Below are 123,841 nucleotides of genomic sequence, written 5' to 3'. Positions count from 1 at the left end.
CAGCCTGCAGGGTCTGGGCACCTGCCACACAATGGAAGAATGACAGATTAAGGGTTAAAACCTGGTGTATCTCAAATTGCAATTTTTCATTTCTAACCAGACCTGATACAGGACTATTTTGAGCCTTCAGAAAGCTTATCAGGTGACCATGGAGCCTGCCAAGAGCCCCACATAAGAGCCAGGTCAAGCAGGCTAGCTATGCACACCCCACAAAACTACCTATGATGGAAATGTTTAAAATGTGGAGTAAACCCACTCTTAAGAGGCAAATGTCTGTAAGACCTGAAACCTACCACCACCTATTTCCTACGCCAAGATCATAAAGCTCAGCTGTAGCCAGCCCAGCAGTTGGATTTCAGACCCATTACCCCACATCAAGGACTGCTCATAGTTCAGAACACTGAGTTCATGGGAACAAGGTAAAAAAACCCACCCGAACATAACAAACCCCGAAATCTTTGCCAAAGATAGAGAAGCTGAAGAGCGAGCACAGATCAAGATAACCAGTATGATAGGAGGCCACTGTTAATTCCAGCAGCTGGAAAAAAAGCCCATGAAAGCAATGAGCCGCAGACGCTTGAGAAGATTGCCTTATTTGTGTCAAGATGATTCCATTTAGAATCTGATACAAGTTCAGTTGAACACATGCCTGAAGAGTATATAAAATGCTTTCCTCCTGCAATTTCAATAATTTAAGCTCCTTCATTTCAGTGGTCTCAAGCAGAGATCAAACCCAAATTGCTGCCTCTGAAACCAAAGATGTCAGTAAGTCAAACGTTTAACAAAAAAACGAGTAGGACAAGAAAAGTCAAATGCCAAGATAGCTTAAACGGTCCATTTAGATTAGAAATCTTGAAAAACAGTTCAATCACTGCAGCCTAGCTAGTATCTGATTTTACTGGGGGAAGATCCTTTGACAAGAGCTTACAAGTACAACACTTAAATTCTTCAGAGTCTGGCTCGCTCTGGAAACAGTAGTGCTAAGTGACAGACTGCCACAGGCACAGAGTTTCCTGACCTAACAGCACTTCACTGAATCACAGGCTTCAGTACACAGATCACTTAGCTGAAATGTCATTAAAACAGCAAACAAAAGACAAAAGCCGTAAAATTTGGGCAGAGATTTCTCCCTTTGTTGCAGGCCAATACAACACCAAACGAAATCAGAAGTTGTTTAACTCAGAGGAACCTAAGCAATAAGGGCAAACGTTTTGGAAGAGAAAGTTTTGGGTAATCAAGTCATCAACATAACAGAGGTTGTACAGTACACATTTGAAACAGGCAAATAGCCAAGTTTTCATTGAAGCTGTAACACTCCCTCTGCAGCTACACATAATAGTAAAGGAAAACATTTTAACAGACTCAAAAACATTTCCATGATAGTTATTCAGTTAGAAAAACCTGGGATTGCTGAAGTCTGTTCTGGAAAGGCAATCCCAAACACAGTGATAAACCACCAGGCAATAATTGCTGAATTAAAGCCCATATTTACAAAGTAATTTCTGACCACCCGTTGCACGCATCACGTTTGATGCTGCTCTAAGCGGAACGCTGGCACCCTGCACCAAACCAGCGCTGTATACTGAGGTCTGCACCACGCGAGCGAACATTTCAGCTGAATCACTACTGCAGAGGGACTTCCCACCCCTGCTATCATGCAAGTGGACAGAGTTCCAAAAACATCACACCATCGATTTTCACAAGTCATGCCCGAGGCCTCTGCAGTAATGCCACCCACACACAAAGGCGCCTGGCGATGGCTGCTGGCACCCAAATCTCTGGGCTACCATGTTGTCCCACTGAAGAATTTAGCATGAAGAGGCACCACTAATTTAAGACTTCAAACTGCAATTTCTGCCCACTGCTAAAACACTGCTTAATGCTCTTAAACCTCCCTGACAGAAAAACTGCTTAGAGTGCTTCTAGGCTAGATTTTTGGCAGCACTGTATAGGCCACTTAATGCACATTCCTGCTTAACGATTGCCCTTGCAAGGTTCCATCAGCTGTAGTTACACAGCCACCAGCTTATAGCCCAATTAGGAGCGACTATTGAACCAGTTTCACCAGCAGCAGCAGGGGAACACATCACTGTATCCTCCAGAATCTCCACAGTTCTCACCAGAACGCAGAACCTGAAGAAGTGTTTGTTTGGGTTTTTTAAACCCTCAAGGGAGTTTTGTATAAGCAACAAAACATGACCTTGAGTTCGAGACCATGCATTCTAGCCAGCTTTCAAACACTTACAGAAACCTTAAAATGAATCCCATATACCCCCCCAACTTGCCAATGCTACAGGAACCAGCATATAGAGATCTCCTCAAAGAAAAAAAAACACAAAGAATATATTAGAAATATGAGAGACATTGTTAGTTGCTGTTGTGTTAATCAATCATACATCAAAATCAGGTCATATTGCCCACGAGAGGAATGCTACAGCCAGGCTTTCATACTGAGTATGTTGTGGTCAATAATCAGCCACAGCAAAAAGCTATATAGTCAACATTTTCTACACAGTCAATTTTATTTGTCTGTTCTCATTTCTCAGGAATCAACTTGTTTCTGTAAATGAAGTTACAAGACTAGAATAGTTAATCAAGAACAGAAAGTAGAATTTCTCCAGAACACACAGGTGCTAACTTTACAAGCATTTAGGACTTAAAGGGTGAAGTTTGACAAAATAATCGACCATGTTATGTCCTGCGTGTGAAGGGATATGTCCGTACGTTTTAACAAAGTTTCCATCTTCCACAACCTGAGTTCTGGCCTACAGTACCTACCAAATGCTTTCCATCTTGGATATTGCCATGCTGTAGAAAAAATATATTTCTATTAGTGGAGACAGGGTTTGTTTGTGCATGAACATTAACAAGTACAAAAATTCAGCAGATAATTTTATAGTATTTTCTCTTAACTACAACAGAAAGTGCAACACTAAAAAGGCATCTCCTGCCCACTTAAAACTTCTTATACCTTTACAAAGCTAACTCTGAATGTACACATTACATCCTAGAACACACAAATAAGTTTGAAAGTGTCGTGGCAGAAGTATGGAAAGCATGCTTACAGCTTTTGTAAGCAAAAAGACACATAGCAAACACCAGTGAAAAGTGATTATGTCTGGAATAAACATAAATTCAAGATGTCTGAATCTTCACTACTTGGTTGAAAACAAAATCCCATGACATTTGTTGATTCTGTAACTTTATTTGCATTTAAAGACTGGCTGCTAAGCTTCTTATCTGAAGAACCACCACAAACAATCAGGAGTTGCTAGCTCTGTTAGAATGAGTCTATTGGGTCCAATGGAGACTTGTTTAAATTGCTGACTGAGCCAGATTGACTTTTGTAGGAAGTGGTCCTGCTTCTTCATGTTCCTCAGTCTTGCATCTAACCACAACAAGTGCAGAGGATGGATATCTGTTCAGGTTTTGTTCATTCATGTATTCCAAATCTCCATAGATGCTCAGCTTCTGAAATATTTAAACAATTTACTTTAAGACAAAGACTCTCCATAGTGTGAATAAAATGCATTTCATTATGCAGCTACATTCCTGGCTCTGATGGCTGCAGCCCTTCAACCCAAGTTAACCCAGGCTTTCTGTAACATCCCAAGTTCATGGCTAGGACTAGACTGGAGTGCAAAAGAGATGCACTAAATCTGCCAGAACAACAGTAGATGCAGTGCTTGCGTAACAGCCCCTTCGGTTTGAAAATACTGTAAGCCTTGCTTATTTCAGAAGTGCAGGACTCTCCAGGCACTAAGAGAACGCCAGTTCCCCTCCGATCAAGACCCTCTGTGCTCACCAATAAATATATTGTCACTTATGTTCTCACTACAGATCATCTGGGATTAAATCCATATTGGGTGCCATATATACCATCCAACACTCAGCATAGCTTTATTCCCAGAGAAATTACAAGCAGCCTCCATTTGGTTCAGAGTAATCTGAAGGCTGTTGAGAGGAGACTGCTACAAACCAAAAGACACCGTACCTGGGCTGCATGAGTAAGATTCAGAGCACCTACCAGCCACGGGAATGGTCGAGAATTGCTCAGCTGTAAAATCATCATTTAAATAACAAAGCTGGTTTGCTAACCGCATCCACAAAATAAAAAACTCTTTCTAGTTGAACCTCCCCAAATGTTTCTTAGTCTCTAGACTGCTGTAAGATAAATAATATGAATACATTAAAAATATTATGTTATAAAATAGCAGTACCTCAGATGGAACATACTGCTCTACAGCTGTAGCTACAGTTGCGCAACAAATCCAGAGCAGCACCAACACTGACAGTACAAGTGTAGTGGTTAAAATCCAACTGGAATTTCTGAAATGAAAAGAACATTACTAGGTTTCTTATACTGAATACAAGACAATGGTCCCTCTAGAAAGTTTGGCTCAATTTTGACTGCATTTCCTGCTGTTTCATTAGTCTCTAGTTCTTCCAGTTACATAGCCCACCTCAGACTCCTGGGTACTGTAATGCCTGTTTAGCATCTGACTTGAAAGCTGGATTCTGTTCATTGGACCCTAGCATCCTCCCATTTACAGTTCTAAAACCAGATTTTTCTGTTACATATTTGGGGTGCAATTCACTGGCCCCTCATGCGTAAACTTTTAAGGAGAAAGTAATCAGAGCAAAGGAAAGCAGAACCAATACACTGATCTCTAGCAAAGCTTAATAAAGATATACCAGATATTTTCAGCCTGGAAATGAGACATAACAGTGTCTTTCATATCAAGACAATCCCAAAACAAAATACAAACCAAATGCTTTTCCCCCAAAGGTATCCAGAGCTAAAGAAGAGGCAAAGCATAGTATTGATTAAACAGTTCACAGAACACAGTCACACAAAAGGTAGGAATTTATCAATACGATGTTCACTTGAAACGGAAAGGAGAATGCAAGTTGGCAGAACAGCCTGGAAGTAACCTGGGGCTAGCACGCAAAAGCAGCAAAATCGTCAGATACACAATTTAACCGCTACACACCCTGAACCTAACAGCCTTTTGGGATGTTGCAACAGCGGCCCCATACACACAGAGGAAAGGCCATTCTCCTCCCTACTAGGTACAGACATTCTAGAATATACATACATGGAAAGACACTTGAAAAAGCTGTCATTAGCTCGTTCTTCAAAAAGTCCTCGGTATGCCTGCGAACTTCCTGGACGTAGGTCTGCTGAAATACAACAGCAGATACAGTGGTCAGGGAAGCCATAAAAAACCAGGACCCAAACGCCACACAGTTTGTCTATACAGCGAGCATAAAAGGAAGCTTTTAAATGGCCCTAGCTTGCATGTTTCTATTTCCAGCAGAGCTTGGTTTCTACCACAGACTTTGCTAAGTGTACATAGTGCAGTCTACACAGCAAACAATTATATTTCAGCTTTCTAAAAATTTTCTTTCATGTGCCACCTGCAACCTCTCCCCCTGCTCCCCTCATGACAGGGAACATTTGCATTTGCTCTTCCAAAGCACAAAGAACAACTTACAGGCTGTTTTACTCAGCGACAAGGATCCTCTTGTATCTCCAGTTTCCTGATCAAGCTGTGGAACATACTGTACTTCTGGCTTTGACTAAAACAAAATAAGGAGTTATGAGATCCTGCTAGCAAGCTTCCACTGATCTTGATAATTTACAATTTCAGAACTAAGGTGGAAATTAACCTTAAGATGTGCACCATTCACCTAAGTTTTGTTTTCCCACCCCCACCTCCCCACTGGCCCTACAAGCAGTGAAATACTAGCAAAAACTAAACACTCTGGTAGTGCTTTATAGTCTTTTCTGTGACTGGAAGGAGCAGAGTTAAACATTTAGCAGCCAGGACACCTTAATCTCAATGAAAAAGGCAAGCACCTGGAATATGACAATTTTGCCATCATCTGCTTGAAGGTAGAAAGTCCATGAGGATGTTATGAAGCTCTGAGCTGAATCCATCATGTCACTCCAGAATGACCTCACCAGTGTCAGAGGAAAGAGGAGATGAATTCTTGGCATCAGGGACATTAACTGCAAGCACAACATTAACTGGTTTTCCATTTGCTTTTATATGAAAAAGCCAGAAGTCATGTTCTCGCTCACTCCTCACCCCACATCTAGATTTCAGTCCTGAGGAAGATTTATTTTCCATTTGAAGAGATGTAAAGAAGAGAAGACACACTGAACAGAAAACAAGTAGGTGGTATTTGAAAAACATGTCATCTACTTACTTGCTCTTGCCTTAACTCAGCAAATGGCAACTGGTTCTGGCATCCAAGATGGCAAGCATATTGTTCATCAGATTGGGAGTATGCTTCAGTACAGGCTGCAAGGAAGAAGTTCCCCAAATGAGAAGATAAATTCTGCATTTTAGTTAAGAAAACATTTTCAGTATAAGTTGGATCAGAAACAAAAGCAGCAGTTCAAGACTGAAAATCCCATTTGCAGGGAAAGATATGGCAATCACTCCAAGGGTAGCATTTGCTCTCAAGTCTAATGAAGGTTAGGGAATCAGAACTTAGCCAAACAAGGTAGTTAAAATTTGAACACAATCACAGCAACTGATCGGAAATGTTACCCAGGCCACACTCAGGGATGCAAGTTTTCATTGATCCTCCCGCTGCTACTATGTTTTTTCCTCTATATATCGTGTAAAACATTAGGGTTTACCTCAGAGAACAGAGATGGAATCCTAAAAAGAACTGAGGGACCATCAGTCCACTAAATCCCTTTGAGGTAACAACAGAAGTCAGGGTATCACAGGAAAATCAAAGGTGCATTTTCCTGCTAGTGCAATGAGTACAGAAACTGCATTGAAAGTAGCATAGAATAATTTTTAATGAAAACTGAAGCCAACTGTTTTAAAGATAGCTTCTACTAATTGTTGACTAGAGATCATAAAGACCAAGAAATCTAAATGATTCAGAGAGAATAATTGTGATTATTCTGCCAACTGGAGAAATCAGGCAGACAATGCATGGGCATAGCTTTTCCCCAAAACTCTAAAGCTTAGGTGGACAATGTTGCAGTTCTACCTGAACTAAAGAATCAAACCAAGCAACAACACAGAGGAGCAGCTCTCCCAGTCTTCTGCAGGAAGAAATGGACCATCATATAGACTAGGAAGCTGGCAGAAAGCATGGCAACAGCAGCTAAAAATTTCAGCGTTCAGCTCATAGCACCTGAGCAGCAATTCCACGGTAAAACTGCCACTAAACTAGTATTTGTAGGCATAAAGAAGCATCAGAAGACAGAATTGAGCAGATCAGCCAAGACATATCTTGCCAAGCACAGAATACTTAGTCATGGCACCAACCAACAGATTATACGACATAAGCCAGCAAAAGACAACAGCCTCAGGAGGGAGAGTTAAACCAGAAAGTAAGCAACTGTTCAATTACCTCTACATGTGGTCTGTTCCTACATTACCCTTTTTTATGGCACTCTTTCATGTGTGGTTTGACAACTAGACTGACATGCTGTATCACAGCTATACACAGTGTATGACAGACTACAGCATTAGCCCATTCCTGGAGTATTTGATGCAGTTTTGTGTCACATTAGCATCTTTGCATGTCAGGCTTTCTACTTCCCTATCTTCCATCAGCTCCCTGAGCTGGCCGCTACCCCTCTTGGTTTTATGGGCTACTGAGAGGATAAAAGCCTCCTTTGAGTGCTGGCTTGGTGTTTTATTGTATTGGAAATGCAGACTGAGAACTCCTACCTTTCCTGCTTTGGGTGGCTGTGTCCCACCTTATCTCTGAATATAAAACTGCGACTCAGCTGCCTCAATATTACTGGATGAAAGTGTGTCCAATTCCAAACACAGTATTAACTGGCTTACAGCACACCTATTTCATCTTCACTGTGAAATGTTTGTTCTAACACAGATATCTGAGAGAATTAGTCTCCCTCATACAGTATTTAATGGCCTATTTCAAACAAAACACTACCTCATTCCCAAGAGTTTAGCTGTAGGTAAACCTCACGATGTAGCCTAGACCAAAAGTTACGAGGCAGACAGCACATTAAGATCTATGTTCTTATTGCACCTGAACAATTCACTTTGACACGCAAGTTTGTCAGGAAGGGTAAAATGAGACTGATTGTTCCATGGAATTACTAAAGAAAGTGTTAATTTGGCTGGATTTTCCCCCCCCAGTCATTCTGTGTTTTCTATGACAAACTGTTTATAGTAAAATGAGGTATTCCTAATTTATTTAGAGATGAATGATACTGAAGAAATTCAGGAAAATAGCAACACTAAGGATCAGGTAAAGAGAAACTTAAAAAGAACAGACAACCTTTTTCCAAGATTATTTTTTTTTAATATCCTGAACATAAACTTTGAACAAAACCAGAAAGCAACTGAAATAATCCTACCAATTTAACAACACCCTTTTAGACATTCCTGCTCTTCCCTCTGTTATGCCTCAACGTTTCAGGATGTTGAAGGAGTACTGAAGTCTTACCAGAGTCGCATTCCTGTTTGGTTCGATTCAAATCAATGCCATCGTCCACAAACTGACAAATGGAAAACAGTCTGCAGCCTCGCTGGCATGCGTACAGCTCCTCTTCCTGGGAAGGCAAAAGAAAAGGCTTGCATCCCTCCATTCAAGAACAAATTGTCAGAAAACAATTTTTTTTTTTTTGGAAGTGCTATAAAAAGCCACCCACCACAGCAGCATCCTCCTTCCCTCCACTAGACCTAGAAGCCAGCTAAACATGACACTCTGGATGATCTGAAATAAAACCAAGCCACAGCTCTTTAACACTAACATACCTATTGATTCATTTCAAACACAGCTCTTCATTCTGTGGTGGGCCAAACCTGGAACTGCAAATTCCATTTTGTGATTCCAGTCCTACAACTCACAAGCAAAGCTGCGCTGCATTTTTTTAAAAAAGAAGTGTTCGGTTTAAAAACAAGAGATATTGCTATAAGAGATTTACTGATGTTTAATCTTAGAAAGAGCAGATAGTCTTTTATCTCAGAACTTAAAACAGTAGAGCTCAACAGAAGAGGAAAAAAAAGACTAATTTTGACAGTGTATTACAATGTATCTACCAGACTCTAGTCAGAACTAGAACAGAACGTCAAAATAAGAGATTATCTTCTGCTGTACTATACCAGTACTCTCTTAACTGCCTACTTGCCAAACAAGTTCCACAAACACACATTTTTATTTATTGTATTGAACTGAAGGGGAAAAGTTCTTCCTCACTGCAGCTATTAAAAATATGCAAATATAGAAACCCTACACCCAGTATTTCTTCTGCCCACAATACCGAAGGGATGGATGTACACTTTCCACATATAGTGCTCTCCACATTGCAAAACTAAAGACAGCCTCTATTACATGGGCGCTCACACCCTACCATGAGTCAGGCCCATCAAAGCCACTAACCACGGAACTACTCAAATGACTGCAGTCAGCTGCTGTACAGGTGGAAAACAGACCCTTAATTAATTTAACAAAAAGCAAACATACCACACCTTACTGTAGGACCCATTGTAAATTAACCGGCCATTGTTTGACTCAGAGCACAAGTTCACATGCTTTAAAGGCACAAAAGCAGAAAACTGTGAATGTAAACGAAAACTTAACAACACTGATAAGGTGGCTAAGATAGTTATGCTGTTGCAGAAAACACGTTTTGTAATTTAATATCCAGACAGAATTAGCTTCAGCAGATGGAAGTCTCAATGAAGTTTATCTTACTTTCCAATGACAACTAAAACAAGTTCCTTCAATTCAACTGGTAGTTTTGTGACAAACAGAACAAAGACTAAACATGAAGGGAGAGAGGAGTGTATTATCTGACTCCAACAACGTGCAACAAAGAATTCAAAAGTACAGTAAAAATCACAGAAATAGCAGCCTTCCTTAAACTTGAAAGAGTCCTATAAAAGAAACAAGAGCATTGCGTCAAAACAGCATGGAAATATATTAGGATAACATTTAGTCCTAATTTTTAAGGTTTAGTTCTTTCTCCTCGCTATCATCACATGCAGGCACCAAAACACGCCGCAAGTACAGGCGGAAGTTTACTTGTATGCCACACAACTCCCTGTTACTTCTCTCTGTGGGGATACCAGCAGCAGCTAGAGAGTCACAAAATCCGATTTAAGTTCCACATGAAAGCAGGCAGAGCCCTATTACCTACATCGTCACTGCTGCCACCTGCCTGCTGCCCTCACGTGAAGTCTCAAAGATTAGGTAAGAGCGCCCACCATTTAGTTCATCCTGCTACACAGCTGCAGCTAATGAAGTACAGTGCCAGGAACGAACCAGGGCAGATAAGATTTTTGGTACTAGATTTTCCAAATTCAAGCCAGTAACTCAAAGCCGTACAAAGCTTGAACCCACAGCAAACTCCAGAATAAGCAATTAGATTCCCATTAGACACCATTTTGGTATTTTGTCATGAAAAATCCATGCAAATAAATCAATACACAGGTTGAAGGTTCTGGCAAGCTACTCATTCATCATCATTTACATTTCATCCTTCAACATCTAAGTGCACATTGCCACCCTGACACAGGATTTCTGGCCTGTTGTGGACACGGCGCTGTTTTAATGCCCAAAAATATGGAACAGCCTAAGTCAAATTACAGCTGCCTCTTTAGAAGCAGGAGGAAAAAAAGCAGCAAATCCCCCCAAATCCACAAAAGTACCCAGCGAGAACAAGGCTATACTTTGAAAGTGGCATTTCTATGGCAAGCCGCAGCCCAACCATCTATTTTTGAAAGGAAGTATCTATCTTTAGAGAAGCCACTGCATTCCCTGCTTGGAGGGGCCAAAAAACTAAGCCAGACGAAACAGACCATGGAAGAACCGACCTACCCGCACCTCAGCACTGCCAGCATCAGCTTCCTTCGTGTTTAGATCTACGTAAGGACAGGCCCAACACTGCCTGAGCAAACCTGCCCGGGGCCGTGCCTCGCAAAGGGCTGCTGCCCGAGGACACCCAGGCACGTCCTGCCACCCCTGGAGCGCAACGGGACGGAGCTGCGGCGGGAGAGCGGCAAGCGGCGGGCCGGGGAGGCGAAGGGGCGCGGGGCTGAGGCCTGCAGGGCCCGCCCGCCGCGGGGAGCCGTGAGGCAGGGCCCGCCCGTACCTTGGGGTAGGTGTGCAGGGAGTAGGTCAGCCGGCAGGCGCGGTGACACGACGCCGTGTTGCCCAGCACGGAGTCAAAAGCCTCGGACGAGGCGGCAGGCAAGGGCCCGGCCGCCCGAGCGCTGCCGCCGCCCGCCAGGAGCGCCAGGGCCAGAGGCAGGCAGAAAAGGCCGCCCTGCCGCGCCGCCATCTTCCCCCTCCGGCAGGCTGGCGCCGCGCCGCTCTCGCGAGATTAGCACCCGCTGCCCCGCCGCGCGGGGCCTGCTGGGAGCTGTAGTCCGTGCGGCGGGGAGGCCCCTGCCGTGCCGTAGGGCCTTCCCTGCGGCGGGAACTACCGGGCGGAAGGGGCGGGGCAGCGGCTTCCGGGAGGGCGGGCAGCGGGCACCGCCCCCGGGTGGCGGGGTAGGAGGATGGACCGATTCCTGGTGCGCAGGGCTCGCTGCCCGGAGAGCCCCCGCCGGGCCCGGCCGGCCCCCCGCGCCTACCGGCAGGCCACCCTCGAGTCCCTTAAGGCAGGTCACCGGCACTGGGGGTGGGCAGGAGGGGTCGCCCGGCTCCCCCCGGCTTCCCGGGCCTGAGGGGAGGCCCTCACCCCGTGGGCGCCTGCCGCGGGGCCGCTGCCTTCGAGGGCAGAGGCGAGGCCTGCCCCCCCGCCAGGGCCGGGCCGCTGCCCCGCGGCTGCCTGCAGGGGTGGTGGAGCACCCCGCGGGGGCCAGGCCGGCCCTGAGGCGCCGCGGACGGGAGAAGGGGTGTCGGGAGGGGTGTCAGGCCTTCGCCGGGCTGCCCTCCGCCTCACAGGGAGCTGGGCAGCGGGGGGTGGCGGCAGGAGGAACGTTTTCTAAACCGCCTTGTGATTTACCAGTTCTTCACCGAAATCTCTGCAGTGGTGAGGTGGCACCGTCCCAGAGAGCGGCGGGGCGCAGTTAGAAAGGTGCAGAGGGATCTGTTGCATTGAAAGGCATTTCTGAAACCGACATGGGTTATAGTTCAGCTCTTTCCAGCCCGTTTGGTGTGGTGCGGGGTCAGGCTGGGCACACAGCGTTAGCACGGCCAGGTGACACCACCAGCTTCAGTGTTGCCCACTGGCTCACTTTTCTCCCCAGCAAGGAGAGCCCCTCAGTTGGTTGCATGGTGGTGTCCTGCGTGAGACCTGCATAAGAGCCAAGCCCCTTTTCACCACCTGTTTGTAGAAACACAACAGGAAAATGTTTGCTGCACCAAAGAGCTTTATTAATGTAAGGCAGAAAGCAAAAGAATGGTGCATAAAGCACCCCAGCTGTCTCACCGCTGCTGAATCTTTGTAAGATGCCTCACATCTGAAATACGAGATTTGCACTGTTCGCAGTCTGTTCTGTCTAAGGTCTGTGGCAAAAATGGTGAAAAACACCACAGATGTCTAGTGTACTTGGAGTTTGCATTCATGTCCCCTAATGCTTTGTTTTTTTCCCTGCTGGCATTATTTTAAATTTAAAGCCAACCTGAGAAGGATTCAAATTCTGCCAGGCTGCTAAAGATCATTAGCTGCTTCCCTCTTAATCCTTTATTAAGAGACATTTATACAATGGACTCCTTAAAATGAAAACACTTGTGCTCTAACAGACATTTGCTGTTATGTGCCCTAAGTTTGGCAGACCAAGGTGAAGCATCTCACTTTGCTTTCTGGTTACTTCAGTCTTGACTTGCAGTAGGCTGCTAATCACAAGTAATTACCCATCATCCCAGGCTGTCATGTATTCTGTGCTCTGGTTCATGCCATGATCAATAATTCATGTGTTGATAACAGCCCCATTAGCTGAGATGAAGCCAGTGTCCTTATCTATAATAAGAATATTCTGCTTTCCTAATGGCTTTTCTCTTTTCCAGAGAGTTGTGGTTGTGGAAGACATAAAACGATGGAAGTCTATGCTTGAGCTTCCTGGGCAACCAAAAGAGAATCTGATTGAAGCTTTGGAGGAGCTGAAGAAGAAAATACCTTCTAAGGAAGTGTTACTTTCAACGAAAATAGGTACATCTTGTCTGATCTAGACTCTGGATATTATGCTGTCTTGTGTCTACTTGGCTTGTCAGTACAAAACAGACTAGCTTGCAAGCTTGTTAAAGAAGGAGTGTAGCTGCCAATAAAAAGCTGTTGGTATCCAGCCTGTAGTTTTCAGAGCTTGTACTGAAAAAGTCAGCTATCCTCTTAATTCCTCCCAGACTGTCTGCTTATTACCAAATACCGCATCACTTCTGTGGTCAAATTTTTGAAGAGCTTTTCTTGGGCACCTGTGTGTCTTATTCCTTCTGCTGTTAGGGGCGTGGCAGAAGCGCTCTCTTGCCATCCGAGACATGGCTCATCTGTTTGACCTGGTTGAATTCTCTGAATATGCGAGAAATTCTCCTTAGGCTGGCCCAGAACTGCCAGCGGGCGGTTACACTGCATCCTTACACTGAGAAATCCATAGCAGATGGGCAGCTCCATGCAAATGACACAGCCTGATGCCTGGCGCTTTTCCATGGGTCTTGGGGGAGGGATAACGTGAGACCACATGGTCCCTGCCTTTCCTGTCTATGGAGAGCATGCTGGCATGAGAGACAGTCGTGCTGGCCTTTGTTTGCCATTTTAGAGAAGCTGGATCTCTATTCAAAGAGCCACCCTCTGCCATAGAAAAGGAGGTGCGATCAGCCCCTTTCCCCATACTTCTGAATTGTCATTTCATTTGCCGTGTTCAACTTATTCAGGCTTTTCCCGAGATTTTTCCCAGTGCCTGCCTGAATGGGGCTGGGCTGCAAGAACCACCGAAGCCTAACAGTGACATCTCCTGGCCAACAGCGCTAGTGGTCAGAGAGAAATACCCCGCTGGAAGGAGGTCTCTTTTGTCTCCTGTCAGAGGAAAGCCTGTTTTGCACTGGCAGGCCCTGTCGGTTTGAAAGATTCTGCTTGGAGTCACCGTGGTGTTTGTGTGTTAAAGTGCTGTAGCCATCACCAGCAACTTCTGTGTCCTGAAAGGGGTTTCCAGTTTGAAAACAGCATTCTGTGTAGGGCAGCCTTGCAAGCTTTCAGCAGATTTGGCACCTGCGTATAAAATTAACGTAGCCCTGTATTACGTAAGCGTTGCTCCACACTTTGTGACTTGGGAATGTAATTCTCACATGTATAGGTCAACTCCTTGCTAATTGCTCTGGCAAAAATCACTGCAGAAGTGAAGGAGGGAGAACTTCAGGCTTAATTCCTAATAATTTTATATTTGTGTCAATGCTCTGGTTGTTTTGCTGATGCTGCTTGAATTAAAAATGTGTGTGGCTGCCTTAGCACTGATATGATTTGACTGGTGTCCATTATATTTTGTCCACCTACCAAAATGAAGGAGCTGTTACTGTTTTCCAGGTCACACAGTGAATAAGATGCGCAAACATTCAGATCACGATGTGGCCAGCCTCGCCAAAGATATTTACACGGAGTGGCGAACTTTCATCAAAGACCATTCAAACAAGCCCTCAATAGAGGTCAGGAGTGATCCCAAGACCGAGGCTTTCAGAAAGAACGCACGGAAGCTGCTTTGTGAAGCCCTGGATCTAGAGGTAGTGTTCAGATCCATTTGTCTTTGGCTCAAAGAGTTACTTCTCATAGGAACAAGTTAAACAAACCTTTCTCAGCCATAGCTACTGCAAAGCTGGTCCTGCCTGCAGAGTGGGGGTAAGACCAGATGATCTGTTTCTTTTTTTTACAGTGATTCACTGCACATCCCTATTTATAAATAGCTTTGTTTTCAAGGTAGATAATTTTTGTTGTTGTTGTTAACCAAGTAAACATGCTAATTGTAAATGAGATGTATTTACTCTCATTTACATAACCAGGAAACAGAGCAGTTGTGTATCTGCTGCAGTTGGGCTGTACAAGAGAAGGAGGAAGTTCATAGAGTATAAGTTTTTCCTACTGCTTAACAATTGTGAAGGCAACACTGGGACCTTTTGGTTGTTTCATATTTAAGTAATTAAACATTTGTAAATTTAAATCTATTGCAAAAACAGAGAGGCAAGGTTGACAGTATGTAAAGTGGTGATAAATACCAGATCCCTCAGGTATCTTTAAGTAAATGAACAGAGCTTTGCTGTAAGGCTTAATGACTAGTTTGCTTGGTCTACGAAATGCCATAATAATTATCCTTTTTAATTTAATCATTAATTATCCTTTAAATGGCAAGTCAGGTTGTAAGCACTCAAGAGTTTCAAAGCTATGGGTTTGCTAGCTATGAGAACAACCTCTCCAACTTCCAGTCCATCTGGACTGAGGCAGCACAAAAGGATGGTTTGCTGTAGGAATGCCTCAGAAAGGTGGGAGCTCGCCTTTGCTGGGCTGCTGGGTCGAGCCTAGTTCTTGGAAAGCACATCTATGCGTGGTGGTAAGGCTAGTAGTAAGCCTGAACCTATGGGACAGAAAGTCAGTGGTACCACCCTAGAAAGAGTGGTATCGGGTAAAGCAGAATTGCCTCTGAACAGGATTCACCTAAAAGCACAGCCAGGAAAAATACCCTTCTAGCTTGCAGCTACCACCATATGTGCAAGTAGAGCCTATGGCAGCAGATGAACAGCAGATATAGGCAGGGGAGCCACAGGGGTCCAGCAAATGGGGAGCAGAGACACCTGGGAGGCTGGCAAAAAGGAGGAGGGAAGGTGGGGTTGAATGGATCCAAGGGGGTTTCCAGTGCTGCCCAGCAGAGCAGTAATTTAGTGATGGGAACCCAAAACAGAGTGGGCAAAGGACTTGAAGGAATACTACCCGCATGCTGGAGTCTCCTGCGTGCAAAGCATGGGAGATTCCCCACCACAGAAGGCAGAAGTGAAACGAAAACCATTTTTTGATGGGTGGGGGATTTTTTCCTAAGTTATGCTAAATTACAGGTTTTGGCACATGTTGAAGCAATAACTACATAATTAACATTTAGCAAATCCCTTTCTGCATTCTTAATTACACCTTCTTCTACACACAGAGAGCCCACATTTCCCTTTATAGCACCAGGCAGAGTTGCCAAGTGTTTGGCACGTCTTAGAGTTGCTGTTGGAATCAAGTTTAAAATAGTATCCAAGGTACCTTATATCAGCAAGATCAAAAGTGAAGCTTTATGGAGACAGTACAATGTACCTTGTAATTGCAGTTGAGCTTGATACCCAAAGGTAGTTGCAGATTAGTTTCCTGTTGTGATGGCAAAGTACTGCCACCCAGCTGGAGATGTGGATATGTTCCCTGCTACTGACTACGTTGCCTTGTTCCTTAATTGCTAGGGTGGAATTAAATTGCTCTTCCTGTTACACTTGTGATAGGAAGTAGATTTCCTTGAATCTAAGCTGATTAATGAAGAAACACTGAAAAGTGCCAAACTCCAATTTCAATCAGTTGGTCTCCTTATTAAATGTAAAGATCTAATTTTATACTTCGCTGTTTTCAGATTGATCACCCACTGGCTGAAAATATTGAGCGAGAAGCTTTTCATCTCTCTTCCCGTCTCATTAACGCACCATATCGCAGAATGGTGCGAGCTCTTGTCTTCTCATTAAAGCACAAACCTGAAATCCGAGCAGAAGTCAAGGCTGGCACGCTCACTGTCCCTGCGTTTGTACAGAGCCATAAAAAGTGAAGCGTTGTGCTTGATCCTGAGTGAGAACTTCCTGTGCCTACATCTCTGTGGAACTGGGAGCCCTTTCTGTCATGAGGGGAGTGCAGAAGTGCTGACAGTGTGACTCACTTGGCACCACTCTATGAACCGGGCTGCTGAAGACAAGAGGTACTAACGATGAAAGTGGTGCTGTAAATCTGACTTGGTAGAAATCCATGTGGGCTTGTTGCAAGAAAAGTTTCTTCTACTCTGCTGTATATTTTCCTGCTACAAAACCATCCGTGCTGATTCACCTGTTTTTCACTTCTGCCCGTTTGTCATACCTCAGTTTAGCTCCATCCATGATGTGGATCTTCAGGTGTAATCAGCTGAAAAACATAAAGGAACAGCTCTGTGCTGTGCTGGTAGGAAATACTGGGAATTCAGGGTAATTGGTCCATGGGAGGACATTCCTGCTGGGTAACTGCAAACTCTAGCTAACCCTGAATCAGCCACGTCTGCTGCAGGTGGGCCCTGCCTGTGGCAAGAGCTAGCTGGTTTTGCCAAGCCCGGTGATTTCCCTTTGCTGCATTCCAGAGCTGGGTGCAAAATGGGTTCCAGTAACTTGCAATCTGTTATTCCATAGGCTCGGTCATCCTGGAGTTGTGGGCATTTTCTAAGTCCCTGGGGTGGGCATCAAAATGCCCTGGAGTATAGGTGCTATTTAATGCTTCTGCTGGTTAATGGGCTCAGACTTTCATACCTCACTCATGATTTAAACATGGTGCTTCTTCTTACTGTAACATGAAAAAAAACTTGAAATGAATTTTCTAAATCAGGTCATAAGGAAAATACTCCTTTTAAAGGCTTTTTTCCTCCAAAAGGAGCATGATTCAGAATGACTGTGTGAACAAATTTAAGCAACAAATTGTTTAAATTCCTTCTAGTTATTAAAACCTGGAAATCTCACCTCTCATATTTGCTCTGATTTCTTTAGTGCCACAAGTCATCTTGTTCTCCATAAGCCATTATTAAGGCTGTGACAGGCACAGTGTTTCTCTACTGTTAGGTAATAAAGCGCTCTCCGTTCTCTGCGTGTGTGTACATGCACAAGGGACTGGTCAAAAACCTTTTTTCGGTGTTCTCAGGGTAGGCAGAACCAAATACGGAGATGAGTGGTCTTCACAGTCACGGGAACTGAAGTCTTGATATACCACAAGGAAGTGCCTTCTGATCAGTTGTGGTCAGCACTCCTATTTCAGAAGAGTCACTTAAGGACAAATAATGCAATGGGAAGACTATGAATTATTTTTTATTCATATCTTCACCCTAAAACGTGACTGACTGTCACTGTGTGGGCAGTACAAGCTGAAGAAACACCCAAGACTTACCCGAGGTGTCGAACTCCATAAATTTAATTAGGTAATTACAGGTTCTCTTAAAAACATCTTAACCCTGTCTTGTTTGTTTGAGCCGGTGCAAGACCATTTTTTTCTGTGCCCGTTGTGAAGGTACCTTCAAACAGCTGGCTTTTCTGAAAACAGTGATGCTCTGGCATACAGACATTTCATTTGTAGAAAGTTAGAGTTAGTGTGTTGGAGACAGTGTGAGACAGGAACTGGCAGATGTGGCGGCTGTACAGGTGATATGCCAGTGAAGACTTAACGCTTGTTGACCAGGCTGTAGCAAGAGATGTAAAGACCCTCAATTTATTTCTTACACTTAATCAGCTCTGTTTCCCACTAAATAATTTCAGACTGCACAGCTGTAATGGAATTCATGTATCCTGGACCATCACGGAAAGGGTTCAGGAAAACAAAGGACCTAGCTTTTACTTCCAGAGCTGCAGTATTTATTTTCGGCTTTCTGTTCCTGGTGCTGGGCTGTGTTTTCTCAATTTAGGTTAACATGCGAGAAGCAGAAATCCTGAAAATGAGGAACTTCTGTTCTAATGAAAGTCAGGCTAGAGAAGTTTCCCACACAGGTCAGATACAGTCGGAGAACTTTGGCTTGTCTGAACACACAGCCAATCTACTGTGTGCTGGGTGTTAGTTTGCGAGACAGGTCTAGAAATCACCCAAACGTGACGTACAGTGTGGGTAAAAACTGAGGACAATTGCTGCCTGCAAGTAAACTGCTCTATAGCGATGGCAGTTCTACTGTGAGAACAGCAACTTGGCAAGATTCACTTCTGGTTTTACTCTTTGGCCCTGGGAACAAACTAATGACGTGGATGATTCTTTCCCCTCTTACTGGTAAACAGTCCTGTGGAAGGGATGCCAATCACGACACAGCACTGTAAAATTTAAAAGCAAGAGCAGCACAGATACAAACAAAGACCTGCCATGGTCCTGGTCCAGAGGACCCGTGTGTTGTTTGTAATGTGTGGAGGAATGGGAAGATGGTGGGGAATGCCTGCCTTGTCCTCAAGGTTTATTTAGAAAAAAAGCAAAACTACAACCTGACTGCACGTCCTCCTTTGTGCATCCCTTCCGAAGTGGTGCCAGCCAGAAGAGAGAGCAGCCGCTGTCAGCAGGGCTGTCCGAGATCTCTTTGCTGTACTCTGCAGGCTGTCCAGCCATCACCTGGGGTTAGCATGGGACAGCCGCTGCCTCCCCAAGTCCGCAGGCAGCATGGAGCAACTCGGAGGTGCACGTCAGCTCTTCTGCTCTGCGAACTACAGCTCAGTCTATCTTACGCCATCAGACTCCGTTTTGGGATATAAGCAAAGCTCTGCCAGGCCCATCTCTTTCAGGTGACTTTTTCCATGGCCTCTCCTGTCCCTGACACCTTCCTTTTCTAAGCAGCCTTCAGGGAAGAGAAATTTTTCTTTTCTTTTTCGTTTTTGATCTATTTTGGGTACCTTCAGCTCCTCAGGGCTTGCATTGCAGATTTTTTTTTTTTTTACTTCATTCTCAATATGTGCCAAATATTTTTCATTTGGGAGTTAACTTCAGGGATGCGGTTACTGCACAGAAGGACAAAATTCTCCTATAAATTTCCTCTATTTAATGGCTACTATATTTGCCCAACTTGTTTTTGAAGGGACCTAAGTGTATAGCTCTGGGTCCAGCTCTTCTATCTTGATGTTAAAGCTGGCAGTAACGTTTGGCCTGGAGGTTCACAGGCTCAGCTTTGCATAAAACTGACTGTCTGGAGGAACTAGAAAAGATTCCCAAGGGTTGGACTCCAGACCCATAGGACAGGATGTATGCAGAGAACAAGGGAATGCTCTAAGGGCAAAACCAGAAAGGAAGGTGGGGAAGGAACAAAAACAGAGATAAAAAAAACAATAGGCCAGAAAGGGCTTAATTTTCCCACAGGGTGATGCTGAATGTGACAACAGGATACTTGATACCTGACAGTAATCAAGTTTTTAATTACTCTATAATGACCAGGTTCCCCCCTTGGAGCAATTTCACCTGCACAACTGCATTTATTTATGCCTTAGGTTACCTATTGCATCAGTTTGCTACTCCTCAGCTCCTTCCCACAGTGGGGGATGCAGCCAGCGGGGAGACTGGAGCCGTGCGGCTCGCAGATAAAGTGGGAGGCCGGGGACAGATGGTTCCCAGCGCTGTGATCCGTTTGCTGGCTGTAGTTCATGTGACCTCTGGAAATCCCTGGAAATAGAAGGTCTGGAAGGGCACAGGCACCTGAACGCTGCAGAGCGCGGCGCTCCCGAGGCCGGCCTGGCTCTGCAACGTCTGAGCTGCTGTGGTTTGCATGTGGCAAACCCACTCCCTGGGGGTCCTGCAGGACCCTCACTAGATAGGGTTCCCATGCCACACGGGTTACACATCAGGCTGGAGGAAGAAGGAGCCCCTTACGCATGCTAAAATTTGGCCTCGCTGGCCCAGGCATACATTTCTCCTAAATTCTGCTCTTTCTCCAGTTTCCCTTGGCAGCTGCTGTGCAGTGTGGACCAGCCCCAGGGTACTAGTAAGACACAAAGTCAGGACCTCTCCACAAGCTCTTGTTTTCATGCTGGGGAAGCCCTTTTAGATTAAAAGGGAGGATGAAAGGGCTGAGTGGTGGCTCCCTTATGCTAGGTTTCTCCAGCATGGTGCCTTTGAAATAGCTGGTTCCCTTTTCACAGGGGAAACATTAGATGAAGGAGGCACCCAATCTGGAGACTTCTTTTTTCCTTTTTTTTTTTTTTTTTTTTTTTTACCAGATTAAGCCCAGCCCAAAAATTCCTTTCAGCAAAAGAACACATAAAGCTGACAGACCTATGAGATGTGCCACACCTAGCAAAGAGAGGAGGGAAGCACCTTTTGGAAGTATCACCTCCTGCTGGGGAATGCAGGGTGGGCTCAGGGCAGCACCGGGGTGGATGGAAGGGGAATTCACCCTGCCAGAGCTGAGTTCTGACAAGCAAATTTGGGAAGGCACCAGGCAACAGCTTGCTCTGTTCCCCATCAGCGGGCACAGTTCAGGAGAGCTTTGTCCTGCTGCAAATTACTTGGGCGAAAGAAGACAAGACCTGTCCTTCAGAAAAGAAAGCGCGCAGCGGCTCACCATTTTTCATCTTTTAAGTGACTCTTCAAAGGTTTCTCCACAAAGAACCCAAACTTTTAGATCTCATTTGCTTCCCTGGCAGCTCTGTAATACGAAGGGTTTGCTAGGCTGGCTCTGGATGAAGAGATGTTAAGGCAAGGAGCTGCCACAGATACCTTTTGGAGCCCTGAACATTTTGAAGGAGGCTCCAGGAACTTCCTTCTCAGGTTACATTAGCACACTGCGGGAGCAGGAGCGTAGGACAGAACAGAAATTGTGGGCTGGAGCAGAGGAGGGACGCAGGGAAGCGCATCAGGGAGTTCCCTAGTCTGGCTGGCTGCAGCCAGCAAACTCCTGCTCCTCCACGCAGGCACAGCACCAGCAGCACTGAGCATCCCTTGCTGCTTTAAATGGCTGCAGCACTTTTGAAGCATTTTAATGCTAGTGAGTGAGCCCTCCCATAGCAGAGATTATGCTGGGGAGGATAGCACAAGGCCTGGAGAGCCCTTCTGCATTTGTTTAAACACCCCTCTGCACAGGTGTAGATATTGCAGGATAAATTGCCCCATTCAGGCAGATGAACTGGCACCTCACAGGAGGGGAAACTGAGGCACAAAGGGACTTTGACATGCCACAGGATGCAAAAAAAGGGGGAAGCCAGTGCCAGGGTTACACTGCAATTAACGATGCTCTAATTCTTCTGCTGGCAGTCCACTGAACAACACCCATGGTGTCTGTCAATTAGACTAGATTATGGGATGATCCTTGCTAATTATATATTATTATCTAGCAAGCAGTTATCTCCCTATAAAGGGTGCTCCTATAACGGACAAACGCTGTTCCTCTAGCACAGCCATCCCTAATGGCAATAACAAAGCCAAAACCATTTCTGCTGTAGCCAATATTTTGCCTAAGCTGAAATTTTCACATTGCAAACACTGCACTGCTGTCCCAGATGGAGGGAGGAGGAGGAGAAGGAGGAGGGCTGCGACTTGCAAACCCAGCCAGAGAGGGGAGGTGGGGTCAAATCTGCACCCCTAAACCTGCTGCAGAGGCACGACCGTAAGCACAACATCCAGCAGTAAACTCTCCCATCCATCATGGAGCAAATGCCCCATTCAGCTTCCACATCCCAAAACCCCTGCAAGCAGGGGAGAAGGACCTCGTGGTCCCTGGGGCTGCGACAATCGGAAAGCAGGGTTTAAAATAAGCTGGGAAAACAACTCCTGGTAAACGCTGTCATTGCATTTTTAATTATCCATATGCTTGATCCATTATGTTTCCCCAGATGGCAGGGCTGCTTGACTACTGCCTCCTCATCTGTGCTGCCACGGCTGGGGTCTCCGGCAGGTACCTGGATCCCCAAGGCAGAGACACCCCTGCAGCAGGCTGGCATCACCCACCCGAGCAGGCAGGGTTGGCTGCTTCCCTGCAGAGAGGGGCTTTGCTCTGCCAGGGAGGGGGGCTCTGCCTGCGGCCGAGGCCAAAGAGGTTGGAGGGTCCTGTCTCCCTTATTGCTGGTCTGCATTGCCCGGCTTCAGTCCGTGCAGGGACGCTGTTGAGAGACTGGATGGCAGCCACTGATGGGGAAGGGAAGAATCCCAGGAGCAAGGTCTGAAAGCCACACGGCTCAAGAAAATAACATTTAAATAAATTAAATATAAATTTAGGGCTTTCTACTACTCCCTAGTCCCAGCTCTCCAAAACTCCTTTGCCATTTTACGTACTTAGGTGCACGCAAAAGCACCCTGCGCAAACCATGGGCTCAGCCAGAACAGAGAAGTACCTGGAGTCCTACTTGTGCTTTGGCTTTTATATGCTCCCATGTGGGAAAAAAAAAAAAAAAAATCAATACTTCCTCCAGATCTAGGAACAGATAACCCCTTTTTGGGGAGCCAAAAAAAGTCCTGGTTTTTGCACCCCCTCCAAGCAGGGCTGGAGGCACTCATACCCAGCCGGCAGGCTTTGCTGGGACAGCTGCCACAGTTTCTGTCCCACTCTGACCCTTTTGCAGATGTTAACATCCCCATCTTGGGGACAGGGGGAAGACAGGGACCTGCTCCTGGTGGCCATGCCACTGCTCACACCGCTACCCCAGCCAGCAAAATCTGCTAGCTCCAAACTGGTTACGCCTCCTTTCTCCCACTGGGTGCAGAGGATAGCCAGGCGGCCTGGGCAACTGGGACCAGTAAGCATCTTGCTGCATCCCAGTCTGCAGGGGCTCCCTGCCCTGACTAGCACAGGACGGTGAAAGCCACGGAGAGATGAGGGAGTGAGCTCCATCTGAGACCCATCTCTCTTTAGGTAGGGTCCTGCCTTGTCTTCGGGGCACAGGGCTGGGAGCTGCTGGGGGCTGTCGCCCACCCTGCGCTCAGCACCGTAACACAACGCTACAGAGGGGGCTCACAGTCCTCCCTTCCCTGTCCCCTGCATCCCCACAGGGCTGCCCAGCCACATCCTGCTCTACCCCAAGCACATGTGGTGCCGCTGGTCCCTGCAGGACAGAGCCCTGGCCAACACCTCCCTCCAACTCCAGTACAGGGTGAGGGAAATCCTGGAAACCTTATCCTGGCTGTGAAACACCAGCCGCCATGAGCGGGAGCAGCCGAGGGGAGGGATGGTGTGGCTCAACCCATGGTGTGGTGTGTTTTCCCTTCTCCCCTGGGAATCGGGGGGTACCACAATGCTTTTCTACCCACAAATAGCACAGGCTGCAGGGGTGGCTTTGTGCTGGGGAGCAGCTCTGGGGTACAGAGCAGCACCACCTCCATGGGGCTGCTCACCTCGTACTCGCTGTGTTTTTGGGGTGCTGGGGGCACCGGCTGGCCCCAGGGCATGCTAAGGGAGGGGGCTGCTGGCATCCTCACCACCTCCTCAGGGTACAGGGGAGCCCCAGAAGTGGAGGAGTGCAACGACTAGATCGGTGCTGGCCCCAACTCCTGCAGCTTCAGCTGGGAAAACTTCTGCCTCTACCTGACATAGGAGATTGGGTGGAAGCAGGGGGCTGGACATCTGCAAGGCTGGTGGGGAACACAGGGGACACTGGCAAGTCCATCACTGCGCTGCGAGGGAAGAGGAGGAGCAGGCGCGTGAAGCCAGCGGTACCTAATGGTGTGGGCTAGGTAAGGGGTCTCCTTCCCCCACACAAAGCCCTGTCCTCAGTCCATCACTGACAGCTCAGAGAAGCTGCCAAGGAGCCCCTTGCTGCCCACAGCTCATACCAACCCTGTGGTTTTGTTCCCCCAAACAGAGCAGTCGAGATGGACCCCCCCCAGCTGTGACAGTGGCCAGGGCACCCACCCGTCAGTGGACTGACAGCACCCACTGGGCATCACCCCCTCCTACTCCCCACTGCTGTTCCAGCTGCGGTACTGGGAGCTGGGCAGCAACGCGTGGGTGGTGGGTCCTCCATCCTTCCCAGCAGAGACCCCCTCTTGCTGCAACACCTGCTAACCCATCTGTGCCAAGGTCCTGGGGAGCCGTGACTGTTGCAAACCCACAAACCACCCCAGCCATCGCCCCAGGGCCACTTGCTGTTAGATTAACTGTAAAGGCCCATTTGAGGAGGGGACACAGATCTGAACTAGGAGAATGGATTACAGGAGCTCAGCCAGCCTCATTCCCAGGGAAAGGGAAAAACAAGGTAAAGAGCCAAAGCAGGACTGAAGCGGCACTTCCTGGCTAGGTGGCCATCAGCCGTGCCCCAGCATGGGATGCAGGCTGACCAGGCAGCGCTGCTGAGGGGCATGCTTGTGCCAGGGATGCCAGTGGTGCCAACCTGGGTGTCCAGAGCCATCCAGCACGTGTCCTGCACGGGGAGCCAGGAGCTCGCAAGCAGCTCTCCGCTGGCTGGTGACCAGCCACTCCCCAGGTCTTCACACCACCGCTTTAGGAGCTGGGGGATTTTGGGGAGGATGGAGGATGCAGAGCATGCTCCCAGACACAGGGTACATTTGGGAAGAGGGGAAAAAAAATCCCAAACTATTCACTGAAGCAGCAGGGTTCATGGCCACGGAGGGAGTGCAATGCTGCATGGCTCAGAGACATGGGGTTCAGCTCCAGCACTGGCTCCTGGGGTGTCACAAGCGTGCCAGTTCTTGGCACCCCAGTCCAAGACAGTGAGACTTGAGTATAAAACCTGAAAATAAACAGAAAAACCCTCTGACCAGAGGAATACGGGGAAAGGGAAGAAATTACTGGAGGAGAGCTGTGAGAGTCATTTAAATACACTTCCCCTCCTCTTTGCCAGCACAAGCCTGGCATGGGAGAGCAGCCCAGCTACCACATCTACAGCACGAGGCCGGACCCCACCTGTGTCTTGACGGTTTGCTGCAAGAGTGTGGAAGGGAACAGCTTCACCACAGAAAACTACTGAGTATTCCACAGAACAAACCACCCAAGGGTAGTTGCCTGGTAAGGGGTGAGCACCCAGCTGGTGCTTGGGAAGCTTTTCTCTTTCTTACTACAGCCACCAAGGTAACGCACTGGCCATTTTATTTCCATTTTAAGAGAAAGAGCGTGAGAGTCAGCAGAACCTCACTGTGCCCCTCAGGCCACATAAATCTCAAGCCAGCAGAGTGTGTGACACTTCTGCTTAAGAAAGCATCAGAACATCCTTTGTTTTTTCCAAGTGTGGACTGGGGTCTATAAAGCATTCCTGGAAGGAGAGGGACCCGAGCTACCCATCACAGTTAAAGTGTCGCTTTAGAAGGGAGAAGCCCCCCTGACAGCCAGCTCCCACAGGGCCACCCCCAGGGCTGAGTTTGCAGCCCCTGAGCTGCAGCATCCACCTGCCTGCGGGAGCAGGGCCAGACCTGAGCGCCGAGCCCGATGGGGCGCGCAGCCAGGCAGCTGCGCACAAGCAACCCGAGAGCCCCAAGCTCTGCCCTGCACCACAAGGGGTGGACCCAGATCCTGGGGGGGCTCCAGCACAGCCACCAAGGGGTCACCCAGCCCTCAGCGATCCGCAGAACTCACCCTGCTGCAGTGCCACTTGCCTCCCTCCTGCCGGGTGGCTCCAGGGGACTGGAAAGTGATGATGCCAGCTCAGACAAAGCTGGCACCCTGCCTGCACCGCGCTCCTTCCCAGCCCCACGGTGCCCTGCCTGCCTGCCCACAGCTCTGGGGGCACCGGAGGGACTCTGAGCAAGACCGGGTTCAGCTGCAGGGATTTTGCACCCTGGGCAGAGCCCTCCCACCCTGAGGCTCCTCCAGGCTGCTCATGGCCATCATGGCATGACCGGCCATGACTGAATGGGGCTGCTCCGGGTGTGGTGGGATTTTCTGAGGCTGCCAGACCCTTGTGTTATGGATTGTAACACCACGCGCTTGCTGGGAGCCCCAGTGGGACACCCCATCCTGCCCAGTGCCCCAGGGCTGGCCCTGTGCCTCTGGGCAAGGGGAACAGGGTCTTGTGCCAGTAGCAGTGCCCATCTGGGGGCACTTCCACCATCCCAGCACTTGTCCAGTGCAGCAGCACACCCCCACCAGCACATCCCCCCAGTGTGACACACTAGGAGAACCTTCCTGGTAAATAAAGAACATGCAGAGAGCATGACTTGGATTTTCAGGATATTTTAGCCCAGCTTCAATCGGGTAGGAGCAATTCCCCTAGAGAGGGAGAGGAATAAACCAGCCTATCTCCTGGGGGCTTTTCCAGTCCTGTTTTCTATGATCTATGATTTTCACCAGCCGTTCTTCACCAGAGCCGCATCCAGACGTTTACAGAGAGATAGCGGAGGCTCTCCCTCCCGCACTACAGCAAAGCCTTTGTCTGCTCCAGAGACACACGACTCCACATCCATAAGCAAAGCCAGGAAATGGGGTGGCTGCATTCAGCCCGGCGCAATCAAATCATCAGTCTTTAAATAAATCATCAGATGAGTAATGGGAGCGCTGCCTATGCCCGCTGCTCTCCCTGCCTGCTCGGGAAGCACCAGGCAAATGCTAAGGAGGGAAACTGAGGTCTGATGCGTGAGGACCGCAGGCGTGGTGGAGGGAAGGAGCGCTGGTGATGGATTCCTGGTATCTGTTGGCAACTCGTCTGAGCAGCTTTTACATGAGCAAAAGGGTTTGTTTCACAAACTGACCCAAGCAGTCCTGCTCTCTGGGCTGTGTGCTTGCACTGCCCCCCTCCCCGATGGGGTCCATCCCCAGCACGGGGCAGTGCCCAGCCAAGGGACTTTGCACCTGCTCACCATGATCTTCTCCCCTCCTGGCTGTCTCCATGTGACTCCCTGTGCTGCTAGGGTCTTCACCCACAGGGACAAGGACGGACATGCTTGCTGAAGGAGAAATGCTACGGGTGCCACTTTGGTCCATGCCGCAGCCATGCTCAGCAGCAGCACAAGCGGTGGCAGGGAAATCCTCCAGGCCACAGAGGTGTCCTTTGATCCACTTCTGGGGAGCTTTGGTTGCATGGAGGTGGAGGAAATCAGATGAACACAGATTTCTTACTGGAATGAATTTGCAAGGCCAGAATAGCTCCAGCCCCTGGTTATGCCTCTCTTCTCCTGGTCCCTTTCTGTTAGCTATCTCTGCAGCTCCTGCTCATTTCGCACTGCATCACTTATCATGGTGACAAATGAGCCGGCACCTTCCCAACCCCTGCTCCATGCCAGGTGTCCCTGTCACACCTGGCTGCAGGCAGGGGCCAGCCAGGCCATGGGAAAGGCAAGGTAAAGCTCCAGGAGAGCCCAGGGAGCCCTGGCCCTGGAGGGGAAAGTACAACCACTCCCCATCACGCTCCTTCAGGAGCTGGGCGAGCAGGAATCGCCCTGTGCACAGAGCCCCATTGATGGGGAAAGGCTGCCCGAGGCTGGTGGCTACAAGGGGCTTTTGTCCTGGGTGTGGTGGGGACAAGGATGGGGATGTGCCATCGGTGCTGCCAGGTCTTTCTGTGTGCTGGTGTGGGACGCTGGGGCCATCGCGCTCTGGGACCATGTCTCAGCCAGCAGCAGCACGCTCCAGTGCTGCCTGCATCCCCTGGGAAAGGGGTGCTGGGGAGGGGGACTCCCTGACATAGTGCAGGGAAGGAGTTGGGGAAGCTGTCAGGTGATCTGGGGAGCAGGGGGGCAGAAGCAAGTGGGATAAATCGGCTGGGAGCATGTTTGAGCTGGAAACCCCGCGGGGGTTATCACCAGCGGTGCAGGGGTCTGGGGGGCCCTCTGCAAAGCCACAGGCTTCGTGGCCTGTTTGGCTGTTGCTGGTTTGGACGGAAAACAATCCTGCATTCACTGGGGAGAGGTTGGTGCTCCCATGTCCTGTCCACCAAGCTGGGAGTACAGCCAGAGCCTCAAGCATTACCTCTGTCCTCATGATGTCCCCTTTGCCCCATGCTGCTGACATGGCACTTACTGGGCTCCTCACGCTCGTTGTTATCGAGTATCTGAAAGCACAGAGTACTCTGGGCAGCACTGGTGGTGACACCTCCAGGTTTTTTGAAGCAGCAGCTTCCCAGGATGTCAAATTCAGAACAGAAAGGGAGGGCCCTGCATATCAGGGAAAAGCCGGTTTAACAGGGGACATCAGTGAGCAAAATCCTGCAGGGCAAGGAGAGACTGGATGCCAAAACTTAATGGAGGAAATGAGAGGCTGAGACACACTGGAGCGTGACTGAAGGCTGAGGAGGGCTGATGCTCGGGGAGCACGGCAGGCCTTCCTCACTCCGAGGGGGATGACCGGCTTGAGTGGCCCACTGCTAGCGGCAGCCACAGATGCAGCTGTGAACACATCCAAGAACAAGCCAGGAAAGGGCTTTTGTAAGCCTTCAGGTTGCACTAATTGCCTTGGCTGTGAGCCCCTGGGTAACGCCCTGTGGGGCCAGGGGTGCTGGGGACCCCCTTGGTTCAGGGGAGTGGAGCTGCTCCCACAGCACCAGTCCTGCATCCACTGGGATGCATGAAGGCGAGTGCCGCACCCAGGGATGTTTGGGTGGCTTTGAACCACAGCCAGAGCTGGAAAGCCCTCTCCAGGGCGACCACGACAGCAGTCCATTTTGCTGTTGGACTCTGGGGCCAGATCCAGCTCCTTATTTCAGTGCAACACCAACAGCTACCTTACCCAGAGAAGCCTTTTTCTCTGCAAATCACAGGGTGCCACAGGCTCCAGCCGGGTGAGGAGGTACCTGTCCTGCGGCCGAGGGGCTGGATGCTGCTGGGTGCTGCGAGCTCCTCGCCAGGCACAAGCAGCTGCAGTGTTCACCTGTTTCAGCAAAATCTGGGCCACCAAGAAGGTTAATTATATCTTTAAATTTCTTCAGTTGTCAAATCTCATAACTATCGTCTCAAGCTGACAGTTATATACCTAGCAATTAACTGGCAGCAAGGCTTTGCAGGCAGCAGGGGGGTCTGGCCTTGTTTCCCGTCTATGTACACAACACGCTCTCAAAACGTTGCCTTAATGGAGCTTAACAGTGCTGGCAAATATTTCACTCAGCAATCTCGCATTTGCCGACATGTTGCACCAACAAACGCCAAATCAATCCGGGCTCCGATAACGAAGGCTCCTCATTAGGAGGCATGCGTGGATTTGTGCCTTCTTCCCTCCCCAGACACCCTCTTAGGCATCCGTGGGCTCGGAGGAAAAGCTGCTTGATCATCATCCTTTTCCTTTACTGCTGCTTCCCCTGATTCCTGATGTACAGACCCGTCCCAGCGGGCGCGGGAAGCAGGACAACCATCAGAAAAGCCTTTCACCTACGGGACATTGGTCAGGGAAGCCTTTCACCTATGGGACTGTCCTGTTGGCCCCTGCTAATAATCCCACCGGTGGATTCAGCAGCAAGAGGGGCTTGCTGTGCTGTGCCGTGCTTTACAGGAACAGCCGGTACGCTCCTTAGGATGGATTCACATTTAGTGCTATCAAAAAAATGGCTCCTGGATTACTCGCTGCCCTCAAGCTCAATTTTTTGCCTTTGAATGATGACGTTTGGACATTTTAAGATCTCTCCCAGCACCACAGTGTGTTTTATACAGGCTGGGGGGAGGTGGTCCCTACGCCAGGCTCCCAGGGCTGCACTCACCCTGCTTCTGCAGCGAGATTTCACACTGGCTTCCCTGCTGCCTGGCTCTGACTCGTGCCAGGACAACCACAGGCTGCTCCGTGACAGCCGCCCCTGTGCAACGCTGAAAGGGAATGTCCTTTGCAGGGGTTATTTGGTGAGTAGCATGAGGGTTCTCATCAGTGAGTAGCATGAGGGTTCTCAGGGAGCAACCCAAGTTTTCTGGAGGTGCTGGTGACCACAGGACTCCTATTTTTGTGCTCTCAGCTGCTGAGCTCACCTTCTTCAGGGACCAAGGGTGGAGGTCCGGTGTCAGTGAGGTCTCAGGAGCAGCCCCTCCCGCCAAGGCTTCCTTTACATGGTTACCAAAATGCCCACACTCCAACACCTCCCCAGGCTCCATGGCACCACAGGCTGCCAAGCCCATGGTCTTGGACTCCAAGAGCAATGCTGGTACAGAGTTCACAGCGGTGGACACCTGAAAGTGCTGGAAAGGAGGAAAACACAGAGAAGAGATCATTCTCCTTCCCTCCAGCTGCTGGTGGCTGAAGTACTCGGGTGAGTCCTGCGAGAAAAGGGTGCGTTAGATGACATTTGAAGATCAAACAAGTAGCTCCAGGGCACGGCGAATGTGTCTCATCACATTGCCCACAGACATCCAGAAGCACCGCCTGGGAGCATCTACATGAGCTGCATCTGTATGTGCCAAGTGGAGATACCTATAACACAGCTCCATGGTACCCCACCCTGAGCATGGGCAGGAGCATGGAAAATATTTGTTGGGAATATCACTATATTTGAAAATGGTTTGTACTTTCAAGAATTCAGCTAGAAATAATTGACGGGATGATTTGCAGCCATCGGCAAACAACGTTAACTCTCCTCAAAGTAGCAGCACCAGAGGGAAAACAAACTGAAGCAGGTGTGGGAAGAGTTAGGAAGCACAAGAATTGCATTCCCGAGCCAAATGGACAGATTGAGACAGAGGAAAACAAATTGGGAAGGAAAACGGCTGCCTATTGCCCAGATTTTTCAGGCGCTGGGAAGAGGTGGAGGTTGGGCTCGGGCTCTGTTTCAGGGCCTGGGAGCTGCGTCTCTGTTTGAGCAGCTACGTTAGTGCTCAGCCTGGGGCAAGGGTGGATTTTGGGGTGCTTTTCCACCCTGGGCAGTGCTGGGATTGCAAGACCTAGAGATCTGGGGAGCAGCATCCTACAGAAGCACCAGTCCCACCACTGCAATGACCATGAGGAGCCCAGCCAGGATGCAGATGCTGATGAAAACGATGTCACTGGTGTCCTGGCTCTTGATTTCACGGGTGTCCGTTGCTCCCCCTTCCCGCTGCTGGGCATCCACCAGGTTTTCTGCCTGGCTGAGCCTGGATGGGTCGGGGCCAGCGATGAGTGTCACCGAGGCTTCCTTCCTCTTTGGTTCACATTGCACCTCATACTGGTGGATGTCCTCCTGCTTGCCTGCTGAAAAATCGATGTACAGGGTGCTGACAATGACGGATGTGTTGTTGCGTTTCTGCAAGACAAGGGTTGTGGTTTGTCAGGGCTTTGTGCAGCTTATTTTCACAGGGGTTTGAAGGGCTTGGCCATAAATCAGACCAGTACCTTACTGGGAAGATGGAAGAGGGACTGGGAATGCCTCTCTGCAGCTGGTATGACCAGCACAAGGCTAACCATCTACTCAGCTGGCTTTAAAGGAAGGTTTGCCGACTACTTGCCTGGGATTCGGTGCCGCAGGTGTCGAACCTGGTGTGTATTTTAAAGTTCCTGCCGACCACCTGGGCTGCACAGGAGGGGGTCCCCAGGTAAATCCTATTCCTCTCCAGCTGGGCCAGGGACTGCACTGGGATCTGTATGTGGAAGTCCGTCCGGGTGCAGCTGACATTTATGGGCACAACTGTCAGGTCAGAAAACAAGGTAGAGGTGAAGGTCTGTCAGGAGGGGATTGCCCCAGGCTGCAGCGACTGCAGTAGCTCCGTGCAGAGCCACAGCCATTTTCAAAGGTCGCCATCCCCATCACACATGAAGCAGGCAACCGATGGTGCCAGAAGCAGCAGGGACAGCGGCCTCGTAAGTTTGCCATGCATCTCACAGTAGCTGGTGGTGCTGCTGTAGGACACATGTGATGAGTTTTCAGGAAAACAGGAGCTACACCCAAAATGCAGACAGCGATGTAAGTATCTTAGCCCTGTCCTGTGCCAAGGTCAGACACAGCTGGCTTCCAGGCACTGCCTGGCTTTCTGCCCCAGGGAGAGGCCCTGCCACCAACCCTCTTGAACCTCATCCTCCTTCCCAGCTCTCTGAGTGACACCTCAATGCCATCACAGGCAACACCATCACCCTGTCACTGCCATAAGCAAGGAAAGATTTACCCTGTGAAAGCAGCTGCTCTCCATCATTGCAAAGCCAGTGAAACATTGGAGTTGTTGCCCAGGATTAGATGACGAGAGCTTTGCTGATGGCTTGCCATGGGCACAGAACACCCCTGCACACCACAACACCCCTGCAAGAGACACTCTCACAGATGAAATGGAGGAGATGAATCTTGGGGGGACTCCATGCCTGCCTACCCTGGAGCAATGCAGCTGTGTGGCTGCCACATGGCCCACGGGGAAGGGTGAGCCAGGTCCTTGGCCCCAGGCCATCCTCCCCGGGGGACAGCACAGCCCAGGTCCTGTCCCTCATCAGCCCTCCACCGCCTCCAGAATGTTATTTTTGATAGGGAGCTGCTGAACAGTGCGTAGAGGGAGCTGCTGTTGAGCTGTCTATGAATGCTGAGACGAAGAGCCAGCTGATGGGAAACCCAGCCCCTCTCCATCACTCTCCCTCTGGCACTCTCTTTGGCCCCTCTGGATGCAGAAAGCATCCATGCAGGGAAAGAAGCAGGGAGGAAAAATGTCCCCCTTTTATAAGTTAATCTTTGCTCAGCCTGAACCAGCCACTTGGGCAGTATGAATTATTGAATTATTCCAGCTCCCTCTGAATCCTGGCCTTATGAAACTGGCAAGATGCAATAAAATCAATATGAAAAAATAGTGTCACTTTGCTTCACTTAGTGCATTATAAAACCATTAGAAGATTTACCAAATAACTAAAGTGCATTAGATCAGGAGGGGGAGAAAATGGATCCTCTCTCCTGGTGTGAAGGCTTTCATTCAAATGGCCACAAATCATACACGCCCGGCCCAAGTCATGCTCTTTCCTGGGCCCAAAAGGAAAATATCTGCGTGACTGAAGAGCTGTGGATGTGGACGTGGAGGCTGAGGTGCCCCCTCTGCCACCGTGGGCTCCTGAGGAAGCCGGTGGCGGGGAGAGGCCGGCATCTCCCGCTGGGAGCAGCCGCTCTCCTGGCAGGGGGCTGGCGGTTGGATGTGCCACGCAGGCTGCTAATTGCAAGCAGATGCCCAAATCGCTGGGCAGACACAACAGGCAGCTTAGCTTTATGGAGGGAGGCTCGGATTCGTGTCCAAGCTTTTGTCTTCCCCCAACATGCATCCCGCAGCATGTACCAGGGGATGCAGGAGGTCTGGGCAGCTGGGAGAAGTCACGTTGCTCTCCGTGACAGGGCTTCCCCCTGCTCTTTAGCTACCATCCCATCTATCTGTCTGCAAGCTCCTCCAGCGGGAATGGGGTTTCTCCATGACCAGAGGCCAAGATTTCTCTCCCTGCACACTGCTGTAAAACAGTAACAAATAAGCAGGACAAGGACAGGGTCAGACCTGCTGCACACGCTAAAGCCCTACTGGGTGTCTGGTACAACCGCTCTCCAGAGGCTGCAGAGGCTCAGGACAAAACTCCATCCCATCTCTTACTCCTGGAGCCACATGCCCCCAGATTCCTACTGCTACGCTGGAAATGAAGAACGATTTTGCTGCTGACGGATGAAAACTTGTAAACCCAGGGCCAGCCATCTCCAGCTCCTGCGCCGCCGGTCCAGCAGCCCAGCTCTGGCTCCAGCCTGCCAGCGAGGCTGCCCCTGTCTGAATCATCCCTGACACACAGGTCAGCTCAGATGTAATTACCTTGAAATACAACGAACACTATCAATTTGCTGGCTTCTGAGGTGCAAAGGTTGGCAAAGACATGAGGAAGGTTACACACTGCTCCTCCCACCAGCTGCGGATGCAGGGTCTGGGACATTGGCACGCCGGCAGTGGGGAGCAGGGACGTGCCGGCAGGGCTGACTGGGCAGATTTGGGAATGCCATACCCCAGGAGTCCTGCCCCCCCACCCCCCCACCCCCAGTGCTGCTACCGGTGGAGGAGAGCACATGCTTTACGTCTGCCTACTCAGCCATGTGCTGGCAGGGCTGGAGCATCCTGGGAAGCAGGGAACAGGGTTGTGATGTTTGAGCTGGTCACCTCCCCTGGGGCTTTGGTCCCCTAAAACCCCCTTGGGTTTTTCTCTCCTTCACATCCTAAGGGAGAAGCAGGAACATGGCAGAAGCAGAGATGTGGGGAGAAGCTGGAAAGCATCTCCTGAATACTAAACATGACATGGAGCAAGTGCATCTCGCACTCTGCAAGAACTGGAACTCACCCACTGCATCTCCTCCACCCCATCCCTAAAAAGCCACATGCTCTGCCCCTGCAGACAGGTATCTTCACAGCACGGTCCTTCTGGCAATTACATGGTCTCAGGCATGTCCCAACAGAAATAAAGCACCGAGGAGCACCCAAGTGAGATGAGACTTTACCTCCCACGTAGGCGATGGAGAAGCCCCTCTTGGCTGTGTTGCGGTCAGTGTGGAGGACCAGCAGCAGCTGGTTGCTGCGGGAGGTGACGGGTGCCAGGCTCTCCCGCCCGCACCACCGCCCCAACAGGGACCCGTTCTCGGCGCCACCATCGAAGGCAGCCAGGTGGTCATAGTCACAGCTGCCCGTCAGGCTGCTCCGGCCCTCCAGCTCCATGTCCAAGAAGACGACCTTGACACGGTAGCCTGGGGGCAGCTGGATGCTCCACTGGCACTTGAGATTGTTGGGGTAGGAGTTTGGGTACCGAGGGCTGGAGAAATTCCCTTTGACAGTGGTGAACACCTCCTGGCACTCGCCTGCTCAGGGAAAAAGGGGAAAGGAATAAAATGAAAGCAAACCTGAAGCCCCCGGGTCTGGATGAGCTGGCAGATGAGTGATCACTTGTTTTAGCCCTAAAGGATGCTCTTCCCTTCGCCTCAGTGCTCCCCAGCCTTCCGTGTGGCTGATGGACACCCATCAGTTTTGCAGGACGGCAATGCCCAAGGGGGCCAAAGTCCTACAAAAGCAGATGGGGAAACCCCATATTCACAGGGAATGGCATGAGCAAGGGAGAAGGGCAGCTCTTGCTCAGGAGAAAGGCAATCCAGGGCCTGGTGCAGCCACGGCAAGGCCATTTGCATTGTGTGGTGGTTTTTAACTTCCACTATCATCCCACGAGCTCAGCCCAAAGGGCTCCCCTCCACTATCATCTCCTATTGCTGCCACGGGAGGGAGAGCATCACCACTGCCACACCACCATGGGGACCTGTCCCCACATCCTTCCCACTGCCCCACCACCCTGAGACCCCCGCACCTGAGTAGAAATGGGCCTTGAAGCCCCTGCCGCCGATGTTGAAGTCTGACTTGAAGAGGATGAAGAGGTGCGGGGCAGAGGAGATGGTGCGGGGCGGGCGGGCGCTGCCGCAGTAGCGTCCCAGATGGGGAGCGGTGGCAGTGGGGCCATCAAAAAGGGCCACATAGTCAAAGCCACAGCCGTGCCCCCCCTCCAGCTGGAAGTCGGCAAACACCAGGGTGAGGGGGCCACTGCCACCAGCCCCCCCGATGCTCCAGCGGCACTCAGCGCTGTTGGGGTAACTCTCGGGGTAGCGAGGGCTGGTGATCTCTCCCGACAGTCCTGTCAGCTGCCCGCCACAGGCATCTGCAAGGAGGTACGGATGACGAGGACAGTGGGGGAGGACGGATGGGTGGACGCCCCACCACTGCCATCCCTCCCCACTACCTTTCCGGTAGGCAGCAGCAAAGCCGCGCTTGGCCACGTGGCGGTCAGAGCGGAAGACGACGGCCATGACGTGCCAGGCAGAGGAGAAGGGTGGCGGGGGACTGCGGCCACAGAAGGTGCCCAGGAGGTTGCCCCGGTCCCGGGCAGCCCCATTGTAGACTTGGAGGTAGTCGTAGGCGCAGGCGGCGTGGTACTCCAGCTCGAAGTGGCTGAAGGAGAGCAGGACGGAGGAGCCCTCGGCCACTACGATCAGCCACGTGCACTCCGTCTCATAGGGGTATGGCCCTGGGAAGTTGGGGCTGGAGAAATTGCCAGAGGGTGCCGAAAGCACACCCCCGCATTTGATGCCTGGGGGACACAGAGGTGAATGTGATGTCCCCTTTCCAGGGGAAGCCTAAAAGAATGGAGATGGGGCGCACAGCACCTGCTCCATCCCGCCACTGGTACTACTGAACCATCAGCGCCCTGCAGACCTCTGCTGGGCTTGGCCACCCCTTCGCCCTGGAGGACACACGTCATTCCCACCACCTTTCATCCCTACACATAACCCCCTTCTCCCCGCACCGCTCCCATGCTGGCCCATGGCGTGGCTGCAGCAGGGCTCGGCCATGCCCTTGAGCTTGTCCTGCCAGTGACAGCATGGCATCCCCTTCTATTTACTGCTGGGAAAAAGAAAATAGGGAGTGAGTTTTAAAGGCTCAGAGGTTCCAGGCTCACCAGTGCCCCCGCTGCCCAGCCCATCAGCTTTGTGCCTCCCACCAACGATGCTCCCTCCATGTAATGGCGGTATCAGTGAATTCAAGCTGGGAGAAATAGGGGTGAAGGGCTCATGTGCATGAGTTATGCATGTTGGGATCGATTTTCTAATTAAATCTTTATACTGAGACATGGTTATTATAAAATAAGACCGGGGGGGGGGGGAGGAGGGGGAGGGGGAGGGCAGCTACCACCTGCCCCTGGGTCTGATTAGGGTTGGGGTGAAGAGGCTGATATAGCGGGCACATACATCATGTCTGGGATGGACACAGACCCTGTGTAGCCCCCGGGAGACGTGTGGGTTCCCAAACAAGGCTGGGCACTCACTGCCATCAATCTGGGCCAAGTATATTGCAAATCAATAGTCAGCCAGCACACATTGCTTTTCATCACACTCACTGCTGCGGTGACCTCCCGGTGAGGGGGGGCCCTGCGGATGCGTGTGATGCAGCACCATAGCAAATGGGTAAGGGGTGTGGGTGTGTTTCTACAAGCAGCAAAGCTGGCCAGATCTAAAATTGCCTTGCTAATTACTAAGGATAGGCAATAAAGTAATATGAGGCTGGTACTAAAGGAATAATCTTATTGAAATAGATATCCAAGAGGGGAGCCCACGGGAGGGGCGAGCACCCACGGTGCAGGTGGGCTGATGGATTAAGGGCTGGGTGGCTGGGGGTGCTCCGGAAAGCCCAGGTGGGGGTGCAGGCAGTGGGGTGAACTGGCAGCACCAGGTAGTGAGGTGGCTACTTGCTCCTCATGAGCCCCTTCTGTGAGAAAGGCCCTGCCATTTTCTGGGAGGGGTATTGCTCATTAGCCGAGTTACCGGGCTGACCTGACCCACCCTACCCCCCAAATTACTGTGTGGTGTGCTAACACTGCCCTGCTCCCCACAGGTGTTTTATCCAGGTGACAGGTTTATTATGTACACAGCAACATACACAGATACACAAACATACATTCACACACACATATATATGTGCATACCTCTGTGTGTGCGTATATATATTTACACAGGCATATGCAACTCCAAAAGTTAACAAACCCTTCAGCAAAGCACCTGTACACCCCAACAGGACAACCCCGACTTGCAATCTTCAGTAAAATAAGGGTGAAGCAGAAAACCAAGCAAAAGCAGTGTCCCACACTTGCTGCCACACACTGCAACTGCAGACCCCAGCTCCTTTCCCCAGGCCAAGGGAGCCCCTCTGCCTGCACGGGCTGACAGCTGGGACCTGCTTGCACCCCAGAGCCACTGCAGCACCCACAAACAGCCCCCTCCTCTCTGGGGACCATGGATGCCCATCTGGCCCTAGGGTCATCTCTGGGAGCTGGGACTGGGCTCTTACCTCTGCCGGCAGCATCCCCAAGAGCCCCGCACAGCATGACCAGTACTGTCAGGCAGCCCGGCCCTGTGCACCCCATCCTCTGGCAGGCAAATGTCCCCTCACCGGTGCCGGAGCATCCTTTCAGAGCTGTCTATCTGGGAGGAAAAAAATACATAAAGAGAGAAATAAATAAAAAGCAGGAGGACTGTAGAATTAATAGCGGAATGAATAATTCATCGCTTGTTTGAATTAAGAGCGGCAAGGTAACTTGATCTATTCCTCCCTTCCTTCACTCAGTTTTAATGATCTGGATCAAATGTCCCAAGGATTTACACTATACCAGATACCTTGTCAATACACTGTATTTAGAGGAGATATTAATGTTTCAGATATGGTGTATAACAGCAGTAACTCTGGGCTGACAATATGCCCTTAAGGGGCTATGAAAATAATTTAGTTTGCCAGGCAAGCCAGCGAACCAAAATGGGAATTTCAGACTTACCGTGGAAAAGCACCTCAGGAATTAACATGATTTATACTGCGGCACCCACTGCACAAAGCCAACCGGTGGTAAAGGCTAGAGAAACAGGCGTCTCCACGTTGGCTGCCAGGTCAGCATCCCTGCAGCAAGCACCCAGGCTCAGTGGGATGCTCAGCCTGGGAAAGCGGCAGTCGTGAACACTAAAGATAGCAAATCCCACCTCCCCCAAGGAAGATTAGAGATGAATTGTGACTCATGGGCAAAAAACATTGACTATTATAGAACCTGCTAAAGCCTTGGAGAATTACCACATTCTTCCATGCCAGCTCACACTCCCTCTTGCCCAGGCTCTTGGATGCATTCGGCTGCAGGTACTCGAGCCTTTGCGTTCGGTGGGAAAGATGTGCTCCTGTGCTGTGCCACATTAGCTGGAGAAACCCCAAATCCAGCAGCGGTTCAGTTCCTTCCCTCCCGCCCAGGAGAGAAAAGGTTTTCCTGCTGCCATAGCCCACACCCAGATGAATGCCAGGAAACAAAAACCCACAAGGGCCTCCTGGCGTGAGGGACCTGTGCTAAAAGTCACCTTCAAGGCAGCAGGGAAAGAAGCAGCAAGTATCTCTAAATCTCAGGCAGGGAGACAAGTTGCATTTATTAATTAAGCAATGAGGATCGATGCCTGAGACATTTCCTGTGGATTAATGATGGGCTGGGAGGAGCTGATGGCCCGAGGTGCAGCTAAGGACCATTAACGCCAACTGGTCATGAATCGCCAGGAAACGCTCCATGCCAAGGTCGTTAAGTGCCTGCATATATTTATGGGTAATAATAACAACAATAATATTTGTTCAGACTCTCTCCCCACTGCCCGGCCTCGCTGGAGCCATGCTGAGGGCTGCTGGGGCATCCCAGCCAGTAGCCCTCCATCTTGAGCCCAGCTGAGGTGGGGGACATCGGGGTGTCTGTCCTTGGGGCACTGGACACCACGTCACCCCACGAGACCAGGAGTAAGCGCACATTCAAACGAGGAGGTGTAAGGCAGCACTCCCTGTCCCCAGGCACTGTGCAAAGCTCCTGCTCCAGTGCAAGCTCTGGGAGACTGCTGTGATGCTGGCGCATTTCCTACCGACCTCCCAGGGACACTTCTGAGCTTAATTAGCTGCTTCCCTAACAGGCTTGGAGAGGAGGTCTGTCCCCCTGCCTTGTAAAACACACGCAGGGCCAGAGCCCACAGCGAAGAGGCAGGGGAGGTCTGGCACCATGGCCCGTGGTGCAGGGGCCTCTCCGGGACATTTCCATAACCACGGTCCTGGCTCAGGTAGGAGTGCTCAGCCCTCCTGGCGACATCACTGCACGATGGAGCAGCATCTCCAGCAACAACCATCCTCCAGCCTTTCCACCACCAGCCTCAGCGCTGAGGTACATCGCAGCACAGAGCCAGTGACTGGGACACCAGTACCTACGTGACCACTCTTTTCCAACCCTCCAGCTGCACTCTGCATTGGCGATACCCCCAGGAGACGGGGGGCCGGGGCTGTGCAGCACAGCAGCTGTGCCCCCCCTCCCAGGAGACAGCATCCAGCGACTGCCGGCACACCCACCCTTCTCCTGACCTGGGGATGGCCATTCCCTGGCTGGGCCTGAGCCCAGGCAATGCCGCTTGTCAGCCAGCAGAGCCGGGCAGGAGGGCAGAGGGAGGCAGGGGGAGGACGAGATGCAGCAGGGAAGCGGGCTGAAGAGCCAGGCAGAGAAGTCTGGCTGGAGGTGCTCTGGATCAGCCCAGGGCACTTTGGCTCTAATCAGCGACTTGGTGGGTGATTTTGAGGTGTGCAGTACCAGAGCTGCCTCTATTCCTCTGTGGGCAAATCTAGAAATCATGAGTCAAAAAGACATTTGATTCATTTAAATAGAGAGGATGTGATCAGGACTGTGAGACTTCAGAGAAGATCAAAGGTTTAAATACAGTCCCCAGGAGAAATGGGAATTATTTCGGCAGAAAATAATGAGATAAAATTAAGAAGGTATTTAGGCTGCACATGAGGAAGAAGAAAGGAAGCAAAGCGAAGCCCCTCTCCCCAGCACAGTGCCGCATGGGTGGTGGGGGCTTCCTGGGGGGCAGCCAGAGCACCCTGCCAGCACCCCCCCTGCCCCAGCAGGGTGCGAGCCCCCGCCCAGGCCCGGCAGTGGCCACCCACCACTGCAGGGAGCTCATGCACATCCAGCTCCTCAATCCCCCTGATAACTGACAGCATCACCACCATTTCCCTACGAACCTGCCACCACCCCTGCCTTTCCATCCCATGTCCCTGCCTTTGCAGAAGCACCACACAAGCCTCTGAAAGGGGCTCGCCCCATGGGGATAGGTTGGGAAGAGGGGACTCATGCGACAGCCAGCCTGAGAAATGACAAAAAGGCAGGAGGGGGAAGGAAGAGAAGGGCAGAAAATCGAGAACAAAGTGCCTACGGGTAGTCTAAAGGTGCCTTCGAGTTCATACTACCAGGGACATAGTCTCCCCCATGGAGAACGTCTCACAAAGACCCCCATCCCCTCTGGCACCTCAAGCCGGGCTGCCGGCTCAGCATGCATCACCTCCTCCCGCTCTGCCTGCAGCCTGCCTTTGCAGGATTGCAACCCGCAGCATTCACAGCTTGCTCCGTCTCTCACCACCCTCCCTTTTAGCCACGAACAAAGACGGGAGGCTTCTCGGCAGAACGGCCAGACCAGCTGGGTAGGGTTTAACCATCCTGGCCCATATGTGCTGAAATACCCAGACATATTGGGGTTGCATTTAAAGGAACAGTCCCAGCTTTCACACAGAAAGTCGTCGCTTTTCTGAAGCGAGCGTGAAGTTTTACCTCGAGCTTTTGCAAAAAGTCTGGGTGGATTTTAAGCAAAATCTCAGAAAGGCAGAATATTTAAAGCAAGAGGTATGAAAGTAAGTAATACTCTGAAAACCTATCTGAGGAAAATATTTTCTCCATGCTCCTAGCTAAGACCAAAGTAGTGAGAGCAACCGAGAAAGAAACTCCTTGTGTAAAACAAGCCCCATGCCATGCAGAAGCACCTCCACTACACAGTGGCTTATAGTGGCTGAAGCACAGTTTGGATGGGAGTTGAGAGCTTGCCTTGGACCTACTGTGCACAACTTCCCTAGATGTCTCTGCATTAAAAGCCAGAACCCTATTCTGGGTTATGAAGATGGCTTTCGTGTCAGCCCTTGCCCTGATAAAGGCTGAGACCACACTGGATTAAGTCCAGGCATTTGGTAACTGGAGATAAATCTCACTGATGCGAGGGGAACCTACGCTGCCTCCCGGCACGTGAATCAGAGTCATCATTTTAGTGCACACTGCTTATGTTGAGCAACTCTTAAACTACATCTCCTTTGTGCAAGGTGTACCATTTGATACAGATAAAAAATGAGGCATAACATCATCTGTCACAGCTGGGCATGAACAGAAAAACAGGTGTGCAGAAAGGCTTCATTTTTGCAGGTGTAGTTAGTAAACACAGTCTTCTAAGAAGGTGAAAGAGTGGACAACAGATACCTCTGAGGAAAGGCAGCACCACCTTGGACTGAAAGGGGAAGAAGGGGCTGGGGTGCCTAGGCTGGGTGCTATCCCAGGGCAGGTCTTTGGCTCTGCCCCACCGGGGAGCACGCCAGCAAAGCCCTGTGAAGCTTTCACTCCTCAGGTGGTGTTCTTGTGTGCTTAGGGAACCCCCCTTGGGCACCTGCGAGACTCCTGTGACAAAAAGAAACAGCTGTCTATTTGAAAAGAGGTTCAATTTAATGAACCAGGGCTATTACACAACACTTAGGGGACATGGAAAGCAAACAACCATCCTCCCTGACAGATAGCAGCTACAACCCAGACGCTTTCTTTCAGTTTTAGGACATGCTCTTTCTCTCCCCAGGCAGTATTTCAAGGTTTAAGGACCAGGGTAGGTAATGCAGGCTGTGCTAGGACAGGAGGACAGCCTGCCTAAGTCCTCACTGGGCATCATGTATAATTCCATCCTTATGCATAGGTTCTTTTCAGAGAATATCAGTGCCGCCTTCTCTGTATTAGTGTATAATGGGGCAACTGAGGCACTGAGAGGTTGAAGTGACTCACCTGGCACCACCCAGCAAGACAATGACACAATCAAAATGAACTCCAGCTACTTCAGAGTGCTGGGCCAGTGCTCTGCTATTCCCTCAGCCAGGCAGGCTTCTCCCTGAGGATTAAGTCTCTCCTCTAGACACCTAACAGGGCACAGTACCACTGCAACTAACATGGACTGTGAAGCACATCACCTATCTTCATATTACACATATACACAACAAAGCTGTGTACCTGGATGCTTCTTGGTACCCTTACGAGATGTCTTTCAAAATGTTCTGTGAAGACTTCCATTAAAATTACCACGCTGTTCCCTGAGGTATGAGAGGCATACCACATGGCAGCCACTCTGGAATGGCACCCGTTCCTTAAAACACTCAAGAGTGAAAGTCATACCGGAGGAAAATAGTTGATCCAAAGACCTAAAAAAGTATATGCACAAGGAACTCATTGAGATGACTGATTTTGAGCAATGTCTGCAGAGAAACAAGGATGTCTAGGCCTTGGCCTAAGGTTCCGCAGGTCAGGAATATCCTGCTAAAAGACAAAACAGGAATTTTCTTCAATTCCCACAGCCTTCAAGTATCTACTCATATCTTCACTGAATGCAGAAGAGCCACAGATTAATACAAATGGTCTTCTTCGACAGGAATTTATTATCGTCTTCATCAAGTCTTCATTGAGACGACCAGTGAATGTGTTTTCCTGATAGCTCCAAGGAAGTTTTTCCAGTGAAGTTTCCTGAAAAGGCAAAAGGTTTGCAGTGTGCCAAGTTAAAGAGGACAACCGATTGCTTATAGCCGAATCTCCCTCCTCCCCTCAGAGTACTGCACAGGAGGTTTTTCCACCCTTGTGACACCATCTGGGTAGGACTGACCCTTCCTGAGAGCTGCCTTCCTCTTCCAAAGCCCACATCAAATCCTTCCCTGCCATGGGACCTGGCCACTCACTCAGAGGGGACTGAACAAAACCAGAGCGTAACTATCACTAACAAACACTGCAGAACCTCCTCCTTTGAGAGCCACTTCCCAGCGCACCTTTTCTATTCCCAAGCCCTAAGTCCCAGGTCTATTCCTCTCTATTGCCTTTCCCCTTCCCCAAGTCTCTTTCAGTCCCATCTCCCTCGACCAAAACTGAAAGAAACCAGCCCTGCCGCACACACAGCTCTGATCCCATGAGAAATGTCAGATCCCATGGCATCAGATCCAGTGGGGACTCCCCTACTGCTATTAATTAGAAGCAGAGGGTCCTCAGATGTGGTGGTGACAGACAGCAGAGTGAAATACTGAGACAGATATATAATCCTAAAAGGGAGGATGCTCGAATCAGCGTTGGACTACAGCAAACCTGCTAAAAGAAGAAAGGGAGAGATGTACGTGTGGGGCAGACAGTACTGACAGGGGTCAGGTAGGTTTCTTGCCCTTCACTGATTGAATTTCAAGACCTCCTCATGCTCTTGAGACAGCACTGTCCTGAAAAGGGTATTTAAGCTATGTCACCAGAGACAATTACCAGTTACACTCCTACAGAGCAGCTGAGGGGGTGCTTAAGTCACAAGTACTTTTCCCTATACCCAATCTCAACTTGTCGAGGCCATATGTGGAACATAATGTATGAGGCAGATCCACTATGAGAGATACATAAAATGATTCATCTGAGAAACTAAAAAGGCAATGGGATTCATTCCCTTAGCATTAATAATTCTTTCTATATCATGCCTGCAATGAATCCTCATTTCTGAGGGAAATAATTTTCAACCACCAAACCCATGCAGAACACAGGCAACTTTGGGACCAAATGGAAATGAAAAAGACTGCTCAAAACGTAAGACCACTGAGAGGTATGCCCTCATCCCATGGATTTGCCAGAAAAAATAATTTTACAGAGCAGGAAACAACTTTAAAAAGTTTTAAAATGGGTCAGCTGGGAAAAATAATTGCTGGGGAATTGATGCTAGCATACCAGAAGAAGAGAGCTCTAGCCATGTGCCATGAACGGAGGGTAAGGACAAATTAAGGCACTGGTATTATGAAAGAAGAAAGAGCTTATTTGCTGTGAGTCTAAACAGATGTTTAGGTGCAGCAACAACCACCTGAAGTGGTGGGGGGCAATCAACAGAAACTACGAATCAGCAGGTCCATCCCAACAGGTCAGTTACCAAGGAGGTAAAGAGGGACAAGCAGCGACAGTCACTTCCCTGAAATTCTCCAGACTAGTAGCAGTGTGAGAATATGTAGCAGATTTAAGAACAGCGGCTACTTGATCACAAAATAGCCTCGATGACTGTGAAAGAATTAAGATCATGCTCATGGAAAAGCGGAGGAGGCAGAGGCTCATCCAGTACACAGAGCCCTCACATGAACGTGCCATTTATTTACCTGGCTTAGGACGTAAAATATTCTGATGTTCCAGTATCGAGCCAGATCCTGGAGAAGTGGTTTCAAATAAATTTTGTCAAAGGTACGGAAGCAACCAACAAGAGTCACAAAGGTTTCATCCTCTTCATCATCTGTTATAGACTGGAGGATGGGAAGCATTGGTGCGAGGCCAGTACCAGATGCCAGCATGAGGAGTTCTCCATGCTAACAACAAAACAGAGAATTTCAAATGAGCTGTGGTGACTGGAGACGGATGCGCTTATGGTCAGTTCCTCCTTGCTGCCACACTGATAAAGTGTCCCTTGAGAGAGAACATATCAGAAGGTCATGAGCTGGTAAATTCAAATCTCAGAATGTATTTTTCTGCAAAAGATTACAGATAGCATTTCCAGGGTTTATATATCAAATCTAAAGAAACTGGATTTTACCCAAATATAATAATTTCTCCTAACTTTAGCCTTGATTTCAATTAATTTATATTTCAGTTTCAATTTTGCTGCACTGTTGACCCACTGTGTGTTGTTCTCCCACTGGAAATGCTCCCTGTGTTTACCTTGGATGCTGCAAAATACAATCCTGAATGTTCTCTGGAGGAAATGGTTTCTTTTTCATCCTAATACACGTATCTTCCCGGTGCATTATCTCACTTTTCTCAAAGAGATACCAGCAACACATAGTGCTTCCCACCTGCATCAGGGGACAGTCACTCTACCCGTGACAGGGATGTTCAGGCAGTAAGGTGCTGTGTGTAGGAGGGCAGACGGTTCCTAGCACTTTCCTCAGCTGGCAGCCAGCTCAGCAGTGCCAGAACTGGGACTTAAACCCCTATTAAACCCTCAGAGGCTACTGTGAATGGATCTGATCTACCTGAATCTGAGTCCCATTCTACTGCCAGCAAAGACATAAAAGAAAAATTTACTACAAAACTAATATTCAAGACCTATGTTATAATTCCTAAATAATAAACAGTTCTTCTACAGCAAGTTGTTTTAAAGATTGTTCAGGTGCTTTGCAAACTGCATGTACACAGATGACCCAGACAGCCCCTGAAGACAGCCACTTCTAGGCATGACAGTCATGTTTTGTCCCAAATGATTATCTGGAAACTTTTAAGAAGAGAAGGGAACAGTAGCCTAAAACAGCAGGGAGAGTATTTCAGGAAGCAGAACACAATTGCTCTGCATGGAGCGTGGCCACTGGGATTTTACAGCCTTTTTTCTTCTCTCTCTCTCTTTTTTTTTTTTTTTTTGGGGGGGGGTGGGGAGAAAAAAACAAGGCTTTAGGATCAAACATAATGACCAGTGTTTCAATTTTGCTCCTCATTTGAAAGGTCAGAATTAAGTAACCAAATTAGTATGTGTGAGAAGCCTTCCCCTGAAACTGGATCTGCTTTTTTTTGCAGCGAGCCTGGTATCAGCAGGTGGGATCAACATTTGCAGAGTGGCTGGGTGACGTGACACCTCACTGGAGCTGCTACAGTTCAGGGAATACCCAAGAGAGAAAAAGATCAACAACTCCCCTTCAGGCTTGTGCTCAGTCACAAAAAAGCAGTGTGGTTCAAACAAGGCAAAAACCGATCCACACTCATGGCTGCTGCAAAGTACATTCCATTTGTTAAAGGCGCCAGGAACTTCTAATGCAAGTGATGAACAGAGCACCCTGCTAGTATTTTCCAGTCTCCTGTCTACTTCCCTCTCCTCTTCCTTCTTAAATATTCTGCAGTTCAGTAATGTGTATTTTCTCCAGTTGACTGCTAATGTGGTAGCACTGTACACTAACCCAGGAAGCACCTAAAATAATCATGAAAACAGTAATCAGATTGATGTCTTCCCTTTAGAGTATTAAACAAAGCTAGCTGCCACAAGTGGAAACATCCTATGTCTCTTAGGGAACTAACCTTATTAGGTCGATACGGGAACCCTCCAAACGGCCCACGCCAAAAGACCATGTCTCCTTTTTTCCACGTTTTTATGTATTGTGACATTAACCCAGCTTCATAGCACTAATAAAAAACATTGCGCAAAAGAAAAGAATAATTACACTCTGTTGGAAAGTTTCCCAGCTTAAAGTCAATTATAAAGTTATCTACATCTAAAACAAGAAGGGGACAAAAAAAAACATTTCATGCATTTAAAAAGAAAGAAAGATCATTCTGTTTGAAAAATAACTCAAAGTTATACCCAAAACAAAGACATTTAAATTAAATCATATTGGATCCATTCCAGCTTGACTACAATGTAAACACAACCCACTCTTAGGCAGTCTGAATTTCCAAAACTGGAAAAAGCTTATCGGAGTTCTTGCTTACAAAGCACACAGAGAAGAGTGTCTTGCATGCAAAGCACAGTCCAAGCCTTCAACTGTTCTCCAGATCTCTGGGTACGGGGTCTGGAAATGCCCTCTGGCTACTGATAGTTATATAAACACTGCATAGTTCTTGCTTTATTTCAGTCTCTCAGATGCTGTGTTGATACAATTAGTGACCCAAAGTCAGGTTTCTCATTTATAAAACTCTTGTTTTCAGAACAGATCATCTGGATGCTAAGGGATGCCTTCACACTTTCAAAAAGATATGCTAATGTGGGCCTCATGGAAGAAAAAAACGTTAGCAAAAAGCTGCCTTACTTTCTACCAGGCACAAACAATATTATCTATGCTTTTGCCTGCAGGAATGCTAACCTCATCATGACTGATGAGAAATGGTCAGTGCTTGCTAGAAACAGAGAAGCAAGGAGAGGCTGGAAAATGAAGGGCTTATCCAAGCAGTCTTGTTGCTATGTGCTGTATGTATATCTAAGCCCCCTATGTATAACCACTTTATGGTTAACGAGAACAAACGTCAGCAGAATAGCCACAGACCATGGGATCTGACCAGAGAATAAGGGCTAGTCCAAAGAGCAAGAGCAGATAAGCCCAACAGCTGTGGCAGACAGCTGGTCCCGCACAGAGGTGATGCCATTGATAAGCCTGAGAAAAAGCAACACAACCAGAGGTCAAAAGATGGGATGTGATTTAAGCCTTTGAAGACTCTAACCCATACAAAGGAAGTGTGTTTTGGGGTATTTTCTGCACACGCATTGGACAGAAGCCCAGCTGCACACCCCGGTGCCTTGGCTGGCCACCAAGCTGCACTGCAGGCAAACAAAATTGGTGAACCACAAAGAAGCCAAGAAAAAGTGAGTGATCATGCTTGCAAGCAACGTCAGCTAATAAAGAGTGCAGATGCTCCTCCCCTCCTAACAACTGCACTTAAGTAAGATACCTGAAGTATGAAGAACTATTAGCACCAGTTGTTACACTCACAAGCTAAATGTGTAACATACACACATCCAGGCTCTGAGTTACTGTCAGAAACATGTTCAGAGGGCTCTGGGCAGGTACCAAGTCTCACGCAAAGAGTATGCAGTTGCATCAAAGGAGCAGTATTTTATACGTACTTTCTTCAAATATATACAGAAACCCAACGCAAAAGCAGAAAATTCAGCCCCACTTACTACCTATTCCCAATGGACCAAAGTAATGGAAACTAAAACAATCCTTCTTTGACCAAAATTACTTCCAAAAATTGAAGTGAGAAGTGATTGAGTGGGTTTAAAATGAATTTTTCTAAATAAAAAGAAAAAAATAATTATCTCCTGGGGGAAAACTTCTACACCCAGTTTTACATAGAGAGAAACCCTAACATTATAAAATCACTCAAAAAGAGGGTTACGGTCTGTAAATGGCAACTCCCTCACTCTTAACTGTAGTATCACAAATGCAATGCTATAATAACAAGACACAGAAGGGTTTGAACAGTGCTTGGATTGCATAGTAATAATAATACAGTACTTTCCAAAATTGCCTGAATAGTGTGAAATATACCACAACCTACAGAGTGAGTTATAAAAATGGCTGCTTTGCACTGGGTGTTACCAACCGCTTTTGTCACTGCCAGAGAATAACTATAGCTCCCTTTGGGATGAAAGGTTCTATATAAAGGAAAGGTATCATTACAATCATTACTATTATTATTGAAATGCAAAACCTGTGAGTAATAAGCAAGTATACGTGAAATTTCACAGGCATCCTGTGAATGTATCCTATTAACACAACTCAAATGCAGCATTTCTCTCCCCTACCACACACCAATTGCCACAAGAATGGTGAAATGACCCTCCCACAGGTGTCCTATAGAAGCTGTACGCTTTTCTAAAGAACAGCATTTGTGTTTGAACATATAATGCATAATAAACCCCAAAAATGTGAAATCCTGGAAGACAGGTGGATGACAAGCAGTCATTCTCTGCAAGCCACCTGGGATACCCAGCCCTCTGAATTTCACACCTATACTGAAGTCTGTGTCTGCCCTGAGGCATCACTAGTGTCATACTAACGCAGTATCGGAAAAATTTTCTTCAAATCGATATTCACCAAAGTAATCACTTATGAGGGCCTTGCAGACTTTCTTCAGACAAATTTCTAGTCAAGTTCTCCTATAAAACTCTTTTGAATTCAACCAGTATTTTGTGGCGGCCTCCAGAAAGGCCAGAACATCCATACAAAATGGGACTCTGTCACCCCAAGAAATGCAGCCTGTGCCTGTGGGTCACCTCTCTGCCATGGGGACCCTCTCAGACTCAGGCAGCTCCAGACCCCTGCCCACAAACCAGAAACAGCTGCCTAGCGTATATCAACATTTTTAACTAAACTGGCTTTTTTTTCTGAGGTGCATTCTTGAAGTAAAATACAGGGGGGGAGGGTAAGGGTTGGGCAAAGACTTCCCAAAATCAGTGCTTCAACTGGGCTGACAACTGGGTGAGACTTCAAAGAGACTGAAAAGACAAAATGAAATCAGGGAAGTTGAATGGGCACCTCTTTCTGCACTGATGACTGCTGGGCTCCCAAGAGGCTCTCCCAAGCGCTTAACAGGGAGGGCTTATGCCACAAAGCACTTGTTTGTGTGTCACTTTCCTCTGCTTTCAGTTTTGTGGGGAAAACTACAATTTTTATCAGCAAAGCACAACTGCTTCAAAACAACACGGGAACAGTCCATGAGGGATTTGAGAGAGTCTCACTTGAAGTGCTGACAGCGTGCCTGGTTCCAGAAGAAAACAGTCCCTGGCACCTTAGACTCTAATCCATACTGTACAGGCTTACTTACTTTCATTAAAACTTCAAAGTAACCTTCTGCATTCCTAATCGGAGTATAGGCTCGCTGGACCTCCAAACCATTCACCACTCCTCTGAGAAGAGAAATACAGGAACCCACTGTGACTTGGGTCATTGACGGGTATTACCAAGCTTCTGCAGTTCTCTGGGGAGATGAGGGAGGCAGCAGGTCTCTTCCCAGTGGCCCAGCCTGTGCACAGATGCAAAACATTTCCCTTCCAGAGGTAAAAATCCAGAGGGAACATAAAGGCTAAATGCACCTTTTGTTTTCCTGGTGGTGGCCCCAGCTGTACCACGATTCAGCTCTTGGACACACCCCTAGAAGGATGTTTGAGCTGTTTTGTGAGAAACGGCCAACACACAAGAGTGGCAAAGGGGAGAGAAAATGCTTTCACAATTAAGTTTGCTACCCCTTTTGGGCTGGGATCTACTTCCTGTTTCTGTGTTCAGACAGCATCTCCTAATTAAATAATGAAAGCTAGGACACAGCCTTGACCTGAGGTTTTGTCAATATACACTGTATTTTCCTGTAAGTCTTCTCTCTCCATAGCATACATCCACCCCACTCTTTACTACTGACTATGGTAATTGATTGAAGTGACCGAACCTTTTCCTCTGCTGCATTATGAGAGATGGCTGAAGGGAGAAGCGTGTATTTTCAGTAGCCAGCCAGCCGTATACATCAGCTGTTAACGTACAAATAACGTCAACAGATACAGATCAATGGCATCATAACATGACTTTTTCTATGTGGCAATGATCACCACAGATGGCTGACAGAGACATAAACTTTTCCCAAGTGGCCTGTTTTGGGCAAGCAATAAACTACACAGGAGGGTTGTTTTGCCAGAAATCAGTCAGGAAATGCCTGGACACTCGGGGCTACACCCCCAGGGCTGAGTTACCCCAAAATACAGGGCATAAAATATCAAGCACTGGGGTAAGTGCAGCTCATTGTCTTCATTCCAACATGCTGGAGTAAATCATCTGTTGTAGCATCTATTCTTTGAGTCTTTCTTTCTGCAAATGGATTTTCTTAATCACACCTAGTTCTTTCTGACCCACCGACGCAAGGATAATGCTGAATAAAAATACAGCTTTGGAATGGCTTTTACCATAAAATTAGTAGAGCTAGCAAGCTCACAAGTTCTTTCATCTGTGTCACTGCGGAGGTATAGAAATTATGATTTGCCTGGTATGAAGCCTTTGTCTATTGACGAAAACCTACGTATTAGGTTACATAATGCAGACTGTTTAACTAGCACAGAGAACAATACCTTAACACGATATGTTGTCCTAAACTCAATCGCAGACTGCTATTTCCCGGTAATTCAAATTTGTACTGGTAGGTGTCCTCTGTTAGCTGCTCCACCGAGCTTATGCTGAATGCAGTAAATGTATCTGGATTCAGTTCTGAATTATTGCTCTGCAAGAACAACAATAAATAATTACTTGGTTAGATGGTGCCTTTTATTATTTCATTTTTCTTTGGAAGCAAACGTGTGTGCTCATTTAGTGCCAGAGATACTCAGGACTCCAGAAGAACGTGTATTAAATGCTGAGGCCCAGCGCAAATTTCAGCTCTCTGCTGATTCATTATCGTTCCGCGGCACACACTTTGGGATCCTGCATTTCCCCCCTTGCTCCCCTTTTGAAATTACAATTTTTACACCTCAGAACAAGGTCATCCTATTGCAATCATCTTCTCACGTTTAGAAACAAACAGAGATAATGCTCCTAAAAGAGCTGAGCGCTGCTTTGGGGGCAACTTTCAAACCTACTGATGACCACTGTGAATAGGAAATATTGTTAGCTGTTTCAACACCGATCATTTTTGCTTGACCCGGCATAGTTAATCCTATGTAAAAGGGCACTGACAAGCTTAAAAATTATGCTCTGAAGACAACTACTCCACCATGCACAATGCAGCTTTTTTCATCCTCAGCATAAGAGTCTAACAATCAGGAAAAAACCTGAAAAAGGTCAGGAAAACAGAGCTTCTCCAAGGAAACTGTCAGAGAAAATTGTGATTCTTTGTACCTTTCACCTATTCCCATTTTCCAGAGAGGCTGGCTGGGGTACCCCAGGCAAGGAGAAGCTGCATACCCAGGGCTGTAATGCGACACCAGGGCGAACTCGACACTTGGAAAATCACATTACAGCAGGGAGAGAGCGGGCAAGGGGGAGGGTGGCTGCGAAGGCAGTTTGGGGAATTGCGTTTACAGCCTTCTCTTAAGGCACCGCTTTAATCTATTGCTGCTTCCCTCGCCCATCACCACAACCCCACACGCTAACAAGTACGATCAAAGCACAGGCTCTAGGATGCGATAAAGATAAATTGACCTGCTCCTTCTTTTCCATGAGAAGGCTTTTGTCTTGCTTTGCTTTGGCCCTCTCCCATTGTGCAAGCTCCTTCTCATATACATCATAGATGCAGGGTTTGCAGCCGCTGCCGCAGCACTGGGATGGAGAAGGTTCCTGGGGTTTGAGAGCCAGCCAGTCGTGCTCATTTCCACTCATTGTCTGCAAAACATAAGCCTCGCATCAAAAACAGCACAATGAAGAGCAGCACGTGCTCATCAGCTGAGCATTATTTGGGGAAGGACTAAGAAAATCTCTCTCAAGCATCTTGCATGTGTATCTCTGGGAACTGGGAAAAACCGAAAACCCGTGAGCAGATCTGGTGCCTCCAACACTCCATTTTTGCTCAAGTGCTCAATGCCTCTGCGTTGCCTGGCACAGGAATGCCAGACGTCGCAGCCCAGAGCTCCACAGCAGACCCCAGCCCAATCTCAGGCAGGCTGCCCAGCCAAAGCCACCTCCAGCAGCAGCAGCAGGCGCACCCTCATGCTGCTTGTTCTGCTGCGGTGATTTCCTACAAAAGCGCAGCTTGGTCACGCGGAGCAGAAACATCTTATAAATCTGCTGCTCGGCCCGTGAGAAGGAGTAACAGAACCCAACGGAGACGCGGCCTGACAGAGCACAGCTTTAAAATGGAGGGAGGGCGGCGAGCTCAAGGTGGGCTTCAGAGCCGAGCCTAGAGGCAAACGTGGTGAGGTCGCAGGCAAACACACGCTCCTGTTATGAGGGGATTTGAGTCTGGCTTTAAACACAGACACACAAAAGAGGGCATGAAACACCAGCAGTGCCATTTTTATCCTTTACACCCCTTCCTTTTGAGTTGTACCTACCGAACAGCCCCCAAACCCCCATCACGACACACACTTCTGGTGGGCTTTGCTATTCCTACGCCAGGCTTAACGCTGTTCCCCACGCGGTTGCACAAAAGGCGGTTCAGAGGAAATTACAAGCCACGGGTGACAAAGCTGAGGAAGAGAACACTTAGCACTTAGAGCAGCTTCATTTTCAAGGTGAATTAATTAACTGACCTTCAACCCCCGCAACACAAGCGTGTTCTAACCGCGGCAGGGGGAGAAGGGAACCAGGAGGCGGCGGCCCGGCCTTCCACAGTGGGGGAGCCAGGGGATAGGCGGCCCCGGCTCCGGGCCCCGAGCCCCCTCAGCTCCTCCGCAGGCGACACAGAGGGACCCCCGGCCCCCCCGGCTCGGGGCTGGCCACACTCACGGAGTTTCGAGCGCTCACTGTGCTGTGCGTACGCGGGCCCAGCCCCACACAGCGGCCGGCGACCCCTCAGCCGCCCGCCAAGGGCCGGTCTCTCAACTACCCCCACCCCTGCGGGAGCGGAGCTGCTTTCCCCGCCCGCCTCCTGATTTACCAACATGGCACCTGCCCTTCACCCGCCGCCCCGCCCCGCCCCGCCCCGCAAGACACCGCCGCCGAGCAATTTGCCGACCCTCCCTGACGGCGGGGTGCCGACCCGCCATTGGTCGCCGTCGCCGTCAGTCACCCGGGAGGGGAGGGGGCAGGGAGGCGTAAGCTACCCCGCAGCGCTCCCGCCGTGCCGCGCGCGCCAAGATGGCGGCGGGCGGGCGCTGAAGCGGCGGTAGGATGGCGGCGGGGCTCGTGGTGCTGAGGCGGGTGGCGGCGGCGGCGCGGGGCCGCGGCGCCCTCACCCGCGGCATCCTCACCCGTGCCGCGCCGCGCCGCCACCGCGGGCCGCTGCCGCGCACGCCCTGGACCACCCGCGGGCCGCCGCCGGAGGTGCTGGCCCAGCGGGTGGAGCGGCGGCCGGTGCGGGAGCAGGTGGAGCTGGACGCTGTCACGTACGCGGGGCGGCAGCACTTCATGCCCGGCCTGGCCCGGCCGCGCTTCCCACGCTGGGACCGCGGCTGGCATGACCGCTGGCACTCGCGGGGGCCGCGCTACGAGGACATGCCGCTCTACAAGGAGCGCAGCTGCTACATCTGCCACCAGCGCGCCCGCCTGCTGGAAGGTACCGGCCGGCCGGCCCCGGCCCGGGCCCCCTGCCCCGGCGCGGCCTGTGCAAGCACCTGCCCTCCTCCGCCAGCCAGGGCTTCTCCTCACACAGCCCATAAACCCGGCCGGGGAAGGGCCTGCCCCGCCTAAGGGCCCTGCCAGCCCGCTGCCCCCCGGGCTCCCTAACACCTCTGCTCTTGGGTTTTGTTTCAAGGGGTGCGGCAAGCGCAGTGGCTCACCAAGACGAAGCTGGTGGAAGGTTTGCCACCATCGGTGCTGAGCATCCTTGACAACCCGGCTCACCAGCTGGAGGACTATGAGGAGGGGGTAAAGCGTGCAGTCTCACACGCACGGCTCTGGCACACGACAGAAGTTGCTCCCAGGAGAGAGGAGTATTGGTAAGTCCTCAGTCACAGGGAAGACCATTCTGCTGCGTGGTTATGGCTTTAGGATAAGCCAGTCGTCAAGCAGGTGACTTAAGAGCCAGGGATTTTAGCACTGCAAAGAAAATTCATACTTAAGTCTATTGTTGAGAGATTCAACTGCTGCAGGCTTTGTATCAGGTTGTCAACTTGTAAAGCAAACAACAGGAACACAAAAAACCAAGCCCCAGTTCTGAATATTGATACTAGGACCAATGTAAACACATACTCTTCGTTAAAGCTCCTCACAGGCCGCAGTCTGTTTCAGCTTGAGGTCTACTTCTAACTGATGTGGAATGACAGTTTTTTAAATAACTAATGGTAAGCATTACCTCTGCCAACTTGGAAAAGGATTGGTGTGTGGGATATTAATCCAAAATCTGTGTTAACCGTTTGGAAACATTATGCTATTGTATGTTTTGCATACAGTAACATCAGAGCATTCATGTTCCAGAAGCATCTGCCCGCCATTATGATTGTGGTTTTTATTAAACTTGTTTTTTTTTCTCTCCTCATTTTAAAGCCCAGTACTGTTTGAAGACTTGGTGCATTTATGTCGGTTAATGTCTGCGAAGTACCCTTCTCTAACTAAAAGAATGTTGGCTAGAAACTACAAGGTAGCAGCTATGTGGGAAAGAGGTTAGTTGCTTCTGTGGTGGAAGGGTTTATCTGTTTTCATTAATATGAGGGGTAACAAAGCTGCTAGCTTTAAGGCTGAGGACTTAGAGCAAATGAAACAATTTCTGGAACCAAGTAATTCTTCCAGTTTAAAGCAGTGCTGTAAGCATGGGCAGCCTTGGATGATGGTAGGATACTTGCCCCGAGGACATTATTAGGGTGTTAAACAATATCGACAAGATGGTGGGAGAAGAGAACCGGTGTCTTAGAACTGATTGGTTTGGGTTTTTTATGTCCAAAATCTGTACTGTTCTTTTTCTGAGTATATTTAGTTAAGAAACTAACATCAGTAATTAACATTGGTATTTTAGAAGAAGAACCTGCAGCTGAGCTACTATTTAAGATGAGTTTGAAGGTGAGAGGAAGAGAGCGAGCCTTGCAGGACAATGACTTGCTAGAATGCTGCTGCCCAAAAGGAAACATATGTCTTTCCCTGATCTTATTTCAGCAGTGTTTGATTGTAGCCTAATTTCCCTCCCCAGGATCCACTCTCCTTCAGGTCCGTGGCCTGAATGGAATACTTATGAACTCTATGACCCCAATACCACCAGTAGCCTCCAAGGAGGAGATAGTGGCCACTGCAGAACATGTTCTTGAGACTTTTTATCCCATCTCTCCTACAATTGATCTTCAGGAAGTGCATGTGTACAAAGAGCTCAACGATACGGGTAAATCTCGCCATAGATAATAATTTTCTGTCAGACTTAAGTGTTCAGGTTAACCTGGAGTCCTTCCCCTTCTGTGAGACACCTGTGTGGGTAGCGAGCGTATGGGAATGAGGGGACAGAGGAGCCGGGCACAGGGTCTGCAGTGCAAGCACGCCAGACCTGTGGCGAGTGAGTATGTTGTGGCCGAAGCAGGACTGTGGAGGAGAACTTAAATCCCAGCAAATTACTTTTAACTGTTCCTGAAGGTATGGGAGAAAACATGGGTTGTGCAGTCTCTCACTGAGCGATTTCTGACATGATTATCTGCCGTTTAGGTTTTAGAGATGGTTATCCGTACCCTCATCCTCACACTCTGTTCTTCCTGGAATCGGCCAACATTCGTACTAACAGGTTCAGACCAGAACAACTTCGTGCTAAAATGCTGATGTTTGCTTTTGGCAATGCGCTGGCAAAGGCTAAGGTGCTGTACGGGGTACGTATTGGAGGCTGCTGCTGACTTGCTCGGCCTTTGTTCTTTCTCTAGTGCTGCAGCTAGTGGAAAGAGTCGTGAAGTTCCCTTGCTGTGGCATGTTACAGTAGTTTTCAGATCTGAGCTTCCCGGTCCAGAGGTCTAACTCTAACCTTCAGGTATGGTTACTGATGTCTGCTGATCCAGAAAACCGTCACTCAGCAATGAGTGTGTTCGTGATGTGACATGCACTGGAGTGGTAATGGGTAGGAACTGGGGAGCAAGTTCAACTGTAAAACTCTTAACCCATCCCACAGTTCAGTATGTAAATTGATTCTTCATTGCTGGCTGAAGGAAGAATTTTAATTAAAATACAAAATCTACATTCAAAACTTGTTTGACTAGAGTAATTTTCTGGGCAAGGTAACAATACGTTTATTAAAATCTTGGCTTTAAACCGAGTAGAAGATGCAGAATCAGCAAGTACTCATACAATTTCTGTAGTAGCTGCCTTTTTAAACATTTTCCCCCCCTCCACCTTCTTTCCTAGAATGATCCCAAGGTTTTGGAGCAGCCAGTAGTGGTGCAAAGCATTGGCACAGATGGCCAGCAATTCCAGTTCATGGTGTTCCAGTTAAATACAACAGACCTTGTCTCTAATGATGGTATAAAAAATCTAGTCTGGATTGACTCTGATCAGAATCTGTATGAAAAAGCCCAGTGTATCCCAGAAGTCAAGAAGAGAGTTGTTGTGGTAAGCAGAATTTGGGAAATGGTGCTGGAAATGCTGCCCTTTCACCTCTGCTGGAGGTTTGAGAGCTGCCGTAGAGCTGCAGCTCAGGTTTTAAACCAGCTGAAGGGACCCGACACAGGCACTGGCCTCATTCTTACTTAAGCAGGTGTTCCTGACAGGGAGCGTTTGTTGTGCCGATGTACCACGTAGCATGCAAACCGCATGCCAGGTTTAATATGAACTCCGGCATGAAGATAGCCCCATCTGTAATCTACCGTCTCATGATATGCTTGTTTAAAATCAGCTCGTGCTCTGATGAAGGAAGTGCTTACATGCAACTGTCAGCTTTGCTGTGGAGTAAATAGAGCACAGTGCTGTCAGCCCCGGTAACGCTGGGAGGGCGTCTTCAGTTTGATGGGCAAAGGGTTTCTGCCGGCTGAGGTTTATATATACCGGTGGAAGTACCCGCGCACACACCCATCTGGGGAGGGAGAGCACAATTTGGAAGCTACCGCGTCTGAAGTCTTGTTTAAGCATATTTAAAGCCGTTGTTTGTCTACATTAATCACTTCACTGCAAACTGAGCATCCATGTCTTTTTCTCTGCAGAAGCCCGCTGGAATATATGGCTTTCAGCCAGACACATTCAAGAAGTTTCTGGCACTGTATCTGCATGGAGCTGTGTGAAATTCAGCTCAAATGAAAATACTTCACCAACTGTACCTGCTGCTTCTCTTTGCCAGAACCATCACATAATTAAAGGTGGATTAATTTACTTTCAAAAATAAATTATATTGTTACTGAAAGTAAAGTTGTGTGGTTGGTTGGTTTTGTTTTTTTTTTAAACCAAATTGTGCATGAAGAAACTCTTTCATTTTAGGGGCTTACCTCTGGATTCAGGTTAGAGAGTGTCATCAAATGCATCCTCCTGCACTCTTCCACCGTTGCCTAGAAAGAACATAAGCCAGTCATTATTCCTCTGCGCAGGTTCTGCTCTCGGTGTGCTTTTGCACAGAGCTAGACTCAAGCCTATTTTCCGAGGTTGCTTTGAGTAGTTCTGAATGCAGTGTATGTGGAAGAGACTTACAAAGCTTCAAGGGGAGAGCCTGAGACACGAGCCTTTTTCATTCTGCCTGGCTTTTACTTTGTTTTACTCCTGGCTGCTTTGGGATGTGTCGTGCTGCCCTGCGCTTAGTTCCCAAAGCGCTTAATCGGTGAGATTGCTTTGTTGGATCTATAGAACTGCAGTTCTTTCATCCCCCAATTGGGGATGAAGAGACCTAGCCATTTTGGGAAAGTGTTGTAGAATGTAGCGTGAAACCTTGGTGCCTGGTAGCTGGTATTTGCTGCTAAAAATACAAAGGAAGAATTTCTTCCTGCCACACAGAGTTAACTGAGCAGGAAGTGTATTCTTTTTAAGATGGGGGGGGATTAGTGTGCTTTTTGTAAAATGAAAGCTAAATTAGCTTCAGTCAAATGTAGAATGTTTTGCAGTTCTGCACTGATACCCTCCAGCACATGGGAAGGAATAGGACAGCCTGTGCTATTTTAAGGTGTAGAAGAGCGTATTTCCAAGAAATTCATCTCGCTTCAGTGTCTTGTGTCAGAGGCTGGTCTGTGTTTTGTGATCTTCTCTGACCATCTGGATGAACACTCCAGTTGTGCGTTGCAGTCTCAACCCATCAGACAGCTCTACTCCACAGGTTTCGGAAAACAGATTTTCACTAGTCAAATTCAAGATCAACAGTTCACCAAGTAAATTGGGATGCATTTGCTGTAAGTTAAATTAACAAATCCCTCAACAGTTAGGAGAAAATGCTTGAAAAGTAAATAATCTAGTAAGCATTGCATTGATCTAAATCATGTTAATTCTGCCTTCTCAAGGGATGCCTAATTCAGCTCATCAATTTACGTCTGCTCAGATCTGTATTTTGCACCCAGTTATTTAGGAATATATTTTAATACTTGCACTCTGTGGAGACTGTGCCAGTAGGTGTTTCTCAGCTGTTGGCTCTGCTTTGTCACATGGACCCTGCTAAACAGCCCTAGGCAACAGCCCTTGGACTACTGACGTGCTCTCGCCTTTCCAGCTTTGGGTCATTACTGGTCTTAAGGAGGAAACCCTGCAGGGCAGCCAGCCGCCCTGCTGACATGCCCGAGCAGAGCGGTTTTGCTAAGGAAGCCCGGGAGAAGAGTGGCTGCGGTGGAGAAGGGGGTGGGTGGGTGGAGAAATGAAATGCCTCGCATGCTTCTAGTAGATGTGGGAATGTGTGAAGATGGTCTGCACGGGAAAGAGCCAAAGGCCCTTTAGATGCTTTTACCTCTCAACAAAGACATCTCTGTTAGGACAGGCAGTAGAAGAGGAGAAAGTGAAGCTGGAGTGCTGCTGTCTTCAAGACTGAGCAGAGAGAAAGCATCAGCATAGGGAGAGATGGATGAAGGCAGAATGAAGGCAATTTTGACAAATGACAGAAGCAGTAAGACGTGGGGTAGTCAGCAGGGGAATAAGGCTTCAGCACGTTACAAGAGGCATCATGAAGCCACTTGAGATGAGGGGATTGTGCGCAAGCGTGCAAGATCGTGTCCCTGGTTTGCTCAGGGCACAGCTGAACTCACCTGCAGTGCGGGGAGCAGCAGTACTCGCGTGTTGCTAGAAGGAGCAGCTGATCCTTGTGCTGAGTAAGCTCCTCTGAGGTCTAGGAGGGGAACTTGAGGGCAGAGCAGGGCTCCCAGCTTGGCATCTGGGATGAGCGCTCAGGCTGGTCCATCATGATGCCGGTGTGAGGTCCGTGAAGCAGGCAGCCCCTTGCTATGGACAGCCGTGCACACGTGCGTGGTGTCCCACTGGTCTTCCCAAGTGCACTGCACGTGGTTCGGTTCACCCACTCGTTCCTCCAGTGTGACCTGATGGAATTGGCCCAGCTGAGGGAGGTGGGACCAAGGGCAGGACAATGGGTCACACAGGCACATCTGGGTTGGCATCAATAAGTTATAAAGGCTCGTCAGCAGATGAATGGCATTACCTCAGCACAGACCAAGAGCCAGGCATTAACTTTTAATGAACACCAGGCGAGGAAGCAGAACAGGCAAGAACCGAGTGGCGGGATTCAAGAGATGAAGGCCCGGCAGTGCCTGGCTGCCCAGGGGAGAGCTCTGCAGCCACTGGGGCAGAACCGGGCTGCCAGCCTGCCCTGGGGACGATGCACGGTGTGCCATCGGGCTCTGCCACTCCACGCTACCTTCCCCTGAACTGCCCCCAGTGCAAAATCCGACTCCACGGGCTGCACTCATCATGCCAGCAAGTACACGCTGTGCTCAGACTGGAGCCCCTGGTTGTTCAGATCCTCCTCCTGCATTTAATTTAATGAAAACTAATGGGGGAGACAATTATGCTTAAGGTTGGGCTCAGGAGGCGTTTAGAGGAGGGAACTTGGCAGTTTCTCATGGCGGTGTTTAATAAAATTAGCCTGTAACCCAGTAAGAACCAAGGGGAAGGGCTTTTCTATGCCCCGCAATAAAACCACAACAGGCAGCATCACCGCCTGTTGCTCCGGGCAGCCAAGTGGGGCCTGGGTGGGCAGCATGGGTGGGAATGGCCCCAGGGAGCTGGGAGGGCAGGGGGTCTTCATCACCATCCACTGATTACCCTCAGGGGTCATGTTTCCAAATGATGGGACAATGCTTGCACACTACTTTCTGCAAAGCACAGAGGGATGTGATTGCCTGGACCAAAACCCACACTGGGGCACAGCTGCGCAACCCGCGCAAGGGCGCCTGTGGTGTTAACCCAGAGGCACACCTGTGCAGCTGGCAAAGGGTGCAAACACACCCCACGCTGTGGCCCTGCCATTAATTATATGCTAACGGGCTCTGCAGGCACGATGGTTTTTCTGGGTGGTTCCTAAACCCAGCAGACAACCAACGTGTTGCCCCCCTTGCCTGTGGCCACAGCGTGCTCGCTCCTGGGATTGCAGCAGTGAGGTGGCTGTGGGTGCCAGGGCTGGGTGGGAGCAGCCCCCAGGACCAGCCGAGCTCCAGGATGGTCCCGAGCCTGCAGCTCCCGCTGAACATTCCCGCAAGGAGGGAGAGAAGCTGCACAGTTGCAGCCAGCTGCATCCTGCCTGAACTAGTCAAAGGCAGAGAACAAGTCTCAGGCAGCAGCTCCCGGAAGCGTTTCAACCACCCGGCACTTGCAACTACCCATCTAAACACCCAAAAAGCCCCAATCTCTCCCCAAACGCTGCAGCAGCCCCGATGCTGCCCGCTGGGGAGCTGGGGCAGCCTCGCCCACATTCCTCCATCTCCAGCAGCTGGTTCAGAGCCTGGAGCTGAGTGCACACACTCGCCCTGCACCGCAGCCAGCCATTGCCCAAGCAGGGGGTCAGCAGACCCCATTGCAAGCCTAGATATATCCATATCTATATCTGTATCTATAGCTATAGCTATATCTTATGGGGTTTTTTAAGGTGACACTCGCATCCCTTCCCCTCCCTTGCTTACCTCCCAGCAGTGCAAGACTCCAGCAACGGGAGCAATCAGGACCCAGCTCCTCTCCCAAGATATCCCCGATCCGTAACCTGTGGCATGGGACACCAGACTCCATCGCTACACCGGCATCCCAACTCCTCCAGCCTCTAACGAGGAAACTCTGGGGAGACAGGGTAAAAAAAAATAATAATCACACCCCCCCACCCCCCCCTTTTTAGCCCCAGAAAGCCCCCCTCTGCCTGCAGCCATGAGCAAGCACATCCTCAGCCTGGTGCAGGCAAGAATGACCATTTTCCTTGGCTAAAAAATAAATTTTCAAAATGGTTAAAAAAATAAAAAAGAAAGAACATAACCCCCAAAACCACAAGCGAGCATCATTAAACCAAACCTCTCCCAGTCCCCTGGGTCCTGCACTGCAGCAGAATCCCCATCCACCCCCCCAGCCTCAGCCAGCCCCCCCCCCCCCCCCCCCCCCCGTGCCAGCCCCCACTTGGTTCTGCATCACCTCCACTCCTGCATCCCAAACCTGGGGTCTCACTCAGCCTCCAAAAAGAAAGGTCAGGAAAAAAATGCTTCCCCTGCCCCCTCCCCGCCCCCCCCCCCCCCCCCCCCCGAGTCTGGCAGCAATCACCAGGAACAAACTGCAGAGCACCGAAATCAAATGTTTATGTTGATATTTATTACAGCATGGGGGGGGAGGGGGGGGAGGGGGGAGAAGGAGGGAGAACCATTTCATTCAAAAAACCATCCCATACCAATGAAGACAATAATTTAGCTATTCATTTTAAAATACATTAAAACCGGTCCTTTCATTTCCTCATGTCAGAACAAAAAAAAAAAAAAAAAAGAAAAAAAAGAAAAAAAACCCTAAAAAAAACCCCAAACCCTGAACAAGATGTAAAGCGGAAAAGGGGAAAAAAATGACCCCCTTGGGGAGTCCCCGGGTATATTTGCGATGCAACAAATCTGCGTTCGGTTATTTCTCGGCATTACTTGGAAAATATTAACCTGACTGTAACTATGAGACTGACACCCTCAGACCCACCCTGTCCCACCCACCCCTCCCTCCCCAGCGACTTTCTACAGGTAAAGCACAATTAAAATGCCTAGGAAAAAGAAGGCAAACATTAAAAAAAAAAAAATTCGTATTACACGCTAGAAAAAAAAAAAATTGTCATCTCATGTCTTGCAGTCAGAATAATAAAAACAAGCCAAATGTTCCCCGAAAACATTTCAATGAAGGGGTGCGGAAAAAAGACATCCCTTTAATAAAACATTATCAACAAATATCGTACACAAACTACAATGTATAATAATTATTTTTTTTTCCCCTCTCGGTAATTTTCGAACCAGACTACAAGGTAAGAAAAAACACTGAAACAAGATACAATGCTTTCAATAATCCGCACAAAGGTCAAATCCAAGGGAGAGAATATTTTACAGAATATGATATACATGGAGCAGAAATGGGAGCTGGAGAAAAACAAAGACCAAACTACAGGGTAGTGTCATGTACAGAGATCCCAACCCGCCGCCTTGGCTCGTCCCTTCCTCTCCCACCAGAAGGAAGGGCCTTCGATGCTTGCCATTAATTTTTATTTTCTTATTACAGAGCGAGCCTACAGAATAGCAAGGTTACATTTTAACAACAAGAATTCCTTAAAAAATATCTCCATCCAGTTCCAAATCATAGAGTGAAACCCTGACAAGAGCACATCTCTAAAGAAAAGAACCCCCCCAAAATACCCCCAAAGCAAATAAAAAAAACCCCAAAACCCCAAAGTTAGCTGGAGATCACAGTTTCAAAGTCCCAGGTCAGATTAACCCTTTCTTTCGGTGGATTGAAAAAAAAAAGAAATTGGAAAAAAAATCGGTTTTTGCAGTGAACCAGCTGAAGGACTCTGGGGAAGGGAGGGACAGAGATTTCTTCTTGTACTCAGAGAGGGGGGGAAAGACTAACACGGTGCATGCCACAGTCACAGAGAGCAAGATCACGATTCATTCGAGGATGTGATCCTAGAAGGGGTCACCTGCGTTAACAAGTTTATAACGAGGTGGTGGAGTCTCTTCCCCAAAGCAGATCTTGTTAACTGGAGGAGGAAGCGTTGTGCTGCAAACAAACCAAAAAAACCCAAAAATAGAAGGGAAAAAAAACCCCAAAACAAAACAAAACAGAACAAAAAAAAAACCCAACCAACCAAAACAACCAGTCCTTCTGAACAAAAACCACCATTGTAAACTGTCCAGTTTATTTTAAAAAAATGACTACAACAGAGACAACATGAGATTTCATATCTAGACTAGCTTCCTGGTGTCGCACGGCACAAACATACAACAGGTTCGGTTTCTGTCTTTATTTAAAAGAACAAAGCAAAGAGATCGGAGTTGGGTGCTAGAGGCTTCTGTTTGTTTCCAAAAAGAAGTGTCATGTACATATATAAACCCTTCTGCACAAAGAAGGGTCTTGTCATGTCTTGAAATATTTTAAGTTTTGTCCTTCATGTTTTATGGAATAAAAAGTTCAGCCTTTTTATTGCATGAAACTAAACCTGGGGTTTTGGCCCCCGCCACACGTGTCCCTGCCCATACACCTAGCTTCTTCTTCTTCTTCTTGCATAATTTGTTGAGATCCTCCGAACGGCAGCTGACTCTCTTGATCCTGGAGAGGAGGAGGGGGAGGGAAATCACACACTCATCGTCATGCTGGGGGAATACTGGAAGAGAGACAGAGCCAAGGTGAGAAACCAGGCGGGCCAGACCCCCAGGCACCCAAGGGGGCTGGAGGCTGGTGACAACTACACAGCAACCTAATTGGATCAGGAGGATAGAATACACTGGAGACTCGAATTTATCAGGGTGTAATCTGCTCTGTAGCTTGCTTTTCCAGGGAGAGAATCAGCAGAACAGTATGGGGTGAGATGCAATTTAAAACAATTAACACGCCTGCGTCTATATGCTGATAATAGAGGAAGAAGAGGAGGGGTCGTCTGCAGCCACGCACAGTGCCTTGGATCGGCCAGGCCAGCACAGCTGGCTGCATCTGCACCGGCTCCTCTCCATCCTGCGGGATCCTCTCCCCTCCGTCGGCACAGCCCCGTCCCGCCAAGCACCCAAGCCTGCACCCACCAGCATATTCCCTCCTCCCCATGTTCTGTCCCGGAGCAGCTCACACACAGCACAACCCAGCTCCAAAAGGCACCCACCACCAAGCCCACCCAGCCCCATGCCAGGACCCCCCGGGCCCGTCCCCCCTGGCCCCAGGGAGGCACGCACTCACATTGTCATTTTGGAAGGAATGAAGAAAGTTGCCTCCCAGCTCCCCGTCGTCTCTTGGAGTGCCCGGGGGATTGCTAATGCCACTTATGTTGTTTGGAGAATTCTGTGGGAGATGGGGGGAGGCAGTGAGCAGGTCCCTGAGCCCCCTAAAATGCCGTGGGGGCGGGACACAGCCCTGCCTGCCCCGGTCACATTCCCCCAACGTGTCCCCATCCATTGGGGTCACACCGGTACCCCAGTGCCAAGGCAAGGGGGGGCCCGCACGCCTGCTCTGCAACTCACTTACTTTTGGAAGTCCATCTATGTCTCCTGACCCTGCACAGGGGGGGACACAAAAGGAGAACAGCCTTACTGAGCACGCAGCGACGGCCCCGCGCCCCCCTGCCCCGCTCCCCCCAGACCCCCCTTTCTATTTCCAGCCAGAGGCTCTGCTGTGAGCACTGGTCCAAATTGGGGATGGGAGCAGGCACTGGGATGCTCTGCCAGTGTCCCCAGGAAGTGAAGGCATGGTGGGGCTCCCCAAGCCACAGTCCCCCATGCAGGCACTCACCTAACGATCCGTTCATGTGATGGGGCTCCATGCCACCCATGCCACCCATGGGGCCGTCAGAGCCGGGGCCCATCGGGAACTGCGGAAGGAAAAGGCGACAAAACCAAAATCAGCCACAAAATCACCCCGCATGTCTGCCACAGCCCCAGCGGCTCCTGGGGACCATCCCCTCCCCAGGCATCCCTCCGGAGCTGGGCGCAAGGAGGGATGCATCCACCCCCAGGACCGCAGGGCTTGTCTGGGGGCTCGTGGGTCTCTGGGTGCAGCTATAAAATTCGGCCAGACAGGTGCAGGCAGACCCAGCCCCCTGGCAGCACAGGGGGCTCCCTCCAACCAGCAGTTAGCGAGGTGTAAGCCCGCCTGCATCCCGCAGCACACAGCGTCTCGCTGGGCACGCAGCTGCCACCATCCTGGCCGGAGCAGCAGGACCGCCGCTCTCTTAATAAGCATAAAAAATTAACAAAGTCGCTGAAGAGTTAATCGCTTTTTGATGGTTTGTTTTATTTCTGTTTTGTAACAAATGGCTGAAATCAATTAAACTGCTTTACTCTCAACTGATGAAGTTAATTATGATTTGTTATGGTATCTGATATGTAAATTATTAGAAAGCAGACTTACATTCGATCGACTGCCTGCGGGCGGTACTGGATTAATCATTGTGTAGATGTTGTCACTTGAATTTGTTGAATCTGTGGAACAGTGAAGCCCAGTAAGTCGGGTGATTAATTCATTTCTTAATTAAAACAAACTCGTGCCACTTGAACTCATTCTTTTGTATTTTATCACCTAAAATTCCCTCTAAGTACCACCATTTTCTGGCTAATTTGTATTTAATGAAGATCCACAAAGTTTTTAATCACAGAAATTCAACTGTGAAAAATAATTCAACTCCTGGCTGGGAAGCGCGGGGAGGTAATTCCCGAGCCCCACAGCACACACATCCATAGGGGGATATAGGAACATCCCCAAAGACCACCCCAAAGCCAAGCAGCCCACGCTGCTCCCTTCCCAGAAAGGCAAAGGCTACATAAATTGGCTGTCACTGGTTGGGCTGTGGTCACCTGTGCTCGGCGGCACAGCCCCATGGATGGGGTCTCCTGGCCTGGGAAGAGGCAAGAGCTTAGGAGGGCTGGCCCTGGAGAGGGGGGTCTCGGGGGGCTCATACCTGCGGGACTGGGCATGATGGGTGTCCCCGGAGGACCACCGCCGCCGGGCGGGCCCTGCAGAGAAACAAGAGGGGGTCAGCTGCATGAATATGAACATTGCCCACCTCCCCACGTTTTCAAACGCCTCCCCCGAGGCAGACCTCACACCCCCAAACCCAGCCTGGCCGCTCTCCCCGGCACCATTCCCCCCAAACCACACGAGCTCCCTGGGGCGTAACATCCCTGCACCCCCGCGACAGGAGAGAAGGAGCAGGACTCACCACGTATGTACCAGGCGATGAAGAAGAGTATGGGATCTACAGAGAGAAGAGAGCCAGTTCAGCCGCGGGGTGCACCGGGGGTCCCGTGGGCTGGACCCCAGCTGTGCACGGCCGAGAGCCCCTGCCGCCCCCCAAGCCTGGCCAGGATGGGGGTCCCAGCCCCGGCCAGCCCCCACCGCTGCACCTCGCCACAGGGAGAGCAGCACAGGAGCAGGGCTCCAGCTTTAGACGCAGCACCTGCATGAGAGGCTGGGGAACCCCCTCGTTAGCAGGATTCAGCTAACAGGGAATGGCCTCGTCTGCGGGATGGCTCCCGGAGCAGCTCCGCTCTCGCTTCGAGGACCATGAGATACTCACTGAGTTAGCACTGCTGGGGTTCGGCCACGGTCTACCAGCTCCTGGCCCCCTGGGGTCAAAATTAAAACAGGGGAAAAAAGAAAAGTTGTGGGTTTAGCCATACGGTCCCGCAGATCCCGAACTGGCAGCCAAACGCCCCCGGCGCGGGGTTTGCCTTACATGTTAATTCCAGGCATGCCGGGACCTAGGGAGTTGGGTGGAGGTCTCATGCCGCTGCCGTAGTTCTGCAACGATAACCAAGGGTCAGTCTGCTGCAACGGGAAGGGAAACCAGAGGAGACAAGAAAAGGGAAAAAAAGCTCCAACAAACAAACAAAAACCCCAAGAGGGTTAGTTTGCAAAAACGAGCTTTAAAAAAAAAAAAAAAAAAAAAAAATTAGATGATGATGATGATGACGAACGTCGAGGCAATTAGCAATCATGTTTATAAAAAACCCAGGCAGCTGAGTATGGAAGGGAGCCAAGCTGAGCCCTGAAGTCGTGTCCCCCTCCCCCGGTCTCTGATGCCGGGGTGGTGGAGGGAAAACAGCCCCCTCCCAGCTCCGGGAGACAACTCTGCTCACAGCCCCCGGGTGCCAGCAGCAGCCCTTTGGGTTTCTCTTTTTGTGCAGGAGAAAACAGGGGCAGGAGGAGGGAGGAAGGCGTCGCTTGGAAGGTTATTGCTGCAGTGTAAGGACAGTAAAAGGCTGCACGAGCTTCCCCCGGAGATTAAGCATCCCCTGCTCCCAGGATGACAGCTGGAATAAGGAAAACCAAGCCAGGCTTGTTTTCCTGTTGCTTCCCAGCTCTCTGCGACATCCCCCGGAGCAGGTCTGCAGCCCTGGGGAGCGGGCGAGGGCAGGCAGCCCCTCGAGGCTCATCTCCTGGCTTCTTCCACCCTGGCTTAGCCTCCAGCTGGGACTGGGAGCCTCAGATCTGCGTCCCTCGTCTCCTGAAACCAGCTCTAGTACAAAGCCAAGCCCAAGGCAGCGAGGGAAGAGGAATCCCCTGAATGCCGCGCTCCATTTGGTCTGCGCTTTGCTCCCTGTGCCCTCTGGGCAACATGTAGTTGGATTTAGGTCGCGCTGCCAACTCCTCCCCCCCCCACGCCGCGATGCATCTTTTTGGGCTGTATTTCTGCCATTTAGAGAAAAAAAACATGCTAGGGCAGGAGGAGGGATGGCTGGCCATTTCCTATCTCACAGCCCCTCAGAGCGCTCCAAGCTGGATTTGAAGTACAGTACTTCAGTGCCGTGGATTTTTCCGTGGATTTAAGGATTCACCGGAGCACGGTGCTCATGCCAAAGTTTGTTTTGAAGAAGCAGAAAAGGGTTTTCCCCAAACAAATTACTGGCAAGTCCTTAATTGATCAAAATTCCAGCCATTTAGACTGAATAGCAGCATCAAACCCCTTGTTTGGGGGAGAAAAAAAAAAAAAAAAAAAAAAAAAAGCTCAGCGTTTTTAATTGGAGCTGAAAGGCTGGAAAACGAAGCCAGCTGAAAGATGCTTGGGGAGGGTGGGGAGGGAACACAGCTGTGCCGAGCGACCTGGATGCTGGGCTCCCACAAGACACTGCTGAAACCCAGCGAGCTAAAAACCCTCTTCACAAAGGCAGTGGCAAACCTAATTCTGGCTTCTGCAGAGCTAAAACTGTGACTATAAAGGGAAAAAAAGGCAGCGGTGATGGGCTGCAAGGGATGATTCATTGTTGGTGCATAATAAGTGGCTGTTGTCTGGATGCCGGGATGTCCTGGCTGGATGCTGGGATGTCCTGGCTGGATGCTCTGCAGCCCTTTGGAATAATTTAAGCAGTACTTGGGAAGGTCCTGATGCAAAGCCTCAAGAAAAAAAAACCCTGGGCATGCAAGTTGTGAGGGGCTGCTGGGTTTGGTTCGGTATTTTTGGTGGTTGCCCGCACAGGCGCCGGTCCCTGGGTGGCTGCGGGGAGGCAGCACCCCGTGGGTGCCAGATTGGGAAGCCCAGCGCTTCTCCAGGGGAAGGCTGCCTTTCAAAAATCCTCTTCGTAATGTAGGTACACAGGGAACGGCAGAGTCAAAAATAAAGCTCTGAACATTTCACAACTCCTGCCGGCTCCCAGAGCTGCCGCCATCCCACGCGGCGCTCAACGCGCGCTCGCCACTTCCAAGTTTCATGGCGAGCTTCGCAGGTGGGAAGCGAGCAGCCTCCCCCAGGCAAACCGCCGCCACTCGCCTTGGCGCAGGACACGCTAACAAATGCCGGGTTTTTTGGGTGCAATCCTCCAGGAAAGGAGGATTTTAAGCAGAGCGGCGGCGCTGTTGGAGGGCTTGTCCGTGAAATGACGCTTGTGCAGGTTTTTTTATCCCTTGCCCTAGGATGGATCCGGGTGCCTGCGGAGATGGCTGGGCATCCCTGAGCAGCATCCTCAGGCTGGTGTTAAAAAGAGATGACACAACTCCCTCTTTACACAATATTCACTTATCTCAACAGTCTCCGGGGGAAAAACAAAACAAAACTCCAGCGCGCCCGCTTGTCTCTTGACAGACTCTGATCCTCGCGCTACAAACTCGACGTAGGCGATGATGCAGAGAGGATAAACCTCCAACCAAAATATGGTAATCTGGTGTTGAAGTCTCGTAGAAGGAACAAACAGCAGTGAGTCAACAACAAGCCACTCCATAAAGTGAATCAAGGGAAAGACAGCATATATTAACCCAGATCTGCTTAATTCCACGAGTGTACTCCCCCCCCTTCCTGAGATGGAGAGCTTAAGCAGGCAGCAGGAGGGGCAGGTGGATGGGAACCTCGCAAAGGCAAGCCTTATTCCCCTGCTGAAGGGATCTTTGCCATTTCTTTTTATTTATTTATTTTTAATGCAGGCCTCCTTTCCCTTTCCTCCTGTTAGGGTCGTAACTATTTCCCAGGCAGGCAGCGTAATGCACTCACGGGCTGCTCCGGCACGGCGCTAAGTGCCATCCCCTTTCACAGAAGGGCAGGAGGGAGGTTGCAATACCCTTAATGAGCTCTGAAGACCTCACTCATGTGAAAAGGAGGGATTCCCAGATGCGAGACTAATGCAAAACGCATTAACACTAATGGGGGGACGTGGTAGTGGTGTGGGGGGGGACTCCCAGCCCTTCGAGCCCCTGGAGGTTGTTTCGATGGCGTGTGGAGTTTGCCGAGCTGTAAGATGCTCTTTGGCGCGGGGCTTACCTGTGGACCGGGACCCATGGGGCCCATCCCTCGCGGGGGATTCATCCTTTGCATGGGGCCGCCCATGTTAGGGTGCCCTGTTGGGAGGAAAGCAGGGGCGTTACACAGTGCAGCAGCCACTTCGGGTCCCAAATTAAGATCTAACGAGAAACGTTCACGTTCAAACCTCCTTCACTGCGTTTACCTTGCTGTCGCGTGGGATCCATTGAATTGGGCAGCAATGGCTGTGTACCGGGAACGGCGCCCGGGGGCTGTGAAAACAAGGGGAGGAAGATTAAAAAATAATAATAATGGCTACAATGCAGCCCCACAGACACAGATTTGGGTCGAGGCTTTAGGCTTTCAGTGGGCTCCTCAGTGTGCTCCCTGGGATGCCTGCTGCTGCCCGAGCATCCTGTATCCTGCTGCATCCCACATCCCAGCCATCTTCCTACAGCCTCTGGGTGTTTGCCTCCCCTTTCATTTCGCAAACACTCTCTAAAAACCAAACAAGGCACCCGTGTTTCCTCCCCTCCCCACAGACCGCACAACATCAGGCTGCCCTATTTTTGGGGAGTGGGGGAAAGCCTGGGCTGAGTGGGGCAGAGGTGTCAAAGCTGGCAGGGAAAGGAGACCGGCAGCTTGGCTCTCCGGTATTTACACAGCGGCAGGGCCAAACTGTACAGGTTGCAGCGATTCACCAGCTGCCAGCAGGGAGATGCTCTGTTTGCAGCAGCCCAGGGTTGGACCTGTCCCCATGCAGGCAGAGGAGAAGGCGGATGCTCCCCCTCCCCAAATCCACGCTTTGCTCAGGCAGCGTGGCTAAAAGTTCAAAGGCTGCTCCAAACAGATAAAGGGGGAGAAAAACGCAGATACCATCTGCTTGGGGGAAGCAAACTGTAAACAGTTTTGCTACAGTGCTGCCTTTCATTTGAATGCTGACACATGACGGATCCCACTGCTGGAGGCTCTGGGTGTGCACGGCCGCACTGAGGCACAATCTGCCCAGCCCCAATTTTTTGCAGCCTGGAAGCTGGCAGCAGGAGGAAGATAAACCAGGGGGGGTTTGTAGAGATGGATATTTACACTTCTGCTGCCTGACCTTCCCACCTGCCTATTTATTCCTCTTGTCCCTCTGGATGCGACTGTAACCTCGCCGAGCGTAGGCTTACCCAGCAGAGGTTAACCTACCTCTGTGTAGGTACAAACTGTTTTATACATGATGTTGGGGGGAAAACAAATTAAATCCTTCCAATTAACTGTACCCACTCCTGGCTACTTGACCCTGCTGCAAAAGCAGCCTCCCCAAACTGGTCCCCTGCCTGCCCCAGCTCACTGTGCTCACCCCTCCAGCAGTGCTTGGGACCACAGCAGGACAGGGTCCTGTTAAAGTGTCCCGTGAGGAGGTGCAGTCCATCAACACCTTGCTAAAACAGCCACCAGTGCTGTGGGTGCGGGGCTCTTCCAGCTCAACCGAGGGTCCTACACCAGTCCCCCCTGCCCCCGAGTCTTCCTCAGCTACGTCTCAGCTGTCTCACCATCATTTAGGAAGTTCCAGCAACTCAGGTCTCAAATCCAACAAGCAGAAACACAAAGCAAGCTGCTATGTCCTGTTTCCTGACTATCCTGCTCTTTCTGCTAGTAAAAGCTATATGTAGTATATAATAATATATATATATATATAAAATATATATATGTATGTATATATAAAATAATGTTGTTAGCCCAAAACCAAGCTCCCCAAGATAATTTTTGCACAGTCACCTTTGCAACTCAAAGGAATGACAGGTTTCCTTTAATTTCCCTTTAATGACAAATAACCTCTGACTCGGTCGTTACCCCACGGATCTGCATGGCATCATTGGGAACCAGGCGAATTCCTCAAGCAAAGGCCATGAATTCAGGCAGCGCGTGGGGTGGAAGCCTCCATCCACAAGGCCAGAAACAAACTGCCCTTGTTTAAGCTGGGATAAGAGGATAAACCCAACCCAAAAAATTCAGCAGTGACCTGCCCCGCTTGACCCCGCTGCTGATCTAAGCGCTCGGTCAACCCAGCAGCAGGATTATCTCCATCACTTTAATTTTCTGTGATTGCAGGGAAAATCCAGCTGGGCAGTGAACACACGGCACAGTACGGCCGTGCTGCAAACACCGGCAATAAAAAGCAGCACGTTCTCCACCACCATTTACACCCTGGATGCACCCAAACCTCAAAATAAAATGAAAATAAACCAGTTATGAGACGTTTGATGCTCTGGCACCAACAAAACGGAGGATGCCCGAGGGAGGTGATGCTCTGCCATCCCAACCCATGGAGCATCTGCGGGACACCTGGCCCTTGTCCCCCTCCCTGGATAAAAGCCACCCTCAGGAAAGCTGCTGGTGCGGAGCCCGAGAGCACAGTACCTGGTTGCCCATCCTGATGGGGGGCCGGGGACCTCCAGCGTAGCGCGGCGACATGAACGGCTGCAGGGACACAAAAGGGAGGTCAGGGCCGAGCTGCGGGGGGCAGCATGCTCCCCACGCACGCCGGTTAGACTGTACACACTGGTTTTGGTGTTTTGTTTTGTTTTTTTTCTGGAGACATCCTTTTTAAAAAAGTTAAGTTTCAAAAGGGAAAAAAAAAAAAAAAAAAAAAAAAAAGGTGTCCGGAGTCCGTTTTTTAAACATTTTCTCTGTAGACTTAATGTTTGAGAGCGTTTGACATCAGCAATACTAGGTGAGGCTGTTAAAATTAGTGCATGGGAAACCCTGAGTGTTAGATACTGTTCAAGTTTAAATATATAGAGATATATATTAAAAAAAGTGGCAAATAAGCACATACAGACACGCACACACAAAAAATCCCCCAATGCTAAGTACTGAAAAAAAAAAAAGAAGAAAGACTTAAAGTTACTTTTTCTTCCACAATTGCTGCTACTAACAGAAGCTTAAAAACCCACATCAAGTTAAATTTCTGAGGCTACCTTGGGAAGGTAAAACAGTCTGATACCCATGATTGACTTCTCAGTCCATTGACAACTTCCAACATCCAAAAAAAAAAAAAAAAAAAAGAAAAAAAAGAAAAAAAAGAAAAAAAAAAAGGGAAAAAACCACCATTTTGCTTTGGAGCTGGGGTGCCCGGGGGGATGCTCCCCGGGGAAGCGGGTACCCGCTGCCCAGCATGCTTATAGAGGGGGGGAAAAAAAAAAAAAAAAAAAAAAAAAAAAGGCAAATCGAGCGCACGTCCCGGTTCACAGCCCTACCCATCACTAGTGTCTTTACCTGACTGTGGGGTCCCATCATGCTGTTAGGATTGTGGGGTGGAGGCTGTGCGTGTGGCGAGGGCTGTGACCCAGGCGGTCCCTGTGAGGTCAGACAGTAGAAGGAGGTTATAGATTAGCACATGAAAGCGCAGAAAGAGCTAAAAAAAGGATTGACGGGTGGACCTGTTTTGTCCGGGAGTCACTTATCCCATTTTTATTTTTTTCCTTTTTTTTTTTTCTCTTTTTAATTGAATTTCTATTAATTTGTAGCTGAACAATGAATAATGATATATGCAAAAAAAAAATTTAAAAATTAAAAATCAGAACATCTGTCAAAATACAGCAGCCACATTGACAGTAAACGGTCCGGTAGTTCAACCAAGTCTGCAATGATAAACACACAGGGAAACACTTTGCAAGGTCGTGCAATGAGGAAGAAAAAATATGCAGGAGAGGACCAGAAAGGTTGGGGGAAATACAAAAAACACCCCCAAACCCAAAAAAAAATATCATTTTTTCCTCTCCCATCACAAAGGTTGCGAACACCTCCGGGGTTTGTGGTTTGTTTTATTTTTTGACTGTGGTTCACTGGAGGTGCTGGAGCGAGCGCAGAGGACAAGGAGCACGTCCCGGCTCGCGCCTGGGCAGCATTTGGCCAGCACAACCCGGGCTGCATCGCCAGACCGTATGGATGCAACATCCTTCCTCGAGGTGGATTCCCTAAGGATGCGAGTAAAATGGCTTGCGAGCAAAGAAAGGATGTCTAGGGGAAAAAAGGAGAGATTAGTCGGTGCAGGTTTAAGGCTGCAGTGTAGCAGCCGCTGACATTTTGGGCTTGAACGCCCACTTTTTTTCTTTTTTTTTTTCTTTTTTTTTTTTTAAATTTCCCTTAAAAGCCCAAAATGAAAATTTGCTTGGAAAAACCGCGAGCTTGGTGCAAGAATATACTGGTGCGTGTTAACGAAAGGGAAAAGAAAAAAAAAAAAGTATTTTTTGAGTCAAAGGAGGTGTAATTGGTAGAGAAAGCAAACGAGCTTTGTCAGGAGGTGATGGGAAGCGACGGCAGGCTCCAGGACCGGCGCCGGAGCAGATGTTCTCTACCTGCCTCGTTACTAATTTCAACAAGTGTTCGCCTTCTAGCTGCTGCCAGCAATGGCATGGTTTGTTACCATGAGCAATTTTCTTAATTAACAGACATTAATTAGCCATTTAGCAATTTTGCAAGCATTTGTTTAGCAGCTTTCCTAAACATGAATACCACTGTGATAATGGTACTGATTAGAGGGTCCCCTAATTAACAGTACAGGGAAGGAAAATTGAAATCACATAAATTAAAAAGGGAGGGGAAGTTAATGAAGGCAGGACATATTTGCACCTGCAAATCTTTTGTACGGCAGAAACTTGAGTGCAATGTAAATAAAGTAAGAGGGTGGGTTTTTTCCCTCTTTTTTTTTTTTTTTTTTTTTTTGTTGTTAATTTATTTGAACGGTTCGGCAGCAAGACGCAGCCAAGCAGATTTAAACCAACAGCCTCCTGCCAGCCTCTCTGCTCCAGCCATGCTGCACCCGGGAAATGCAGTCCCAGCATTTACACCACTATTTATCCTCCAGGAGCCGAAGGCAACCAGCCCCTGCCCCTGCTGCCTGGCGAACATGGGCTGGAAGAAGGTACAACAGCTCAGGACAACCCTCCGGTGCCAACAAAACTGTCTTCTCCATCCACCTCCATCCACCAAAGTGGAGAAGACAAACCTCTCTGGTTCCAGTTGTAGCATCAACCTCCTTTAGCAGAAGACCTCTGCAAGAATCTTGACTTATTTTCGCTTCTGCGGCAGCTAACTCTGCACGACGCAAAGCACACCGGGAGCAGTGGCCACGTCCCACCATGGGTTCATGGAGGACAGCATCTCCCAACGAGGGCTGGCCACCACCAAAGCCCTTCCTACGCATCACAGCTGCAGGATTTGGGATAGGCAAGATGGGCAGAGGTGAACGAGTGAGGAAACCCAGCAGAAGGGAAAATCCAGGAGTTGCAGAGGCCAACCCTCAAGTGCCATCAATGCAAGGGTCAACAGGTCCTGCACATCGCCTGCCTTGCTGCGCTGCGAGGGGGAGGTCACTGTTATCCACATACTGGGCAGGCATGCAGAACCCCACCTGAAATTACCAAAGCCCTGGTTAAACCCCTGACATCCTCCCTCTCACATTCCCCTGGCATGTGAAGGTGTGGAGTTAACAGGTATCAAATGTATGGGGGATGTGGCCACCTACAGGCACCCCAGCTGGACCTGGAGGTGATGCTCTGGGTCTGCATTCAGAGCTTCAGAGCAGGTAGCCGTTGGTAGCTGTAGAAAAAGCATCTGTAAGACACCGCAGCATCTTCACCAGAGAAAAATCCCCCGCAGCAACTGGATGTGGAGAGCATCAGTTGTTTGTGCCGCTGAATCCTTCCCCTGCTGCGTGGTCCTGCCCTGTCGCCCCAAGGCTGCTCCCTGGGATGCTCCAGGCTCGGCACCGCTGCATCCTTGCCGCTGCATTATCCCATGTGGTACCGCTCCCGGTGGAGACTTGTGGAGACTTCTGGATAACGTGACTGCAGACACCCAGCTCATGCAAATGTCTCGGCAGGCAGGGAAGAGCCGACAGGGACTTTTTTTCTTTTTCTTTTTCTCCTTCTTTTCTTGCTTTTTCAAAACAGCAACGAGCAGCAGCATCTGAAAAGCTTGCTCCGGGCTGCAAGCGCTGCGGCCCCCTCCCAGCACGGCTGCTCTGCTCCATCAGAAAGGCAGACCCTCTGGATATTGTTATCTCCATAAATACTTGCAGATGTTTCAGGGCCGGGACCCACGTTTGGCTGGGAACGCCTGCCCGATCGGTTGCTTTTTTGCCTAGGTTTCCCTCGCTGCAGAGGAAGTGGCAGATGATCCCGATGGATCACGGCGGTCGAGACAAGTGTTTTGCAGAGATGACATGTGGGCTCCAACCAATAGAACAACCCTTTTTTCTTAAAAAACGTGTATTTAGCAGTTATTAACTAGTGATGTTAAAGGAGGAAGCTGAACACACGCAGTCCTGCTTCCTTCACATCTCAAATGCCCTGGAGCCGCATCCCCTCCGCAGGGCTCCATCGGACACCCCATGTCAAGCGAGCAGGACCTGCCCTGCAGTTAATTCACTCTCTTCTCAAGACCACTGCTCTCCTCAACCAGAGAAACCCCATCATCTCTCAAGTTTTCTTTTTTTTCCTTCACTTTTTCTTTCTTTTCCAGAACTGGCTGCCTGGCACAGGGGGTTATTTTCCCCATCCTGTAGCTGCCTCACAAAAAACCCAACACACAACTCCAAACAGCTAAAATGGCATTCGAGGAAACCGTTTCCAACAGCTCTCCGTGCCCCAACCTCCTCCCTGCTTCATTTCTCCCCCCCTTCTACACTATGGTGACTTTAAAAGTCCAACCTGGCCCACCAGATGACCAAAGTTTGCTGCCACTGCTGCCTTCCACAGGGAGTTTCCAGGCGATCAGGTTATTTCCACTCTGTCTTTCATGAGCTCGACTCCTCAAACTTCTTGTAAAATATTAAAGATGGAAAATGGCACCAGCGATCATAGCTCTGCGTGTGTCAATTTATGTTTCCAGCGTAATTCACCACAAATGGATCATGTTTTATGGGCTACATACTTTCAGCTAATGGGGGAGTTTTTCTATTTAAAAACATTTCCAAGCACCTCTGGGGGCGGCAGACCGATGCAGGATGGTACGAGGAGGCAAAGCATCGCTGCCACAAGACACCAACGATTTTAAGAGTTCGCAATAGGAAGGCACCTTAGTGTTTTAAAATACCTGCCCCTACCTACTGGTTTTGACATTAGAACATACTAAAATAAATTAGATGGATATTAATTAAAGATGCGCCTGCGTTTATTGGACAGGAGCTCTAGTTCTACCGAAGGAGAGGGAAGTTTTGCAAGTTGTCAATGAAAAAATAAGACCTCTGAAGAAGCCTTTAGGAGAGATGCTCCAGGTGCCTTCGAAGAGGAAGACCATGGTCACCTTCCAGTGCATGGTGCCGGGTGAGGACCAACTGCACCTTCCCAAGAGAGGACAAGGCAAGGCGAGGCAAGGCAAGGCAAGGCAAAACAAGGCAAAGCAAGGCAAGGTGAGGCAAGGCGAGGCAAGGCAAGGCGAGGCAAGGCAAGGCAAGACGAGGCAAGGCAAGGTGAGGCAAGGAGAGGCGAGGCAAAGCGATGCAAGGCAAGGCGGGCCAAGTTCCCCCGCAGACAGCGGAAGGCAGCCGTGGGCAGGAGCTCTGCCTTGCCTGCAGCTGGGGCTCCCAACTGCAGAAGCCTGGTTTTAAGGAATATGTTTAACACAAGCTCTTCAGGAAACAAACCCATGTCAGCCGGAGCCAAGAACAGTCACCTCCATCTGGCTGGAGCACCCAAGAGAAAGTTGACTGCAAATCCCACCATATGCTCCAGACGCTCGGTACAAAAGCCTCGGGCATCCTACTAAACTTCCAGAAAAAAAAAAAAAAAACTTTCTCCGATGCTTGCTTTTGCTTTCCTTCGGCTCGTCAGCCACCTTCCTTCAAACCCTGCCTGGTGCAAGGCTGAGGCCGAGTTCTGCCCCAGGGTTTTGGGAAAGGCAGCCTGGTTTTGTGGTCCTCGTGCCGCCTTGCCGGAGCTGGTTGACCACAGCTGGTGGCACCCGTGGAGCAGTGGCAAATCCCACCGAGACGTCAGGACAGCTGAGCAGGGGGAAAATGGTGGCATCCAAGGAGGGAGCAGGACAACATGGACCCCTTCCTATTGCCCCTGGCTTTACCATCCTCACCTGCAGTGGGTGACCTCACCCAAAGAGATGCACCCCAGGATGCAGGGAGGAGAGGCGGGGAGGGCAGGGGATGTCGGGGGGGAGACCCTGGGCTCCAGAGCCCCCCGTCCTCCCTGGCTCCCGAGGTCTGTCTGCATTAGGGGGCAGTGTGGGAACACCGAGCAGCCGGCGCTTTGTTTTGGTGCATCTCGGCGCCGAGCCGCTGATGCATAGCTAACGCAGCCGCCGACATTGATTTATGGTCAACTTTCCATTTCATCAGCGTGCGGGGTAAGGGGCGGTGCGGGGACTTCGCACTGGGGAGAAGAGGCACGGCCACAGTGTGGGGGCTGCTGACTGCCCCCCGCCCCGCCCCCGCACATTTATTTAGTGTTCAGAAGGTGTGGTATTAATTGGTTTCAATTTTTAATTCTCCTTCCTACATTTCCCTGGCACCCCCCTGCCCGTCCTTTGAGGGATCTGCACCCCGGCATCTATCCAGCTTTCAAAACAAAAGCAGGAACGCCTCCGATGACCTTTAGGAGGATGAGCAGAGGGTTTGTTTGCTTATCTCAATGGGACAAAGAGAGAGATTTAAATAAAAGCATCTACCCACGCCGGTCGGTCGTCAACCCAGCCACCTTTTGTCCACCTTTTGTCCGGAGCGCAGCCCGATGCCGTGCCATGGGCTGGCACCAAGCAATGCCCTGGCAACCCAAGGGTGTCCAGGGCCTCTCCCTTCCCATCCATTTGGGATGGTTTTGGGAGACTCGGCAGGCTGCGTTTCCCTTGGCACCCAGCCCAAAGGCCGCTGCTGAGCCCGGCACGGGGAAGGGACTCTCCCTGCAAGACGGCGGACAGGCACTGCAGCCTGGACTCCTCCTCTCTTCCCCCCTTCCCGGCGCATCACTTCTCTTCCAAGCTTACTCCCACGGGTTTTTGAGCCACTAGCTCCCAGGAATGATCCATATGATTTTTTCCTTTTGCCAAACAGTGGTGCACATCTGAATGTGTGGGGCCTGGGGGGGTGGGGTCATGCACCCCCAGGGCAGCAGCACGGGGCTTCTGCAACCTGAGCTTTGCTAGTGACTCCCCCCTCGGCTCCCGGTGTGATGCCCCACCATGCCAGGACAGGATCAGGCTCTCTAAACCCTCTCAAAACCTGTCTACCCATGCCTGCCACCCTCAGGGATATCCCTTTCAGGTCCCCGGTGCCTGCACTACGGTGCAGAAGAGTGAGATGCTGAAACCCCATGAGCCCTCTCCATCTTCTGGTCTCCTGGCACGAGGAGGGCACCGGCCAAGGTGGTACCTCCAGGAACCTCACTCACTCCCAGGGTTAGCACACCAAGGGTCAGGGAGAAGTCCTTTGCATCTCCTGTGACCTTTTTGGTTTTGCCCTCTGAAGTTCAGCACTTTAATTTCCTACAGAGATAGGAAATTGCCCCCAGGCTGCAACTGGCTCGCTGCCGAGCCTCCAGCCCACCTCTGCAAAAGCTGGTCTCCAGCATCTCCTGAAGCTGGAATGAGCTCCAGCACCTGCAATAAATCAGACAGGCTTTCATGGAGGCGATGTTCAGACTGTGTTAAAAGGTGGGATTTTTCTTCTCCGCTCCGTCCCCAGGGCTGGGAGGAGAAACCAGATGTTGAAGGGCTTTCAGGAAAGACAGGCTCTTGAGATGTCACATGTAAGCCATATGCATCAGCGCCCGTCCTCCCTTCCCTCTGGCAGCGCTGGGTATGGGCAGCATCCTTGCGCACGACACCTGCGCTGGTGCCATTACTTCTGCTGGGGTTTTTAGGACCCTCCCCACCAAGAGTCCTAAGAAAGCTGGGCTGCTTTTGAGCCCCCCTCCCCAGCGGCTCCTGGTCCAGCCGCATGAGAGGTAGGGAACTAGGATGGGTTGTTTGCTCCTGAATCAGACCCTCAGTGCAAAAATGGTAGGGGAGGGCAGAAAGGAAAGCAGCAGGGACAGCTTGGAGGCTGTCAACGGGAACAGTTGAGACGGGAGCATGCACAGCATGTCTGGGGAGATGTGACTCCTCTTCCTCACCTTCCCCTCTCAGGGAAAGCCAACCCATACTCTTGAAGCCTTGCCCTAACTTCGTGCCAGTTTTGCAGCCCTCGCAGCTCTGTGTGAAGCAGGAGCCCCAAAGGACAGTCAGCTCCACCGCGGGGCGAGATCAGGACTTTTGGAGACACATTTGTTGGAAGCAGCAGCTTGGCACTCGAATTGCTGGCAGCAGCTATGACCTGCAAGATAGCATCTCTGCTGTTGGCTTCACCCTGTGCCGCCGAGCACTGCTACAAGATTCGCCTGTTTTAGGGTTCCCGATCTGTATCGGATATTCTTACTTTGTCAGAAGCATGTTCAGGAAATGGGATCTCTCTTAAAAAAAACCCAAAACCAACAACAGACAGGATCCTCCTTCCCCCTTCCCATCCACGCGCAAATGGCGATATCAGGCTCAGATATCGCCACAATAAATCACCAGCGCCTTATCGAGTCCGCCTGTCTACTGTCCGAGAAGTTCTCCCATATACAAATCACAAGCCCAGATAAAAAAAAAAAAACCAACAAAAAAAACCCAACAAACCAGCTTGCCAAAACAAATATTCCTTTCAACTCTTATCCCATTTCTTACATGAACAAGTGTTTCTTCCTCAAGATAGAATATTGTAACGTACCGAGAGCTTATGCCACTGCAAACCATGCCGTGCAGAGATCCCAGAGAAACCCAACCCCCCCAGATAGTTCAAGTATTAAAAACTCCTTTTCTGTGCGCTTGTTGAGATCCTTTCCACCAGCGTCACTCCAAACATACGTTACCCCCTCCTCGGTCAGAGCGCAGGAGAAGGAAGGAGCAAGGGGACTGCACTAGGTATTTGCTTACAAGGTGCCTCCACGGCATTTGGGGACTTGGCTGGAGCCCGCTCCTGCCTGCAGCCGCAGCCAGCATTTGTTAATGCTTTCAGTGATTGCATTTGGAAAAAATCAAGCGGTTAACCAGAGGAGGGGGAAAAAGTTTCAGGAATCAAAATCCAGAATGTTTTCAATTATGCACGTCTGTTAGGACTGGAGAACAAATACAATCCCAACCCAAACACAAACCAAGCAGCTTTGGAAAAAAACCATTGGTTGTAAATACACAGTAACCTCTTCGAGCAAGAAAGAAATTTGCTTTAAGGCCACAAAAAATAGAAAGCAAACGTGGAAGGACAGCAGAACACGAGTTATTCCTAGACAGGTCAGCTACGTGGGCATGCTGCTTCCCTAGCATCTCCTTGGAAAAAAAAAAAAACACAGGCATGACAGTGCTGACACCCAGAGCGTAAGCAAACACGTGCGCGGTGTAGAGGCGAGCATCGGGAGGAGCGGCAGCCTACCTGGAAGAAACCGGGCGGGATGGGGCCCCCGGGCATCCCGTCATTCGGGGGAATGTTTCCAAGCACGGGACTTGGGGCGGCAGCTGCGCTCTGCGGGGAACAAAACCAGGACAAACATGGTGGGTTTGAGTCGGAGTTAGGAAAAAAAACACATTACAAAAGCCGTCTCTCCTGCCACACCACACTGAGTCAGTTTGCCCGCTACCTCCAGAGCCCCCAGCTTTGCTCCCCGTGCCCTGAGCATCTTCCCCCCCAGGGGGGAACAAGCAGAGGATGCTCGCAGCTGGAGGGGCTGGTGCCTCTGCGATTCACCCACAGAGAAGATGGCCGCACAAAACCCAGGGATAATTCTGGGGCTTATTTATTCATTTACCCAGGCATTTGGTCTTGTTAATCCAGCGAGAAGCCTCATCCAACGTGTCACTTCAGGCAGAAGCTGTTTTGAGGCTTCTTAAATGCTCCTCTTACCCCACCTCCCCCTGCAAACTTGCTAGTTCACTTCTGTCCTCCAAAAAACAGGCTTCCCTGACCCCAACAGGATGCCAAGGCTTTATTATGGATTTCCACATCCATTGCGTGCGATCTGCGGGGTCACTCTCCCCCTCGGCTCTCCCCAGGACGAGCCACCCGAGTGGCTTCAGCCCTGAAGAGGAGGGACGGGGCGGACTTGGGGTACCCAGACACCTTGCTTGGCCCTGCTCATCATCTCTATTTTGTATTTACTCCCCTGCCGTGCTGCGGTGCTGGCGGTGCTGGGAAAGCACCAGCGTGATGGAAGGTCCTACCCAGAAGGAAAATGTAAGAAAAAGATCTTTCCCTGAAGACCACTGCTGGCAACCCATCCCTGCTGGGCTGGGGCGGTACCTGTGCCGCTAAGTGCACTCTTGTTTACCCATCACCAAACGCAGCCCCATTCCCAGGGCAGATACAAGGCAGCCTCAATGACACAAACTGGATCTAGATCACTGAACTAGTCCCTCCGCAAATTTTTGCAATGGACTTACCCACCTAAAACCACATGGCAGAGCCGAGGAAAATCGCCCACCATGAAAAAAAATGGGTGGAAAAAATTTCCACTGAGGAAACCTCATGAGCAGATGACGGGTACACGTGAGCCTGTTCAGCCTTGGTTTTATCCCAGAGCTTAGAGCACCCTGACCCCACCAAACCCCGTATCCCAACAGCAACCAAGCCAACCCTGGCCCCCGACCGCATCCGATGCACCGACAGCCACAAGATGTGAGCAGAGCGAGGAAGCTGGGCTGTCAGGACCTGAGGCAGCCCAGAAAATGAAGGATTGTTATTAAGGACTGTTATTGCCAAGGTGGGATCCCCATGTTTGGTTGGGAATCTATTTGGTGCTTAGGGACACAGTTCAGTGATGCACTTGGCGGTCCTGGGTTAATGGTTGGACTTGATGATCTTAAAAGGTGTTCCAACCAAAATGATTCTATGGTTCTATTCTGGACCAGAAAGCCTTGCAGAGGCCGGAAAGCATGAGGCTAACTGCTGCCCTGTGCCCTCCTGGGGGCCATACCTTGTGCCCCCTCCATCTCCCTCCAGTAGGAGCCGGTGTGCAGGATGCGGGATGAAGGCCAGGACCACGCCAGATGAGCTCTTCCTACCCCAGCACCTCTGAGCCACAAGTGTCAGAGACAACAGCGCAGGCTGGTTCCCCCAAAAGAGACCCCCTTTGCCAAGTAACTGGGGTCCCCCCCACGGCTACGGGGTCCTGCGCCCCCAGGCACAGCCCACGCTACGTTCCCCCCATGCCCCTGAACAAGGCATCCCGAGCAGCCTTCCCCACATCAACGGCCAGATCTGAGTGTTTTTACAGTTAATAAAAAAAAGTCCTGGCAGGAAAAATAACCCTGCCCATTCCAGGCTCTTTTTATACATCAGACGGCAGCAAAAATAGACGGGAGAGGGAGTGAACCCAGTTCTCCCCCTCCCTCCATCCCCCCAAGTGGGTCAGCTATAAAAGTAAAACCAAATCTTAATCCAAGGCCATGAACATATTGCAGTTTCTCTGCAAAGCAGATGACGGCTCTTAATGCAAAAATATATAAGACCGAGCCCCAAACTGCAGCGAGCCCATTTGGAATTTCCTTTATTAAACCCTCTATCACGCAAAATGCTTCTCTCCCAAGGCGGCGAGCACTGCAATAAAGCTGCCAAGGTGATATTTTATGGTTTCAAGAGATTTCCAGCACACCATAATCCTTTGCTGGAGGAATCTCCCAAAGCGAAATGGATCCCAAAGTGGTGGAAAGCGCGGACGGACACGTTATTTGGGGATCCAGGGGGAAAGTGCGCTGCCTTCCTCCCTCCCTCTGCAACTGGGAGCAGAGGGAAAAGGGCAAAGCAGCCAAAGAAAATCTTGAAGCAAATGCCCATTTTTCCACAAAACCGCAGAGTATTTTTCCGCGTTAAACACCCCGAAACCTCACCTATGCCTTCGCGGCGTAAACAGGGATTTAAAGTTCCTCACACATGTGGCGCTTGGCAGAACTCGGTAATTAAAAACCCGCAAGTGCCCTGAGCACATTGTAGGATGGGAGCCAAATTGGTCAGCCCTTGATGAATGATTTACAAGGCTGCGAAGTGACATTTTATTTCTTTTTTATTCCCCTCCCCATCACCGCTGCTAAGGTAAACACCGAGGCACCTTTAGCCCTGCTGAAGCGATGGGAGCACAGCTGCAGCTGCAGCAGCTCTGCAAAACCCTTGGGATATGGCACAAAAGGAAAGGAAGAAAAAGGGGGAGAAAAAGACAGCAGAAACAATTTTTCCAGACTTTAAGGGTCCTCACGTAAACCCCAAGGGCTTTCCAGCACCCGCTCCCAGTAAACCAGGAGGTTTTTTGCCCTCCGAGCTCCCCCCACCTGGCTTATTTTTACTATTTTGGCTCAGAAACTCTTTTAAGGGACTCGGGAGATTTCGGCTGCAGTTTGCCTGCCAAGCCCCTTTCACTGGAATATCTAAAAGCCCCCAACCCGCCCAGCACAGGCAGAGGCAAGGTGGAGGTGCCACAGCAGCCAGCTTCGGATGGGCAGTGGTGCAGGAGCACGAAGCCCGCCGTGCCACCACGTCCAAGCTGGTGCTGAACCAAAAGCACGTCCCGCCACACGAAGGCCCCTGTTGGCATGCACTGTCCCAAATTTCCTTCCACCAAAGCACGCCAGAGACCACTGCCAGAGATGAGCAAGGACAGCTCTGGCACAGCCGGCATGCCAGCTCGTTTGCCTTTTATTAGATGGTAAATTTGCTCCATGCTGGAAATAAATATACATGTGTTCCTGGGGCACACATATATAGCTATACATACACACACACACATTATATATATATATATATATATATATATATATGTATGTAAAAAAAAAAAATTTCCCACATATGTTGGATTTTTTCCCCCTTTTTGGTGGAAGCCAGCGGAGCAATGACAATCTGGATTGCTGCATTTCGCTTCCAAACCGAAGCTCTCAGTTAACACACCGGCTCGGTACGCCAGCAGATGCCGTCTAAGCCTTTAAATCGCACACTAATTGCACTAATTGAGCTAACAGTCTCTGTTTCGTCTCCCTACCCTGAGTCAACCAGCGTCTTCTGGTACTGCTGTAGAGATCCAAGCTGTTGACTGTAGTGTTATTTTGTCAGCCATTAAACGATTCATCAGAGTCATTAATTGATTTATTACTGCTGCCTGCGAGTATAGCTTTGCAAATAAAGAAGGATGGAGGTCAGGAGGCAATGGAAATCGGACAAAACAGCACAGCCAGGGGCTGGGCACTTGAATTATCAGTAGAAGCCTGCTTGCGCAGGACCGCTGGCATCAGGTTATGGGGGAAAAACAGGGCAAAAAAAAGAAAAAGAGAAGACGCGCTGTTTGGCTGCACTGCCAAACCAGTTAGTTTTTTCAGCTAAATTCTACGTAGGATGTAAAAGGGCTATTAACAATCTTGTTTTCTTAACCTAATCCTTAGGAAGAATCCAGGTTATTCCACTGTATTAATTGCATTTAAGAGCGGCAGGGAAGAGGCAGCGGTGCGGCTGCCCCGGAGCATCCCCGGCATCCCCAGCCACTCCACCAGCATTTTGGTGCCACTTGTTCCAGGCTGGCTGAGCCGGGAACACAACTCATCCCTGCTCGTCCCACAACCCTGGGAGGAGCTGCGGACCGGGGCTTTTATTTATTTACTTTCTTTAACGCAGAGTTTAGGTCTTTGCTAGGCGTGCAGGTTTGCTGAGCACAGGGTGCGGCGAGCTGCTTCCTGCCCCCCGCCCTGTGGCAGGCTCGACCCGAGTGGAGCCGTGAGGCACCATCGAGGCCAAGAGGGTTTTGGGGGCTGAGTTTAAAAACCAGGGCTGCCAACGCACAGCTGGTGGGCTGAAACTGCTCCCAGCACCGGGGTACCCCCGATAATAAGAGGCAGCACCCAACAAGGGAAGGTTTGGGAAGCTGGGGAGCTTTCTGGATGCACTGCTGCATGACAGCCCTTGGGATGCTGCAACGGGATTCTTCTTCCTCATCCCCATTGCTGGGCAAGCCTGAGCTGCCTCCAGGAGCATCCCCAAGGTGGGCTACGGTGCTGCACCCCGCCCTGTTAGGCTCCCAGTAAGGTGATACCCTGCGGGGTGGCAGGGCATCAGCCCAGCCCCAGCTCGCCACCCGCCCAAACCCGTCATTGCCTCACCAACAGAAGCGATGGTTTCTATTAACTACGAAAACCAGGTTCCCATCGGCAGTGTTTACTCTGCTGTTAAATGCAAGCCCGTGTCCCCACCGCACGCTCCGGGCAAGCAGCTTTGGGTTGCACAGGCAGCTGCTCAGCAGCTTTCACTAAACGTTGGGGTTTTTTTAGAAATAAAAATAACCTCCAAACAGTGGTGCAGAGCGCTGGCAGGCAGCAGAGAGGATGCTCCTTTGGTGGGAAGCACCACCAGCACCGGCCACTCTGCCAGCCCCAGCCTCCACCAACCCAGCAGCGAGATGGGGGGGTGGGGGGCAAAATTACCTTCACGGCACAGACCTAAAACCAAACTAAGGATGGCTGGACATTTGCTTTTTGGCTCAAGATGGTTTTGCCCTTGCTCACCTCTCAAGAAGAGTGGACCAGGAGATTTTGGCTGCATCTCACACCTTGCAGACACAGCAGAAGCGGCACAAGGCACTCGAGGGCAGCTGCCTCCGGTAGGAGCGTGCGGGGATGCTTGGGACATGTAGGTGATCTGTTATCTGTCTGTTTCCTTTGATTTTATTTTTTTGCCTAGAGCACAGGCTTTAGAGCCTAAGGAAAAAATCAGCGTGTGGGTCAGGACTTAAGCAGGCTGCGTAAACAGGTAATACGGAATTTAATTGGACTCCAGTTAAGCTTTTTCATCTTGTTAAAGCTGCCTTCATCTTACATAGCCAGGTTTTAAATTTAATAATAGAACCCTCCCACACCTCGCAGTAACCCGATTAACACCAAGGAGGATGGCACGCCGACCGCTTCCTCTGGACCCAGCCCTCAGATGCTCTCCTACATCAGTCCCCTCCACGGGTCGATGCCAGCATCTGTGTTCCATCAACGTGCATGAAAATAAATAAAACACCAGCCTGCTGTAGCTCATGTGAGTGTGACTGCCAGCCCACGTACCAGCCATGGGCATCCACTGCAAACCCACAGTGCTCACAGAGCCCCTCGGGTGGGCTCGGGGTGGTGGTGGGGCTGTGCACCCCAGCCCGGGTACGCCCGAGACCGTCCTGCTTCCTCTGGTGCAAGCCACTTGGCTGGATGCTCCAGGAGACAAAACAAACCGGTTTTAGCTTATCTTGGGGTAAGATAAGGTAAAAGGAGACCGGGATGAAGCTTTGTTTATCGACAAAAGGAAGGTATAAAAAAAACGCACCCCACGTTAAATGGGCCTGTAGCAGTATCACCGAGCCACCCAAACACCATCACCGTGCTCCCGTGGGGCACATGCTGTGCATACAAGTTCAGATTAATTATACTTCTATGATAGCACAAGTTTTTTGTGCTGATTTTAAACACACCACCGGCGAGCCGCCCGGCACGGGAAGCCCCAGCACACAAAGCCCCAGCGTACACCCGGCCGGGAACAGCCATGCTCAGCCACTTTTCTTCTCCTCCTTTGAAAAGAAAGAAACAATCCCCAGCCCTATATTTTCCTTGAGCTTTAAACATTAAAAAAAAAAAAAAAAGGGCACAACAGTTGAATGGTGTTTCAAGCTAATACAGGGCATTTTCCCCCCGCCCTTGTAAAGGATAATCTGAGACAGCAGCTCCAGCCACGAAACAATAGGATTTTAATCTCTTAAATCCGCGTCCCCCTTATCCCCGGGAAGGAAACCCCTTCAGTCATTTACAAGTTTGTAAATAAGGCTCTTGGTAGCATCTCGTGGACATCTGCTCCACCAGCCCGACAGCGTTCCTGCTAACATTTACAAACATCCTTACGCAAACACCCAGCGCGCTCTGCTGAGCTGGCTTTCTCTAAATATATCCCAAGGAAATAACTTGGCAGGGCTGCAAAAATTTCACAGCAACTGAATTAAAGGGCGGGGGGTGGGGTGGGATAAGGATGGGAGGTGTAAACCAGACTAAATGCAATTAGGCTCGATTTTGCACGCGCGTGTGTACAGAAAGTTTTACAAAGGGAAACTTCTGGGAAGTTAAGCCAGGCTTGCTGGTAGTGCTTCCCCTGACGCAGGAAGGGCTTTGCAGAGACATGCTGTGGTGCTTCACACCGCGTGGTCGGCTGCGCCCCATCATCCCTGGTGTTTAGGGATGCTTTGCCACAGGCATCCCTGAGTCCCCCCATCCCCAGCCCAGAGAGAAGGTGAAGCCGCAAGTCCCATCTCTCCCACTGCTGGCATCTTCCCCAGCACAAGACCCATGTCCAAGCCCACACCTCAAAACCAGTGTACGAACCCTCCCCGCTGCCAAATAGCTCAAATGGGTCCCGTGCAATTAGCAGCCTGGAAAATGCTGTAAATACACAGGTATTAATTACTATCAATTCTCCTCTAATAATTCCAGCAACAGACAGGCCAGGCTCTTTTCCAGCAATCAATACCATCCATTTCAGGGTCCACCTGCCAAAAAAGTTATATAAAATAATTATATAAAATTTTCATTAGATCATGCAATTGCTTAGGACTATTAATCTACCGCTCATCTATCAGCGCAGGATGCTCAGCTCTACCTAGGGCCACCCAGCTCCTTGCACTGCCGACCTGTATTTTCTCCTGTACCGGACACTTGGCGGTTCCCCCTGGATTTGCTCCTGATGCACCTACACAAGCTTTATGCAAAGCGTAGTGGTTAATTTCAGATTTTAAAATACATTACTCTTTTTAGAACCCAAAGGGAAATAGCCCCCGCAAGCAAAGCTGCCAGGAGAGGTCATTTGCTGGAGTTTTAGGCAAAGTTGTGATAGTTAAAGCAGATGGGAGCTTACTCCCCGTGCTGCCCCTCGCTTTGCGCTGCTGCTGTCGGGGTATAATTACGTGGGGTTGCATGGCTGGGTGCTTGTCGGCACGTGCACCGGCTCGCCTTCTGTCCTTGCCTTAAGCACCGCAGCTGAAAGCAAGTCCTCTCCTTTACCGGCCTTTGAAAAGCTCAGATTAAAGAAAAATACTGCCTCCCTCTCGAAAAAACAGTACTAATTTGGCGATGAGGTGCAAGAGAGGCTGCTGGTGTTGGCAGCCAGACTTCTGCTTCCCTGTGCCTGTACAGATCCACCACTCCTCTGCCTTCCTCCAGACAGAAATTGCCAAGGAAATTTTGGAAGGGGTTATGAGGAAAGCTAGGTTTAAATTGTTAATCTAATTTAGAAGAGGAAAAAAAGATATAATCCGTGGCTTTAGAAAAACACCGCACCATTGCACCACGTGCATTTGAAAACACATAGTCGTAACTTGTCCAAAGGATTTACTAACAACTAACGAGGATATTGCCAATCCCATCGGCTAGCCGGCGCACCGCAGAACACCCTGAAGGCACCAAGCGCCTGGCAGCGATTTCCCCATTAAAGATGGGCATAGATTTGTAATATTTTTTTTTCCATTTTTTTTTTTTTTTCTGGTCACTTTGTATTTCAGCTAGCCGATCTCATTACATGCTGTTTGCAATCAAAAATAATACAAAATAAGCTGTGAGTCTGCACGGGGAGCCAGTGATGCCCAGTACCTAACCATCATCCAGACCCAGGGAAGGGGGTGAGACACCCCCCCACTGGCACCTGCCTTTGCCGTACAGTGGGGAACACCATGACCTCCCCAGAAAAATCTCCATTTCACTGTTCAGGCACTGGGATGCTGTGGGATGGAGCACGGACACACCGGCATGGCACCCAGCACTTCCCACCCCCAGTCCAGCCGCAAAACAACAGGACCCGTCTCCACCCCGCAGGAAAAAATCCCGGTTTTCTCCATCCTCTCTCGCCGCGGGGAAAGAGAGGAGGGAATTAATGCAAATACTCCCATTCTTGTCATGCACTTGAATGCCAAAATATCCCATTTGCTTAAGCCTATTTTACTGCTAGCAGCTGCCCTGGTATTATTCCCCGACACCAAAGGCAAAGGGCAAAAGAAGTTGGTCCAGAGCAGGTGAACGCCATCTGCCCGTCCCTGACAAGATGCTGATGGCCACCATCTTCGTGTAATTACACAAAGCCCGTTTGAACGCCTGTGAAAAAGCTTGAAAAGCGCCGCCGTAACCTTTCGCAGGCGTTCAAACGGGTTTTGTGTACCTACAGAGGTGGCCGAGCAGCCGGCCCCGCTTGCAGCGGCCCCTGATGGATTTGCCTGCTGATCTGTGAAAAGTGAAGTTTTTCCACAATGAGCCTTATATATATATATATAAAAATATATATATATAAAAAAATATATATATAAAAAAATCAAATCCCCTTCTCTAACAAAGCGGCAGGTTAACAAAAAAAAATATCATTTTTAACAAAAGTGGCTTTGTTGATGTTTGAAGATGCTTTGTAGCACCTCCTCTGCACAGCATCTTCTACTAAATACACTAGTGGAGGGATGTCAATGCCTTAAATTGAGGCAGAGGGGGCAGCTGACTTAAACAAGGGCTGTGACTTGCTGCGTGGGTACAAAGTCCAGCACCTCCTACAAACCCTGGCAAGGCAGATGGGGAGCAAGGCAGTGGACTTTGCACGGGAGCAGCTGGCACCACTGCCGCCAGACCCAGGGCGGCCTGTCAGAGCCCTAAATTAACCAGGATTGATGGACTTACTGCAAATTTTGAGAACTGCTGTACTTGGTAGCAATGATGGCTATGGGCTTGTGTCCTCCCCATCACCCAATCGCACCCATCCTATAGGACCCACCCTATAGCACCCACCCTCCTGGGAGCATTGGCATGATGAGCCCACCAGGTTTCTGCACCCTTGATGCATCCCAAGAAGCAAGTATGGGTTGGAATGCCTTCATGAACCTGCGGTCGTGCTTTGAGACCCAGCCCAGCCCTCAATGGGCTGTTGCTGGGACAGCAACACTGGGGTGCCACAAGGAAAGCTGTTGGTAAACCCCAATCCCAAGCAAGATGGGTTTTGCAACCGAGTGACGCCCTTACCGGTGTGCATGGAGACAAGCCATCATGCCTCAGCACAATACCTGAAATTCCCAGGGTGATGCTTTAAAAATGATAAAAATATTCTGCCTTCCATGCAGTGCTTTACACTGAAGTGCTGCCTAGGAAAGGAGCCACAAAGCGTCCTGCACCTTGGCATCCATGCAGTGTTTTGCTGCGGAGCTATGGAGCTGCAGTGCATTCTGCATCCCTGCAGTGTTTTACTGCCTAGGTATGGAGCTGCAGAGCATCCTGCATCCCAGCATCTCACAGCAGCGCTGCCGACCCTCCCTGAGCCCCGGATGGCCACCGGTAAGGTCACAACACATGCGATCTCCCGAGTGCCACATCCCGGGCTCCCTGGTCCCTGGTGCCTGGGGAGCGGGTCTGTCCCAGCAGCATGGCGTGGCACTCTCTCCGGGAAAACTTAAAGCTTGAGCAAACAGCTCAGGTTTGAAATGCACCAAGCTCAAGGGAAGACGCAACACGTGGGTGCGAGGTGGTGGCAGGAGGAAAATCCCAGCTTTTCTCATCACCCACCAGCACAGGATCCCGCCCCAGGCCATGGCCATCACTCTCCTCGGCAGCACAAGAGACCGGGGCCGTGGCTCCGGGGGCACAGCCAAAACCAGAGCAGCGCTAATCGCCCCCAGAAATCACCCCTGCGCATCTGCCGGGTGTCAGAGATGAGGCTTTTTGGGGAAGGCGGGATTGCAGCAACTTTCCCCTCCTCTCTGCTCATCTAATCCTCCGGGCTAATCCCTTGCAGCCATATGGAGCCCTCACATCCCAAACCTGCCCCCAGAAAGCACCCGCGGCCGCCCCTCTGCACCCCGTATCCCCCCCAGAAGCAGCGCTCTGGACCTCAAAATGGGTGAGGAAAGGGTGCACGATCCCCCGCAGCTGCCCAGGAGATGCTCCCAACTGCTGCGCACACGTGGTTTCTGATGGAAATTCACACTAAAATCCTCCTTAAACCCAGGCGAGCACAGCTCCCATGCCTGTTCCCCCACAGCTTTTTTAAAAGCAGGGTTTATTGCAGCTGTTTGTGGGTGCTGCCCCCCAAAAATACTGTTTCCCAGGTGTGGTAATTGCTTGAGGCATTTGAAAATTAATGGAGCAGCTAGAGCAAAGGACAGGAGGAGTAAATCTGATGTAACCAGCATGTAATTCAGTGCTGTTCCCAAGAAGTGGTGGCTTCCTCCACAGCTGAAAAAAGCCAGGGGCTAAGCCATCGTGAAGGGGGCACAGATCTTCCCTGGTAGGCTGGGATTTTTTGGGAGGAGGAGGGTGAATTGGAATGGTTTAATTTCCAGAGCATTGTAACCATTTGGGTATGTTCTGGAGGAGAAGAGGTGCATCACCATGGGACAGGAAGGAATCCACTGTACCACCCTGCCTCCAGCCCTGCTTTCTCTCACCTACCCCTACCGAGGAAACACCCCTCCTAAGTGGCCCCACATTTTATTTACCTTAACACCAGCTCCCCACATTGCTTCAGCACCAGGGGCAGCAGCGTTCTGGGCACCCCAGAGCTGCCGGGCTTCCCTGCCGAAAAGTCCCCCCTGGGCTGTATAACTGACATGGTGCACATCAGGCTAGGGGAGGATTTCTGATTAAAAATGTTGGTTTTCTTAAATTAGGCTCTTTTTTCTGGCATGCTCACGGAGTGGTTTGGTTAGATGAAAGTCTGAGCTATGTTACCCTTAAAGCTTACAAAACATTAATTATTTCACTTCTAAGAGCATCTCTCCCTGTCAAAACGAGGAGGTTAATACAAACCCCCCATTTATGAACTGGAAGCTTTTTGAAGCCGGCTCTGGAGGGACCCTATAAAACCAGCATGCAAACCCCTGCCCCCTGACCCAGCAATAAACTAGTACGTGAGGCAGGAAAACTTAAAGTCTTGAGAGCAAGAGGGGGAAAAAAAAATTAGCCCCAGGCTTTCAGACAGCAGAGAGGGGGAGGGCGGGATGTGAGCGCTGAGCATCACTGCAAGATCTTGTTTAGACTGGCAGCACGGGGGAAAACTCGGTGACAGTGGGTAGGCAGAGTCCAAGGGGTGAAGGAGGGAGGATGAGCGGAGGGAGGGGACGGGCATGGTGGTCATGGCCATGAACTGCTGATAAAAACTTCCCGATGCGCTTTTTTCTTTCTTTTTTTCACACCCACCATTTGATAGCCATAGGTAAGAGCAGCTCCTCTGCTCCCTGCAGCCAGAGCCGCCCTCGCAACACCCCGCTGCAAGCCCAGGCACACCGCTGGCGGGTCTGCACCGCTGGCACGGCCCTCACAGCACCCTCCTCCCCACAGAGACATGCCCACAGGCGCCAGGATGTGGCCCCATCCCAGAGGCAAACCCTCCCCGGTCCCTCAAGCTGAGCATCCCGCAGCCTCCTGGCTCTGTGCCCGCTGCCCCTTGCCTCCCTGGCAGCAGAACACCCCCAAACTCCACGGGCAGGCAGACCCCAGGCTCCCCAAAAGGCAGAGGATGCCCCGTGGCACTCCAGTTAAGTTTTTCTAAGCCTCAGTACAAGCTGGAGAGGACACTCCCTGTGCAACCCTCCCGGGGTACCCAGCAGATGCCCAAGCTGTGCTGGCAAAGCTCCGGTGGGCTGCAGGGTTTCTCCTTGCCCTGTCCCAGCAGGATGGGGTGCCAACCACAGCAGCCCCCTGCACCCACCGGCGTTTTGGTGGGCAACGGCCCCTCCTGGGAAAACTTTTTCTGGCTGCAGCATGGCAGTGACGAGAGGCTTTTGTGCAGGCAGCACCCTGCTAAGCCACACAAAGCTGGGGGGGGGGGGGGCAGTGTTTCAAAGGCTCCCGGTGCAAGGAAGGGCCCCCTCCATCTTCCCCCCTCCCCAGGCACCAGCTTTTGTATTGCCTTGGCCGGATTCGTTAACTCCTCTCCCGGAGCTGGGGCCTCCTCTGCCTGCAATCCCTGTGGATTTTACCTCCAGGCAAGAGCAAGGGGGGGAAAGGGGGGGGGGGGGGGGGCAGGCGGGGGGGGCGCAGCCCAGAGCCATAAAAGAGCCTGGTAAAAACAACAGACTGTGGTTGGGGGATAGATACACGATGGCTTTAAAAAAGCGCACCGCTGAGGAGAGTTTGATGGCTGTGCCAAAAGGAAAGAAGTGTCTTCCCACTTGCAAACAAGAGTTAATTATAGAAAAAAAGGCCCAGGAAAGTGTTAAAACCATCTGTGCCACGAGGAAGAGGCTGGGGCCGGGCAGGCGCAGGCAGCAGCGCTGACAGCTGCTGTGTACAGGCAGCCTGGACCGTGTGCTGTGCCATGCCATCCCCCTGTCCTGCCAGCCCTGCCCTGCAATCCTTATCGTGACACCTCCCACCCTGCCAGCCCTGCTGTGCCGTCCCTGCCATGTCACCCTGGCAATGCCACCCTCCCGAGCCAGTGGCATTAGCACTGCCATCCTTGCCACACCATCCCTGCCATGTTATCCTGGCTGTGCCATCCTTCCCAGCCAGTGGCATTAACACTGCCACCCTGGCTACGCCATCCCTGCCAAGTTATCCTAGCTGTGCCATCCTCCCAAGCCAGTGATGTTAGCAAGCCACAGTGCTACAAGGTCCCACCTGCCCCAGCATGTGCTGTGGGTCCCCAGCGGGACCCCCTTAACAGCCGCCCCCCGCAGCGGTGCACAGGGCAGGAGCTCCCGTTTCAGCACACAAGGCCACCACTACCCTGGGTGGCACAGAGGGACGTCCCTGGGATGCACAGCACAGCCTCACGGGGAGACTTGTCCTAAATACGTCCCACTGAAGCATCGCACAGATACGTCCCAAGGGACAGACCTCTAGACACCCATTTGTACCGCAGACCCTAGGGAAATGAGACCTGGGCAATGATGCCAAGCACTCTGCACCGCCTGTGTCTTCTGGGCAGGGCTGAGGATGGACGTGCCTCCTGCTGGGGGAAGGATGGGGGCCACCAGAGGCCAGAGCCCAGCCCGCACGGCTGCACCGCATCACCCGCCCTCGCAGCCAGATCCAACTGCTTCACAAATATTTACCTAGCTGGTTTTTTAAACAACCCCGAAATGCCGGAGAGTTTAAAGTCCGTGTCCCAAACAGCTCCTGTCTTGCTCCTGCCTGCCCTCAGGTCCCCAGCTGCCTGCCCGGGAGCCTCCGGGCTCCTGCACCCTGCCCCGACCCCCTGATGTTAAAGAAACTGCAGGCAGGCAGGCAGGCAGGCAGGCAGGCAGGCTCCTGCCTAGTCAGGCAGCCGGGCCAGCGGCAACACTTCTGCCTCTTACTTTATTAGGGACATTCAGGCTGGATGATGCCTGAACACGCAACTGGTGCATTTCAGAGGAGACCTCATGCTGATGAGCTTGCATATAGATTCACCGCAGAAAATAATTAGCCGTAATTAAGGGCTTCTGGTTTATGGCTCCAACAATTGTTTAAACAGCAGAGCCCTCTTCAAATTAAGTTCAGGACTTGCCAATAAATATTTCTTTATCATGATACGGTTTAGTTTCAAACTCCTGCTCTGAGCAGCCAGCCTGGGCTTCTCAGATTGGGGTCCAGAGCTGCTTCTCCTGCGAGCAGACGCAGAAGCTGCACAGCTGGACCCAACCCCAAAATTTTTCTCTTTTGGAGCAAAAAAGTGTTGGGGATAAGAGAAGGGAAGGAGGAATGGCAGGAGAGCTCTCCTGCCAGGAGCTGGAGAAGACATGAGTGTATGAAGAGCAAGGAGGTGCCACTGGTGGGTAGATGGCTCTGGTGTGATACGGGTACCAATGCCTGTGGCACAAGTGGATCGGCTGGCAGTTCAGCTCACCGTATCACAGGAGCAGTCTGAGGCTCTTCTACGTTGCATCTACCCACCGGGCTGGCCCCCGCCCCACCTGCGGCGCTCCCTCCCTCCCTATGGACAACATATGGCATGTCTCACCTCATTAGAGACATAACTAGCAGAAATAATAAGCAAGTCTTAACACAAACTCTAAACTAATGCACTAGAACAAGCTCTTCAGCTGGGAGGTATTTTGGTGTCCCCCCAAAACCCTGCTCCCCGAGCCAGCCGTGGTCCAGCAGCATGCTTGTGCTCCACCACACCAGCCTGGGCAACATAACATCAACGGGGCAAAGCAGAGTTAAAATGTGAAGATCAATATTCACATGGAGGCAGCTTCTAAGAGGTTTCAGTTGGTTAAGTAGCCTTGAGATTTTGGCCGTGAAAGACGGTGCTGCCAATGTGGCTGCACGCTGCCCAGATGCACTCGTGGGTCCTCTATACAGCTGCCATTACCGGAGCAAGGAGGCGATGAGTGGGAGTCCCAGGCTGCTGGGGTAGGACACGGGACCCATGGGTGGGTGGAAACTTGCATGCAGCTCTGCAAGACATATGCTGCAAGTTTACATCTTCCCACTTTTTAATTAACACCAGCCCTCCGTTAGCACTGGCTAAGAGGGAACCCATCGGTGTGTCACCATCCACCACGAGGCACCATGCTGTGAGGCAGTCCCACCACACCGGACCAGGTAAAAAACAAGAGAAGAGGAGCCCATGTGACAGCCTGCGTGGGAGCTCTGCCCCCAGCATGGGGGGGATGCCACACAAGATGCTGGCTCTCACGCTGGGTAGCTTCTCCTCTCTGAGACAGGTCCTGAAGCCACCTCAGAGCCACCAAGTGTGGAAAGCTCAGATGTTGCGTAAATCAGTGGAAGTCTTTCCGCTGTTTTCTTTGAGGAAAAGGGATGCTTTCCCCTGTGACTGCTTCTTCCAGTAGAAAAAAACTCAGAAAGTCCTGGAAGCAAAACCCCAATGCTGCTCTGCCACCCAAAAGGGCATCTTCACATGTCTGGTGCCTCCCCAGAGGGACAAGCCGGGAGCACCACTGGCTCCTGCCAACTGCAGGGTTTTTCCGAGTATGATCTAGGAGCACCATGGGAAGCACACAGGGAAAATGGCCATATCATAAACCAACTCAACTTTATGACCTGAACATTTTAAGACATAGCAGGAGCCTTTGTACTGTGGCCATAACTGCAATATATCAGTTAGCCATCGCTTCCACCAAGATCTAGCGCTCTAGATTTTGCAGCAAACGCTGACTTAAAGACCCATATCAAATACATTATGATACCACTGTTTCCCGTTACCCACGCTGATGATTCAATTAATTTAAAAACAGCAGTGAAATTTAATTTTGCCATTAACCCTGCAATCCCCAGCAACAGCCAGTTGGGAAGTCAGCAGCCACCTGCCCAAGTATGGATGGACTGGACGGTGGGAGGAGAGCGAAGGGACGAAAGATGAGGAGATACAGATGCGAGCGGAGTTAAGATAGCAAGGCGGGATCTTTTCTAAGCCCTTTGCAGGGGTAGAAAGTGTAGGCAAGTCCGCAGGAGAGACGGGACAGGGAGCAGCCGACAGGTCGCAGAACGGCACCCGCTAAAGGCTTTATTCAGAAGAGGCTCCTGCGGGAAAGGCTTGCTCAACTCGTTCCACCTCCCTCCACCCGTGCGGCTCAAATTCACATGGTCTCGCACAACTCCAAAGCCAAACACAACGCAAAGCGTACGACACGCCGGCAGCTGTCCTGTGGAAGGGTAACCCCCCCAGCCTGCCTGGGTCTGGCCTTGGCTCCATCAGTAGGGGCAAGGGTTAACAGGAACCGCTAAATGGAGTGTGAACTCCATACAGGCAAGCTGTTCTTTCGCGGGGGTAAAAGGTTACCCTTCGGAGAGCTGCAGTGATGGTCCGCACGTAGGCTCAGGCCTTGGGTCAAGCAGGGCTCACCCATGGCTTCATCAGGCAGCCCAGCTCACCGTGGAGGAACAGCACAGAAGGGACACAGCCACCCGACCAGCCTTCCTCCCCGACACGTGGCCAGAGAAGAATAGTTAGCCCAAGCAGAGCTCTCCCATCTGCTTTTGTTTTCCAGTCTTCAGTCCTGGGCTCCACTAAAGCCCCTGAAGTCACCGGGCATCTGTTCTCCTCCACCCATCGCAATCTGCCAGCCACTGCCGCTCTGACAGCCATCCATCACGCTGTAACACGCTGACCACGAGACCCAGTGGGACATCATTTTCAAGTCAAATGCAGCAGTTAGCATAAAATAAAGCATCGTCCTGGTTTGTTGTGTTTTTTTGGTTTGGTTTTTTTTTTTTTTTTGACGGTTCTGCAGCTGCAGCTAGGGACTCGGCAGGCAACAAAAGTGAGGGGGGAAAAAAAGGCACAGGAAAATGGCAATTCTACTCTTCTGAGTCATAACAATTATGACGTTGTGATAAGAAACGTTTTCTATGAATTTTTAAGTACCAGTAATCCTGTTTTGCAATTGTCCCCTGGGAACAAGGCGACAGATTGAATGGGGCTGACAGTTATTTCCATCCTGACGAACGCGGCTCCGACGTGCCACCTCCTCCCTCCAAACTTGCCGGCCCAGCGTTCAGCCCACCGCTCCGGCCTTCTTTGGTGCAAGCAAAGCTGAGCTGGCTCAGCTGCTGGTGTGATAACCCTGCAAAACCCACCCTGTTGGCCCCAAACCCCCAGCATGTATGTATTCGTGTGCCCGTAAAGCAGAGCTGCCCTCCAACAGCATGCACGGGGAGAAAATGCACCTGATAAAGTCCCTTTTTCCTGCACATGCAGCTATCCCCTCGGGAAACCTATCTCCTCGGGAAACCTTCAGCTGTGAGCTACGAGGCAAGCTGAGCATCTTGGTGTGTCCCCCGGTCCAGCCACAGCAAACACCCTCACAGGTCCCGGGAAGATGGGGATCAACAGGGAAGAGCATGGTTCGACCTTTCACTATTTGAGACTCCAAAATTTCCACCACCATCCTAAAACTCTGCAGATTTATCTCGCTGAGGGAACAGGCTGTGGGAGAAGGCAGCAGGGACACGCACCTTTTTGCTAGAGTCTTTTAGACTGGGAACAAAACCCATTCCTTTTACCTCTTTTGTAAAATGAGCACCGTCACCAGAATCAGTGCTGAGGAGTGAGTATGTTTTGCAGAGGATCAAATAAATAATGGATGACGAAGGAAAGCTGCCACGGCGAGACTGCTCGTGAGATGCTCTGTTCTACACAGCCTTTCCCGATACGCTCGTTCTTACAGCTCCTCACGCTGGCACCAGCTCCAGCCACATCGATGCTCCCCAAACCCAGGTACCAAGGGGTGCACCAGCCAAAGTGACATGCTCCAGGACAGTGGCGCCTTATGGCTGTTACCCCTGGCAGCCCGTACTTGTGACAGGGATGTGTTTTAATTGCCAGTGGGCAAGAAGAGAGATGTGGGATGCACTCCTGCCAACCCAGGGCACTGCGCTGGCCCCAGGGCACCAGCAGCCTGGCATAGAGCAGCATTCCCAGAGGGAAGCCCAGCTCGCTGTCCTCTGGCGCCAGCCATCCTCAGCCCCCAGCTTGTCAATAAGTCTCAATCCTTTCAGTAATATGTTAAAAAAAAAAAAAGGCAAAACTAAGTTTCTGCTTCCCTGTGAGCAGTCACCCCATGCCTCTCCACCTCCGCCCTGGGACTGTCCCATGCCACCATGCCAGCGCTCAGCACCCTGCCAGAGCGGGGACAATGTCCCATCCTCACATACGAGGGAAGCCTAGAGCCAACAAACATTAAAACCAGCCTGTCAATATAGATGCAAGATTTATTTTACATATGACATAGGGCTTAAAAAAGAAGGTGCGCCGGATGCTGTTTGCTTCTGCTAAGGCTGTTGTGATTTGGCTCCCAAGGGCGTTGTAAGGGCGTTTGGGATGGGGGAGCCTGAGGGATGGACGGCTGCTGGGATGCGGAGGCTTTTACCTCTGGATCAGACCCTGGCTGAAACCCGTAATGACCCAAAGCCCTCAGCCTGAAGGCTGGGCAAGCTGCTGCCGTCAGAAAGGTGCCAGCACAGCAGCACGCCCACTGCCACTGCCTCTTCTGCACCTCTTCCCAGCAAGTCCTCCTTGGTACAACGCCGCCAAGGCCGGCATCCTTTGTTTTCTGCTTTGTTTTCCTTCCCTGAGCCCAGGCAGCCCTCCTCCCCTCCGTCCCCACCACCACCGCCCCGGGCACAGGCTGCGGCTCGGCAGGTCCCGGGGGTGGTTTCTCAGAAAGCGTAACCGTTTCTGCAGAAAGTTTGGCAGCTCGGGCCAATGGCGGGAGTTTCTTTAATCAACTCAAATTGCATTTTCTGCAGATAAGTCTCCCACTCTCAGCCGCCAAGAAAAAGCCAGCCGGACGGCAGCAAAAAAAACCCCCCAAAACCAATACAACCCCCCCCTCCACGGAGGCTGCAAAGTCACCGCACAAGCTCACGGGGCGATTATTTATAGCCTTTCCCTCCGCAAAAGCCAAAAATAATTGTTCCAGCCCAATTACCGAATTTCTGAATGCTCGGCTCAGGGGTAGCCACCAAAGTGCCGTGCCTTGAGCCGCTCGTGATGTACTGGCTTTGAGCGGCAAGGCTGGGGGGTACGGGGGCGGCTGCGGGGGGCGGCTGCGGGGAGCTGCCCCCGTGCCCGATGCAGCCGGTGCCGCCGGCTCCCAGCCGGACCCACCGCTGCCGGGGGGCCCCGAGCCGGGTCTGCTTTGGCCGTGACGGCACCTGCTGAGCCTCCCTCCCCCTCCTCATCGCCACCCACGAGCCTCTCCGCGTGCTTTCTCCCTGGCCCAGCTGAGGAGGGGGGTGACGGAGCGGCTTTGGCGGGCGCCTGGGCTCCAGCCAGGGTCAGCCCACCACAGGCAATTAGCACCTGGTGAGGTGGGATGGCTAACGGTGGCGGGCATCTCCGGAGAGATGGCATGCTGCTGGCATGGCGGCGCCTCCTGCGTGCTGGGCTTTGGTGAGGAGGATGTTGTCTTGTGAAGGTGACCTCCATGGGGTTGAGCTGTGGCTCCAAAGAGGCTGCCCAATAAAGTGTTGGGCTCTAACGAGGTTTTGCTGTAGCCTGGGCTGAACCTGAGAAACCCCAGTAAAGGTCTGCCCATGCACACCAGCCAGGAACACACACGGGAGACCACTGAGCTGTGCTCCTTCCACCCTGTCCTGAAGCTCAGCAAGACCAAAACCCTTCTGCAGCCCCTTGCTCAGACACCTTCCACAGCTGTTTCAGTCTTCCCTTGGCTTCCCATCCCTCCTTACCAGCTCTCTGGTTTCGTTTGGAGAGTGTTTTTCCTTCTCCCTCGGCTCAACCCACCCACACCGCCGCTGCCTTTCCAATCGGCGGCAAAGGCAGGCGGAGAGGAGCGACCGCATTTCGCATGGGACGAAGGGGAAAACACCAGGTGCCTGCTCCGAGTCCTCTCCCTCTGCTCACCTTCCCCAACACAGAAATAAATAATTACATACGTACACCAAAAACAGCGGTGGTGGAGCCAAGCCAAGGGGCGGTTCAGGGCTGTACAGTTGCCGTGCTCCCAGTCAAAACTCATCTCCCACACTGGGTTTCACACATTTTGGGCATGTTCATCTCTTGACAACTTTAATTTAAAGAACAACCCAACCAGCCGCAACCCAGCATGAGCCCCTCGGGCAAGCGGAAAGCCCCCGGCACAGGTGCCAAGGACAGGCAGCAACCACTGCTGCCTTCAGAGGGAGAAAGCCCTGGGTCCCTCTTCACCCCACTTCTGCACCTGCTAGGTTGACCTGTTGGGATGTCTAAAAAACATACCAGTTTTGTAAAAAGCAAGTAAAGCAGAGGGAAATCCAGCTGCTCCGGTGGCTCCAGCTGAAGAGACAGCAGGAGCCTGGCAGAGGAGGAACCTGTGTGGGAACCCAGAGACGGTCCCATAGCAAATCCACAAATAAACGCATTTCTTTCTTTTTAGAGATAGCCCTGAAATTATTCCTTACTGGGGAGGGGAGTTTTCCTTTTCTGTCTCCTTTGGGAGGACCAGATGTGTTGTGCTGAGCTGCTCTCATGACACCGATCGCCTGGGGTCCCCACGAGATGCACCCTACGCTGCACAGCACCCAGCTGCCAGCACGTGCTTCCAACTCAGGCAGCCAGCGAAGCTGCAAACACCTAAAAAATCCCCCAGACCTGCCCATTCCCTTCCACATGACTCACCTCACCCCATGACCGCCTTCATCCCAGAGATGACCCACAAAGCTCTTCCTCCCAGGTACAGAGGAGGGGGCTGCAGACCCTCGTGGGAACCCACCTCCACACCTCCAACCAGAACCAGCTGCAGCTCAAGCGTGCCAGCTTGGGCTTCAAACCTACACAGAGAACCACCCAGTCCCTAGCTGGGGGGCATATGTGGTGGGGGGACCCCATCTTTACCCCGGCAAGCGCTGCCCCCCCACCTCCCCATGAGGCTGCGCCGGCTCCAGCCGCTCCCGCGATCCAAGCGGAGCAGATGGCACGCACAACACTTACGGCTTCGCTTTCCAGCCGCCATCGCAGAGCTGCTTCTCAGCAGGGCGGAGGCGGGGGGGTAGGGGGAAGATGGCTTTTTTTTTTTTATTTTATTTTCCCTGGGAATTTTGATTCTCTTTTAAAAAAAAAAAAAAAAATATTATAATCCTGCACTTAAGACCTGGGAGCCCCTGGCAGGCAGAGCGCAGTGCTCTGTGCAAAGACGGTGCGTGCCGGCTGATCGGCAGTCTGTCCGTCTGTCCGTGCCTGGGGACCCAGCTGACCGCCCAAAATCCCCGTCAAGAGGGACAAATCCTGGAAAGCCTCACACAGCAGAGATGGAGCGGCAGGGGGAAGGGATGAAGCGATCACAAAAATGGCTTTCTAGGGATTCTGCTGGCTCGCCTGGATTTCCTCCCTTTTGACGGCTCACGCCCTGCTCACCGAGGGGCAGCTTCTGCCTCTGCCACCCTGCAGAGCAGGCAGAGGGGGTTGGAGTAGCGTGCCCTGAATGAAGGAGATCCGGAGGGAAAGCCAAGCCGTGTTTCAACTCTCTGGGACATTGGTCCTCCTGCCTCCCCAGCTAAGATGGAGCAAGGGAGAATCTGTCCCACCTGGGGTGATGACCGGCTCCAGGGACATCCACCAGCTTGGGGACCAGACTTGCCTGGGTCTGATGCCACAGCCATGGTCCTCTAGTCCTACACCAATGGCTCAAACCAGGCTTTTTGCTTCCCAGTTGGAAGCCAACACCTAGAATGAGGCAGGGAAACCATAAATCTGGGCATCGCAGACACCAGATTGCTTTCAGCAGCCACACTCTGCACAGAGCTCGGTGATAAGTAACAAAAAGTCTGTGCTTTGCGCTGCTGATTTCTTGTCTGGGGATGCATAAAACCTGGGAAATGACAGATCGGCACCTCGATCCAAGAGCATCCCCGCACTCGCTCTGCCGGAGAGGCGGATAAACAAAGGCAGCTCTCCCCTGCGTCCACAGGCAGCTGCCACCGCCGCCCTGCGATAGCAGGAGGGGGGAAAAACAAAAGAGGTCTGCACCGCTGGGATCCGCGGGAATGGGATGCTCCCGGCGCTATCCCAGCCCTTTTATTCCATCGGTACCCACAGGGAGCTCGGCCCCAGCCGCTTGGCCATCTCCCTTCCCCGGGGGTCTCCTTGCCCAGCCGCCACGGCTGGATGCCAAGAGAAGCACCATACACCATAACCAACCCGGCATCGCACGGCAAGGTGGAAAATGTCCTGGTTTTGGGAACAGAGTGGCTCGGCCACCCCAGCAAAGAGCTCAGCGATGATTTGGACCAGGCTGCAGTGGTTTTGTGCCAATGGGCGCTGTCGGGTGTGATAGATGCCCACCCAAATCCCATGCGGAGGGAGAAGAGCTTGAGCAGCCGTCTGACAGCACCCAGAGATTCAGTGAGCTCAAATATTTGGCAGGGAAGTTTCCTGATGTGGTTTCTTAATTTAAACACCCTCACCGCTGGCAAGCACCGGTGGGTGCTCACCATTGCTTTGCACGGGATGGTCCAAGCAACCAACCACCTTGGGGTGGTCACGACAGCAAGGGAAAAGGCAGCATGTTGGGAAATGCCAACTTGAGGCTGTTTCCAAGAAAAAGAAAAAAAGAAAAGAGAAGGCAGCTACAGCTGTGGCACCGAAATGCCCAGGTCTCGGTCCATCCATATGTGGGCACGTGCTGGTTGTGCTTGCCTGGCCTCACGAGCTCAGGGCAGTCTAAAGCTGCTGAAATAATGCTGCCACGCTCCTCCCAAAGCCACCCTCTGTCCCCAGAACGCTGGCTGGAGCCCTGCATCTCGCCTCCATCACCTTTTCCAACCCCTGTGGACCTGCGCTGCCCCACTGGTGCCCCAGCAGTTTGTTGCTCCAGCCCCAGCCCCTCGCCCGAGAGCCCCACTGCTGCGCTTCACCCCAACAGAGCAGCACACACCTCAAAATCTGGGTTATGGAAGCACCAAGGAAGAGCATCCCTAGCTCCAGGGGGCCACATGGATTATTCCACCAGGCCACCACAGCGAGCCCTCTGGAAGGAGGGAAGGCAAGGCAGGAAACCATCTCCGCAACCCCGAAGTTGAATAATTATCACCTGGGCTGTGGGAAGCCCTCTCCCCCTCCCCAGCCCACCAGTGCCCAGGGAATGGACCAGGGAGGGGACTGCATCGCTGCACCCCCCAACCCCCCCCGCCCCGGGGGGCTTTGCTGAGGAATGCCGGGGGCGGCGGCGGGGGGAGCAGCCACGGTGGCGGCGCTGGGAAGGGAACCAGCTGGAGAGCCGCAGCCTCATGAAATAATGAAATGCCAAACCAACCCCTGCATCTTCCACAGTCTCTCAGGTCACCTACCAGATTAGGAGGCCTGTTGCTAAGGCAACCATATCTTGCAAGTGCTAGCTGAACTTCCCCATCGTTTTTAACCCTTTAAGGAGCACAAAAAAATAATAAAAAAAAGAAATACGTAAAAAAAAATGGGGGGGACACGACACGGGGAAAGGTAACACCAACCATGCAAGCCGCGGGAGACCGGCAGAGGCAAAGAGGGGGGTGGCTGGGAAAGGGAAATAAAAGAAAAGGCGCCCCAGCAGCCACCTCCCGCGCAATGCATGCCACGCTGGCTCCCTTCCAGGCAGCTAATAAAATTATTCGGCATCCACACACGCACGCGAGACCCAGCAAACTTTCGATGCGCCTGGCACAGCAGCGGAGGGGGGGGGGGGGTGGGGAAAAGCAATGAAAAGTCAGGTTACGCATATGAAATGGGGGCAAACAAAGCAAAATGGAACTTTTTTCTTTTTAAAAAAAAAAAATAAATACAAGCCCTCATGGCCTTGCAGACGCCGGGCAAGCCCTGCTGCCACGGCAAGCAGCCGGCAGGCCGGCGCCACACGGGAGGGGACAGATGGCCAGCGCTGCGCCCGGCAGCGACGTCGGGATGGAGGCGATGGGCGCCTGCGGCCACCCCGCCAGTTCTGCTGCAACCAAGGGCCAGGAGCATCCGCAACAGGGACACACAGCCTGTGCTCTGCGACGATAAAATAACAATAATAATCAAAAAAAGCCAGCCCCTTCACCAACCCAGGGATCACGTCCCAGCGGGGTGATGGGGACCACAGTCCCCTCCTCTGGGAGGATAAAACCCCATTTTGAATGCACACAAGCAGGGAGCCCCAAATATTGCAGCTTGCTGGGATAATGAGGAGGCCTGCGAGCAATAAGAAAAAGAAAAGGAGCAAGGCGACACACAGGCAGCACAAGAGGGAGGGAAAAAAAAAAAAAAAAAGGAAAAGAAAAAGGAGGGAGGGCAGAAAGAGGCATGGAAACGAGGAGAAAATGTGGAGCGGCATAAATCAGGCGCGCGGGGGGAGCTGGGGAGGCACGGCAGCACGTGCTGCGTTCCAGGCGTGCAGGCAGCGCACGCGGCTGGCTCCTGCCTGGCGGGGTGAGCACCAGGCAGCAAACAGCCCTGTGCCCCAGGGAAAGGGGCTCCCACCCCCCCGGGGGCTAGCTCCGTACAGGGTATCGGCTCTGCCACCCAGCACACCATCGTTCCCCTGTTAGAAAATCTCTTTGGGAAAGAAAATGCCTCCACCGGCACCGTCGTGAAAGATGCCCAATGGCAAAAATCAAGGGGATCCCTTTTTCAAGCCCCCTTCCCACCCTCGGGTCAGGGTGGGGACAGCAATTGTGAAATTCCTGCTGAATTCCCCTGAAATAAGGGGCAGCAAGATGGAAACCTGCTCCCAAAGCCATCTTCTTCCCACCAGCCTGCTCTTAAATCATAATAAAGAGAGGCATGAGGGTCTGTGCAAACCATCCCCACTTTGCTCTGGGGCTGTGCCGAGACAGGTTCGTGGCCGGGCCACCACACCAAAGGGCTGCCAGCCCTGACACTCAGGCTCTGGTCCTGCCCTCCAACCTTGCCCCCGCACCCACACCCCTGCACCTTGCCAACTGGCTGGCAGGAGAAACTTAATTAGCCATGTCCATCAACCCCAAACATCTGTAACCAGCAAAATTTACAACCAGAAATAAAGAGGAGTGACCTTCGCGGTGTTGAAAGACAGTTGGGTTCTTGTATTACAACGGCGGGGACAGGCAAAATTCATTATCTCTAATAGCCATCCTTATAACCAGATTAAACACAAAGGCAGCAATTCCATATTCCCTGACCCGCCACCATCCCCAGCCCAAGCGAGGGGAGCTCCCCTCTGCTGCCGCGCTGCTCACAGAAACCCCACCGCCACAAATTCAGCTGATGTTTATGCATGTGGTGATCTCCATCCCTCCTACACAGGAAAGACAATACCCCAGCTCATCCCACCCCACCAGGCTGGGGACACCCAGCTGGGGTCACATCCCTCCCAGTCCTTCTTTGGCCAGTACCGGGGAGATGCTAGGCTGCCCTGCAAGCATCCCAGGGGGGTACCAGCGGTGAGCTGCCCCCACACCAGGGATGCTGTGGTGGTACCCAGAGCTGTGCTGCAGACGTTTGCCACGGGATCCAAGGGAAAACCACCCGGTTTCCAGCACACAACCGACCAGAGCCCAACCCTCCGCAAATAACCATCGTCATCTCCTGATGCACGGACGTTCCTGAGCACAAGGGCTTTTGTCCTGAAGATGCAGCCAAGGCTTTCACCTCTGGCTGGGAGATGCACACGGTGCCAATCACAGGCCGGGGAGCCAGCGCCTGTTATTTTCATCAGAGGATGTTCTCTGTGGGGAACTTCAGCTGCCAGCCAGGAGAAACAAGCCACTGGAGGAAACTCGAGCCTCCTAATGGCTTTCTCTTCACCAGCTCCGGCCCTGGCAGCGGCACGAGGGCAGCTCCTTCTCCAGAAGATGAGAACCAGTGGGACCAGCTGGTTTCTCCCGTGTTCAGCAGCAACAAGTCAAACTGCTTGGAAAACACTTAAGGAAGCAGGGGGAAGCTTCAAATGGACCAGGCGGACGGTGCACCGCACTGGAGCAACGGTAAAAGTTAAAATTAATTAGCTGGCAGGATGACAAAGAAGCCATTGTGCAGCACGGTGGAGCAATCCAAGTACAAAGGCTTTATATAAGTCATGTTGAAAACTCCTTGATGACTGCAGGTAAGGACAGACAAGCTGTCAGGACATGCCACAACACCCTGAAGGGCTCCAGGACAAGCAAGCAAATGTGCTTTTAATGATGAAATGAGCCCTGGGAGCCCCAGTCTGGACCTTCTCTCCAGAGGAGACTGGCAGAGGCATGAAGCACCTGGGCGTTATCGGTACTGCGGTGCCCAGGATAACACAAAACCAGCTGCTTTGAGTTTCTCCATGGAAAATTGCACTTCAGCCGGGCTGACGATGCCCATGCACACTGCAGATCAGCGTTTGCTTCCTTGTGAGCTCCCACCTCCATCGGCAACCATACCCACCAAGCACACCCCTGCCAAAAGCCCCCCTGATGAGACCAAGCGTTCCAAAGTGTGGCTGCCCCTGCCTCAAACCAGACCCCAACGGGGTCTCACAAAACCAGACCGACCTCCCGGTTCATGCCGTGCAGAGAAAGACCCCAACAGCCAATGGGTCTCATCACCCCCAGGCAGACCCAGGCTCTGCTTCCCAGGAGGAGCAGGCACCCTCCCACAGCCACCGGGGACACAGGAGGGGGACAAGCTGTGATGGAGAGCCACCCCAATGCTGCTACTAGCCACAACCCCCCTCACTGCCTTCACCCCCCTGCCCAGCAGGCAGATGGGCAGCAGTAGGGGGGGGTGGGTTGTGATTTACACCCCACCAGCTGCACAGCTCTCCCACAGAAAGGAGCTGAGGGGGAGGGAAGCACCTCTCCCTCCTCCTCCTCCTCCTCCTTCTCCTCCTCCTCGCTGCAAGCACCGCTCCCAGGCGAGGGGATGTGGGGTCTCAAGCAGCCCCTGCACCCCACAGGCTGCGCATATCCCAGTGGGACACCCCGCAAAAACGGGGGCACCCGGCAAGGGCCAGGCAGAACAGGAAGGTGAGGAGGATGCTCTGCCGGGTTTCAGCAGGGGAGCAGAGCCAAGCACCATGCCGCAGCCTTATCTGCCCACCCCAAGCCAGGGCGCGCTGCGAGGAAGCACCCTGCCCCCATCCTCACCATGCCCTGCCTTTCTTTCATTTAAAAAAAAAAAAAAAAAAAAAAGACAAAAAACCACAGGCCCAACAAACCAAGCTCCCAACTCCTCCCCAGCCCCAGTCACTTAGCTGCAAAGCACTGCTCGGGGCAGCAGAGCTGGGGGCTGCTAGCTGCCCACAGGGGTGACACAGGGGCACGTCCCCCCTAACAGCTGGCAGAAATGAATAAATAAGTGAAGGCAAGGCATGGGGCACCCCCGCTGCAAGCCCATTTTGGAAAGAAGGGGATGCCAGCCAGCCACTCACCGTGGTGGGCACCCATCCGTGCTGGGCCAGGCACCCCAGGTGCGATAGTAACCGAGGTGGGAGCTGGGGCACGGGGGTGGGGGGGGGTGGGCACAGAAGAAAGCCCAGGTCAGGTAGGAGGGACCAGTTCTGGGCTGGCATGGCCACTGGGAATGCTGTGGGATGCCAGCACCCCAGCTGTGCAGGGCAGGTCATGCTCGTCAAGTGAGTCAGAGTGCATCCTATGCTTTGGTTTGTAGCTGAAAAATCCCAATTATAGGTGGGAGCTCAGCCCTGTGAGGCTGTAAAAAGCAGCCCAAAGCCAGGGGAAACGGGAGGGAAACCCCCCCACCCCAGACCCTGCTTGCTCGAGGTGGGCAGGAGGGGTGGCGAGAGCTCATTTTCACTACAAAAAGCTGCCGCACCCCGGGAGGAGAGGCACCAGATCAAATGTTCAAGGGTTGATGCAGAAACATTAAGGAAAAAAAAAATTAAAAGAAAATGTTAGCTTAAGACACAGCCAGAGGTCTTCCTTTGGACTTTATCTTGAGGCGGCAGGCTGCAGCAGCGCTGCCTCGCGTGCGGATGGAGAGGCAGACCCTGTAGCTGCCCGCCCAGCCCAGGGAACGTGGAGGTGGAAACCACCTTGCTAAAAGCCACCAGCTGTGGTGGCGATGGCCACGGTGGCAATGGCCATGGTGAAGGAAGAGCAGGACAACTGGGGGAAGCACTTAATGGCTGGATGTGAAGCGCTGCTCTGCCCTGCTGCCCCAGCCACACACCAAATATACAGGCACATGCATCTGTATCCACATGTGTATCTTAATTCTGTATATTGCATGGATATAATTGCATATATACGCACACGTATGTATTTTTTGCTTAATTCCGATATTAACGGCCTTCATGCACACAGCATTAAACTCGGGCAGGACAGCGGGCATTCCTCCTCCAAAAAAATATACAATTTAAATGCACAAACCTGAGACAACAGAAGAACTGGCCTTACCACAGGGGACCCGCACCCCATCCATACCCAAACTTCACCTGACACCCCCCCCCGCCCCCGGGTGCCCTTCTCAGCTCGGCCGGGCACAGGGGAGGGGTGTCACTGCCGCAGGATGCAGGGATGGGAGCAGGGCGGTGGTAGTGGGTGGAGGGGGGGGCACCAAGCGTGGGAAGCAGCACCCACAAGCAGCTGCCCCGTATTTTGGAAATCCCCCCCTTGACTGCGCAGCTGTAGCTTTGAACTCAGCTCCTGGCACTTGTGGCCACGAGCCGGAGTTTTGAGAGAAGAAAAAAAAAAACAACACTAAAAACCCAAACCAAGGCGGAGGCGAGGTATTTATTTACATGCAAAGAGCTGGTTTTGCTCCCTGCCAGCCCCGAGGAAAGCACTGCTTCTGCGCTGCTGAGCCCCGTCAGCCCTGGGTGGGGGTCTCCCCCCAGGGATCTGCAGGGTCAGGACCCAAGAAGGGCAGAAGCTGCTGGGAAATAAGGGGGAAACGTGCCCGTGGGCTGAGCAGAAGCCTCAAGGGGAGTCCCACAACCTGACCCTCAAGTGGGATGCTGGTGAGGCGGCCGTGTGACACTCACAGGGATAAATCCCGCTCCACAGTACCCATGGGCAGAGCGGGGTGGACTGCTGGCACCGGCCAGGCTGGGATGCACCAGGGTAGCCAGAGCTGCTCCAGATGCCTCACTGCTCTCCCTCTGCCATCCCCTCTGCTCATAAGGAAAACCAGGACCAAATGCTACTCCAGCTCCCCCAGCACCCCTCTAAAGCATCCCCCATGGGCCAGGGTTTGGCACAGCCGAGTGCCATTTACATGGTGCCAGCTCTGCCACGGGGCCACCCAGGGTGGAAGAGGAGAAAGAGCCGAAGCCCCCTGCCCCGCTCCCCAGGACCAGCTCTGGCAGCTGTTTCCAATAGATCCAGGGACGGCTTTACAAGAGAAAAAATAGGGAACAAAAGGTAGGAGAAAATCCAAGTTTCCAAGGTAAGGAAGGAAATGATCAGGAGAACAGGAAAGCCTCACTCGTACCCAATACACGGCGTCCTGACCTAACAAACCTCCCCGCTGCCCGCTGCACAGGGAGCCCCCCCCGTGCCGGACTGCCGGCCAGCCTCCCTGGCATGGCACGGCACGGCACGGCAGCTCCCGGCCCCTCGCCCTCTTTGTTCCTCTGCAGGGACCCCCGAAAGCAGGGGAGGGCAGGGCTGCGAGCTTTGTGCTCGCCCAAGCCGAGCATCTGCCGGGGGCGGCCGCTCGTGCAGCCCACCGTGCCGCGGGTCCCCTCGCCGGCCTCACCGCGCTCGCCCACGTGGCCGCGGCGCTGCCGGGGCAAACAATGGGATGGCGCGAGCTGCCGAGCGAGCCACGCAAGGCCTTCCTCCTCCTCCCCGCCGCGGGCTTCGCCGGCCGCCGGGAGCTGGCCCCTCTCGAGCACCAGGGTGGGGGGATTGGAAAAAAAAAATATTACAAAAAAGCCCCACAGAAATTAAAAAAGCCATAGCACATTCAAACCCGCCTGGCTGCTGCACATGGGTTCGTGCAAGGCGAGGGCATGCTAACCCACGCACACCACGGCAGGCGACGTGGACAGCAGAGCAGGACCGCCCCGGGCAGCACCCAGACACCCACCCCAGCACCCACTGCGTAGGGGTTCCCTGCCCATGGCGCAAACCCCCACCTGCCCTCCCGCTGTCAGCCAGGATTGCAGAAATCCTCCCTCTCCTCCCATCCCACCCCCAGCTTTTCCGGAGAAACCCCTCCCGGATTGGAGCTGGAGAAACTTTGCATCTTCACACCATTTGTTGACACAAAATCCATCCCCTGCCTTACTTTTGCAGAGGCACTCGGGGTGGGGTAGAGGGGGGGAACGTCTGTTTCCATTTGAAACTGTCAAAATTAGCATTCAGTAATTAAAAATCACACCCTTTCTCTTAATAACCTAACCAGCATGATACAATCAGGTTGTGCCAACTCTTTAATCTAATTGACTAATTACAGATTTTAATTTAGTCAGTTACTGAACAACTGTTGACAATTTGTTTTCATTAGGGACAGAACAGGATAAATATTTAGGCTCCCCAGTCAAAGACTAAGACATAAGCTCTGGGCTCTGACCTCCGGTTTCACGCCGGCAGCTTCTCCATCGGCATCACCCACGGAAAGGTGCCGCTCTGAGACGCCCCGGTCCCCCCTCCGAAAGCGGGAAGCGTGGCAGCGGAGGCTGCTCCATCGCAACAGCTGATATTGTTTAAAATATAAAATTGAATAATCCAGCTTTGCGTGCCATTCTACCAAAAGCGGGGTTTCAGGGACAGTCAGGCTCACAGGCGGGATGGGCACACCAGTACCCTAAACCCCGGGGGGAAGGCTGAGCCCAGTGCACTGCCAGGACAGGGAATGACTGTATTTTTTTTTTATTTTTTTTTTTTTAAAGTGATGTGGAGTTTTGCAGCTGCTCCTGGCAGCCTGCCACTCCTGAAGGAAACTCCTCTCTCCGGTTACCTACCGGGGAACCCTGTCCCTGCAGAGCGGAGCTGGATGGAGCCCAGATGGAGCACGGTCCCGTGTGGAGACGGGACAGAGCTGCACGTGCCGCTGGCTGAGCCCTGTGCCCAGGCCATGCCCATGGGGGCTCCCAGGGACCACACAGAGCTGTTCCTAACCCCTGCCTCTGCACTGTGCCAAACCTGCCCCCAAAACACCTGCTCTCCTACGCAAGAGGTTTCTAACACGCTCGCTGCAAAGGGCACACTGCAGAAGCACTCACAGACCACCATCCCCACTGCAGAAACACCCACGGACCACCACCACCATCACCAATGCAGAAGAACTCACGGACCACCATCACCACAGCAGAAGCACCCACAGACCACCACCACTGCAGAAGCACCTATGGACCACCAATGCCACCACTACTGCAGAAGCACCCATGGACCACCACCACCACACTTGCTGGTCTCACACCCACCCCACACAGCCATGGGCACTTGGAGCATGAGACTCACAGCCTTCGTGGGTCCTGGAGCAAGACAACAGCCTGGCACGGGAGAGGTGACAATCACACCAAACCCCTCATGCATGTAGAACATCTCCCAGGAGGGGTCCCACACAGCCACCTCACCTGCTAAGGTGCCACATCAGCAGGTGGCTATGCAGACCCCAGGGAGCAGAAGATGCCGTGACAACAAGGAGATGCCCCCCGGGGCACCGGTCCAGCAGCCAGCAAGGGTGCAATGGGCAGACCCAGCAGAAAAGGACCACCTCCCATCCCTCATCTCCAAAGTGTGGCTGGGAGGGCACCTACAGCGGGGGCAATGGCTGGGTTTGGGGTTCAAACTCCCGTTTGAAGGCCAAAACCCTTCCAGTCCCTTGGGTTCTACCTCTTCCCCCACTGAGCTGTGCTGCACAGTAACACCAACAAGCCTGGATGCTACGTCTACCCATCTCCAGGGGCTTCAGAAACCTGCTCACCAAGATCTCAATTTAAGGGGAAATGTTTCAGATGGGGGGTAAAAAAATGGAGGAGCTCTGGTTGTCCCCAACCAGGGAGGACATAAGGCCCAAGCACACCATCTTTTCCCAGACCAGCCACCACCCTTCCAGCAGCAACTGCCCCCACTGCAGCAGAGCATCGTTCCAAACCCAAGCGAGAAAGAACTGCAGCAGCCTTCCAAAGTTAAAAAAAAAAATAGTATTTGCATTAATGGCAAGTTGAAGCCACCGCTCCGTAGATCTTACACTGCAAAGAAAACAGTATTTCAAATGCTCCCCAAGTGTGGGTCCTTCTCAGGGGGGAACAGGGGAGGGGGAGGATGAAGTGATGAAGTCAAAGTCTCCAGCAGCCAAAGGCTATCCTGTTTTTTCCCTCCTGCACACTGATGCCCTGAGCTGGCTGTGCAGGCAGAGCAATACCACAAAAAGTATGTAGCAACAGTCAACTAGATTTAAGTTCATTTTCTGTAGCTTGAGGCCAAAATCGACTGAAGTGGTTCTGGTGATCAAGTTTTCTGCAATTCCCCTTTCTATGTATTAGCTCTTTGACAGAAATTCACTGCGGTATTTAAACTGGCAGTCATCACCGCTAACTCAAATTGTATTGGCTTTCATGGCGTTGAAATGCTCAACTGCGACCAGCCATCGGCCAATTCCCAGATAACGCGGCGGCTGAAATCCCCTGTCATGCCGAGCGATCCCGTTGCAAGCTTGCGGGCTCTGGGAGCGCTCCGTAGTGCCGGTGCACTTGCCACAGGGCTCTGCCCAGCAGAGCAGCCCAAACCAACGGCTGTGGGCCGAGTTTCAGGGGATAACGGGTGTGCATGGTGCTGTTAACTCAGATAAACTCTTTTGATACAGGTGGGAGAGGCTGACTAATAACCCTTGGACCAGCACAGCTTGTTAGGTGTGTTAACAAGCAGTGCCGGAGATGGGAAGAAAGAGAAGTGCCGCATTCCTCCTGCCTGCGCCAGGTGAATCCGCGCTCCCAACACCCCTCTCCCGACAAGCACCTTTCTACCAAGTCCCAGCAGACTTTTGTCCCAGCTTAGGAGAAAAACCTTGGGGGAAAGGTAAAAAGCAATATTCCTAAGCCGCCCCAAGAGCCCACGGCTTTCAAGAGTTTCCCCCGCATAAGAAGGGTGGGATTTCTCTTTTTTTTCTTTTCCCTCGCTAGAGAGTTAAACATTAAAAAACAGGGGGAAACTGGCAGTTTGTTCCACTGCTCCTAATAGTTTTCAAACTGTTACACTGGGAGATGAAGTGGAAGCGATACAGCATGCAAATCCCCCCGTTAGCATCCCGCCAACGAGGCACTCCGCTCCCTCTCCTAAAGACGCAACTCCTGGGTGAGCACCCCTCCGGCACTGGCTACGGGAGGGCAGTGTGCCAAGCCCCAGCTGGCCCAGCACCACCACACTGCTCCCCGAGCATCCCTCTGTTTTGTCCTTAGAGCAGCACAGTAAATACATTGTCCTTGGGTAAATATACCAGATTTGGGGCGAACACTGAGCTGGCCGCACCGAGGTTGCCCATTGTTGGCCAAGTATAAATACGATGCTCTACCAATCTGGGGCAAGACTTGTATCGGGATATTTTTAGCCACAACTACTGTACGAAGCGATTCATGACTCACTGCACCAGCCCCGTTCAGGGTTCGTACTCCGTTCTAGATGCCACGTGCCACTGTTGGGTTTGGTGCTCGATAAAAACCTGCATTCCAGCCCTGGCACCCATTGGCGAGGCTGGCCACCGCGCTCACCGGTACTGGCAGCCCGCTCCAACACAGAGGCTGGCAAGAAATAAGGCACTATTCACACTCCTCCAGCTATCATTCGGTTCTTTGGTCAATATTTGAGTTCTGGCCGGGTAGGTCCCTCGCCCTGTAAAGTACACGCCGTGCCAGGAAAACACGTTTCCCGTACCGGGAACACATGGAAAGGGGACTGTGCTGTGAGCATCTGCCACCGGCCATGCCGGGGAGGAGAAGCACAACGCCTGTTTCGAGGCCAAAACACACCCAGGGAAACCAAACCGGTGCCACCAAGCCGAGGCACAGGGGAATGAAAATCTTCTTACGAGTTTCTGTGGTAAAACCCAAAAGGTAAAAGCACTTGGGGCTGTTACAAAACTGCATTACACCGAGAATTAAAAACAATCAGGGTTGTGTCTGTTTACTGTAAGCTTAAAGCAATGTGTATTAAAGAAGTTTATGCGAATCATCTAATGCACTCAGGCCTATTGTTAGAATTATTAACAAGCTAAAAAAAAGATTATTTTCTCTAAATACACTAAATCCTCAGACACGATAAGGAGACTGTTGTGAATGGAGCATTACCATGTCTTGGTTGCTAATGTCATCTTCACCTGTGGCTCTGCTGCCCAAAGATCTACCTTTGCCTTGCTCCCGGTGAGCCTGCTTCCCAACCGGGCTCCAAAAAAGCCAGAATTCGGCCCAGAACGCCCAGGAAGCAAGCAGCCGCCCGCGCCGAGCCCGGCACTGGTGGGTGTACCGCCGGCTGTCAGCTCTGACCCTCGGTTCAGGAGTTCATCATCTTAATCCGCCCCAGTAAAAACAAGCGATGCAGAGAACGGCCGCCGGGAGGGACGGACAGAGGGACAACCCCCCACCTAGCAAACATCCAGACCCATTCCCCTCCACCCCAGCAGGACGGGCATCCTTCCGCCCCGGGCATTGAGGAGAGGTGGCTCAGCAGCCAACCGAGGCTCTCTAGAAGCCCGGTGCTGCCCGTGCCCCAGGGTGACCGCTGCGTCCAGCGCCAGCACGCAGGAGCACTGCCGAGGTCGCCGAGACGCTCGCCTGGCGCTGCTCGCTGGCAAAGCCTCGCGCATCCCAACCCAGGCATGTCGAGGCAACGAGAAACTCGGGAAGAGAGGAAAAATGGTTTCCATACCATAGGCTCCCCGGAGCAGACAAAACCAGCTCCTGCTACAGGGTTTGAACTCACTTGACTGGGGTCCAAGCCCACAGCCAGGTGACTAATCCTTTGATGCAAATTCCTCCCAACGCTGCGGATGCAGGGGACACGTGTGGGACGGGAGCGGGCAGCCCACCCGTTGCCCACCAGACCGCGCACCCTCACCAAGAGGTGTCTTTTTGGAGGCACCTCAGCCCCGGCACCCTGCCCTGCAAGCCTCATCCCGGCGTCATGCTAACACCTCTGCAAAGAACAACCCGAAATCCTGACAGACGAGATGCACACCATCAGCCAAGAGGGGTCTGCAACACCACCCTCAAGGAGCAAACACCTCCACCTCGCTGGTCTCCAGGGAGGACTCAGACAACCAAGGAAGCCCCCAGCCGTGCCAAAGGCAGGGAGACATGAATCGGGGCATCCAGGGGAATCCCCCCAGCTCCTCCCCAACTGCAACCCAACCCCTGCCCACCCTGCGAGGAGCCCTCAGCATGAAGTATCTCACCATTGATCCTCTAGTCAAGCTTTGTTGTCCACCACTATGCAAAACTGCTTAATTCTACCAGTAGCCTGAATGCCTTTAAGTGCTTAAGATAAGTATCTCGGCTCATTTACATAATTGCGACATTATGAAATACTGTTCAGTCAAATCAGAACGTTGTTGGTTAAAAAAAAAAAACAACAAGAAAACACCCCCCCCAAAAAAAACAACAACCCAACACCCATGGTTTTGCCAGTCGGCGAGGTTGGCTCCCAGTGCGCTGGAGGAGCCCGAGCTCCCCAACACCGTAATTACCGCGAGGATCAGAAACTTGTTACTCACGTAGTCATGAAAGGCTTTCGCTTCGCTCGAATGTTCACAAGTGTCTCGCCTTTCGGGAGCTGCGCAGTAAAGGTCCCAAAACACGCTGCGTGGCGGAGAAAGTCAAGAGAGGCGGCAGTTACTCATCCGGGCGGGCGCCCCGGGCCGGGGGTCAGCGGAGGTGAGAGCATCCCACCCCCGGCGCCACGACTGGGGGGACCGCGGCCGGCCCCAGCGCGCATCCCAGCTCCGCACCACCGGGATCTTGGGAAGCGCCCGCCGGGGCACTGGGCCCCCGCGGCGGGTGACGGTGGGTGATGCTGGGGTGTTTGAAGAGGTAAAAGTAGCGTTTAAGGGGTAACAACCCTGGCACCTCGGGGGCTCCACCGGGCAGCGTGGCCGCCCCAAGGGCCCTGCCACAGCTGCGTGTCCCCTCCCGCCGCCGCGGGGCCCCCGCCGCGCCTCGGCACCCCGGGGGCGGCCCGGGGCTCGGCCGGCGGCTGCTGACTCACGCCGGCACCGGGGCTTCACCCCGTGGGGGGCCCACGCTCCACCGGGGCGACACCCTCCCCCCCGCCCGCCTCTGCCGGGGGCGGGGGGCTGCCGGGCAGCCTGGCCGCTCCCACCCGCGACGGGGCAACCGCGGGGCGCTCCCCCCCGCCCCCCCCCGCACTTACCACCACCAGGAGTGCAGAAAGCCGGGGGGCTCGCCCAGCGTGATGTTCTTCTCCCACCGGATCTGCGGGCGAGAGGAAGGCGGGGGTGTGCGGGGGGGGGTAGGGGGGGTGGGGGGTGGTCACGAGTGGGCGTGGGCCCCCACGCGCGGCGACCCCCCGGCGCCGCCGCCGCCCCGCGCAAGATGGAGGGCGGGCGTGCGTGCGGCGGCGCACAAAGGGCGCGGGGGGCGGCGGGGCTCACCTCGGACAGGAAGGTCTGCGCCGACTTCTGGGCGCCGACGTGCAGCAGGTACTCGTAGACGTACAGCGCCAGCCTGCAACAGCCGAGCGGCGGGTCGGCGGCGGCGGGGGGGAAGGAGGAGGAGCCCCCCCTCGCCCGCCCGCCCCGCACAAAGCCGCCCCACCGCCGCCCCGCTCCCCCCCGCGCCTCCCGCCGCCGCGCTTACTTCTCCCGCGCCTGCCCGTCCGAGGGCACCGCCGAGCCCTTCCCTTTGGCGAACATGGTCCGCGCCGAGGAGGGGGGCGGCCGCAGCCGCCGCCGGGAGCCGCTGTGCCCGCCGCCGAGGGAGCGCCGGGGGCTGTCAGAGCGCCGGCCGCCGCCGCGCCCCCATCGCCCCGCGCCCGCCGCCGCTCGCTGCGCCCGCCGCGCCGCTGGCCGCGTACCCGAACGTGGCCGCGCCGGGCACCGCCCCCCCCCGCCGACGGGCGCTCGCTGCCGCCAATCACCAGCGAGCGGGGGCGGGGCCGACCCGCGGCACGCCCTCCTCCGGAGGCGGCGGGCGGCCTCCCGCGGCGGGGAAGGAGGGAGGGAGAGCGGCGCCGCGCGGTCCTAGCGTCCCCCCCCGGCTCGGCCCGCCGGCGGCACGACCACCTCGGCGCGCTGCCGCGCCGTGGTCCTTTAAGGCGCCGGGCCGCGGCGCGCAGCGCCCGCTGATTGGCCGGCGCCGCGGAGACCTCGGAAGGGGGGCCTTGAAACTGCCCGCCGGGCGGCTGAGGGGAGGGGGGAGCGCGTCGGTGCGCCCGGGCGGGTGCTGCCTCTGGTCGCGGCGCCGGGCGGGACCCGCCGGGGCCGGGCCCGGGCCCTTCCACTGCCTCCGGCCCGGCCCCCACCTTCCACCGGCCCGGCCCGGCCCCGGCGGGTCCCGCCCGGCGCCGCGCACCCCAGCCCCGCGCCGCGGGCGGCTGCCTGGGGGCGGGCGGCCTGGCTGCGAGAGCGCCGAGGGGAGCCCGCGGCCGGCCTTCCCCGGCCGCCAGCTTCAGCGCCTTCGAGTCACGGGGCGAGGCCGGCGGTGGGGCCCTGCTGCCCGTAGGAGTGGGGGAGGGGAGGCGCCCCGGTGGGGCTGGGCCCTGCGCCGGCCTGGAGGGGGCCCCGGCCCTGCGGCCGTGCTGGGTCCCTCGGGGGGGCGCCTCCTGCGTGTCACCGGCCCCAGGATCGGGGGGAGGGCTGGGCCGCCGCCCAGGGCGCCCGGCTTTGGGAGGCCAGGCCTCGTCGGCGGGACCCTGCCGGCCTACCCAGTGCTGCTGGTGGCTGGTGGTGGCAGCTGCCACAGGAGCAGATGCTGGAGCAGCACAAAAATTCGGGCTTCAAAGGGCCCTTCCCCCTGCCCCGGCCTCACCTCTGCCTCCAGAACGACTCGGGTGGGGGCTGCGCGAGGAGGTTATGCGCCCCGAACCTCGTCCTGCAAAGCACTGAGGAGCTTCAGGGGCCTGAGCAGGGCCCTGTGTGCCCGGGCACCCCCTGCGAGGGCAGGCAGGCCTGGGGCGGCGTGGGCAGCCACGGGGTGTACGAGTGACTCCTCCGGCAGTGGGAAGTGCTGCTGCGCCCGTGGGAATGCTCACGGCCAGCGGGGCCTGCCTGAGCAGAGCCAAACTTGCTTTAAAGGAAAGTTTAAAACAAACGGGGGGGGGGGGGGGAGGAGAAAAAAAAAAAAAAAGCTCCTTGCGATGCGGTAGGTCAAAAAGGATCAAAACTTGAAGGCATCTGAGATCCTCTCTTTGGAAAGAGTAAACCTGGTGCTTTGTGCATGTTTTGCTTTGTAGGTGTGAGCCGGGGTAATGGTGGGGGCGACGGGACGGGCGACAGGGGCTCTGCTCTGTGCGCGCCTCAGCAGCATGGGCTGGAGGGCCAGGCCTGACAAATCCCAGACTTTGTATCTCCTGAGCCTTTACATCCCTCCGCTGCTCAAATGGGCTCAAAAATAACCCGGGACCTCCCTTGGGACTGAGGCTATGGGATATATTTGACCCTCCAGTGGCACGTGAGATGTTGGCTATATATCCCTCATTAAAAATAATACCCTCCGATCCTGTACCTTCTGTGTGGAGGTGGAAAGCAGGAATGCCACTGGCATGAGCGGTGCTGTGCCCTCGGCAGCCAAAGGGCCTCTCTGTGCCCAGAACACTGCCCTTCCCCGCTTCGGTTCATCAGGAGCTTGCTTTCTTTTAACTCATTGATGTTTCTGGGATGGGCGAGTAGACAAAACCCAGCCACCTCCTCTCCTTGGTTCCTGGGGTTGTTCGGGACATGAAGCTAGCCCAGGGAAATGCCACGGGAGCTGGATCTCTGCCTCCTTAGGTGCCTTCAGCGGCCTGATGGCAGGTCTGTAGTCAGGAGAGGAGGACACATCCAAGATGCTCAGAGGAGAGAGCAGCCCAGGGGGGGCAGGAAGCTGCCTCTGCTCTCCCTCCTCTCCTCTGGACCAGCTCTAGTTCTTGGCTGTTGCTAGGGGAGATGGAGAAGAGCAGTTGATGGAAAGCTTCCTGTGAGTGGCACCACAAGAAAGTATCGATATTGCCATGCCAGGGTGGCAGAACCCAACCTGCCAGCCACCAAACGCTGGCACAGCGAGGGCGGAAGCTCCCAGCCTGTGTGAATTCTCTGGGTACCAGCCCTGCCTTCGCATCTTCCATGACCTGATGATTACAGCAAATTATAAGCTGGAGCTGTGGACCAACTTAGCTAAAGATCAGAAGGGAGTCTAATTTCATATCATCACCACCGCAGAAGGCAATTAAATGGCTCTGCAAAGTTTTAACACAAGTTATGACAGGAAATTTAGGAAAAAAAGAAATCCCCACACCTGAAGCCAGCGGCTCTGTCTGGCCAAGTCACGGGAGGATGTAACAAGGCTACCAAGCACTCCCGAGGCTCAGGGGGCGACCTGTGGGCTACCTTACTCAGCCAGGTTTTCTCTTCATCAGGAGTTTTTCTCGGGTTGCAGCAATTAAGGCACCAGAACTCATTAAAAAACCCAAACCAAGAGCCCAGCTGGTTGTTCTAACCACCTGCCTGTGGATTTCTCCCAGCCGTCAGGGTGCCGGCTTTGCCAAGGCCACATCGCACAGCACCCACCCGGCAGGCACACGGCAGACCCTGCTCTGCCGAGCCCGAGGGTGGGAGAAGGTGCCGGGTGCCGGGGGGGAAAGGCAGTGTCCCCCGGGGCACAGCGGGGGGAAGGTGAGAACACGCCGGGCACTGCCAGCGGCTCAGCTGGGGCTGCTGTGGGATCCCCGTGGGCAGGCTCCCAGTGGGCAGGGATGTGCAGCAGGAAGGACAGGTTTGGGAAGGAGTAGCTGTGGGAAGAGTGGCCTCTCCACGTTGCATATTAATGTTCTGCGTGCTTTAATTGCGGTGGGACCTATCGCGCGGAGCCATTAGCATGCAATGCGGAGAAACACGTATTTTTGGGATGCCTGCCTGGCTCACAGACTCTCAGCCATGGGGAGGGGGTGGGCCGTGGGATGCAGGGAGAGGTGTCTCGTCCCCTCCCCAGGGACGCCGCTGGAGTCGCAGCTCCTTCCTCGAGCCCCTGAATCATCCCCGCTGCCATCTGCTGCACCCTCACTCTTCCCCACAGATGTCCTTCCTTCCCCAGAAGGAGATGAGAACCGAGGATGAGGTGCCAAATGCGTCTTCAAACAGCATCTAATAAAACACGGGATTAATTTCTTCTGACTGGTGTTCAATGGCTCTGATTAAGCAGAGCAGGATTTAATTAGCTTGTTTGGACTGCCTCGAAACCCATGCCAAAGGTGGGGGAGTCTCAGCAGCTGGGTCCTCCCGGGCGCCGGCCGTGAGCCGATGGGGGCCTGACGGACCTTCCTCCTGCAGAGCAGAGCCCACTGCCTGCCCCGCCAGCCTGGCAGCTCTTGTGGCATCCCCCGCTGCCCTTTGCCACCTGGGATGGGTGCCCTTGGCTGCGCTTCATCCCAGTGACACCCACAGAGCAGGCACAGGGGGTCGGGGAGGAGCGGGATGGCGGCTGGTGGGGACACAGGTTGGTGGCCCTGCCAAGGGGATACTTCTGTCTTCCCAAACTGTGTCTCATCCTCTAAACCCCGTGCCTCTCGGCATAAACCAAACTCGCCCTGCCACTGAGTCCTTGAATTTAAAGTAACCCTGTTCTCTCCCTGATTTACTACCAGTTGCTGGCTCCTCTCCTCTCCCTCCGCCTGTCTCCTTTAACCCATTTCATTATCTATGCTAGCTTAGGCTTGTCTACGTGGGAACATCATGGTGAAGTTATTGCAAAATAGATGGGCTGTGAATGTAAAGCGCGGCAGCTATTCCCCAGCAGCTCCCTGCGTGGTGGCTCGGATTCCTTACCCAAAATACCTGCATTAACCTCGGCTGCAGGCAGGCACTGCAAGGAGCCGGGCGGGAGCACCCATGTGGGACACGGCTCCCAGGCTTTCTCCAGCTGCAGGGAAGGCTGCATTCCCAGAGCTGGCACTCCTGGGATTTTAATTCTGCAGGTTCCTGTCATTGCAGAGGAGAAAAATAGAGGTAGAAGGCTCGAAGGGAGAAAGCACCAAAGATAACAGCTGGGGAGCAGGTCTTCCCCATCGGCTGAGCAGGGACAACTTGCGAGCCCCAAACCCATGCTCTGGGGTGTGGTTGGACTCCTGAGGAATGGGGCGAGCTGCACAAAGGCACAACCCAAAATGTCAGACCCCGGTCATGCCATGGCCCTGACGAAGTGTCATCTCTGCCCACCTCCTGCAGGTGCCCGCTGCACCAGGTGAGTCTGGTCCTCCTGGCCTCCACCTCTGTTGCCGCTAGCCTACATCTCCCTGCAAGGGACATTTTGCAATGAAATAGCCCCTCCCCAGGAAAACCAGCATGCAGGAGCTGTGGTCCCACCCTACATGGTGGCATGACAGTAACCCCCAGCCTGGCTCCTACCAGTGATGGTGGCACTGCCGTGCTGCACGTCGTCTCAGCCGGCTCATTCCCCACGGCTGGGCTCCAG

General features: G+C 51.8%; 6 protein-coding genes across 17 annotated transcripts; 2 read left to right on the top strand and 4 right to left on the bottom strand.

The window, feature by feature from the left end:
• Positions 1–2,492: 2,492 nt before the first annotated feature.
• On the bottom strand, positions 2,493–11,330 carry TMEM59 (transmembrane protein 59). Of its 2 annotated transcripts, none has more exons than XM_080406230.1 (8): positions 11,108–11,330; positions 8,458–8,563; positions 6,217–6,311; positions 5,864–6,016; positions 5,499–5,583; positions 5,100–5,184; positions 4,221–4,329; positions 2,493–3,471 (listed from the first exon to the last, which is right to left on the bottom strand). In XM_080406230.1, exons 1-8 carry the CDS (start codon positions 11,294–11,296, stop codon positions 3,316–3,318), a joined length of 978 nt encoding a protein of 325 aa, XP_080262356.1. In that variant the 5' UTR covers positions 11,297–11,330; the 3' UTR covers positions 2,493–3,315. The 2 variants fall into 2 exon arrangements, with proteins under 2 accessions (XP_080262356.1, XP_080262357.1); XM_080406231.1 differs by having other exon boundaries at positions 5,100–5,181.
• A 133-nt stretch (positions 11,331–11,463) lies between these two features.
• On the top strand, positions 11,464–17,648 carry TCEANC2 (transcription elongation factor A N-terminal and central domain containing 2). Of its 3 annotated transcripts, XM_080406234.1 has the most exons (5): positions 11,464–11,618; positions 11,969–12,037; positions 12,970–13,111; positions 14,474–14,667; positions 16,533–17,648. In XM_080406234.1, the coding sequence occupies exons 1-5, from the start codon at positions 11,517–11,519 to the stop codon at positions 16,719–16,721; spliced, it is 696 nt and encodes a 231-aa protein (XP_080262360.1). In that variant the 5' UTR covers positions 11,464–11,516; the 3' UTR covers positions 16,722–17,648. The 3 variants fall into 3 exon arrangements, with proteins under 3 accessions (XP_080262360.1, XP_080262361.1, XP_080262362.1); XM_080406235.1 differs by lacking the exon at positions 11,969–12,037 and having other exon boundaries at positions 11,465–11,618; XM_080406236.1 differs by lacking the exon at positions 11,969–12,037 and having other exon boundaries at positions 11,466–11,622; positions 12,974–13,111.
• A 9,087-nt stretch (positions 17,649–26,735) lies between these two features.
• On the bottom strand, positions 26,736–43,168 carry CDCP2 (CUB domain containing protein 2). Of its 3 annotated transcripts, none has more exons than XR_013931005.1 (7): positions 38,264–42,336; positions 36,162–36,509; positions 35,736–36,080; positions 34,885–35,238; positions 31,907–32,085; positions 29,484–31,704; positions 26,736–29,396 (listed from the first exon to the last, which is right to left on the bottom strand). XR_013931005.1 is itself a non-coding variant. In XM_080406213.1 (7 exons), the coding sequence occupies exons 2-7, from the start codon at positions 38,337–38,339 to the stop codon at positions 31,390–31,392; spliced, it is 1,617 nt and encodes a 538-aa protein (XP_080262339.1). In that variant the 5' UTR covers positions 38,340–38,397; positions 43,059–43,168; the 3' UTR covers positions 26,736–31,389. The 3 variants fall into 3 exon arrangements, 2 of the variants coding, with proteins under 2 accessions (XP_080262339.1, XP_080262338.1); XM_080406213.1 differs by adding an exon at positions 43,059–43,168 and having other exon boundaries at positions 26,736–31,704; positions 38,264–38,397; XM_080406212.1 differs by having other exon boundaries at positions 26,736–31,704; positions 38,264–38,397; positions 38,745–42,336.
• CYB5RL (cytochrome b5 reductase like) lies at positions 42,487–61,967 on the bottom strand. Of its 5 annotated transcripts, XM_080406229.1 has the most exons (7): positions 58,528–61,961; positions 52,697–52,876; positions 51,631–51,779; positions 50,346–50,427; positions 47,100–47,204; positions 45,203–45,406; positions 42,487–43,565 (listed from the first exon to the last, which is right to left on the bottom strand). In XM_080406229.1, the coding sequence occupies exons 1-7, from the start codon at positions 58,561–58,563 to the stop codon at positions 43,362–43,364; spliced, it is 960 nt and encodes a 319-aa protein (XP_080262355.1). In that variant the 5' UTR covers positions 58,564–61,961; the 3' UTR covers positions 42,487–43,361. The 5 variants fall into 5 exon arrangements, with proteins under 5 accessions (XP_080262355.1, XP_080262351.1, XP_080262352.1 ...); XM_080406225.1 differs by lacking the exons at positions 42,487–43,565; positions 45,203–45,406 and adding an exon at positions 46,458–46,992 and having other exon boundaries at positions 58,528–61,967; XM_080406226.1 differs by lacking the exons at positions 42,487–43,565; positions 45,203–45,406; positions 58,528–61,961 and adding exons at positions 46,458–46,992; positions 54,090–54,217.
• Positions 54,254–58,450, top strand: MRPL37 (mitochondrial ribosomal protein L37). The gene is made up of 7 exons (XM_080406215.1): positions 54,254–54,707; positions 54,906–55,089; positions 55,637–55,752; positions 56,274–56,459; positions 56,774–56,931; positions 57,458–57,661; positions 58,249–58,450. Exons 1-7 carry the CDS (start codon positions 54,323–54,325, stop codon positions 58,324–58,326), a joined length of 1,311 nt encoding a protein of 436 aa, XP_080262341.1. The 5' UTR covers positions 54,254–54,322; the 3' UTR covers positions 58,327–58,450.
• Positions 61,968–63,372: 1,405 nt separating the features above from the next.
• On the bottom strand, positions 63,373–119,230 carry SSBP3 (single stranded DNA binding protein 3). Of its 3 annotated transcripts, none has more exons than XM_080406218.1 (18): positions 119,036–119,230; positions 118,831–118,903; positions 118,590–118,651; positions 117,934–118,018; positions 82,333–82,422; positions 74,151–74,231; positions 73,293–73,352; positions 71,092–71,158; positions 70,908–70,984; positions 67,896–67,960; positions 67,737–67,785; positions 67,380–67,415; positions 67,119–67,173; positions 66,572–66,642; positions 65,954–66,032; positions 65,690–65,718; positions 65,405–65,506; positions 63,373–64,841 (listed from the first exon to the last, which is right to left on the bottom strand). In XM_080406218.1, exons 1-18 carry the CDS (start codon positions 119,089–119,091, stop codon positions 64,812–64,814), a joined length of 1,167 nt encoding a protein of 388 aa, XP_080262344.1. In that variant the 5' UTR covers positions 119,092–119,230; the 3' UTR covers positions 63,373–64,811. The 3 variants fall into 3 exon arrangements, with proteins under 3 accessions (XP_080262344.1, XP_080262346.1, XP_080262345.1); XM_080406220.1 differs by having other exon boundaries at positions 63,373–64,786; XM_080406219.1 differs by lacking the exon at positions 74,151–74,231.
• Positions 119,231–123,841: the final 4,611 nt, after the last annotated feature.

This window comes from Falco punctatus (assembly GCF_963210335.1).
Source record: "Falco punctatus genome assembly, chromosome: 11".
In the NCBI taxonomy this organism is placed as follows: domain Eukaryota; kingdom Metazoa; phylum Chordata; class Aves; order Falconiformes; family Falconidae; genus Falco; species Falco punctatus.
Note: the sequence above shows the minus strand (reverse complement) of the source record. Positions and strands in the feature narration are given on the sequence as shown.

What these genes read in the sequence shown, in the direction of transcription:
- TMEM59 (XM_080406230.1), bottom strand. Translation starts at nt 11,296, where the DNA reads ATGGCGGCGCGGCAGGGCGGCCTTTTCTGCCTGCCTCTGGCCCTGGCG. An exon ending in GCAAAATTGTCATATTCCAG is followed by an intron (nt 5,584 to 5,863) that starts GTGCTTGCCTTT and finishes ATTTTGTTTTAG; the next exon opens with TCAAAGCCAGAAGTACAGTA. An exon ending in TTTTTCAAGTGTCTTTCCAT is followed by an intron (nt 4,330 to 5,099) that starts GTATGTATATTC and finishes TTTTCATTTCAG; the next exon opens with AAATTCCAGTTGGATTTTAA.
- TCEANC2 (XM_080406234.1), top strand. Translation starts at nt 11,517, where the DNA reads ATGGACCGATTCCTGGTGCGCAGGGCTCGCTGCCCGGAGAGCCCCCGC. An exon ending in GGCGGGGCGCAGTTAGAAAG is followed by an intron (nt 12,038 to 12,969) that starts GTGCAGAGGGAT and finishes TCTCTTTTCCAG; the next exon opens with AGAGTTGTGGTTGTGGAAGA. An exon ending in GTTACTTTCAACGAAAATAG is followed by an intron (nt 13,112 to 14,473) that starts GTACATCTTGTC and finishes ACTGTTTTCCAG; the next exon opens with GTCACACAGTGAATAAGATG.
- CDCP2 (XM_080406213.1), bottom strand. Translation starts at nt 38,339, where the DNA reads ATGGGGTGCACAGGGCCGGGCTGCCTGACAGTACTGGTCATGCTGTGC. An exon ending in TGCTGCTGCCTACCGGAAAG is followed by an intron (nt 36,081 to 36,161) that starts GTAGTGGGGAGG and finishes ACCTCCTTGCAG; the next exon opens with ATGCCTGTGGCGGGCAGCTG. An exon ending in CCTGCGGCACCGAATCCCAG is followed by an intron (nt 31,705 to 31,906) that starts GCAAGTAGTCGG and finishes CTTGTCTTGCAG; the next exon opens with AAACGCAACAACACATCCGT.
- MRPL37 (XM_080406215.1), top strand. Translation starts at nt 54,323, where the DNA reads ATGGCGGCGGGGCTCGTGGTGCTGAGGCGGGTGGCGGCGGCGGCGCGG. An exon ending in GCGCGCCCGCCTGCTGGAAG is followed by an intron (nt 54,708 to 54,905) that starts GTACCGGCCGGC and finishes TTTTGTTTCAAG; the next exon opens with GGGTGCGGCAAGCGCAGTGG. An exon ending in AGCAGCTATGTGGGAAAGAG is followed by an intron (nt 55,753 to 56,273) that starts GTTAGTTGCTTC and finishes TTCCCTCCCCAG; the next exon opens with GATCCACTCTCCTTCAGGTC.
- CYB5RL (XM_080406225.1), bottom strand. Translation starts at nt 58,563, where the DNA reads ATGCATTTGATGACACTCTCTAACCTGAATCCAGAG. An exon ending in GGACAACATATCGTGTTAAG is followed by an intron (nt 50,428 to 51,630) that starts GTATTGTTCTCT and finishes TTCTCTTCTCAG; the next exon opens with AGGAGTGGTGAATGGTTTGG. An exon ending in ACTTTGAAGTTTTAATGAAA is followed by an intron (nt 47,205 to 50,345) that starts GTAAGTAAGCCT and finishes GTTTTTTATTAG; the next exon opens with TGCTATGAAGCTGGGTTAAT.
- SSBP3 (XM_080406220.1), bottom strand. Translation starts at nt 119,091, where the DNA reads ATGTTCGCCAAAGGGAAGGGCTCGGCGGTGCCCTCGGACGGGCAGGCG. An exon ending in CATCGCCTGGTACATACGTG is followed by an intron (nt 67,174 to 67,379) that starts GTGAGTCCTGCT and finishes GTTTCTCTGCAG; the next exon opens with GGCCCGCCCGGCGGCGGTGG. An exon ending in TCACATGAACGGATCGTTAG is followed by an intron (nt 65,719 to 65,953) that starts GTGAGTGCCTGC and finishes CCCCCTGTGCAG; the next exon opens with GGTCAGGAGACATAGATGGA.